The sequence below is a fragment of the Magnolia sinica genome, chromosome 11 (genome assembly GCF_029962835.1).
Source record: "Magnolia sinica isolate HGM2019 chromosome 11, MsV1, whole genome shotgun sequence".
In the NCBI taxonomy this organism is placed as follows: Eukaryota; Viridiplantae; Streptophyta; class Magnoliopsida; order Magnoliales; family Magnoliaceae; genus Magnolia; species Magnolia sinica.
Window position 1 is genome coordinate 27,815,792 of NC_080583.1, and position 144,179 is coordinate 27,959,970.

The 144,179-nt window shown below is 39.7% G+C and overlaps 1 protein-coding gene and 2 non-coding genes across 6 annotated transcripts; 1 reads left to right on the forward strand and 2 right to left on the reverse strand.

The window, feature by feature from the left end:
• Positions 1 to 60,674: 60,674 nt before the first annotated feature.
• LOC131219702 (small nucleolar RNA R71) lies at positions 60,675 to 60,781 on the reverse strand. Its single transcript, XR_009158348.1, has one exon. It is a non-coding gene; the product is annotated as a small nucleolar RNA R71 (small nucleolar RNA).
• A 10,072-nt stretch (positions 60,782 to 70,853) lies between these two features.
• On the reverse strand, positions 70,854 to 119,874 carry LOC131218985 (casein kinase II subunit alpha-like). 4 transcript variants are annotated; one of them, XM_058213916.1, is made up of 10 exons: positions 119,511 to 119,872; positions 119,287 to 119,416; positions 113,656 to 113,850; positions 107,732 to 107,889; positions 92,409 to 92,499; positions 92,265 to 92,330; positions 72,178 to 72,260; positions 72,023 to 72,086; positions 71,873 to 71,941; positions 70,854 to 71,145 (listed from the first exon to the last, which is right to left on the reverse strand). In XM_058213916.1, exons 1-10 carry the CDS (start codon positions 119,774 to 119,776, stop codon positions 71,086 to 71,088), a joined length of 1,182 nt encoding a protein of 393 aa, XP_058069899.1. In that variant the 5' UTR covers positions 119,777 to 119,872; the 3' UTR covers positions 70,854 to 71,085. The 4 variants fall into 4 exon arrangements, with proteins under 4 accessions (XP_058069899.1, XP_058069902.1, XP_058069901.1 ...); XM_058213919.1 differs by having other exon boundaries at positions 119,503 to 119,870; XM_058213918.1 differs by lacking the exon at positions 113,656 to 113,850 and having other exon boundaries at positions 119,511 to 119,874.
• A 16,855-nt stretch (positions 119,875 to 136,729) lies between these two features.
• On the forward strand, positions 136,730 to 136,836 carry LOC131219838 (small nucleolar RNA R71). Its single transcript, XR_009158480.1, has one exon. It is a non-coding gene; the product is annotated as a small nucleolar RNA R71 (small nucleolar RNA).
• Positions 136,837 to 144,179: the final 7,343 nt, after the last annotated feature.

Consider the following 144,179-nt stretch of genomic DNA (forward strand, 5'->3'; position numbering starts at 1 on the left):
AGAGATAGTGAGAGAGAAGTTGGTGAATCATCTTGGATTCTTTCTTGTTCTTCTTCATCTTTGAACCTTCACTTTGAATCGTTATTCTGACGGTTCTGAGTTCATCTTGGGGTAAGTTAACCTAACCCTAATCTGTGTTAGAGCTTAGATTAGTCTTAGTGTTGTTGTATCTCATTTCTATCATTGTTTTAGGGTATTCTATCGCCGTTGACGAAGACAACTCGTCTAAATCAGTTCGGTGTTTCTTTCTTTGCTTAAGGTGCGGACTTTAAGTGTATAGGTTATGGTTTTCAAGGCTTTTAATCCCAGTTAATGATTTATTCTTGTTATGGATGAGATTTCGCATGCCAAATGTTGTGTTTACGTTGCTTTCCTGATATGCATGCGTTATATTGAGATTTGTGTATTCTATGTGTATGTATAAAGTACCGTATATGTATAAAATATGCACCTGTGGTTGCCATGATTATTTGTCATGTATGCATGCTAGATGCATGTATGACAACTCCTTGGTAAAAGGAATTGTCAAAATGCATGTATTTCAACATACGTCATGTATGTTGTTCCATGTATGCTAAGTGTTTGTAGAAATGCATGAATGATCTAAAGTGTAATTTATTACACTAATTGCGGGCGTTGAGAAGTGATTCTCAACACTCCTATTGATGTGCATGATTTCCTTTATGCAAGTTACATTCCATGTTATTTAAATTCAAGCATTTCATATGCTTACATTTATGTTAAGTTGATATTCTTCAAGTGCTTATGTACCATGATTTAAGTTGTTGTTCCATTACTGTTTTACATTCCATATGAATATCTGTTGTAGTGTAAGGTGTGTGGGACTATGCATTGGTCCAGGAAATCGGTAATCTGCCTTATGATCGTGGCTGAGGTTGCTTTCGCCACGTAGGATGTATTAGACGAACCCGAGTCGTATTAGAGTTGTCGGCAGTGGTTTGGCCACGCGGAGTGTTTGCGCACTCTATGTCGCTCAACCCAACGTGCGCTCGTGCTAGTCGAGTTCGTCAAGTAACCCGATTGTCCGGTGTATGTTCACCATGTATGGACGCTACTACTTGAATCTAGGATACCGAACTTACCAGTGAAATCCTAATAACCATGGTACCTTGATCCGCTAAGACTCATGAGCTGGACATGGTGGTATGGGACACCGTGGTCGAGCTGTCGGCCTACGCTGGGGTGACGAGCCTCCCCGTAGTGACCAGTGAGCAACTAAACTCGTGAGCCGATTATGGTAGTATGGGACACTATATTCATGCTGTCGGCCTACATTGATTGGTGACGAGCCCTTTGTAGTGACCTTGAGCATGCCTGGATACCGCATTGAGGTGACGAGCCTTAGTGTAGTAGGAAAGGTATGAAAGGCGTGCATTGATTGGTGACGAGCCCTTTGCTACGACCTCAAATATATGATCGTATGAGATGTCTAGGATTGACGACCCTAGTATGGATCACTCTTTGGATGGTGATATGAGGAAGGTATCTTAGCTTCCCAATCCTACTGTATGAAATGGACTAATAACAACTTGGTAATCATATCCATGCACTGCATTTACATGTGCTTTGTAGATGTGGCGCACTTTGAGGCGATGTCATGCGTAACGTAAGATGAAGACGCTGAGGGTGTACACATGAGGGCACGCATCATATTGCATACATCCTTGCATTAACAAGAGTACTTAGGATTTATTTAATTGTTCTGTTTTATCATTACTGTTTGATTGAACTGATAACATGTTAATCAGTGCCTTATTGTTCCACTGAGTTGATCACTCACTCCCATGTTTCTGGGGTGGTGTTAAACACCCACCAGACTCTGTCTTAGGTTCTGATGTTGTAGATGTGGATGCGACTTCTGAGGCAGAGCGGGAGATGGATGATGATGAGGCTGCTTTCTCTTATATGCAATTTTCAGACGGGTTCTAGCGAGCCTTGGTCTGATGCGCGGGATTATGGGATTATTTTTGGGAACTTAAATGATGTAACTTGATACTTATAATTTTGTTAAATAGCACTTTCATACGACCTGGCTTGTATATATACTTCAGGGATTTACACTTGTACACATATTTTTCTATAAGTCTTCCGCTTGCTTTATTCACTTATCCCTGAATCATATCTGTGTTTTGGCTTAATCTATTTCATGTTTTATGCACTAGTATAGTCAACATACATCCATCATTAAATATGTTGCATAAGTGATGTTTTGGAACTCGGGAGCTGAGTTATGCTCGACCCCTGAATTTCAGGGCATTACATTAATGGAGCATAGGGCTAAATGATTTAATTTCAGGGTATTTAATACTTAAACATCTCTCACTCCCACAAAATCCAATAGCTGAGAGAGGAAGAGAGAGAGAGAGGAGAGAGAGAAAAAGGAAAGAGAGAGAAGGAGAGAGAGAGGAGAGAGAGTGGTGTGTGGTGCTTGTGGTGCTTGGGGACTGAAATTCCCTACACCTATGGCCCTCTATTGCTGGGAATTCCGACCCGATCGCCGTAGGAACAAACCCCATTCGGTCTAAGGTAAGATTCAGACTCCAATCCATCCCTCTTTAGCCTCTAACCACATGCATGTACCTTACCACAACTCTATGTAATGCAGGGTCCCGGCACATTGAGTTTGCGGACCCGGCGACATTAGGATGATTGCAAAGGCTTCCGATCAACAATAGGTGTGAAACATTACCTTTAAGGCCGATTATCTTGCCTAGCGTAGATTGTAGTGAATGTGTATGGTGTATTGTCCTTGCATGTTGTTGGATTTTTTGACTGTTTAATTTGGACTATAGACTTGGGATTTCTCAAAAATGTGGGAAGGGGTTTAGGCCCCGAACACCCCCGAATGTGTGGAATGCTGGCTTGCATGCTTGATTAGGGTGTAAGCATTTAATTTTCCCAAATGTTGCCGAACTATTGTTGAACCTTGTTGCATGTAAAATATGCTAGGCATAGAAGGGGTGAATCATTGTCAAATTGTTGAATTGTTGAATTAGTTGAACTTGATTCCCGCTACATCGCTGAATTATATGATTCATGCCGGTACATGTGAAATTTAATTGTTATGAATGCGTGTATGGCTGTCCATCTTGTTAAACTGTTGGAATATGTTGAACATGGTCCTCATGATTTGGTGGAGATTGGTATATTGTTGTCCATATGCTTAGAATACTGAATTATGCTTATCATTTGTGAAATTATTCCTGAATTTGTTGAATTTATGTTATCTGTCTGTGAACATGTCCCCTCATGGATTGGCTGATCAACTGGAATTATCTAGGCAATCTTCATTAGATTAGCCCATGGGTAAGTTTGGCCCGACTAGTTAAACCATAAATTGTTGGTCATAGTTGGACTACACAAGACGCCGTTCTCAGGCCGTTCTATCTATGGTTCAGCTTGTGGGGGCATATTAGCTCATAAATCAGTCATCCTTATAAGTTAACCATGGTTGTACACGCCTGTATAAACCCGAGGTACCCTGAGACCCTTGCACCCACTGTTTATTATAATTTACGGCCCACAAGACTCATGATTCGGGGATGGTTGTATGGGACAATATGCCTGTGCTGTCAACCTATGCTGGGGTGACAACCTCCCCTTAGTGATTGCGAGTAGGACTTAAAGTCCCAATTACTTTCGTCTAAGCTTAAAAAATATGGGATTGACGAACCCACGTGGGCTAAAGATCGCGAGAGTCATACAACCATGGCCTTCGAGCTACGCGATCGGATTAGGGCAATGTTTCTGACAAGGGTATTTCAGTTTCTTTAACCCGCTGGATGAATGAACCTAAGTAATCAACTTGGCTAACATTTATATGACATTGCATTATCTATTGTGGCGATTCAGCAGTCGAGGTCGCACTGAGGGAGTGTTGGTCATTGCGATCATTAGATGTTGTCGCTTGAGGAAGTGTTGGTGGTGAGAGGCATGCATCACATCATTAAACCATGCATTGCATTAACCAAGATTACCTAGGATTCTACGACATATGTTGTTCACTAAATTTACTCATATGCATGATAATTTGTGTAACTTATCACTAATGGTACCACTGAGTTAGCTACTCACTCCCACTCTGGGACGGTGTTCTAAAACACCAACCAGAATCTGGCATAGATGCAGGAACACTGGATCGGGACGCACTGGAAGATGTCGGTGTGGACGATGAAGAGGAGCAGGTATACTTCGAGACTTTTGGCGAACCTTACTAGTTTGGTGGATGACTGCAGGATTGGGACAGGGCCCTAATCTTTTTAGAGAGTGATGTGAGGATGGGACTGGGTCCCTGGTAGATGACATTTTGGATATTTGGATTGATGTTGGATATTTTATTTTATTAGTAACACTTGAACTTTCTAATTGGTTTAAATGCTAAGATATGCTTGGTTTAATTCTCCATTGCCCATAGAATATATAATATTCATATGCATTTGAGGCCCATTAAGGCACACTGGCACTCGAAAATTCAGGAGCCGAGCTCCTACTCAGCCCCTGAAATTTGGGGCGCTACAAAGACCTAGAGAAATTGGGCTTCGTGTGCACCGTATGTACGTATAGACATACAAGAGAGAGATGGAGAGGGGAGTTAGAGAGATACAAAGAAAGGTCTAGGGAGACGTCTCCCACTGGGAGATGTCATCTCTCAGCACTTCAACACTTGCAACTTATAAACCAATATCTTCATGCTTGTATGATGCCATGAAAACCTTGCTCGACTATCAACAATAAGAGAAAAAAATAATCAAATTTCTTATGAGACTAAATGATTCCTATGTTGCAATTCAAGGTTAAATCCTTTTCATGGATTCGCTCTCACCGATTAACAATTTATTTATTTTTACTTACACTCCAAGAAGAACGAAAGCGTGAAGTTGTCATTCTGCCCACACCTCCCATTGTAGCAATTTCCTTTATTGCAAAAATTGATCTTATAAATCTATTCATTCCCATAATAAGCGTGGTGCACAAAAAATGAGCCAAAATTCTCAAAACTAACAATGTGAGCGGCCGACTTACACCCATTACGGCTGGGTAGGACACAAAATTGATAAATGTTATGTTGTTCATGGCTACCCACCAAGACATCACCTTCACAAAGAAGGTAAACACATCTTTGCTAACCAAGCTATGTGAATGACGCAAGCTAGGGATAAGCAATAGGTTGATTCGTCACCATCAAGTTTACCATTTACACCTGACCAATGTCATCAATTCTTTGCTCTCATCAACATGAGTAACTAATTGCACATGGCTCATTTCACGCCCCAAATCCAGTTTTCGGAGCTCATTTGCTGTAGACCAAATTTGATGCTTACTGCCTCCATGGTTCCCCGATTTCGACTCCTGGCTTATGCCAAGTTCCGAAAATAGAATCCCACAAGGATGAATTTCATTATATGTGTGTGTGTGTGTGTGTGTGTGTGTGTGTGTGTGTGTGTGTGTGTGTATATATGTGTGTAAAGAGGTATAAACACAATGTACCACATACTAGGACATCTTCACATATAACCATTATAAAGAGTTTTCAAAGTGTAATTAAAATTCTAAAAGATCAGTCATGTAATCCAGTCGTACTACTGATGTCATCTAACTTAACATTTACATTAAACAACATGCTAAGTTTTTTTTTTGAAGTTTAGTAGAGCACGTGTATATATGCACAATGTGGTGACAGATATATTGCATCAACATATCAATATCAGAGTAAGCCAAAATGAGGGAAGTCAATCATATAATTAGCCATACCAATACTATACAATATATGTACTATGAGATAATGTGAGCAAAGCATGTTATCACAGTAGACTTAATACCAAAATACAAGAGCGCATACTGAATAATTGAGTATGGTGCTTATTATCATGCACCGGGAGGGGTCTCGCATCCAGGGCTACAACACATTTTAGTCTCATACCTAACATGTGAAGTAATTCCAGGATGATAGACTCATAATCTCGAATAGTCCTATACGTATTAGGGATCGTGGTCTATGATTGTACGTCACTTAGATTGTATTTATGCATCTACAATCCTAAGTATATGAATGTCAAATATGATGTAATGGATGAATGCTATATGCAATGCATCATGTCAATCCTGATGTCTAATCCACATTTCAATACGGTTCTCATTTGGACATCGCCAGGGTCTCGTTCACTTCTGATAATGGTTGCGGCCCCATCACACGCATTACTAAGCAAGTAAAGGAGACCTTGCCATTTGCCTAATTAGTGATATGCCAAAATTCACTTGACTCATCAATAACGAACTCATTTCGAAGTTGGTCAGACTTAACCTAGCATATAACTCTCTTCACTCAAGCGGGTAAGGTCACACCCCCTTCCAACCAACCCCAACACAATGGAAGAGACGACCTACTAGTATACGACACTCATGCCCTTATGATTCCACTTGGTCTATACATTGGAGCATTCTATTATCTTATGGTTCAGGGTCTTTCACCCGTGAACATCCTTAATGCCCAATATGCTACAACAAAATTTCTGGTGTCCATTCTCACAACCGTCAACTATTATAATCCTATGGTGGCTACAACCCTGATGTCTCTAGGGTGTGCTTACAAATGCACTATGCAAATGTGTGCATGCTAGAGTACATAATCTGAGTCATGCAACCATGTCATGCAAATCCTACATACATAGTAGGCGGCCCCATCTCATGTAGCTCTCCTAAAAAGTCCTAATCATAGGGTATCAATACAGCTTTGTCGCACATAGGTAAGCCAACACCCATTGTATGAGTACTAACCTCAATCCTATGGCATACCTTATGATACATTCATATCCATAATGAGGCATAGAAATGACAAGTAGAAGCATATGAATAAGTATGATACGCATTACACTAGGCATATTATCAGTGTCGACCTTATCCAGCCAGGTCTACTAGCTTCTTGCCAATCATGGCACCTACCTACGTATTCTAATTAACGTATACAGTGCCAAGTGCACATTATAGTGCTCAATATAAAGAGAGCAAGAGCCGTACGACGGTTCAATTGGATGTTTATGTGGCATGGTCCACTTAAGACTTGCATCAGCTCATCATTAGGTCTGAAAGATGATCTAGCAACAGATATACTGCATAAATAAAACATATACATCAAGGTGGAATCCACTTGGGACAGCCTGAATAAACACTTGCATCATGGTGGGGTCCACAGTGAGCCCCACGGATAGGTTAGGTGACAAATGAACATTACAGTAAACCCTTTGGAATTTTTCAATAGTAGGTACTCAATCACCACTATTTTCCAAGTGTGGCACATTGTTTTCGTTAGCACAAACCACCTAAGGGTCAAGTTGGGCACATTTTGGGCTCATAGTCTAAAATGATCAGATGAAATAGATGAATGGCGTGGATTAAACTTATACATATGTTAGGTCCCGCTGCCAAATAGACAGCATGGACAAAATACAACATCACGATGGGCGTCCATGGTGCTCATGGCCCCCAGAAAGTTTTGTGTCGAGATGATATATATTTGTGATTTCCCTTCATCCTGGGCACATGGCCAATAAACAACATGTTAGCTCCAAGTAGCTCGAAATAGAGGAGAATTGTCCCTCCACATAGTAGAAGAAGAAATTATACATCGGTACCGACCATCTTTTACAACCTATTATTGGTGGCCCACTTTTCATTAAGAACATCTTCCAAATCATCCTATCTGTCAAATTTCAGTACTTTTTACTATGAATTTTGATCTCTACAGTCATTTTGAAGTGGATGATCATCGGATGGCTAGAATCACCTGATCAATTTTATTTTTAATTCACCACCTACTGTGAGACCCACTAGATGAACGGCCTAAAATGATAGGTATCCCTGTCACTTGTTTGGTAGACATTGATGAATGCTTGTTGTTACTAAATAAGGAAATAACAGCTTAATTATCGCAAAATATTCTTAATGGTTTCGGGATATGCTCCAGTACACGCAAACCAGAGAAGAAACGTTGTAACCACAATGCTTGATTAGATGCCTTAAGTAATTAATTATGCTTCTATGGTGGATGAGGTTGTAGTTGACTGTTTCATGCTTTTCCAAGATTTAATCTCACAACCAACATGAAGATGTAGCCTGAGGTAGACTTCTTAGTATCAACGCAGCCAGCATAATGTACATCTGAGTATCTAACCTACTCCAAATGGTTAGATCCCCTGCAGGTGAGTCCGAAGTTCTTTATTCTTTGTAAATAGTATAATACTATCTTTGCAGCTATATAATGTTGCGTTCCTGGATTAGATATATACATGCCCAATATTCTAACAACAAAGGCAATATTTGGCCGCGTACAGACTTGAGCATACTTGATGCTCCCTACTACTGACGTGTACGAAAATTCTTTCATTCGATTCTTTTCCAAATCATTCTTTGGACACTAAAATAGGCCAAATTTGTCACCCTTCACAATGGGCGACTGTTCGGAAGTATAATTTTACATATCATATCTTTCGAGTACCCTGGTAATATAGGCCCTCTGTAACAGGCTGAGCAGTCCAAGTGATCTGTCACAGTGAATCTTAATGCCGATGACATAAGAGGCGTCACCAAAATCTTTCATTTCAAATCTTTGAGATAAAAATTTCTTAGTGTTGCTTAACATTCTCATATCACTGCTAACCAACAGAATGTTGGCCATCAACATACAAAATCATCATAACGAACTTACTCCCACTGATTTTAATGTAGATATATTCATCTGCAGTGTTTTCTACAAAACCATACGAGGAAATTACTTCATGAAACTGTAGGTACCACTGTCGCGATACCTGTTTTAACCCATAGATGGATTTCTTTAGTTTGCAAAACAAATGTTCTGAGTCATTAGCCATTGAGAAATGCAATGTTTACATCCATCTGATGTAACTTTAAGTTCGTATGAGCTACAAGAGCTATTGTAATCCTGAATGAGTCTTTCTTAGATACTGGAGAGAAAGTCTCCTTAAAGTCAATGCCCTCACATTGGTTAAAACCCTTAGCAATAATTCTGGCTTTATATCTATCGACATTACCCTTGGAGTATCACTCAGTTTTAAATATCCATTTACAACCAATCATCCTTATTCCAATCGGTAATTCAACAAGATCCCATACTTTATTGTCCCTCATGAATTTTAACTTATCTTTTATGGCATCAAACCAATGAGAAGGATTAGCACTTTGTTTGACTTGTGTAAAGGATTAAGGTTCTTTTTCCACTCATATGTCAAAATCGTGCTCCTGTAAGTATACGATGTAGTCATCTCGATTTACAGGCCTTCTTTTTCTTTCAAATCTTCTTAGTGATTCATCTTATTGGGTGTGATTTTGATTTTCTTCATCAATGGTTTGTACATGAGGTTCTACGTGGTGTTCTGCAGTGACTGCAGGATCAACTGCATCATTAATATCCGCGTGATCTTAAATGACTATGATTGGAGTCATAATCCTTCGTTCCTCAAATATAAAATTTCTAATGTTCGTACTCTCACTGTTTTCAGTGTCCTTAATGAATCTCGCATTTTCAGTCTCAACAATCCCGATAGAGTGGGAAGGATAGTAGAATTGATTGTCTTTTGATCTTTCTGGATATCTAATGAAGAAACAACTTACAGTTCTAAGATCAAGCTTCTTTCCATGCAGGTTATAATTATTTAGCCTCAGCAGGACAATCGCAAACATTTAGATATCAGAGACTTGGTTTTCTCCTATTCACAACTCAAAAGGAGTTTTGTATACCGCTTTATTGGGAACCTATTAAGTATATGAACTACGGTTTTGATCGCATCATTCCACAAAGATTTTGGAAATGTCAAATTGCTAACCATGCTTCGCACCATATCCATAAGGGTGCAATTACATCTTTCAGTCGTACCATTCTGCTCTAGAGTACTAGGCATAACGTACTAGGCGAAATGCCACAATCCTGTAGATATCTAGCGAATGGCCATGGATTGTGACTTAATTCGTCATATCTGCCATAGTATTCACCACCACGGTCAGATCTGACAACTTTAATCTTTTTATCGAGTTGGTTTTCAACTCCGACCTTATAGATTTTAAAAGTGTCAAGGGCATCTGATTTCTCATTGATAAGGTAGAGATACCCGAAACGAGAGTAGTCATTTATAAAGGTAATAAAATATGTGTTCACTCCATGAAGCTGTAGGGAATGGTCCACAAATGTCTGTATGTATCACCTCTAAGAGACCTACACTCCTTATTGCACCTTTCTTTCTAGTTTTGGTCTATTTTCCTTTTATGCAATCAATACACACTTTAGAGTCAGAGAAGTCTAGAGTATGTAGAATTCCTTCTCGCACAAGTTTGTCCAATGTCTCACGAGATATATGACATAGTCGCTTGTGCCACAACATGGAGAAATTCTCATAGTCTAGCCTTCGCTTGGATCCTACTTTTTTTCCATACAAGTCATTAACATTATAGACGTGTGAGGCAATCAAGTCTAGCCGGTATAGGTTATTCACCATAAAGTATGTGCCAACTTTAATCGAATTAAGGTAAATACTAAATCCTTCATTCTCAAATTGGGATGAATATCTTAATTTATCCAAACGAGAAATAGAGACTAGATTGTACCTTATAGAAGGCACACAAAATGTATCTACCAAATCCAATAAACAAACATACTCTAACCTAAGCTTATAGACTCCAATTGCTTCTACGTTGACTTTAACACCATTGCCTATGTATACTGAGTGTTTGTTGAGACTCAAATAATGCATAATTTTCTCCATTTATATCTTGGTTTTATGAACATTAATCAGCTTAATGTTCTATTTTACTCATGTATATGTTGCAAGATGAATTTAAGAGCTTGGATTGAAAAAAGGTGCTAAAAGCATGGATTTGATGCTCAAGAATCACCAACGCAAGGGATGGATCTTAGGAGACCAAGATTAAAGAATTCACATATCAAAGATCTAAAAACACCAAGTGAGGAATTAAGAGAATTGAAGATTTGAAGTAAAGAATTCTAAAATCGTCCTGAAAAAGTGTATTCTGAAACTTTGAAGTATATTTTGAGAAACTGCGCAGTGTGAAGTCTATTCTAACAAACTGTGCACTGTGAAGTCTATTTTGAGAAAGTGAGTAAATTTGAGGCCGTTTCTAGAGTTTTTCAACTTTGTACGAAAGTTGGAGTTCCTCATTTATAAATAGGGCTTTACAGGGCTTTCCTAAGCATCATTCAAAGCATTCAAGAGCAAGATTTAGGGTTTTTAGAGGGTTTTTAATTTTATTTAAGTTTTATAAATTATTTTTTTCTTTTAGATCTTTTCTATTTGCATTTATTTCTTTCTTGTTGCTTTCTTACTCTATTCTAGTTACGTTTTTCTAAGTTCCTTCTAGCCCAAGTTAGAAGGAAAGCACATTGGTTTAATATTTTCATAGTTATGATGATTGATTATTTTAATGATAAGAAGAATGGTGTATGCATGTTATCGATTGTTTAAGTTTAGTTTTGATCCTAATGTGAGATCCATATGTTTTCATCATATGAGATCCACATTGATGGATAGGCTTACCCTGAATCAATCAGATTTCCTAGATAGGAGAGGTTCTCAACCTGCTACATTTCTTTGATTCATTATCTCATTAATATTGAATTCTTAAAATCACTGGCACTTGAGAATATATATCAATGGTGCAAATCCATGATTTTCTAATCTTTTATATCAATTATTTAAAATATTTAAACTGTTTTATTTTCCGATTAGGCTAACCATAGTGCTCAGATCCTAATTGTGTTATCCAAGTCATCATGATTTTGGAACATTAACCTATGTGTAGAACTTTGAAGCTAGGGTGTTGTTTTAATTCAGTTAAATTACATCCATTCAAAACTCCTAAAATCAAATCATCAGTTTAGTTTTTTGATTACTTAGTTTGTTTTACATTTGATTTTCTTATTCTCACAATTCATCTCCTTATGGGATCAACCCTGTATTCATGGGATATTACTTACGAACCTCTGCACTTGGAGGCAAGCAATCAGTATTCTACATTAGTTGGTGGCCTGGTTTGTAGTAAGTCGTATATAGAAGTATATATGTGAATAGTGGTTTCCGAATCTATCCACCAAGAATTCACCGACACATTAGTTAGATTAGATTTAAAACAAACTAGAACCGAATTATTACCCTTCTTTATGAGTCATTCCTTATACTTTACGTAGTCTTTCTTTTGATGGCCCAGCTTCTTGTAAAAGAAGCAATTATCCCCTTTAGTCCGCTTGCGACTAGATTCATTCCCAGGTCACTTTTTAACTGGAGAACCTGAAGGACGAGGTGCTGAGGATCCCTCGTTAGAACTGTGTTTCCTTTTTTTTCTGTTTCTATTATGTTCAGGTACATGTCCTAAGGTTACAAGATCAAAATTCTGACTGATGGTTCAGAATTTTCTAGAGTAATATCCAAATGTAACCATCCCAGAACTGTCTCTATGGACTCTATTTATTGAACATAATCAGATCCGGTTAAGATGGGAACTAGATGCGTTTGAGTTGAAATTTTAACCGGTTGTAAAATATACTCACATTAGCAAATTGTTTTATATAGAACAATTCATGAATAAAACTAAATATCAGGCAAAAATTAATCAATTCAATCGCTAAGGGAGGCATCAACTGAATCATCTAAGATCGATGAAGATGGGCCCAACCATCACATCCTGGTGAGGATCTATTACATCATCATCATTCCTCCTGTGGGTGGTAATAATAATATGTCAGTAATCCTCCTGAACATGAAGCTAAATGATGTCAATTATGTAAAGCTGAGACACTTAACACCTGTGGGTAAGATGAGTCTTTCAACCTTACATTACCACCATCATTTACTTCACCCGCTCATGTGACTGTCAAACGATAATCGTCTGTGTTTTCGTTATCGTACACATGAAAACGTGAAGACAACTGTATGCAATCCTCCTTATCATAATGTTACAAGTCTGTACTTGTAAAATTTTCATGGATTGAGGTCACTATGGTGGCTAACACAACCGAATCCAATATTACAAATATAGACTTAGGATTACGATTATAATCCTACCTCTCAATGGATTATATCTTAATTAGTCCGTTGCGTCCCATAAGGTAATTGGTACTGACCTTTTGGAAAATAAAGGAACCTTAAAGTGAAACATATGAATAGGTTTCACACCATATATTTCAACAACCTATATCAACTCCTAAGAATGGGTGATGGGCTAATAATAGGGCTGAATCAGTACTCTTATATGATCTATTCATCATTAATGAACATTACAAGTCTAGCCTTTAACATTCACACGATAGGCGGTTGGTATGGAACGATTCAAATAGATGGTTAGATCTTTACATTAGTGTCCATAAGATGAACAGATTACATCCAGTGCTTAACATCCACATGTGAAAGGTTCATATTCTTTATTGTCCCATTTAGTGAATGAGCCAGATTATATGCCCATCTAAAACTAAACAGACGGCTCAAATCTAGGAAGCGAATATCAAACTTGGCCCTAAAGGGAGGCCTAAACATTAAATGAGTATCCAACATGCTCTAAATATGGGCTGAATCAAAATAGGTATGGGCCCAGTATAGGAGCTTCATCTAGTCAACCACTAGGCCTTAATTGGGCCCATGATTAACTGAAGCAGGCCCATGAGGTGGTTTCCAAGATGAGTCACTAGACAGACCCAATTGAAGCCCAAGTCTAAATTAAGTATAAGCTCAAGAGGTCAAAATATCCAAAACAAATCTTAAGTGGGCATAGACCCAAGCATGGGCCACGGATATGGGGCCACTAGAGTTCACGGCCCATGGACATGGCCCAACTCTTAATCTAGAGTTGGATCAGGCCCGCACGAAAGTCCAGTAGAGAGGGCCCATAACCGAAATAAGAAAGGCCCAAAATTATGTGTTGTGGATATGGGCTACATATGGGCAATCGATATACCTTAATCAGGCCATGTTATATCAAATGAATGTGAACTGAATGGTCCAAAAAAAATGGGTCCAACTAACATCCATGATAATACCTACTAATGAGGTCCTCTAGTGATAGGAGGGAATGGATCTAATGTCCCAGGGTATGGGCCTAAGTGTCAAGCCCAACACAAAAATTTAAGTGGATCTAATACTCGAAGTGGGCCCTAGAACGAGCGTCAGGCCCAACTGAAAGGTTTCAGGTGGATCCCGTTCACGGATCCAGAAACAAAACCCGAATATATGTAATCGGGTCTGAAGACCCGACCTCATATAAGGTGGTTCTCGACCTAATACCAGCAGCAAAAATCAAGGTCGTCTTCAACCATCTGAGGGTAGCAGCTGAAAGGAGAGAGAAAAATTCCCTTTGTCGCAGATGGATCCATAGCCAGTCGAAGATCCAGTCGTCTTCATCAACCACGACGCCGATCACAATGGCACTACCATCCCTGATGGTGGGCTTCATGGTTGACGGTGATGAAGAAAACCAGAGATGTTGGTGGTGGACTAGAAATCCAAGGTCGCCTCCATTGAAGATACAGGTGAGGGAGGGAATATCTTTTCCAACCGAATTTTGGGTATTGAAACCCTAACGGCTGGATTGGGAATCAAAATCCCTAGCTAACCGCCTATCTAGATTAGGGGTTAATAGAACTGAAATCCCCAATTCTGAATTTTGGGTTCGAATCCAAAATTCCTAATTAAAATTGGATGTGGAAATGAAAATTCCTAATCTGATTCAAAATTCAAAATCCCAATTTGCCTGATTTGGGAATTCGAAACTCTGATTTGAAATTGAATCTCTAATGGATGAATCTGAATCTGTAGTAGATGAATCCGATTATCCATGCCTTTGCACAGTGGCTCTGATACCGACTGCTAGATTATCTGGATGCGGAAATCCCATAGATCTACCTATGCATAAGACATGGAGATCTAGGGTTCGGATGGCTTACCTAACTGAGACGCCATAGATGCATATTAGAATACTAGAAAACTAATGTTGTAATTTTCCTCTCCTTCACACCCATATGCAGAATAATATATGGGACTCAGGCTTCTATCATAATGTAGGATCGGGATCCAGCTGTCTCTTATATAGATACTGTGGGGATGAGAGTTTGAAACCCATCACAACTCTCTCCCATGTACGGCTCCACATTGTTATATCCTAGTTCAACTCGAACAGTCTTGCGTATCAGGCTATATCACTCCACCCCTTATGCATCCATACGTAGAGAGGTCCACTTGTTTACACGATCACGCAGTCCAACAATCAAGTCAATCTAGACTGTGGATCAATAAGGCCCACCTTATAAAGTTCCCATTCAAACATTGGCCTTCATTGTCATTAGACCATTCGTTTACCAGGCAACCTATCAGATGGTTAGCGTTGCCCCATTTAAATTGATTTTTCGAGAAGCATGAGCAGACTAAAGCGGGACCCACCAACTAGATGGTCCAAGTTGATGGTTGGACCTTTTACTGCACACGGGATGGGTAGGATGGTCCGCTCCGCATAGTGTTTTCTGCAAGCTATCCCATGAAGAGTGGACGGTCCAGATTAACTATTGGGCTTGCCACGTGCCTAGATACTCGTTGTATGTGTTTATTTCCTTTGAGTAAATAAAACTTATAACAAAGAATCGTAAAAATGCTTCGTCAATCCGTGGAATCCACAGACCACAGTAGTCTGGGGTTCCAGTTTGTACAGGTGGGTCCCATGATCACTCACCAATCCTCTATCGGCCTCCATCATGAATGGACAATGCACTAAATATATCCTCTGTAGGGTAATCATATCCTTTAAATTTCAGCCCTAAAAATAGACGGTTGAGAAGTGATTCAACTATAACAAGAAACCAAGGCCAAGTTTCATGAACCGAATCTTCAGATGTCTGGGATTCTTGAGGCATGATTCGTCCACGGAGGATTGCATCATCCGAACGGTGTGAATTGCTAAATCATGCGTCCCACATGCACAATTTAAAAATAAAAATAAAAATAAAATAAAATAAAATAAAATAAAAAAACCAAGCGATGTCCACGACTGCTCACCTGATGAGCGTGCGAACATGATATTTGGAATCTATGGAGATTTGCTCGAATACATGCATACGTAATGCAACATGATGCGTTGGGATTTTAACCGTTGAAATATATGTATCTTTCAATAATCCAGACCGTTTAAAGATCGAGTCTCACTTTGTCGGGTGGGAAGTCAACAAAGAAAAGCTCTTGATTGAATTATTTCAACCCTTGATAATTGGGCTCTTTTGTTTTAAACATGAAGCCGTCACGTAACTTTTATATAATCATACGGTTGAAATGTTCAATCCCACAGTTTTTTCAGGAAATTCCCAATCCAAGGGATGCCCTTTCGAATAGCTGGGACATTGAAAAACACACCAATCCAACGGCTAGAATCCTCACTTATCATATGGCCACACGTCTATGTAGCCTCTGTCATGTTCATGGAATGCACCAGCTTAATGCACATTCAACCCACCGTGATAATATTCTTGATGCTGTGTGTGGGACCCATTGTCACGTAGGCCCACATCCAGTCCGTTCAAAAGATGCGTCCTCTCAACTTGACTTTCATCCCATAAATTACTCTCATCCAAAGTGCAGATGGGTCAATCCGTAAGTAACAGTTGACATGGGGAAAGCTACCAGCAAAACCTTCTAGCCCCAGTGTGAGCCCTTCAATGTCCTGTATATGCCATCCAATCCATTCATAAGATGTGTCCCACTTGGATTAACGAACGTCCCCAAAATCAGTCCCTTGAAAAACACAGGTGGGCGACGATAGGTTTTATGTATTATTTTACGTATTGTGGCCCACCTGAGCTTTTTGATTTTCCTAACTTCGGTTTCATGCAGAACCTGAGGGCGCACATGATGGATGGATTGGATTTCATTTACAAAATACGGTGAGCTCTATACACCACGTTTTGGTACAGGCTTATTTTATAAAATTTGTATGGTAGAAGCCTCGGAAATTATAATTTAAGCACCCAGGGTCAATGATCATGATTGCCAGACTTTCATGTGGCTAAGGTTATTAGGTATGCATGCCACCGTCCATGTTACCGATGCCCCGGCATTCATGGTCTTGTGTTCTCGTGGGTAACTAATCTTGTCTCATTTTTAATTAAAAATAAAACAATTCCATGTCTGGGGGTTTTTGATCATCTATAACACGAACCAACGATCAAGATCGTTCCATGATTACAGGAACCAATCAGGGGATGACACCAACATGGAAAATTAATTTGTGTTGGAAAATTAAAGAACTGAAATGTAATATATAATAATTTCTAGGTTATTTTATTTAAAAGCGAAAAGAAATTCTAATGCATTAAGTGAAGGAAATAGGGCTGAAAAACAAATATATTCATATTTTCAATAAAAATAATTTAAATATATAATAAGTTAGATTTAGTAAATAATCTGAATAGCGAAAATCACTGAAAATATTAAATTTCAATGAAAGTGTTGATTTTTTATTTTTATTTTGTCAAACGACCATTAAGATTGAATATTCAACCAATTAATCATGCAAAATCCCCATGACAATCATGATGAAAGTAAAGGAGTTAGATTACTAGAGAGTTAAAATAATTCAATTAAGAGATTTTATTTATTGTCTGTCCACTATGTCAATTGAGCCTCATTGTATAAATGATTTGGGTCATTTTCAATGGTTAAAGTTGTTAGTGTTATAAGGTCCATCTACCGGCTCAAGCTTTTAGAGAAAGTAGTTGTTTGACAAAATATTATAGAAGAAATTCAAGTGTTCAAATTTCAAAAGTAACAAATATACCATGTGTAAGTTGCATCTTCGAATGCTACTTCTCAAGTAATCTTGCTTGTACACTCTAGCCACACATGCCAATGTGCGAGTCCAAAAGGCTCATCAGATGAGTCTATTACATCAATCCCTTGCACAAACATATAAAATGAGACTCAATAAACGTGATCATGAAATATAGGATTTTCATCAACTTGCCATTCTGGTCACAAGACGTCTACTACATGATTCAACCCATCGTTTTCCCTACCAATTAACCCAATCTTTAAAATCACAATGACCCACTTTTTGCAAGGCTCAGATGTCCCACGCATTGGGGGGACCATGAGATCATTCCTCTTTAGTTGTTTATTTGCAATCTTTTGAAACAATTATAGTAGAAGTATTGTCTCCATCCAAGGATGGGATCTCGTTATATAAAATTAAAACACAATCTAAGATGATCTTGATGGCCTTGGCCAAGATGATGATCATGATGATAATGATGATGGTGGCGATGACAAGGCTTATGATAATAGTGACAATGACGATCCGCCGACACCGACACCGACAACAACTGCTCAACAATTACAATGATGATCCAATCACATGCACCGCAAGCGATTATTGGCTTAGAAGATGCTAATTATACATTTTCTTATACTACATTTCTCTATTATAGTTCAATTTCAAGAATATAAAAAAGGACGGACCGCGACGATCAGCCGGTGAAATCGATCTCAATCTTGCAACAAAATCATTTTAAATTGCATTATCAATGTATTGGTGCAAATGCATTTGAGGGAGGCGAAACAAGAAATGGGTGAGGACCACCATGTGTTTTTGGAACGATTTTGTCGTGGAAAGGTGGTGAGCTCATCTTTGATGCCATCCCTCCATTAATAAAACTTCAATTATATTCCTATGGAATCCATGCCCTTAAATAAAAATTTTAAACACAAAAATGAAATTTATAATGAAAAAAAATAAATAAATCTTGCATATTCAATATGAACAGGAATAAAAGAATAAAAAGAAATATCTATAGGCAAGCCAATACAATTTCTAAATAATTTCACAATAAGGATCTTGGTTCATCATACAAGGAATGCAGTTTGCTCCACATGCAAATGCACCAACACAAGTGACCCAGATCTGCAAATGCGCCACGTGCAATAGATCAGAACTGTTCATCTGTCATGCATATTGAATTACTACATCCTAAGACACCCTCATCATCCGACCACATTATCATTATCATCTAAGCCTTGTCTAATCTAATTAGGGTTTGCTACAGGAATCATATCCACCATCTACCACAAATGTGCATCAATCTCCCACTTAATTCTCAGATGCGCACCCACGAATTGCATTCTTGATTTCAAGGCGCGCATCCAGATGCACACACACGAATTGAATTCTTGATTCCTCACTACCTACAAGATCCAGCTAGCAAACCAAATCCGTACCGACCATTTTTTAATCGCGCACTTTTGTAATGATAATGAGGCACAAAGCACAATTAATCTCAAGATCAGACATTGTTTCTTCCCCAACATACAACGGCAAAGATTAGCATCCCAAAAAACCTTTTAAAAAAAGGTTGAAAAAACAGGTCTGCCTCTAAAATCTTCACTACCTGTGGCAAATAAACATGGAAATCAAAAGAAATGGGCAAGTAGTCAAACATGTTTACGCTAAATACGCTAAAATGTCTGATGAAGGCCATACTATGTACGAAACACGTTTGTTTCGTATATAAATGCGTCGCATCATGTAGCACATATGGAAATATGATCTGATGACTGGAACCGTCCATCTTCTTAGCATCATCGTCGATAGGTTATAAGCCAAAATTCACAATGAACAGATGGTTCTGATCTTTGATATGTATAGCTAGATTTGGACTAAAGAGTAAATTGCTCAACAGTTCGCATTCAGCTTCACAAATTAACGTTTAGAATCGTCATTGCCGTCTGATTTTCTTTTATTTTTGATATGGCTAATCGATGATAGCAACCTTAACATGGACTACTGCGATCGTCAGATCATCTCTGCGTGTGGGTCACATCAGGCGATACGAGATGCAGCCATCACACAAGTGAACCAACTAGCATAAAACAATGGATGTCACAATAGTTGGGGTTTGGAGAAGTTGACCCAAATCTTAGAGAAATGGGCGAGTGGTGTGGCTCGAGGTTGATAGGTATTAGTTAAATAGAAATTTCTGGTACAGCTGCTCTGTCATTAGCTACCATACAACTATTATTTTCCGGCTATCATGTCCCATGTGTGGAATATCCAATCTGTAAAAATGTGATACAAACCATGATAATCACCTGATATGAGAATATGGGTGATTAAAACGTTGGGGGGGCCACACCATTACACTGAGTCATACCATTGGCTGACCACTGATTTAGATATTGCATCCTACCAGATGGGTCGATTGGCCTGATTTTTCATATAAGCTGATCACCATGGTATGGCTACATTTTATACGGATTGGATCTTCTATATATTTGACATGTTGGTGGGAAAATTGTCTATATCATAACTTATGATGTAGCCGTTGTATCTAATAATTCCTCTTTAGTTAAAATCTTCATCATCATAACTTATGATATAGCCGCTGTATCTAATAATTCCGCAGTATCATAACAAAAAAGAAAAAAAAAAAACTAAAAACTTTGATAGTCGGCAGAGTTTGGCGGTTCATGCGCATGCGCTCGAAAATCATGCAAGTGGAATGCCTGTAGTTCCAGGTAAACCATCCAAATCGTAGCCATACTTTAGATGGGTCACAAAATAAAACTTTCCTGGACCATACAATCACAACATGCCGTTTTCTAGAGATATTCTAGACATTTAAAATGGAAGTATTCAATGGTTCAAATTCAAGAAAAAAAAAAAAAAATTGAATTAATCAGAGGTTAGGTTCATATTCCAATCTATCTGATTAGATTGTTATAACCTATCCAATGTGGTTTCCATGATTTGGACGGTTAGTTTGAATTATCTATTCCATGCATACAATTTCTCTGTGCCTGCATATGAACTATGACATTCAACCAGAGTATCAGATCTTTTTTTCTTTTTTTGCCCTTTTTTTTAATATATATTTTAACTTTACTTTTCGGCAAAACATAGTTATCAATGACTTAGACATGTACCCACTAGTGTTTGGTCATCGAGACCTTCAATGGACTGTGGCCCACTTGATTTTTGTCTAACCTTGGTATAATTTAAATAAGGCCGAGGTTTCATAGGTGAGGTATTGTTACATAATGCTTAGGCTAAGCCATTGTACACTAGGGCTTGTAGTTCAAACAAGGAAGTCATTCTGAGCTCATCCATACCGTTCATATTATGGGTCGTGCTAGTGGTCCATGTACAAAAAATACCCAGATGGAAAAGCCATATACCTTTGAATAAGGAAGCCTATATGTGAAAGTTTTCATTCAACCAATAAAAGGCCAAATTTTCTGCGGCTAGGATCTTCCAATCAAAGGTAGTTTTGGTGAATGGACCAAAAAGGTTGCATCAGATCATACCAACGTTTTGGATCACTAAACCTTAGGGCCCACTTACACAAACTGAAAGATCGAACTGGCCCGAGCATTTTACCACGTATACATAGAAACCTAGTATAATAACTCCTATACAACGACCCCTTGACCATAACTAACCGTCACTTTTTAAATAAAAAACTAGATGAGGCGTGCGAGTCAGCAGCCCAGAGTGCTCTGCACGTGTCAACCCATCACTATGAAAGATCCAGTCTGTTCATCAGCTACCTACGAGATGATTATCTCTTAGTCCAAATATTCGGTGGGTTCTTTCATTTTCATCAGGTAGTCTACAAGGGTGCTAAAAATGGGCAGTTAAAAAAAGATTAATAGTAGTCTAGATTCATCACATATTTTGATCCACATAATGAGTGGCTCAATCTAACGTTTAAGATTATACACATTGGAAGAGAGGCCCACCTGATGAACGTCTTAGATCTGGCACAGGTGTACCACGTAGTAACTTGTGATGCACTTTTGTTTCGCGTGTGGCCTTGCGTGGCTACCATAACAATTCTACGTTCCTAAGTCCTAACATTTTAATACACGGTCAAAATCAGGATCACGTGGAGAAGTTATATGATTTACTGGCCGAGTACGTAGAAAATCATGCGCATGCACGCAGTGATAGAATTATGCGGATTGCATACTGACACTACCAGTAGGGATGTGGCTAATGGACGGTGATCTGTGGGCTCATCATGTTTTATGTATTGTATCTGCAATTGCCATCCATATTTGGAAGATTATTTTTCTAGCATGAAAAAAAATGAAGCAGATCCAAATTGCAAGTTAACCACTGGATGAGAAAATAGCCATTGAAAGCTTCCTAATGTCCACTGTAATGTTTATTCCCCGTCATCAAACTTTTTGATTAGGTCATGAAGACCGTAAGTACGAAAAGTAAATAAATATCAGTTTGATCTAAAACTTTTGTGATCCCAATAAATTTTTAATGGTGGGCATTGGATCATCACTGTTTATGGTGGTGTCATCCACCTGGGATTTGGATCTGCCTCATGTTTGAGCTCATGCCTTAAAATAATGATCCAAAATGAATGGGAGACGGAGATAAAACACAAACATTATGGTGGTGCACATAGAGCACTATCTATTCAATCCGCACGGCCACTAATTGGATGGTTAAGATCCTTTTATGAACAAACTTCTACACATATTTATACCACTTGGATTAAGACAAATGTATGCCACGCGTACCATCGTAGTATGTATGTGCATGGATGATAATATCATGTCATTTCCCCTTGAGCCGAATGGCTTTAAGCTTTTTAGACTCTTATAATGATTCACCACCATTTAAAAAACGGTTGGGGTGCATGGATGGTATGCGCGAGGAAGTTTTATGGGATCCCAGCCAATGCAAATCCCCGAGTAGATGGTAACTGTCAATTTTTTTTCCCGTTGAATCTGGACCACTCACTGTTCTACTTTTAACCCTCCATTTGATACCTATTAATTTGGATTTGATAGAAGCATTCCATTAGTATGATTCTATCTTTTCATGGACAAGGTTGCCACACAGTTTGAACCATCAGGAATAACCATGTACATTTGTGGAACGTGTGTGGAACATGTTACCATCATTTTCGAGATGGTGGTGAACTACCGCATGTTATAAAATATTGATTTTATAAAAATATTTTAAAATAAAAATTATATATATATATAAAATATAAAAAGTGTTTGAAAAACACCTTTTTGTGGGTTTTGGGAATAGTCCCACATTGGAAAAAGAGGAGAAAATTTTATCGTTTAAATGAAAATTGTGGAGTACCTTATTATTTGCCCACATAGACCATGGACCATTGCGCACGCGCGCTCAGGCTCGGGCACAGTCTCGGTCTCGGTCACCGGATCAGTGCGAGGGTGTGTGCATATGAGGAAGTGTGGCTGTAAAGGCTCGAGTGGCGCACTTTGCACTTCACACACGCTCCCTTTGCAAACCGGAGTGAGACATGTACGAGTCGAGGTGTGACTAGGTTGCTAAGGTGAGTGGCTGGTTAGAACGGAGATTAGAGGATTGAGAGAGAGGTCCTCCGGTATATATAGAGGGGCCGAAAAGAGCTCTTGCAGCAAAAACTTTAACAGCTGTACCATTAGTGTAGAGACCAGCTACAACTACTACATGGCTAGCCCAACAGCTAGAAAACGGCTAGCTACTGTCTCACAACAGTCAACATGCAGCAGTTTAATGGCCCATGCACAATAATGAGAAAACGGCCATAAAACGGTTTATTTTCTCCAACAGCTAGAAAATTGTCCTGGGATTTATTTCCCTGGACCATCACCCCCAGCCATCACAGCCTATATAAACGAGGCCTGGATGAGTTTCCAAACATCACTCAACCCACTCCAACAGACCCATATGAACTGAGACAGCTAGCCACTCCTCTCCTATACTCCAGTGATTCCAGTAAGACTGCAAGGTTTGAGCCTTTGCTTAAAGAACAGACCAGCGATGTAGCCTAGAATGGTTCAATTGAACCAATAGATGAAGAATAAACCAGTGCAGTAGTCTCATTTATATACATCTTTTTCTCTCCTTTTCCTTTTGGGATTTTTTCTCTTTTATTGTATTTTTGCCAGACTGAGTGTAACAGAGTTCCAGTTGATGGGCCTTCGTGTTTGCTGAACGCAGACCCACATCAGGCTCGTCGTATCCTAGAAGTAATTTACATGTAACTTATCAGCATACTCAATTCACTTGAGTAAGGGCAAATAACGATTTAAGGACAGCGTCCCAGACGTGCTTCAGCCTGTCCTTACTTCAGATCATCTTGATTTTCGATTTCCATATTTTACAGAAATATTTTTATTCTGTATAAAAAAAACAACAACCTTAAAGCGTTATTTGATGGAAGTCGACAGTGTTTCATCTATCAAGTTGATGAATCAGGACTTGATACATTTTGATCGGTTCGATGGAACTAATTTTATGAGATGGCAAGACAAGCTGAAATTTCTTCTGACGGCGGTGAAGATCTACTACATATTATTTCCAAATCTACAAGCACTACCTGAAGCATCCGACAAAGACACACCTGAACAGGTGGCTGCCCACACCAAACAAACTGAAGGCGAACTCTTGTGTCGAAGACACATTCTAAACACGCTCTCCGACCGCCTATACAATCTGTACCAACAGACATAATCAGCAAAGGAGATCAGGACTGCTCTAGAGTTTAAATACAAGGCTGAAGAAGAAGGTACCAACAAATTTCTCATCGCTAGGTATTTTAGCTTCAACATGGTAGATAACAAACCCCTACTGCCCCAAATCCAAGAACTACAGCTAATAGTAAACAAAATCAAAGCCATCAAAATTAATCTTCCTGAATCATTCCAAGTCAAGGCTATAATTGTTAAATTGCCACCGATGTGAAAAGTCTATAGAAAGAAAGTGCTGCATAAAACTGAGGACTATACACTGGAACAAATTCAGAAACACCTCAGAATTGAGGAAGAATCCCGTAACCGCGACAAAAAGAATGACAACGAGAATGCCTCGTCCAAGGTACATGCAATAAAGAACACTAGTAACAAGAATCCCGAGAAGGATGATTCTCTGAAATCCAATAAAGAGAAATTCAAGAAAAACGTCCAAAAGAAGAACGGAAAGTTCAAAGGCCCATGCCATGTTTGTGAAAAAACTGGGCACTATGCTCAATTATGTCGATATCGCAAATCTAAAAAAGAGGCAAGTGCAGTATAAGAAGGCGATATTGTGGCTATGATCACTGAGGTGAATACCATCCAAGGTAAAGTTCCAGGTTGGTGGTATGATACTGCCGCTATAGTACATGTGTGCTACAACAAATCAACCTTCAAAACCTATAAGGAATTGACAAATGGTCAAGAAGTCCAAATGGGTAATGAAGTCCGATCGAAGGTCGTCGGCAAAGGAACTGTTGAACTGAGATTCACCTCTAGGAAGAAAGTGATTCTGACTAATGTACTGCACGTCCCAGACATGAGGTGAAACTTAGTTTCTGGGGATCTTCTGGGTAAACCAGGTATAAGGGTGGTGTTCGAGTCAGGAAAACTGATTCTGTATAAAAATAAGAATTTTATCGGAAAGGGATATACTAGTAACGGGATGGTTAAGTTTTCTCTAAATGAAAGTAGCACTTCTACGTATATGGTTGAATTCGCTGGATTGTGGCATGACAGACTAGCCCATATAGGGTATAGTACCTTAAAGTTCATGTCTAAGAATGGTTTAATCTCATACACAGATAATGAAACCGATAAATGTGAAGTATGCATACGATCTAAAATGACGAAGAAACCTTTTTCAAGTGTTGAAAAATCATCTCAAGTATTGGATCTTGTGCACAGTGATATCTGTGAGTTAAACGACATTCTTACTCGTGGAGGTAAACGGTAGTTCATAACTATTATAGATGATTGCTCTATATATGTGTATGTTTATCTGTTAAAGAGCAAAGATGAAGTATTGAACATGTTTAAAATATATAAAACAGAAGTAGAAAATCAATTAAATAATAAGATAAAAATTCTCCGTAGCGATAGAGGAGAAGAATACTTCTCCAATGAATTCGATAACTTTTATGAAGAATATGGACTAATACATCAATGTACTGCACCATACACACCTCAAAACGGAATAGCTGAAAGGAAGAATAAAACATCAGTAGAGATGGTCAACTCAATGCTAATAAGAGCAAAGTTGCCACTAAGTCTATGGAAAAAGGCACTGCTTACAGCGTGCCATATACTAAACAGAATTTCATCTAAAAAATATAAAATATCTCTATATGAAACATGGAGAGGTAGAAAACCTAACCTAGGATATCTTAAAGTGTGGGGGTGACTTGCATACTGCGGAACTCCTGATCCAAAAAGAACTAAGTTAGGACCAAGAGCTATTAAGTGCGCCTTCATAGGATATGCACAAAATAGTAAAGCTTATAGACTTTTAGATATAGAGTCTAATACAATAATAGAATCAAGAGACGTTGAGTTCATTGAGAACTCATTATCCTTGGAGTCAAAGGATAATGAAGTCCAAACTCCTGATAGAGAACCAGACAACACAGCTCCACAAATAGTGGAAGCTCCTGTTGAGCCTTGTAGGAGTCAAAGGACAAGAATAGAGAAGAGTCTAAGAGATGACTACATAGACTCACAACGCATCATTTTCCATCATATAGAAGGAGATAGAGAAAATATTATAAGAAAAATACCTATAGTTATGACTATAGAAGATGATCCTAAAACATATAAAGAGGCTGTATCCTCTAGAGTTCAGCTTTCTGGAAAGAAACTATAAATAATGAAATGAAATTCATAATGTCAAATCAAACATGGGAACTAGTAAACTTACCTCCAAGTTCTAGACCCATAGGTTGTAAGTGGGTATTTAGGAAGAAATATCACACTGATGGGACTATCTAAACCTTTAAAGCTCGACTAGTAGTTAAGAATTTTAAACAATAAGAATGGATAAATTATTTTTACACATACTCTCCTGTAGCTAAGATAACATCTATTAGGATATTATTTGCGCTAGCTTTCCTACATCATCTTCACATCCACCAAATAGAAGTAAAGACCGTATTTCTGAATGGTGACCTCAATGAGTAGGTATACATGGAACAACCTGAATGATTCGTTCTACCAGAAAATGAAAACAAAGTATATAGATTAATCAAATCTCTGTATGGATTAAAACAAGCTCAAAATAATGGCATGAGAAGTTTGATTCTAAAATACTATCTCATGGTTTCATACATAATGTAGCTGACAAATGTATATATTCTAAACTAGATGGTAGTTGTATCGTTATTATTTTTCTGCATGTTGATGACATATTAATAATAAGTAATAAAATGGAATGTGTGACTGAAACAAAGAGGTTTCTATCTTCCGTATTCAAAATGAAGGATCTTGAACAAGTTTATATCATCCTAGGTATAAAAGTTAAAAAATATTATAGGGGTTATGCTTTGTGTCAATCTTATTATATTGAGAAGATACTACATAAGTTTAACCATCTAAATATAAAAGAAGCAAAGACCCGTTTGATCCAGGTATCAAGCCAAAAGAGAATAATGGAAGAACAGTTGCACAATTGGAAATGCGAGTGTTATAGGGAGTCTTATATATGTTATGCAATGCACTAGACCTGATATCGCATATGCTGTGAGTAAACTTAGTAGATTTACTAGTAACCCCAATACTGAACACTATAATGCAATCAGTAGAGTCCTTGGTTACTTAAAAGCAACCAAAAACTTATGACTATTTTATTCAGGATTTCCTGCCATATTGGAAGGATATACCAATGCGAGCTGGATATTGAGTGCAGGGGACAACAAGTCTACTACAAGGTAGATATTCACCCTAGGAGGTGCAGCTGTATCATTGGGATCTAAGAAACAGACTTGCATAACGCACTCGACTATGGAGTCTGAATTTATAGCCCTGGCTGCAACAGACAAAGAGGCTGAGTGGCTAAGGGATCTTCTATTAGAAATCTCTTTTTGTGTAAAGCCTATATCGGTTGTGTCACTACAATATGATAGTGAAGCCACATTAGCAAAAGCTTATAGCAGCACATATAATGGTAAGTCTAGACATATCAATCTTCGACGTGATAATGTCAGACAATTGATTCGAGATAGAATCATTGCTATTTTCTATGTAAAATCAAGCAATAACCGGCAAACCCTTTCACTAAACCTCTACCGAGAGAGGTAGTATAGGCTACATCTAGAAGGATGGGGTTGAAACTCTTCAACCAAAGTTTCACTAATAATGGTAACCCAACCTAAAGTCAGAAAATCTCTAATTTTGGGTTTAATGGGTAAGAACAAGTCACTGATATGTAAAAAGTTTTTAACATTAAATTATAAAACCTTATCCATAATAGATAAGTGTTGAGCGTTACGAACGAGGGTTGAATCTTATAACTCTTAATAAAATTCAGTCTAAAGGACAAGTGTCTTATAGTAACGAAGACACTTGAAGAATTTCACCTATATAAACGTAGAGATGGTGCCGTCTCTCATGAGAGTTAGGAGTTTTCTCTCAGGATCGTTCACGAATTAGAATTAGCACATGGCCATTAATTGTACTGAGTAAGATTGTGGGAACTCTAATAAACACATAGTGAATATGTGTGTGGTTTCTCTGACTGTTATCTAAGAATAACTGGTTCAACACTACGGCTACCAGTTATTTCGACAGAGTTTTGAGATACTTACACTAAGGAAAGATTAAAATCGAAAGATATCTTTCTTTATGCATATAAGCTGATTATTCTGGCAGAAATGTTTTATCGAGAAAATAATTTTATAAAAATCAATGGGGGATTGTTATAAAATATTGATTTTATAAAAATATTTTAAAATAAAAATAATATATATATAATATATAAAAAGTTTTTGAAAAACACCTTTTTGTGGGTTTTGGGAATAGTCACACATTGGAAAAAGAGGAGAAAATTTTATGGTTTAAATGAAAAGTGTGGAGTACCTTATTATTTTCCCACATAGTCCATAGACCATGGGACTTTGCGTGTTCCAGTGCGTAGCACTAGAACACCCACGCCCGAGCTCGCGCTTGGGTTCGAGCACAGGCACGAGCATGAGCACAGTCACGGTCTCGGTCTCAGTCTCGGTCACGAGCTCGGTGCGAAGGCATGGGCATGTGAGGCAGTGTGGCTGTAGAGGCGCTAGTGGCACACTTTGCACTTCGCATATGCGCATCGTGTCGCAGAGGGTCGCTCTCTTCATGAACCAGATCAAGACGTGTGCGAGTCGAAGTGCGACTAGGTGGTTAAGGTGAGTTGCTGGTTGGAAGGGAGACTAGAGGACTGAGAGAGAGGTCCTCCAGTATATATAGAGGGGCTAAAAAGAGCTATTACAGCAAAAACTATAACAGGTGTGCCATCAGTGCAAAGACCAGCTGTAACTGCTGCATGGCTAGCCCAACAGTTAGAAAACGGCTAGCTGCTATCTCACAACAGTCAACATGCAGCATCTTAATGGCCCATGCACAATAGTCAGAAAATGGCCATAAAATAGCTAGTTTTCTCCAATAGCTAGAAAACGGTCATGGGATTGATTTCCCTGGACCATAATCCCCAGCCACCACAGCGTATATAAACAAGGCCTGGATAGGTTCCCAAACCATCACTCAACCCACTCCAGCAGACCCATACAAACTGAGAAAGCTAGCCACTCCTCTCCTATACTCCAGTGATTCCAGCAAGACAGAAAGGTTTGAACCTTTGCTTGAAGAACAGATCAGCAGTGTGGTCTAGAACGGTTCAATTGAACCAATAGCTGAAGAACAAGAAGAATAGACCAGTGCAGTGGTCTCATTTACATACATCTTCTTCTCTCCTTAGGTTTTTTCTCTTTTATTATATTTCTGCCAGACTATGTGTAACAGAGTTCCAGTTGGTGGGCCTTCATGTTTACTGAATACAGACCCACATCAGGCTCGTTGTATCCTACAAGTGGTTTGCCTGTAACCTATCAGCATACTCAATTCACTTGAGTAGGGGCAAATAACGCTTTAAGGACAGCGTCCCAGACGTGCTTCAGCCTGTCCTTACTTCAGATCATCTTGATTTTCGGTTTCCATATTTTACAGAAATATTTTTATTCTATATAAAAAACAACACCACAAGATTCGAACAAAATGCCCTGTCATGCATACTCCCATTTTCTTTTCTTTTCATTTCTTTATTTAAATGATATTTTCTCTTTTCATAATGGGGATTTATTTGTTATTATTATTATTATTATATGTGAGATGCCCACGCAAGTGTACAATGTAGTTGATTAAACCACCTCATCCAACATATTTTGGGTGGGGCCTGATGGTTAAGATCTACTCTTTACATTTATTGAACCACCCCGTGCTAGGACGTTGACTTAAAATTAAGCAAATTTAAAAGTTAAGTAGGCCATAACATACAGAGTTTTACATCGTTGCATGTACGTGTGGCTCTACATCTTTTGCATGCCATGTATCTCTTCTTTGTTCTCTCTTCCTCTCTCCACGTTCATTACCTCCTATTAATATTAAGGGAACTTTACCGTACTGACCTCAAAGTTTAGCTAAATTGCCTAAAAAGCTACGACATTCCATATATCCCAAGAGTGACCTTCTAACAAGCTTCTAAAAATTACTTGGACCAAAATGTCCTTGTCCTTGTTTCAGTAGTTTACGGTTTTCTAGGGAATAAGAAGTTACGTCGTATTTAATGCCAAGAAAGTGATGTATACGGAACCCTTTTTTGCATGTGTGCAAGGACCAAACTCGTGGGGCCCACATTGATGTATATGTATAATCCATGCCGCCCATCCTTTTTGTTGTGTCATTCTAAGTCTAAGACCTAAATATGAGCCTGATCCAGAGCTCATGTGGTCACATAATAGAAAATAATGGTGACAATGGAACCCACTGTTTAAACTTTCCATGCTCACTATGATATTTGTTAGAAGTAGACATTGCCCAAGTCAGGACTTTTTGGGCCCACGGCGAGCCGGCCGATAAGGTGGACGAAATGAATCTCCCCATTATGGGCCTTAGGCTATTATACAAATGATTATCCTTTCATTTGGTAGTAAAGGAAAGAACCATGACCCATATGGGCCCACATTGAAGTATGTGTATAATCCATGCCGCCCATCCTTTTGTCATGTCATTTTAGGGCTACGACCCATATAACATGACAACCACAACTCATTTCACATGCGAACCATGACCCATGTTAATAACTACGATCCATGACAACCACGACCCATTTAACATGACAACCATGATTCATAGTATATTACAACCACGACCCATATTACATGTTAACCACAACCCATATAACATAACAACCACAACCCATGACCATAATTAAAATACAATATGAATAACAGTTCTCTTCAACGGGCACCCAGCGAGCTAAAAAACTCTATTAAGAATGTCTTGTTTTAGTCTGACCAAAAACTCTGTTGAGAAGGTCAAGCTTAAACAAGACATTCTCAACAGATTTTTTCAACTCGCTGGGTGCCCGTTGAAGAGAACTATTAATCTTGTTGTATTGTAATTATAATCATGGTTGTCATGTTATATGGGTCGTGGTTATTATGTTATATGGGTCGTGGTTGTCATGGGTCGTAGTTATCGTTTTATATGGGTCGTGGTGAACATACAACAACCGCAACCCATATAACATGGCAACCACAACCCATGCAACATTGCAACTACGACCCATGCAAACCACAACTCATATAACATGAAAACCACAACCCTTATTATATGACAACCATGATCCTTGATAATTATAAGCCAAAAGAGAAGCTAAAGCTGCACTCTCACTTCTCTGGTCAGAATACCGTTTATCTGTTTTTTATAAATCATTTTAGCGCTGACAACCATGAATACAATATGAAGAACAGTTCTCTTCAACGGGCATCCAGCAAGCTAAAAAACTTTGTTGAGAAGGTCCATATAACATGGGTCATTGATCTTCAATGGGCACCCAACGGTCTTCAGAATTTCCTGTAGAAGCCGTTGATCTTCAGGAAGATCGTCAACATCCCTGAGGAAAGGGAAGGGATCACCTATAAAGGAAGAATGCGAGAAGGACTTCTAGTTCAGATTGACTTGTGAAAGTGATTTGAAACCTAAGTTCCACTTTTATAGGCTAGTCAACCAATGGTTAAGGCACAGATTCCCAAGGGTCGCTTTGATTCCGAAGGAATTACGGGAAAGTAGCGACATTAATATGATTTCCTGAAAAAGAATATGGTGCTAATTCCAAAGGAAATAATCGTGGATATGACGAATAATGGGTCGTGGTTGTCATACACATGGGGTCATGGTTCCCAACCATGACCCAATGCCTATGACAACCACAACCCTATCGTGTGATCGTAGTTAACATGCACATTGGATCGTGATTTTTATCCACGTTGGATTGTGGTTATCATCCAATGTTGGATCGTGGATCGGGGGGAAAAGTATTGGCAACCACAACCCATGTAACATGAAAACCATGACCCATATCACACGAAAACCACAACTCATTTAACATGAGAACCACGACCCATATAACATGAGAACCACGACCCTTATCACACGAAAACCACAACACATATAACATGAGAACCATGACCCATATAACATGAGAACCACGAACTATGTTATATGTACCTTCTCAATAGAGTTTTTCAGCTCGTTAAGTACCCATTGAAGAGAACTATTCTTCATATTGTATTGGGTCGTGGTTGTCAATTGATTTCCTATGATGTGTTCCACCTTAGATTTATATCCATCTCATTTTTAGGATCAAGCCCTAAAATGATCTGTAAAAAATAGATAAATGGTATTCTAACCAGAGAAGTGAGAGTGCAGCTTTAGAAAATGATAGTAGTTACAAGGAGATTTTTACACCATCCTTTACAACTCAAAAAAAAACACTCTTCAAAAGTAATAACCAATGATGATGAGAGTGAAGAGGATGATAATATCCCTATTTGCAAACTTAAGTGGAAGAAACTCTCCCATGAGTTAGTCTTGTGCAGCTCTAAGCTTCTCTTCTGGCAATGAATGTGTTATATGGGTCGTGGTTGTCATGTTATATGGATTATAGCTGTCATGGATTATGGTTGTCATGTTATAGGGGTCAGGGTTTTCCTATAAATGGGTTGTGGTTTGCATGGGTTGTAGTTTCCATGTTATAAGGGTTGTGGTTGTCATGATGTATGGATCGTGGTTGTCATGTTATATGGGTCGTGGTTATCATGGATCATAGTTATCATGTTATATGGGTCATGGTTGTTATGTTATATGGGTCGCGGTTGTCATGGATCATAATGATCATGTTATATGGGTCGTGGTTCTCATGTTATATAGGTGGTGGTTCTTGTGTTATATGGGTCCTGGTTGTCATGAAGTATGGGTCATGGTTCTCATGTTATATGGGTCGTGGTTGTCATGGATCATAGTTATCATGTTATATGGGTCATGGTTGTCATGTTATATGGGTCATGATTATCATGGATTGTAGTTATCTTGTCATATGGGTCGTGGTGTCATGTTATATGGATTGTAGTTGTCATGGATCTTGGTTGTCATGTTATAGGGATCGGGGTTTTCCTATAAATGGGTCGTGGTTTGCATGGATCATAGTTTCCATGTTGCAAGGGTCATGGTTGTCATGAGGTATGCGTCGTGGTTGTCATGGATCGTAGTTATCTTGTTATATGGGTCGTGATTGTCATGTTATATGGGTCGCGGTTGTTGCATGTTCACCACGACCTATATAACATGATTACTACGACCCATGACAACCACAACCCATATAACATGACAATCACGACCCATACCTCATGGCAACCATGACCCTTACCACATTACAACCAAATGATGTGACCTATACTACTATACAGATATCATTTGCACGATATTTACGTATGTCATGTACTGACTTTGATGGACGGTAAGTATCCCACGACCCTTAATTACTGCATTACAACCACCTGATGCGACCTATGCTACTATACAAATATCATGCAGAGCTAGCCTGGTGTTTTTCGAATATGAGATGATATTGATAAACTACAGGAGCAGGAAATGCAGGCTATATGGGTCATAGTTGTCATGAGGTAAGGGTCGTGGTTGTCATGTTATATGGGTCGTGGTTGTCATGTTATATGGGTTGTAGTTGCTATGTTATATGGGTCATGGTTGTCATGTTAACTAGATCATGGCTGTGGTTTTCAACATGTTCACTTCCTTTTCTACCAAACCATTGGTACCATAACTTAAGGCCCATAATGGGGTGATCCGATCCCACCCTATCGGCTAGCTCGCTGTGGGCCCAAAAAGTCTTGACTTAGGCAGTATCTACTTCTATCCACCTTGTTAGTTGATATTTGGGCCTTACCACTAAAATGACATGACAATAAGGATGGGCAGAATGGATTATGTATGGCATGGATAATGAACGATGTGGATGCCTTACTCCTAAAATGACACGGCATGGATTATGGACGACATGGATGCCTTACCCCTAAAATGACACGGTAAAAAGGATAGACGACATGGATTATGGATGTACGACATGGATGAAACACATAAGCACCGAGCACCAGCCATTGCCTAGTGGCGAGGGGAGTAGCCAATCTGTCACATTTTCGGGGGTTGAAATAGAAGATAACTTCTTGTTCACTCTAGGACCCTACGACTTCTGAACCAAGGACAAGGGCATTTTCATCCAAAACAATATCCAAAGCTTGTTAGAAGGTCACTCTTGGGATATATGGAATATCATAGCTTTCTAGGTAATTTGCCCAAACTTCGAGGTCAGTACGATCAAATTCCCTAATATTAATATGGGAAATATTCAACAACTTTCCTCATCTAAGTTTCATTTGACTCACCAGGTCATTTGGTTAGGGAAAAAAACTTTGGAAAAATTAGTTAGTCTTGTTGATTTTGTACGTAAGGAGTTATGCCCATTGGCGACTATATGAGCCAACTCAGCTGACCTTGGCAAAATTTCTTCAAAGGTATATCTCATGGCCAGTTAATTAATATTGGGTAGAAGAAGTGAGACCAATATTTTGAACTTCTTATGAGGTGGTGAGATCAAATGCGGCCCACTACCCATCATTAAAGTATCTAGATTAGAGGGTCCTGTAATTCTTCCTTATAGAATTTCCTTTAGCCAATGTCTTAGTCTTTAGATTGGTTGGAGTGAGTAGTGAGTGTGCATTGTAGTGTGTAGTCCTATAGACTATCAAATTATTTTCATCATTTTATTATTATAAATAAGAGATAGGAGTGGAAAACCCCTATCTCTAATAACATCAATTAGGGCTGGTGGATGGCAGGGTGGCATCGATAGAAGCTAGTGTTGGGCAGATGTTGGCCAAGGGCAGACATGGATTGAGTCTAAAGACGGAGAAGAAGAGGGCATGCTAAAGACAGAGAGGGAGAGTTTAATGAAGCGCCTACGATTTTAGGTGCTTTGATACCATGTTATTAGAAATAGGGTTTTTCCCTCTCCTTTCTCTTATTTATAATTATAAAATAATGAAAATAATTTGGTAGTCTATAAGACCACACACTATGATACACTTTCACACTATTCACTATAATAAGATCAATTCTGTAAGTATTATATTGTATAAAGCACACATTTGTTTGTCAAATTTCGTTTAAACAAAACAGCTTATGAAGTGGTCCGTCTAATGTGGATCAAGATGGAAAGTTCAAGTCCTCACTTCAAGTCAAGCAAGTTCAACATCCACTATGATTCTAGACCTTACTGCAGTTCAATTCATTAAGTAGATTAAGATGAAAATTTCAAGCTTTACTAAGTTCAAATTCTACTACACTTCAAGTAGAAGATCAAGCTCCATCTTCAACTACACATTCGATTGAAAAATCAAGCAGAAGAACTAGGTTCAAACTTCAATGTTCAGTCTTTTCAAGTATAATAGACCCTAGAAAAAACTTAGACTTAGGTGCTTGCAAATGACAAACTTATATGGATTTTTATACTTTTATCAGGCATAAGTTTGATTAGTCTAGGCATAGGTTCGACTAGCTAAGCTGTGGCTCGACCAGTCTAAGAAAATCTTTGACTAGTCTAAGTTTAAATTCCAAAAAATGGATCTTTTTTGTTACTTCCTTGACCAGTTGAAAAGGGACCTTCAACCAGTCGAGGGTTGCTTAACTCGAAGTCCAGCAACTAAAATTTAGCACCCTCGACCAGTAGAAGCCCATGCTCGACCAGTTGAACAAGGCCCTTGACTAGTCGAGCAGGGCCTTCAACCAGTTAAAGAACCGTTTTATCAGATCGCGCTCAAAATTTGAAAATTTATTAAAACTTATATGAGTCGAATGAGATCATAGACGAGTCGAAGCAACAACTTTTTAGCCTATAGATAGAGGCCTTCTCTCAATCTGAAATTACCAATCCAAGCTAGTAAAAGCCTTCATCAAGAGAGAGAAGTCCCCATTATCTTTAACCTATTACATGGTATTTTTAATATTTCTTTAATAGCTTTTTATTTTAATTCCTTGATCTCCTTTTTATGAATTTTATTCTTTAAAGAGAGTAGATACTCTTGTTTGAGATATTGAGGAATTCAAACAAGTAGCCTTTGGTTTGAATCAATTTAAAATTAATCTAGAACTTAAAACCCTTGTTTATGTGACTAGACATTGAACATTCGACTTCAAGAGAAGCGGTTCTACAAGCTACATCAAGAGATACGTCTTCAAGGTGAAAATAGGTATATTTTTCTATCTTTTGAATTTTGGTTTCTTTGATATAGCCAGAAAATCTCAATTGTTGGTTTGTCTGAGATAGCCAGAAAATCTCAGTGTAGGGATTTTGTTTGTGATAGCCCTTTAAAATCACAATTATATCAGGTTTTAAGGTGACCCTATGAAAACCTTGTTTATAGTGAAAGTCAATATCACGTGGATTGTGATTGTTGGGAGTGGAGTAGGTATGGCTGTTTAAGAACAGTTGTTGTACACACCAAACCACTATAACTCTTGGTGTTTGTGGTGAATGTTTACTTTTTGCATTTATTGTGAATGGTTGTAATTTTTATACAAATGTGATGAATGTTTGTAATAGATAGCTCTATTCAGTACAAGAAATTGGCCTTTTACTGACGAACTTATTACTGACAAAATTGATTTCATCAATAAACATGATTTCCCCGACAAAATCATATTTCGTCGACAAAAGATTCCCGCCACGACCAAATATGTTCTTGCCACCATTTACAACGATGGCCTGGACACTTTTCCCGATGATATTATATATCCTCGATGAAAACCATTTTCCTGACAATTATTTCCTCGGTAAGTGTAATTTTTCCCGATGAACCAAATAGTTCGTTGGCAAAAGGTCCCTTCATGTCCTTTGCGATGACAGAGAGGTTATTTTTATCGATATTATGTAATATCATCGATAAAAAGTCTTTTGCCAACTAGAAAAATCATCAGTAAAGAAACTTTTTGCCAACAAAATAAATACATCATCGGACAAAATAACGGTGGACATATTCTTTCACTTTGTGTGGCTGATCATGGATGTTGATATGTAATTTTTATTTTTAGCGTAGTTAATAACTATATTTAAAAACATATGTATGGAGTGGATGGGGCTGATAGAGCATGGGTGGGCCCAAATATTTTTGAATCTTTTTACCAACGAGTTGTTAAAACTATCACTGACGAAAATTTTCGTCGATAATAATGTTATGTTTTAAGTCGAAATGACTCCAACACCCATCCATCTCTCTCTCTCTCTCTCTCTCTCTCTCTCTCTCTCTCTCTCTCTCTCTCTCTCTCTCTCCTGCCATTATTGTCATCTGGCAGTCACTGCCTTATGCCATCCGGTAGTCACTGCCTTATGCTGTCCGGCTGCCACCCAAGTCAAGTTCGGCCGTCACTGCCTTATGCCGCACGCCGCACACTGCACGTCCGGCCGTCATCATCTCCAGTAACCCCCCCCCCCTCTCTCTCTCTCTCTCTCTTCCTTCTCCCTCTATTATCTCTCTCGCGCTATCCATTGCTTGTGAGGCCCAACATTGATGTCCAGTGCTTGTGAGGCCCACCATAGTTGTCCACGGTTTAGTGGGGCCCATTGATTTAGTAAATCACTAATTAGGGATTTTGAAATTAAAATCCTTAATTAGGGATTTTAATTTTGAAATCCCTAATTTGGGATTTTCAATTTAAAGGGCTAAAATACCTAATTGTGGGACCCACCGTCGCTATCCACTGCTTGTAGGGCCCACCGTTGATGTCCATTGCTTGTGGGGCCCAACTTCGTTGTTCACTGTTTGGTGGGGCCCACTGTTTTTTAAATCCCTAATTAGGGGTTTCAAATTTTTAGAAATTAAAATCCATAATTTGGGATTTTCAATTAAAATCCCTAATTGTGGGGCCCACCATCACTGTCCAATGTTTGGTAAGGCCCACTGTTTTGTAAATCCCTAATTAAGGGTTACCAATTTTTTGAAATTAAAATCCCTAATTTCATATTTTCAATTAAAATCACCAATTGTGAGGCCCACCATCACTATCCACTACGTGTGGGGCCCACCGATGTTCACTGCTTGTGGAGTCCAATGTCGATGTCTACTGTTTGGTGGGGCCTACTTTTTTAGTTAATTTGTGGGTTGTACAATGATCTATGTATGTGTTGTACACCTTCCATCCACTTTACCATCTCATTACAAGGCATGAGCCATGATGGGGTGCACAAACCAAACCGAATTCGTCCATCCATTTTGACAGATCATTTTAGGTCATGGTCCCAAAACTTAAGTAGATCCACATCTTAGGGAGTGTACCATACCACAAAAAACAAAGGTTATTGACCATTAAAAACTTCTTATGGGCCACCGAAGTTTTAGATCAAGCTAATATTTATTTGGTCCCTTCATCTAGTTATCAACAGGTTGGATGGTAAGTAAACATTCCTATGGACCCTAAGGAGTTTTTAATGGTGAGTTTTCAATCACCACTGGTTCCTGTGGTGAGGTCCACTTAAAATTTGGATATGCTTCATTTTTTTTGGGACCATGACCTACAATGAGCTGTTGAAACGGGCATGGATGTAAGGAAATACATCATGGTGGGCCCCACACTTAATTGTTCACAATATAGTCTCTCAAGTTTACAAGCATCTAATTAGGTAAGTGATTAGACTAGATTCATGATCTTAATGATTCTTCCATTTTCATATGCTTGTGTATTTGAAAGAGCATGACCCACCTGATGGAGCATACCCGGATGTGCGTTGGAGCTATCCAGATGTTGAGTGGGGGTCCCTGAAAGGTGGAAACTGTTGTTATGACAATGATAAAGCTGTCCATTTTCTATAGATAGCAATATGGGTGGATTGTCCATTTGGACAAGCCCGGTTTATATATTAGCTCGAAATTGATGGAGCAGACCCAGATGTGTGTAGGAGCTATCCGGATGTTGAGCGGGGGTCCCTAGAAGGGGGGAACTGCTGATATTTTTTTTCCTTCATCAATGTCTGTGTGATCTTGTAAACAGGTTGGATGATAAATAAACATCACTACAGGCCTTAGAAAGGTTTCAATGATGGAAATCATTATACCCACTGTTTCTTGTGGTATGGTCCACTAGAGTTTTGGATATGATTCAATTTTTCTTTCAACCCCTTAAATGATCTGGAAAACTAGATGGACGGTGTAGATAAACTACATATATTTACAGTGGGCCCAACTGAGCGTACTGAGTAACTCATGACGCAATCCGATTTCAAGCGTAACTAGCTTAGTGGGTTAGGCCTTGACTGTGGGACCCAACTCGATCTATGTGTTGTAGATCTACATCATCCATCTGCATTTATAGCAACTCATTTTAGAGGATGTCCCAAATTGAGGCACATCTAAAGATCAAGTGTGGATCACACCACAGCAAAACAATGGTGATTAAATGCTTAGCACTAAAAACTTCGTCGGGCCCACTATAATGTTTATTTGGCATCAAATATGTTAATAAGGTCAAACAGATCCCTAACCTAAACCTAAACCTAAACTCGAAAACTAAACCTAAACCCGATCTCGAACCCGGACCCGAACCCGAATTCCTAAACCTAAACCTAAACCGAAACTCAAATCCCTAAACCTAAACCTACACTTAAACCTAAACCTATAACCCTAACCTAAACCTAAACCCGATCCCAAACTCGAACCCGAACCCGAATTCCTAAATCTAAACCTAAACCGAAACTCAAATCCCTAAACCTAAACCAACACTAAAACCTAAACCTATAACCCTAACCTAAACCTAAAACTAAACTCGAAAACTTAAACCTGAACCTGATCCCGAACCCGAATTCCTAAACCTAAACCTACACCGAAACTCAAATCCCTAAACTAAACCTACACCTAATCATAATCTCAACTCCCTAACCTAAACCTAAACCTAAACTTGAAAACCTAAACCTAAACCCGATCCTGGACCCAAACCCGAATCCGAATCCCTAAACCCTAAGCCTAAACCTAAACCTATTCTCAATCCCTAAACCTAAACATACACCTAAACCTAAACCTGTAACGTAAACCTCAACCTAAACTCAAAAACCTAAACTTAAACCCGATCCCGAACCCGAATTCCTAAACATAAACCTAAACCTAATCTCAAATCCCTAAACCTCTAACCCTAACCTAAACTCGAAAACCTAAACCTAAACCTGATCTCGAACCCAAACCCGAACCCAAATTTCTAAACCTAAACCTAAACCGAAACTCAAATCCCTAAACTTAAACCTAAACTTATAACCCTAACCTAAACCTAAACCCGATCGCGAAACCGAACCCGAACCTGAATTCCTAAACCTAAACCTACACTGAAACTCAAATCCCTAATCCTAAACCTACACCTAATCCTAATCTCAACTCCCTAACATAAACCTAAACTTAAACTTGAAAACCTAAACCTAAACCCGATCCCGAACCCGAACCCGAATCCGAATCCCTAAACCCTAAGCCTAAACCTAAACCTAAACTGAAACTCAAATCCCTAAACCTAAACCTACACCTAAACCTAAACTTATAACCTAAACTCGAAAACCTAAACCTAAACCCGATCCCGAACCCGAATCTGAACCCGAATTCCTAAACCTAAACCTAAACTGAAACTCAAATCCCTAACCTATACCTATACCTAAACCTAAACCCAGAACCCTAACCTAAACCTAAACCTAAACTTGAAAACCTAATCCTAAACCCGAACCCAAACCCAAATTCCTAAACCAAAACTCAAATCCCTAAACCTAAACCTACACCTTATCCTAATCTCAACTCCCTAACCTAAACCTAAACCTAAGCCTAAACCTGATCACGAACCCAAACCCGAACCTGAACCCGAATCTGAATCCCTAAACCTTAAGCCTAAACTTAAACCTAAACCTATTTTTAAATCCCTAAACCTAAACCTAGACCTAAACCTAAACCTAAACTTGAAAACCTTAACCTAAACCCGATCCCGAACCCGAAACCGAACTTGAATCCCTAAACCTAAACCTACACCTAATCCTAAACCTAACCTAATCTTAAACCTATTTTCGTAAACTGACTCTAATCTTTTCATTGTAGAGATGTATAAGAGTCGAATGCGAGCTAAGAACAGGTTTGACCCAAAGTATAAACAAGGGGTTTAAGAGTTCATGGAATTTACACGATATCGGGCAGATTCTGGCAATAGAATCAGGTGTCCATGTTAAAAATACAAGAACATGGTTCATAAGACTTTAGACAAAGTAGAAGACGATTTGTTCATAGTTGGGATTGAATAGGGTTACACTTGGTGTCACGCCCCAAACCTGAAAATCAGGCTCACAAATTTTTGATTGGTAAATCTGGTGCCGACAGCCTCCGTAGTGCCCCATTCTCGACTCCCAGCACCCATATACCAGATTCCAATCCTAGGATCCTATAAGGAAGATTTTTCAACGTACATTTGTCTCATAAGAAGCATAACCACGGGTATACCCAAATCACAAAGGCAACATCATCATCACATATCCACTAATATAACAGTTGAATATAATGTTGAAAGGAAAATACATATATCAAAATCAAAGCTCCAGAAGACAGCTGCATGCTCCAAGCTCAACTCTGCCGTGACCTAACATCACCTGCATGCATCTATCATGCATAAGCTTATGAAAAGCTTAGAGGGTGGTGAAAGTGTGTACGATGCACGTGCCAAGCATATAAATATCAGAGTAAGTGAAAATACCGGTAATCCATAAATCGTACAATATCAGAGTAATGTGGAACATACTGGCAAGTTCATAAATATCATCAGCCTTATCCAGGCTATGCGATGTAAAAACATAATAGGTTAATCATCATATACTGAGGAAATAATGTAGATCAGTTATGCAATGTGGAGACGTAGTAATCCAAATATCAAATATCGAGTCCACGAATATCGTCAACCTTAAGTAGGTTGTGCAATACAAAAGCACAATAACCAAATGCTATATGCTGAGAATGTAATGCAATATGCAATGCGAATGAAGTAACCAAACTGGAGTGTGAAGTCAGGGTGATAGTACGTAGTATCGCAGGCTACGAGGTCCATCAAAGGGACTTCTATCCAAACCAGTCTCATACCTAAATTTGGATAGTCAGACTCAATTTAGTAAACTCCTGATCTCATGTTGTCTCACGCCCCAATCAAAATCATGGTCATTGTGAAGGTACACGTAACAAATAGTTACACACCATCTGCCCGAGTGGATAGTGAATGAATGAGTATGCAACTCCTGCTCAATAAGTCCACATACTAGTACAGTTCCTTTCTGAAAAATCACCGGGGTTTAGTTCACTCCAAACCAGATTGCCGCCTCATCGCTCGCAACAAGGTGAGTGGAAGAAACCTCACTATTCGCCTGTCAATATCAGCCTGGCTCGTCAATAGTGGACTCATTCCTCAAGCTGGTCAAACTCATCCTAGCTTTGTCCCCTCCTCTCGGGCAGGTAAGACCGCACCCCTTTCCAACCAACCACAACACAGTGGGAGACGCGGCCTAACGGTATACAGCCCTCATGCACTCATGTTTTCACTCGGTCTAGATGTTGGAGTAACCACTTGAACCAAGAGGGTTTAGAAAATTTCACCTAGGGATATCTATAACACCCCATGTAGAACAGATTTTCAGTGTCCCATCTGGCCATCCACGATATGCCTGTAAAGGCTACGGCCCTGATGTCATTAGGGCGTACGGTGGTCATATCACACAAATACGAGATGTATGAGTCATACCATCCAGTTATGCATCAAACCTGTGCGTACCGCGTGCTCATGTGGGGCAACTCCGCCTATCAAGGAGTCCTATAAATATATATATATATATATATATATATATATATATATATATCGCAACGGGCCTCACATACATCAAGTGGGCTGCACCATTTTATATATATATATAGATATATAGATATATATATATATATATATCGCAACGGGCCTCATATACATCAAGTGGGCTGCACCATTGGGCCGCACCAATGGGCCTCATATATATCAAGTGGGTCGCATCAATGGGTCGCACCAATGGGCCTCATATATCATAAGTGGGCCACATCAATAAGTCGCACCAATGGGCCTCATATATCGCAAGTGGGCCGCATCAATGGGCCACACCAATGGGCCTCATAAATGGGCTACAAATATATTAAGGTGGGCCTTAATGGATGGGCCACAAATATAAAATATGTGGGGCCCATCACATGGGCCTAATATGCATAACAGGTGGGCCCCGCATATGCAGCAAATGGGCCCCACCAAATGGGTAGTGTGGATACAACATACATCGCGGTGGAGCCCATGGCACCATCCAAACATGTCCAACACCATCCAGATCATCTGGACAGTGTGGATGAAACAAATACATCACAGTGTAGTCCACACTAATGGACAGTGTGAATATTATACGCATACCAAGGTGGGGGCCACGTCTAGAAAATGGACGAACGGCGCAGTTGAAACACATACAACATGGTGTGTGCCACACAGCACCATCCAGATAGACGGTGCAGATATAGAATATACATCAAAGGGGTCCTGCCTATCTAGCAAAACGGACAGCGGTGTGGCTATAGAATACGTATATCAAGGTGGGCCACATACACTGCCAAAATAGATGGACGGTTGGGATATAACCCATACATCAGATGGCTCACATAACTTGCTGACGTCAGTCAGTAGTAAAAACTACCATCCTGGCAGATGGAGGGCATGGATATAGAATACATATACCAATGTGGGTCCCGCACAGATGGACCACGTGGATATGAAACATACATTATAGTGGTACTACATGTGGGGTGTGGATCTAAAACATACATCAAGGTGGGGGTCCCACTGTCTAGTAGCCTAGACGGTGTGGATCAAACTCACACATCATGGTGGCCCACCCAGTACACATCAGATGGACGGTGTGGTTGCATGGCATGGTGCGATCCACAGCACACCGTCTTTTGACCCTTACTCTGTGGAGAACATAAACAGTTAGGATCTTGTGGAAGATCCTTAGCCAGTGTGCCTAAAAGTGGGTGCATTATGTTGACCCTTGCTCGTGAGAGCATAAACAGTAAGATTCCTTATGTGGATCCTTGGCCAGTGTGCCTAAAATCGGGTGCTATATGTTGACCCTTGCTCGTGGGAGCATAAACAGTCAGCCTAGGTGTAGGTTGTGAAGGTTAAAGGTAAACCTGATTTAAAACCTTGGGTTTGGGGTGAACCGTGTGAAACCTCCTTAGTGAAATCCGATATACTCAAGGGTTGAGTGCGGTTACCGGGAGTGGAGTAGACAAGTAGTCGAACCATTATAAAAATGACTGTGTTTGAGATTGTTATTATCTTCCATTTATTTATGTGATTTTCTTAAATACTTTCGTATCTGATTATCTGAGATCACACCTCGCACACAAGCACAGTCATATTCATCATAAACTAGTTTGCATATTGTTCATCTCTCAAATAGTTTGTGATTGGATCCTCTACCAGGCTTAGAAGCCAGTAGCGTTGCTTTTGAGTAATCCTGATTTAAAACCTTGAGTTTGGGGTGCCCATTTTTCACAGCATTTTGTTAAAGGTGAATGATATCGATCTTGATACCAATGATATCGAGGCCGGGTCAATGGCATCGAGAATGGACATAAACTATCCAGCAACCTTAACTGAAAAATCCTTTTGATTTATCGATGCATCGACATGACCTTCGATATCATCGACATTCAAATTCTGATGATATCGAGTGTACCTCGATCATATCCTTAACCTGAAATATTTCTAAGGCTTGTCTCTCTCATTTTCAAGTGTCAAGAAATCGATCCTCGTGTCGATGAATTCGGAGTTCAAAATCCAATGACATCAACACGTGTTTCGATTCCCTCGACCAGTTGGCAAAATGTTTCAAAAGCATATGACATTTGAGTTTGTGTCATCGAGCAGCCAGTCGATACAATCGAGAGTATACGCTTGATGATATCGACCCTGCTTGATGATATTGAACTCTGTCATAAATGTGACCGTTTTATATCTGTTGGAACTTTTTGCCTATATATAGAGAGCTTGTCTTTAGTTGCTGGTAGAGAAAGAAGAGAGTGCTTTTGAGTGTTTAACCTTAGATCATATACCCAAAGCCCTTTTTCTCAGGAAGTTCATCATTCAATCCACCCTCATCATTGACATTCAATAGAGTGGATTGGGGAATGAACTTCTGCATTCAAGGATCCTCCAGCAAGCATCTTAATGGCAAATCATTGAGCTGGGATGCCATAAATGCATGAATGATTGGAATCGCTCTACATTCCTTATAGGAAAATATTTAGGAGAGTAGGATTCCATCATAGCCTTGACCCAACCTGTCACCATACATTGGTACATCTTCTGAGTTGCGGTTCAAGGAAGCAGAAGACTCTTCATCAACAAAGGAGGAGATCTTCGACAACGAGCTAAAAGGGACTCATCCGCTTATCTATAAGTTATTAGAGTCCAGAGGACCCTTGTGATCATTCCTTTATGGGATTGGGTCTAAGGTGTTTCTCACCCCTTGCAAGTCCTCTAGGAGGCCTTCGACGAAAATTTACATGGTGGGTGCATTGTGTTGACCCTTGCTCGTGAGAGCATAAACAGTAAGGTTCCTTGTGTGGATCCTTGGCCAGTGTGCTTAAAATCAGGTGTTACGTGTTGACCCTTGCTCGTGGGAGCATAAATAGTCAGCCTAAGTGTAGGTTATGAAGGTTAAAGGTGAACCTGATTTAAAACCTTGGGTTTGAGGTGAACCGTGTGAAACCTCCTTAGTAAAATCTGGTACACTCAAGGGTTAAGTGCAGTTACCAGGAGTAGAGTAGACAAGTAGTCGAACCACTATAAAAATGACTGTGTTTGAGATTGTTATTATCTTCCATTTGTTTATGTGATTTCCTTAAATACTTTTATATCTGATTATCCGAAATCACACCTCGCACACACGCACAGTCATATTCATCATAAACTAGTCTGCATATTGTTCATCTCTCAAATAGTTTGTGATTGGATCATCTACCAAGCTTGGAAGCCAGTAGCGTTGCTTTTGAGTAATCCTAATATATGCTTGTTATAAGGATTAGAGTGATGGGATTTTAAATTGGTATAAAATTATTAAAAAGTCCTATAAACCCTCCTCTAGGACATATTGTCATATTTCTACTTCAACTAAAGCGGTCATTACCGCAATTTCACCGTCTAAATGGACGGTGTGGATATACAACGAGGTGGGTCCCACAGAAACTCGTTGACGTCAACAACTATATAGCTGGTGAGAAGGTACTCTAGCTAATCTGTCTACACAAAGGTGGGTCCCACGTAGGGCTCACCAAAAAATACTATATTATATATATAAACTAACGTCCAGCGTCCAACGTCCAGCGAGCTGGACGGCCTGGACACTGGCATTATCAGTGGGGTCCGCATATGGACGATCCAGGTAAAAGGCAAATGGACGGACTGGAATACATTCATCATGTGTGGGGTCCACGCCCAGTCCACTAGACAGTCCGAATTGCCACACATGCGGCAGGCCCCACCGTTCATATCCCACGGACGGCGTGGGTACAAAGTACATATATCACGGTGGAATTTCCACCGTCCAGATGATGGATGGCGTGGATAATATCATGCATCAAGGTGGGCCACAATCCATCACACAAAGAAAGAAAGAAAGAGAGAAAGAGAGAGAGAGAAAGGAAGATCGGATGGTGATGGAGGGACCCTGCCACTATGGGCCCTCCATGATTACAATACATACATCAAACAAATGGGTCCCATCACAAGTGAGCCTTCTAATAGAAAATCAACGGTGGATCACCCACCTATTAGCCTCCTTCTTGATCCGATGGAACACCGAACTCCTTGGCTTCAATCTTGATGGAAGATGATGAAAAATGGAGGGTTAAGATAGGAGATGAGAGGGTAGGAAGTGGGCCTCACTAAAGCTTCTCTCATGGAGCTCTCTTGCTTGGACGTTGGGTTGCTTGGGGTTTTGCTTGAAAATTGGAGAAAATGAGAGAGAGAGGATGGGATGTAAAGAGAGAGAGGGATGGGTGAGTGAGTGATGGGTGATGTGTACTTGACATGTAAGGGATGGGTTGTAAGAGAGAGAGTTAACTTTAGGATGGTGTTGTACTTGACATGATGTGATATGGTACTTGATTAATTGATGTGATTGATGGGACATTCTCTTGAAATTGTAACTGCACGGCGTTTCCTTGAACTTAACGCAGGCCCACATCTCCTAGCCCAGGTATCGCCTCGGTGCGTGAGACGTGGCATTGGAACCACGGTGACGGCATGATCGCTAAGGTACAAGTTTCGGGTCGAGTCAACTCTGAAATATAGGATACGACTCGGGGTCGCGCATAAATGTTGTCTACGCGTCGCGGGTAGCCGAAATTTTGACTGGGAGGACCACGGAAGCCTACAAAACAGTACGGGCTAGGATATGGGTCTTACACTTGGTGAATCCATCATGGTGAAGAGTTCCACCAAAGAGTTGAGGCCACTGAAGTCCTTGCTGATCCAATTGTGTCGGATGACGAGGATAAAGACGTTGACGAAATGCAAGATATCATAGGGGTTGTGTTCAGGAGAACAATTACGGATACTGATTTTGTCATAGGGGATGTGACAAGTAGTAGCCAACATATTCCTCCTATAGGTGATGTCGAATCAGAAAAGTTCAGTAGGTTTTTAAGGGATGCCCAACGTACACTTTATCCGGGGTGTAAGAACTTCTCCAAGTTGAATTTTCTTACAAGGTTACTTCATTTGAAGACAATAAATCGTTGAAGTAACAAATCGTTCGACATGTTGCTTGACTTATTGAAAGAAGCATTATCGGACAGTGAGACATTGCCTAAGTCTCATTACAAGGTAAAATCGTTGATGCGAGACTTGGGCCTTGATTACATCTCCATACATTCATGTATAAATGATTGTGTATTGTATTGGAAAGAGCATGAAAATGTTGAAGAGTATCCAGAATGTGGAGATTCTAAGTGGAAGTATGACAAAGCCAAGCATTAAAAAATCCCGCAAAAGGTGTTAAGGTACTTCTCATTGAAACCCAGATTGCAAAGATTGTTTACATCTCGCAAGATGACTGAAGATATGAGGTGGCATAAGAAGAAATGTGTTCATGATGATAGTACATTGAGGCACCCTGCGGATTCTGAAGCCTGGCAAAATTTTGACAAGCAATATAACTGGTTTACAGAGGATTCTCGCAATGTTCGACTAGGTCTTGCAAGTAATGGTTTTAATCCATTTAGTAATATGAGTAGCTCGTACAGTATGTGGCCAGTGGTACTTATGCCCTATAATTTACCTCCTTGGTTGTCTATGAAGAAGTCATTTTTCATGATGTCATTGCTTATTCCTAGACCCAGGTCACCCGGGAATGACATTGATGTATATTTGCAACCGTTAGTAAATGAGTTAAACGAGTTGTGGAGTCAAGGTGTACAGATGTATGACACATTTGCAGGAAAGACATTTCGATTGCATGCAGTCGTCTTATGGATAATAAATGACTTCCCCGCATATGGGAATTTATCTTGGTAGAGCACAAAGGAAAAGTTGGCTTGTCTTACATGTAATATTGAGACTTGTTCATTGTTATTGAAGCATAGTAAAAAAATGTGTCATATGGGCCATCGTCGCTTCCTTCCCAGCGATCATAGTTGGCGCAAGAAGACGATGATCTTTTATGGCATATAAGATCATAGGCTACCATCGAAAGAGCTATCTGGAGAAGATGTGATATAACAACTGAATAACATTGGAGAAGTTAGATTTAGTAAGGCACCGCACTTGAAGAAGAGAAAACGTACATTATTGGAGTATAACTAGAGGAAGAAGAGCATTTTTTTTTAGTTTTCCTATTGGAGACATAACTTAGATGTCATACATATTGAGAAGAATATATATGACAATGTCTTCGGAACATTGATGAACATAGAAAAGAAAACAAAAGACAGTTTTAAGGCTCGATTGGATCTACAAGCAATGGGTTTAAGGAAAGAGTTGCACTTGCAACCACATGAAAATTCATATATTATATCAGAAGCCTGCTACACATTAACAAAACTAAAGAAAAATCGTTTATGTGAATGGTGGAGATCGATGAAGTTTCCCGATGGGTATGCATCAAATATCTCTCGGTGCTTAAACATTACGAACTGTAAGGTAACAAGAATAAAAAGTTATATTGTCATATCCTTCTGCAACATCTACTACCGATTGCGATTCATGGATTCCTAAGCAAGGATATCAGTGCAGCGTTGATTGAGTTAGGGATATTCTTTAAGGATTTATGTTCAAAATCATTGAATGTAGAGGTTATTAAACGACTGGAGAGGGACATTGTCGTAATCCTTTGCAAACTTGAAAGAATTTTTTCACCTACATTTTTTGATGTCATGGTACACCAAGCGATTCACTTACCACACGAGGCGAAGCTTGCAGGCCCAGTACAATATCGTTGGATGTATGGTAGAACCTATTAAAATTTTTATTCATTATATAAACTATATATATCCATGTTTTCATATGTATAACATAGTAGTTTTATGTACAAATACCTTCACATACTAAAATGATTTGTGAGGAAAAAGGCACGTCCAGAGGGATCCATTGTTGAGGCGTACATTGCTAATGAGTGCCTGACATTTTGCTTCATGTATCTTCATGGCATATAGACTAGATTCAACCGAGAAGATCGGAATGCTGACAAAGGGTAGGAGTATGAACAAGGACTCATATCTGTATTCGCACATAACGTTTGTCCTTTAGGATCCCCAATGTTTCAGGATATGAACCCTAAGGATCAAACAAAGGTGCAGTGGTATGTGTTACATAATTGTGAAGAAATAGAGTCATACTTAGAATAAGTATTCCCTTGATAATTGTATCTTTACATATGATGATCTTAATGTTTCTTGCTGATGACGTGCCAATTATGTGTAGCGAACACATCAAGGAGATGAAGTCTCAATACCCTACAAATTATGATCGAATGCATCATGATCAATTTTTAGAATGGTTCACAATACGTGTAAGATTTCACCTTGTATCTCACCACACTTAGAATTTTGTTGTATTGCATAATATTTAAACGTAAGAAAATTTCTAAACAATTACATTCTGTACATAATAATAGATGAAGATGTTGCATGCTAACAACTCTGCGGATACGTCTAATGCACTCTACTCACTAGCGTGTGGCCCTGATAGACGTGTATCTAGATATACAGGTTGTATTGTAAATGGGATTCAGTTCCACACTGAAGAGTATGAGAAGTATAGGACCACACAAAATAGTGGGGTAGTTGTGAAGGGAATGCATGAGGAGGTAAAAATTGGCTTTTATGGCGTTTTGATGGATATTATTGAGCTGAGTTATTGTATGAGAAAGCAGGTATACACTTATTTAAATGTGATTAGTAGGACATTAGAAATAAGAAGTTGGGAATACAGACTGGCGACTACTTTATGAGCGTAAATTTATCTTGAAAGTAGTTTAAGGACGACCCATTTGTCATCGCCAGCCAAGCCGAACAAGTATTTTACCTCGCTAATACCAAGTTAGGTGGCTCTTGGTACGTGGTACAGAAAATAAAGCCTAGGAACGTATTTGACGTTCCCGAGCCAGACGTTGAAGATAGCGAGGATGAGGAAAATAAAACGTCTAGGGTTGAATAAGCATATCAAGACGACATGCCATTTGGGGATAGAGGGACCGATCAAAATGTTGATATTGATGTGGTGCAATTGGATAGAGATGATGTGCCACCTGATCATGTTGATGCCTCAATAATATATGACATTGTTAGAGATAATAGCGATTTCATTAATGACGATGTTGCAGATGATGAAGAGGAAATACTGATCAGCAGTAGTAATAGTAAAAAAGAAATAGTCTTAAGCGATAGTGATACAGGAGACGATTATTAAATGTACACATGATTTACATGTCATTTTCAATTCAAATAATTTGATTATTACATGTATACATGCTTTACAAGTCATGATCTATTCTTTTAATTGACTTATTTATAATTCCCATTTGCAGTTGAGTCAATTCTAATCATGTCCTCCTCAAACTGGAGCGTAGCGGAAGCACGCAGCATACTTCATCAGCTATTGTGGATGGACTTTCCGGCCATATCTTCTTTTAGTAAGGCTAAAGAGATACTCGGTCTGATTGATGAGTGTAGGAAGGAATATATCGATGATGACTCAGATGAAAGATTAGACAATCTCAAAGAAATTTCAGACCTGATGGAGAAATATAAGCACGGAAAACTCCGTATGGAAGATGCGGTTTTGTCACTTGCACATCTGAATGGAGTCCCGAGAGACCAGATTTCTCCTATTATGACTGGCATATTGGCTGTAACAATGTTGAGTGTTTCACACAGATTGACATATACTTCTATAGCATATAATAACTTACGCAGGAAGTACTTCAGATAGTTGATCCGAAGTTGTTTTATATTACAATGAAATACATGTATTTAATATAGAATGACAATGTGTAATGGAATTTTTAAATTTTAGTAGAATGTTTACAGTCTTATTATATTCTGCTTGCATTATAGTGCATGGTCTGATCATATTTTAATCATCTCTCTAAGCATAAGCACAAATTCATTCTATCATCAACACTACTTGTATAATATTTTGGTATATTTCACTTGCACTGTAAAGTTTAATGTGTTTATTATATTGATGTTCATACACTTGTACTGACACTGTTTAAATTTATAAGTTCGTAGTTCGCACATATTCAGTCATGGCACCAGGTGGGAGATCAGGTCGTTCACGCACTAGATCTACCCATTCCACCCATGATGCGATGAAAACATCATTGACGTCGCATGCTGCATCACAGGCGTATGAGCCCTCGGTTGAGCATACACCGGGCACTGCATGTAAGTCTAGACATATATTTATTTAGTGACTTCTGTTTTTGTTTATACTTATATATTTCTTTTGCGACAACATCGTCGACCAGTCAAAGAGGACGTGGACCCACGCGTGGGTTAGTTTTAGAATGACTTACGTGTGAGGGTAGGGCGACAGTAGAGTTCCCACAAGACTACCTTAGACCTGTTGGGGACAATGTCAGGTTGTTTAAGTTGGAAGTCGGTATCCTATGTCGATCGTTGATCCCCGTTACCACCCCCCGTTGGGCAGACATGACAGATGATGTGCGGCAGCTCATCTGTCAGCGCTTTCAGGTAAATTTTAGTAAATTAAATTTTCTTTTGTGAAAGTTTATTTACGGTTAAGTTATTTTCTTAATAAGTTTATTACCTTAATCTATTATTTACGAAACTACAAGATAAATTTATCTTAGATTTGAGTGTTCCTTACATTTCTTATGCCATCGACGATATGGTCAGAGAGTGGTTTAAGGAGTACCGCGGAGAGTTACACCAGCGGTACAAGCGGTGAAGGACCCACGATGAAGTGTACTGTCCCCACTGCCGCACATGACTAAAGACGACTGGCGGATATTCTGTGAGAGATTTTTGTCTGAGGATTTTCAGGTAATATTTACATATTTATGATATCTTAAGGTAATAATTAAATTCACAATTAATAACAATATATTATGAATAATGTGTTCAGAAGAGGAGCAGAATAAATTCTACGAACAGGGAAAAGTTACAAGTGAATCACGTAGGTGGTTCAAAGTCATTTGTACGACATCGTTACGACATTGTAAGAAATTACTGGTAATTATTAAGTTGATATATTCTTTCATACATTTATATTAACTCTATTATCCTTTCAATTGCGCAGCGAGATTCCATCACTGGCCAGGAACCTATACTAGTAGACCTCTACAGAGGGACTCACTGTCGGCAGGCAATGGGATCTTGGGTTCATCCTAGAGCTAGTAAGAATTGAGTAAAACTCCTTACATGGTAAAATTTAATTGCATTGAATTATAATAATGTCATTCGTTATGAAAATTCATATGTTTTCATTACAGGCGGCAATGGACACCATACGCAGTCAGCCCACTCCCGATGCTAGCCAGCGAAGTAAGCCAAATATCCTAAGCGAACTGTTTGGCACCCGTTCTGGATATGTGCGTGGGCTTGGGCATGATACCAAGTTCATGGCACCCACTAGAGCTACCTCCAACCGATTCGTCGCTGCGGAGAGCGCCCTACGCCGAACTAATATTGTAAAGAGAGTTCAGTAGCTATGGGTCATCGTCGATGAGATCAAAGAGTAGCTAAAGAAGCAGAGGGAGGAGGAGCAGAGGCATAGGGAAGAGGAGTAAAGGTGGAGAGAGGAAGAGAGGCAACGGGAGTAGTAGGAGAAAAGGTTCGAGGAGATACGGGTAGAGCATGAACGACGGATGTAGGAGATGTTTCAAGCTCTCGCTGCACGCTTTGCCACCGATGCCCCTACCACCTCTGCCCTCATCTTCGTAATTTGTTTTATTTTTTTATGATTTATTTTATATACGAATATTAAACTTATATATATTTATGCATGGATTAATGTGGGTTGTATGTGGATGTGGATAGGATTGTTTGTGTAAGGATGGATGTAGTTTATGTTTGGATGGATGTAGTTTGTGTTTGGATAGATGTGGATGTGAATATGATAAAAATGTATTGTAACAGGTGTATTTACAAGTGTATATCAGGAATTTTTTTCTGAATTTTGAAAATAAATGAAACCAGGAAAAGACAGACTATTACCAATGAAATATTTCATTAGTAATAGTAGGTACAAAACTTATACCAACGAAATCTTTCGTAGGTAAAAATTAATACAAAAATTTATACCAACAATTTATATGAGAAATACCGATGAATTATTTCGTCGGTAATAGAGGGCTTATGCCGACGAACATACTCGTCGGTATTATTGTTTTACCGATGAACGTACTCGTCGGTAATGTTGTTAATCTACAGTTTTACCGACGAAGATATTCATCGGTATAAGCTGTGTTTACTAACAAAATATATTACTTTTTCCTACCAAAAGTAACATGTTTGGTTGACGATTTTAGTCATCGATATTTATTTTATCATTGCCAACAAAGTCATATTTCATCAGGAAAAGCCTTTAGCCACGGTCTTATTGTGACGATCTTAGCGATGACAAAAAAAAGATAAAATAATGATAAATTTATATCGTCGATAAAAAAGTAATTTCCTATAGCGATTATTTCTTACTTGTTTTGAGATCTTGATCCTTACAATTGTTCATGAAATAAGGTTGTCCTGCCTAAACTTTGTTTTGGGTGTAGGTTGTCCTATGAACTAAGCTTGAATCAATTTTTCAATACTAGTGAAAGTATATTTCTTGATTTATTTTTATTTCAGCAAGTTAATTTTTATTTGGCATAGTCCTATTCACCCCCCTCTAGGACTGTTAAGCTCGTCCTTTTCAAGTGGTACTAAAGCTAAGTCGCTCTTTTTTTGAATTAATTTCCTTAAGTTAAAAGATCTATAGCTTTTATTATGTCAAATTTCGATAGCTTGTCTATTACAAGGCCACCACCTTTTGATAGCTTGAAAAGCCAGAATGAGAATTTTTCTAAAATCCTTAGATGAAAGCGTATGGCAAGCAACTGTAACCAAATGGCAACCACTTATGTCTGAAGTATTAGGCAGTGATGGAACTACATCTATGAGAGAAACTGTATTTTTTTATGAACTACAGCTCAGAAAAGCGAAAGCAGTGTTAATGTTAAAGTCTTAAATGCCATAACTTGTGCTATATCACCTGATAAATTCAAGAGAATTATTTCATGTGATACAGCCTACACAATGAATGGTCCACATTAAAGGTGGGTTGCACATGATGGGCAGTGGACATTGAAGGTGAGCCCCATATGATGGAAAATTAACATTAATGATGGGCCCTACATGATAGATGATCGGGAGACCTAAGAGGAGCTTATTGAAGCATGAGAGAGCATCGACCAAGCAACTCAAGAATGCGCTACAAAAAGGACTCAATCCAGCAAGTAAGTTGTCAAGTGTAAGAGTTTTTATATTCTCCTTCCTTGTGTAGGATTGAGGGTGAGAGTTTACAACCCAAATTTGATTAGGTTTTTATGTAGGACTTTATCTCTTGTGTAGGGCCTAAATCCTAGGTTCTTGTATAAGACCTTGGATCTTGGGCATAAATCCTAAGTTCTTGTGTAGGACATTGGCTCTTGTATAGGGCCTAAATAAAGTCATTGTATAGGCCACTGGACATAGGTGTGTACATGTTAGTCTCTGTGGGAGCCTTCGACGAGAATATATATAAGTCCTTGAACTAGAATCATGGTTGTTAATTAGCTTATGGAAAACTAACTGAAGTCTTTTGCGAGAGCCTCCAACGGTAATGTACGTTAGTAGGTTCTTATGTAAGACCAAAGTTTGTGGCTAGCCTATAGAAAATCACACAAAGTCTCTTGCAGGATCCCTTCATTGTGTAGGATTATAAAGTTAGAAGTTAACTTAATTTAAAACCTCGAATAGTAAAATCCGATACACTCATGGGTTGAGTGCGTTCGCCTGGAGTGGAGTAGAGAAACCAAAGCGATATATATGCTTGTGTTTGGGACTGTCATTTGCGTACTTTTTTAATTATGCTTATTTGATTGAATGTTTAATTATTTGTATGGATGATTAGATGAATGCTAGAACTCAATAGTTAGCACATCCTACACACACATATGCACTATCATATTATAGACTAGTTGCTTAATTGGCATAGCTTTTGTAGTCTATGTGATTGGACCATCTATTGGCTTAGAAGCTTTAGAGTTAATTGCCTTAGTTTAACTTGCATATTAACTTAAGTAGGCAATTATGATTTAAAAAGATAAAAATTTTATTTGGTCCATATCACCCCCATCTAAGACATAACATCATTCCTTAGCTCCGCTAAGCTTCCACATATGCAGCCGTGGTAATCCCATTACACCACACATGAATTTTTATGGACCACCTCCTGAATGTAAGAGATTAGCCCTAATCCTGTTGGATGCACTTATGGGAGAATGTCTTCCTGTATATCGAGAGTAGAGAAAGGGAGAGCTACTTCTTCATGGTTAGTCATGGCTATTCAGGATCTTTTTCACGATGCTTGACTTATAGAAGCATAATTTTATACTTTTTAGTTTTTGTGGAATGAATGCCGATGCGAATACAGATGCAAATGTAGAAAAACTAGTATTCTTCAGGAATTTATGAGATCTTATTTTTTCAAGTCAAGTCGCAACTAAAGTGGTTAGTTCTTCCCCAGAAGAGTTGTCATTCTATGGATGTTTGAGGGCGGATTTTCTGAGGGGACGGAAGATCGACTCTCGCTTTCCATTGGTTACCTCACTCGATGGCATTTGTTTAAGGATAAAAGGGTGTTATATTTTACCAGAGCCGCCACTAACCAATAACTATGATCCTACAGTCAATTAGACCCTTTAAAAGCACTTAAGTTGAGAACTCAAAGGTCCTTGACCCTAAGATGACTTGTAAGTTTACATTCTAGAGATTTTGAGCAAGGGACCGTGGATACAGAGATGGAATGTGTTAGGCACCCACTCTACCCATACAGATGTACAATCTTTACTTCACAAGATCTAAGTAATTTCTGAGGAATATGACTAGTTCTCACATACATAAAATATAATGCGATGGTGATTGATCAATCCGAATTTCTAATGGGCATAATCTAATTATATCAACAAGCCGCAAAGCATATATTCAAAATGATCGAGTGTAGGGTGACAAGTATGTATGTAGGGGATTGATCAGGGTCAAATATTGCATATCAGACCCCAGTAATTGCCTAAATTGACGTACATGATGAGGCTTAATGGAGTGTTTTACTCGTGTTTTTATTACAGGATGAAATCAGGAGTGTGTATTGAAAATTGATGTTAAAGGCATGGATTTTATGATCCAAAGTCTCCAGAGCATGGGATGGACTCCAGAAAACCAATAGTGAAGATTTTACATGCCTGGGATCTGAGGAAAGCACGATAAAGAGGCCCGAAAAGGGTCCAGAATGCAAGATCACATGGTTCCCGCCATCCGATCAGTTCAAAACTTCATATATGGCCTGGAGGCCATAAATAAACCGTACATATTAAATTTCAACCATTGGATATCTCGAGAAGTGGGTCAACGGACAGATCAGCCCATTAATCTCCAATTTTAGGCCCGCTTACAATCTGGATATACTTCAAAATTGACCCATACGGTTTAAATAAGAAATGAAACAGGATGGATGGATTGGATTTCTCTACAGCATCGTAGTGGACCCCGCATGGGTGGCGTGTGTATTGAGGACATGTGTAGCCGCGCCACACCCGACCGCTAAAACGCGTCAAAGTCGGTTTGACCGACCGTCTTCAGCAAAAACGGCAATAGCCGTTACAGCGTTCGCATAGCACCACCGTCGGTTGCTCTTGTGGGCCCCATACATTGTCCAAACGGACAATCCAAGCCGTCCACCAGAATTCCAGTGTCCCTATTGCCAACTTGTAGGTGACCGAATTTCAAAAGAGAGCGTTTATGGAAATCTAACTATTTAAAAGCAGGTTGGACGGTAGAGCAGGAAATCACGTGGGCCGCATCAGCAGACAGTGAAAATAGTTCATTCTCGATCGAAATTCCGTCCTGCATCCATTGGACGGATCGGATTATTGAAATAATTATCAACATGGGTCCCACCATTGCCACGGAAGTTGTTTTCGCGTCCGCGTAAAGGACGACCGCTGGCCGTTTTTGCGAAGGATTGTGGGCCCCGTACGTCACCCGTACGGCCGATCCAAGCCACCCATCGTGTAGATGGGTTCGAGAACTACAAAACCATGCTGATATTCCACTCCCATGCGGACACACGTGTGCGGTACAGAGGCCACAAAAGGGCTACCCGGCGACGTTCAAAACTGATCTTTTTGTATTTTCTTCTCTGGGCCGTGTCAATGGACATTCAAAACCACCCATTCTTGACTGAAATTTCGTCCTGAATCCAATGGACGGGGTGAATTTTTCAGAAAACACCTCTGTGGGGCCCACCGATCACGGCTGCGAAAATTTGTACTCCGAGTCCTTCTACGACTCTGCCACCGACCCCAGCCATCCAGCAGCTATAAAAGGGGAGTTTTGGACGTGGGAAAGGTATTCAGAACCAGGGGATTTCAGATCTGGAGCAAGGGAGAGAAGAAAGAGAAGAAAGAGAAGAAAGAAGAGAGAGAGAGAGATTGTTTGGTTTGATGTTTTTTTTTATGAATTTTATTTAATATTTTTTATGGATTTTATGGGTCACTAATCTCTCAGCTAGGGCTGAGATGAAACCCCTAATTTGATTAGCTCCTGTATTGGTTGATTTACTTTGAATTTCAAGTAATTTGTTTCTTTCTTTAAGTGGGCTTTATGGGTTTAAATTCTATACTTCTCCATCTATGAACTTGACCAAAGTATATATATGGATGTTGTTTGGATGCTTATTATGGGTACTTGTGTCTGATCAAGAACAGGTTTCCTATAGAGGGAGAAACAGGATGCTTTAATGAATTGTACATCCCTTATGCCCGACCAAGGATATGGGATATGTCATTCATGGCATTGCTTAAAGGAATTAGACAGTCTGTATGCCCGATTAAGGACACAGATTGTGCTTTCTCTAATTAAGTGGTATCAATCTAGATCAAGGTGAATCAACAGACAAAACAAGGGTTAAGATAATTAGGGGTGGATTCGAAAGTCCTAGTGCTCTCTTTCTGATTGAATTTTCTTCCCTGTTCTTAATTAATTGTTTTTTTTTTCATAAAATTGTGCTTAGTAATTCATTCCATTATTTGATGGATTAGTTAAGGAGAATCATAGATTTGAATTGTGACGACCAGTCCTCGTGGGAACGATCTCGTAATACGTACCGTATCTGCATCTGATTCGTATACTTGCGAGTTTGAATATCATTTAAATCGTGTTGGTTTAAATAAAACATCAAGTTTTTGGCGCCGTTGCCGGGGACTGTTTCGTTCCAATTGGATTTAAGATTCTCTCTTATCATAATTCATAGTCTTAGGTTTTTTACTACCTTTAGGTTAAATTTTTTTAGAAACTAACCTATTTCCTGTTTTGTAGGGACCTGACATACACTACTAATTTGGTAATCTCTTTCCAAATTTTCTATTTTTTTTTTTTTCTAATTTCTATTTTTAGAATTAAGGTTTTATTTTTTTAGAAGTTTCTATTTCTAGGCTATTTTATTTTATTTTTAGAAATTTCCTATTTTCTAATTCTAGATTCTGATTCTTCTTTCAAGTAACTTTCTATTTTCTAGTTTTAGAAATTTTTCCCTTTTTAGAAACTAACTTAGTTTTTTTATTTCTAAGATTACAAACTTTCTTTTTTAGAAATTAACCGTTGCTTAGGATTTTTTTTCTAGCATTATTTTAGGAATTTAATTTATTTTTATTTTCTTTTTGTTTACAGGAATTGAGGAAGGAAGCTGCTAAATAACATTGTCTTCAAAAGGAGGAGCTCCCTATTCTTCATACATCAATCATCTCCTTTTCCGGGTTCTTTCTTCCCATTCTTTACATAGTTTTAACTTGTTTTAGAATCTCTTAGTTTCTAGGTCTAGTTTTATTTCTCTTAGGTTGCTTCTTAGTTTAGTTTTCTTTCTTACATTGCAATAACATAGTTTATGCTAGGACGTAGATCTCTGAATATAGAACTAGCACCGTTTGATCCTGAGATTGAAAGAACAATTCGTGAAAGATTGAGAAATAATCCTGTTGAAATGGCGAATGAGACTGAAGTTAAAGCTCTCAAAGATTATTCAGCTCCTGTCCAATTTAATGCGCCTTCATGCATAGTGTTGCCAACCACTACGGCAGGACACTTTGAACTTAAACCTGGAGTCATACAATTGTTGTCATCCTTTTATGGATTGGACAAGGAGGACCCATATCATCATGTGAAAGAATTCTTAAACATTTGCTCCACCTTTAAGTTCCAAAACTTCTCAGACGATTCGATCCGCCTACGCCTGTTTCCTTTTTCTTTGAAGGATAAGGCGAAAGCATGGTTGAATTCTCTAGAAGTTGGATCTATCACTACATGGGACCAACTGTCTAAGAAGTTCTTAAACAAGTTCTTCACCGTTCACAAAACCAATGCCCTCCGTAGAGAAATTACTAACTTCACACAAAAAGAGGGCGAGCACTTTCATGAATGTCGGGAAAGATGGAAGGACTTGCTTCTTAAATGTCCTCACCATGGTTTTGAGAAGTGGCAACAAGTTCAATACTTCTATGACGGTCTGACACCACAAAACCGTCCGCATGGTTGATGCCACCAGTGGAGGGTCATTCATGACCAAAAGTGATGTCGAAGCGTGGAACTTCTTTGAAACCTTGTGCGAAAATTCCCAGAAATGGGATTATTCAAATAGAGGTGACAGAAGTCCCCAACCACAAAAGAGAGGTGGTATATATGAGATAGGAGTCATGCCAAAGCTGAGCGCCAAGCTTGATAACCTGACAAAGAAAGTTGATGCTCTGGTATTAAATAATGGACCACCACAAACAGCTCAAGTCGAGGCATATGCCACATGTTCTAGTCCTGCCCATCCTATGCAGTCTTGTCCATCTGGTGCAGCATTCCCAGAACTTCTCTCTGAACAAGTTCATGCTATGAACACTTTTCAAAAATCTGGGAATGATCCTTACTCGAACACATACAACCCAGGGTGGGCTAGACATCCAAATTTCTCTTGGGCAAAAGGACCACAACAAGGAGGACCATCTGGAAATCCTCCCATGCAACCGCACCTCCAAGTTGGCAGTCAACAACCTCAACAGTTTCCACAATATCAACAACTGCCTACACAATCAAGGAAACCATCTCTTGAGGATACACTCCATCTTTTCATGTAGAGTTCTCTCCAATTCCAAAAAGACACCCAACAAACCCTACTGGCCAACCAGCAAAGCTTACATGCAAATGCACAATCCATTGCCAAGCTGGAAGTACAAATGGGTCAACTAGCTGCCACATTGAGTGAGAGAGAGAAGGGCAAGTTCCCTAGCCAACCTGAGGCTAATCCAAAGGGACAGTATGAGATTGGCTCTAATTCCAACCAAGGGCAATATCATGAACATGCCAAATCGATCACTACCCTTAGGTCAGGCAAGCAGATTGATAACAGAATAGAGATGCCTGGGGATGAATCAAATTCTAAAACAGAAGATCAAGATGAAGCAGAGAGCCATACCAATGCATCCAAAGTCCAAAAGCTCTCTGACTCTCCAAGAGCAACTAATGTGCCACCTTATGTGCCCAAAGCACCCTTTCCTCAACGTCTGGCACCAATAAAGAAAAGAAATAACTTTGATGAAATCTTGGATGTGTTTCAAAAAGTGCAAGTCAACATCCCGTTGCTTGACGCTATCAAGCAAGTCCCTGCTTACGCTAAGTTTCTTAAAGATTTATGCACTCAAAAGCGTAAGCAGAATGTTCATAAGAAAGTCTTCCTTGCAGAGCAGCTCAGCTCCATGATTCAACATAACACCCCTCTTAAATTTAGGGATCCAGGAGCTCCCACCATTTCTTGCGGCATAGGAGATCATAAGATTGGGAAGGCATTACTTGATTTAGGGGCGAGTGTCAATTTGTTACCATATTCGGTTTATGAGCAGCTAGGACTTGGTGAGTTGAAACCGACTAAGGTAACATTACAACTAGCCGATAAATCTATCAAGGTGCCCCGGGGTGTTATTGAAGATGTGTTAATCCAGGTTGATAAATTTTATTTTCCAGTGGATTTCATAGTTATAGATACTCAGCCTGTCCAGAATCTTCATAGTCAGATCCCAGTCATTTTGGGTCGTCCATTTTTGGCCACATCTAATGCTATTATCAATTGCAGGAATGGAGTTATGAAATTGTCCTTTGGTAACATGAATATTAAACTCAATGTTTTTAATGCAGGACAACAACCCTCAGATTTGGATGACATATTTGAAGTGGACATGATCGAGAGCCTTGTGCAGGACTCCTTCCGTACATCTTTTGAAGATCCTCTTGAGACCTACTTAGCACAATCGGGCATGGATTTTGACATTGATAGTCCCATCCATGAAGTCAATGCATTGCTCGACTCTACTCCTATATTGGAGACTGAAAATTGGAGAGCGAAAGTGGAACCTCTTCATCCCTCTGAGACTCTTCCTGACAGCACAGTTTGTAACTCTGAGAAGACAAAGGCGAGCAGGCTGCTTAATGTTCTTAGAGCATATAAGGCAGCAATTGAACGGAAGATAGAAAAAATCCAGGGAGTATGCCCCACTGTATGGATGGATCATGCTGTGGTAATATCGCATAACATGCAAAGGAAGCGTGATCCTAACATAGAAGAAGTCGTTCGAGCAGAAGTCCTTAAATTATTTGACGACAGTGTCAGTTGCCTTATTTCAGATAGCACAGTTCATGGGAACTCACATCACTTGTCTGGGATCGGTTAATGAAAGTGTTGAGGTAATTTCTTTGGCGGACCCTGGTTATAAAGATTATTTCATTCATGGTCCGTTCTTGTCTGGCTGAAGACGTTAAACTTAGCGCTCATGGGAGGCAACCCAGCCTTTTGCTTTATTGTATTGCTTTTTATTTCATTCATTTTCAATTTTCTTAGTTAGTTACTTCAATGTTGTGGGTAACATTACTGCAAACCCTCACGAGACTACAACTCGTCCACTAGGGGTAACCTAGGGGTTTAAAGGCTTGTTGCATGCGCTAAATGCAATCGAGAGCACCTGCGAAAGTGGTATAGGTAGGATCTTTTTTTGTTTTTCTTTTTGTTATTTTTGATTATGTTGATTTCTCTCTTGTGCTAACTCGCTTTTACGTTGAAATTTTTCACAAATTTTGAGAAAGCTTCTTGATTCTCCATCCAGGTATTATCTTTTCATCACTCCTCTTTTATTTTCGTTGTCCCATATGCTTTGCACACTTATTTCTTTTACATTGAGGACAATGTAGATTTTAGGTTGGGGGTGGGAGATTAGGGTACCTAATCTCCATTTTCTTGGTCTTGAGCAAGATTTGTGAAAATTTTAAAAAATTTTCTGAATTTCTATTGAATTCAAAGTGATTTTGAAGGATAGTTGTGATTTTAACATTATAAGATACATGATGTTGGTAACTAATGACTCTTGGATTCGGCCATCTGCTTGATTTCACAGTCAATTTTGAATTGTTAATCCATGATTAGACGTTGTGAACATTGATTGAGTCATGATTTCACATATCACATCTCGCTTGCACATTAAGTTTTGGTTCGATAACTGAATGATTAACTTGGTAAAAAGAAGAATTAAAAGGCTAAGTCACATAATCTTCACCATAGGTTTGCTCCCTGTAGGTGAGGATTTGATTCCCTTCCTTGGCGTACTGTTCATAAAAAAAAATCAAAAAAAAATAAAAATAAAAATGAAGGCTGAAACGTTAATCTAAAATGCTATTGTTGGTTGTCGGGAATTCTTAAAGGAATTAGACAGTCTGTATGCCCGATTAAGGACACAGATTGTGCTTTCTCTAATTAAGTAGTATCAATCTAGATCAAGGTGAATCAACAAACAAAACAAGGGTTAGGATAATTAGGGGTGGATTCGAAAGTCCTAGTGCTCTCTTTCTGATTGAATTTTCTTCCCTGTTCTTAATTAATTGTTTTTTTTTTTTTCATAAAATTGTGCTTAGTAATTCATTCCATTATTTGATGGATTAGTTAAGGAGAATCATAGATTTGAATTGTGACGACCAGTCCTCGTGGGAACGATCTCGTAATACGTACCGTATCTGCATCTGATTCGTATACTTGCGAGTTTGAATATCATTTAAATCGTGTTGGTTTAAATAAAACATCAGGGATGCTTGATGTTGTATTAATTCTTAGCTGGTCGGACCGGTGACAGCTAAGATTTTTGGTTGACCTACTCCGATTATATTGGTAGGCCTCAGAGTATACGCCCTCCAGTCAAATATGAGAAAATGATGGAATGCAATATATATGCCAAAATGACAGCTAACTAGATAAGGTTTCTGGTGGATAAGATCCAATTATATCAGCAGGTCGCAGAGCATATGCCCACTAGTTAGATGCGATGTAATGTAGATGAATATGAGGAGTAGGATGTTAAGAAGTGTTGCACGATGCTAATGCATTGATTTGATGAAAATGATAGAAGCTTAAATGGTTAATGAATGGTAGTGTCGCAAGGCTAGATTAAGTGACTCAGGAGGCTTGAACTCTAGATAAACTAGGGTAGACCAGGGTTGCATTCTCTCTCACTCTTACTCTCCTTAGTGGAGAGATGGCTAGATGGCTAAAGCCGTAAGGGCCTGTCTAAATTTTGAAATGAAGTGGGAAATGACATGAAATGTGTCATTATGACCACTGCACCTGTTTGGTAGTCGGTGTAATTGTCGAGGTCTGGCAGTAGTGTAATCGAGACTCCTTTGTGTCTAGTGTACGCTGTCTTAAATGTACGGTGAAGATGAAAATGGACGGCAATGGTGGGCCCCAATAGGTAATAATCACATTCCAAGCCATAAACGACAGTGTGGCCCACTGAAATGTCCAATGTAAAAAATGATATGGATAGGAGAGAATTAAAGACCTTAATAGCGAACCACTATTTCCACGGAAAATTTTGGGCGCCAAGTCCGAACGGCAGGAAGTAGTCATTATTGTTTATTTCCATAGTTGTTGACATTTTCCAAATGAGTGAAATGTGGAATGATGGGATCTGACATTTCACACCATTTCCCTTTGTAAGTAATAAATGTAAAGATAAAGTGCATTTACCAAATATCTGAAAAATCAAACTGGCCCTAAGGGATGAGGACGCTTTTAGATGGGAGTGGATTGAAATTAGAGTAGATGGCTTAAAGGAGAAAGAAGGCGGCTATTTATAACCTCCAAACTCAGTTTTCTTGTACTTCCTAGTGATCTTAGGAGTAAAAGGTGGTTGAAGTGCTAAGATTAAAGATTGTCACATCGCATCATCTCATGGGTTGGATGAGGTGGTAAAAGTATAATTTTGGTAAGGATCTATGCATCAGAGTAAATACATCTCAAATGCGCACTCGGGGCTTGAAAAATGAGAGTTCCACATGCTTGAGGGACGCTGCCCCAAAGGGGGAAAGTGCCACGTGGCCGGCGGCAACTTGGCTGTCACCGGTTCCCACTTGAACTCCTTGCTTTAACAGGTTGTCTTCTCCAAGCGTGTGGAGGCTCTGCTATATAATTTGTAGCTTTGAGGTTTTACATTTTTTTCTGATTGGGCTTTCTTTTAGGCTTGGGTTCGAGCTTGATTGTGGGCTTAACTAGGTGAGTTGATTGGGTTATTAGATTAGGTAGGCTACTAAGTGAGTTAACTCAATAATTTGATCAGGTGAGTTGACTCGCCGAGCTAACTCGAGGTTCTAGATTTTTGGATTAGGTTGACTGGGTTTACTGGATTGAATGGGCTAAGTTTAGGGTTTATGATTAGGGTTCTTGGGGTTTAAGCTTCTAGGGTTAAGGTTCAGGATTGGGGTTTGGTTGTTCATTCATCAGTTCAAACTCAATTAGCTTATCAACTTGGGGTGGGGTGTCTACACTCATCTAGGTGAATCCCATAAGATTACAACCTTCCATTAGTTATAGGAGATTCACCCAACTTCCCATCACCTTAGTCACCTCAATGAAGTATTGCATACAAGATGTTTGATCTTGGAGCTGAAATATTAGCAACACATCGACATTATGATCGGGGGAGCAATAGGAGAGCTAATTGAAGCATGGGAGAGAATCGATCTAATAATACAAGAAGGCGCTATAAAAGGGGCTTAATTCGACAAGTAAGTTGTTAAATTGTAAGACTCCCCACACTCATTCCTTGTGTAAGATTGAATATAGAGTATGTAACCCAAACTTGCATAGGTTCTTATGTTGGACTGTATCACCACCGACAGGGTGAGTACATGTAAAGTCCTTATGTAGGCCACTGACACGGGTGTGTATGTGGGTAAACCCTTGAGCAGGTCACCGATATGGGTGTGCATGTGATAAGTCCTTACGTAGGCCATCGATATAGGTAAGTACATGTGCAAGTCCTTGTATAAGCCTCCGGCAGGAGTGTACCCTTATAAAGGTTAAATGTGAACCTGATTTAAAACCTCTAATAGTAAAATCCAGTACACTTGGGTTGAGTGTGTCTGCCGGGAGTGGAGTAGGAAAACTGAACCACTATACATACTTATATTTAGGATTGTTATTTGAGCACTTGTTTAATTATGTTTATGTGATTGATTAGCGAATTATATGTATGCATGATTAGATTAATGCTATGAGATGATAGTTAGCACATTTCACACACACGTGTATATTATTATTATTTATAGATTAGTTGATTAACATGTTGCATCTATTACGGTCTATGTGATTAGACCCAATATTGACTTAGAAGCCTTAGTGTTAAATTATTTTACTTAATTTAAATTGACATATTAATTTAAGTAAGAATTTGTGTTAATTGGCAAAAAATTTATTTAGTCCTAACCCACCCCCCCAAGGACATATCCTTCATTATATAGCTCTGCTTAGCTTCCACGCATAACCCATAGCATCCTATACTATGTGCAATTTCAGTGTCTACAATTACGCCACTAAACCTTCTCTTAACTTCGAAGAAAAGGCTAGCAGATCCTTCTTGCATATGAGCTTAGAGATTCCATCAAATATCTCACCACAAGGTTTAACTTTATCAACGAACATACTGCCACTCACCACGGTTGTCTCATCACGAAGTTCGATACTAACATCAAACAGGTTGTTGAATCACGATAGTCTCACAAACAGTGTATGGTCCTAAGCAAAGAACAAATAGTCATTCTATGACTACCTTACATACAGAGTTTGGTTCTAAGCGACAAGCAGACTGTCACACCCACCGATATTCTCTCCTACAAAGTACATGACTAAGTAATGAACAATCAATCGTCTAACCATGATTAACTCACCTACGATGCTCAATCGTGCGAGGTATTGAACGGATTTTCATTCTTAACAATCATCTAGCCATTAAGCCCAGTCGTGTGACAAACTGATTGTCAAATATCCACCCATTATTGATGTCGTGCCACAAAATCTGTTTATGAGTAACGAACGGGCGATCGCCCCTACGACCACCTTGCCACAAAGCTAGTCATACGATGAAAAGATGAGCATTCTCACGAACCACAATTGTCTCAAACAACAAAGCTTAGCCGCACGATGAATAGATCATCATTCTCGACAACTATCTTACCATGAAGCTAGCTAATCAGGCAATCCAACCTTCTTGCTACCAAACCTGATATTTTACCAGACGATGAATGGATTGTCCTTAGTTATCCCAATTTTTTTATTTATTGGTCAATTGTAGTTACATTTATATTATTAATATTATTAGCTTTGACCTCATTTTTACATTTAACAAATATTGTATTTTGTTAAATAGTATAAGTTATCACGTGCTTGATTGAAAGTCTTTCTTCAAATGCAAAAAGAACTCATTGGAAGGACGAACCTTCTTCTTTAGCAAAAAGAATTCATTAGAATGATGAACCCTCTCCTACATAATCGGTGGTTGGATAGAAGGTTGATCTGCACATATACAGTCTTAATCGATGTATTTCGGCACCTCAGATCATAAAGCGTTCAATTCAATTCAAGCTATATTAGTCACTGACATACCTAACACGTAAACATCCCAAGAACAACCTAATTTGTGCCTAACATGTTTTTTGATGCCACTCAAACATTACGGAATGAATTGGAAGTCACGCAATGATTGGTAACGAAATAATCTTGAAAAAGTCGTCAGGCCCTATTTGGTGGATGCCTAATCTTATTTTAGTTAATAGTAATTATGTTTAAGGAATTTTGACACTTAATACATGAATCATTATTGACTTGAACTCATTATTTATTACAAATAAGATCTGTAATAAGTAATTACTGTTAATTAACATGGAATCAACTCATGTTATACGTTTCTACCAAACAGAGCCTCAAGTTTTTCATTTTCAGACTATTCCTCCTATTCGAACATGCCTGGGATAAAATGTAGTAAAAGGAAGGCATTTGACTAGTCAAGCTCGGATCAGAACAAAAACAGTAGGCTTACCGCATCATCATTATGATCAAAGAAATTACGGTCTTGATGTGACGTGGATTGCCTGACACCCCAATGGTCAGAAGCTAGGTGGGGCCTATTGTGATGCTTGCGAGAAATCCGCCCCGTTCATCCGTTTGCCAACTCCTGTTAGGACAAGGCGAAAAGTGGGTAGGGATATGCCTACCATTAAAACCTTCCTTTGGCCCACCGTGATGTTTATATGCCATCCAAACCGTTCATAAGGTCATTCCAGCCTGATCCGAGACTTTCCTGTCCTCACGAATGTTTCAACGGTAACCATTCAATCCCCACTGTTTCCTGTCGCGTAGCCCACTTGAGTTTTGGAGCTGTCTCATTTGCTCATGCCCTAACATGAGCCGGCAAAACCGTTTGGCCCCACCTAGCTTCAGACGGCTTGATCGATGTCGCAGGCAATCCCGGTCCGTGCTGATGCATCAGCACCACGAGTAGTGTCATGACAAAACCATTCCACGTATGTTGATCTAATGGGCCCGCAAAACTTCCTGAATGGAAGTACCTAGCCGTCCATTTTTCCTTTGTATACATCCAGATCAACTAAACCAACGGTAAGGATATTCTGATGTATAAGATTCTTTAGACCACTGTGGGGCTCACCAACCATAGGCCCCCCATATCATGATGTCAAACCACCACTAAAATACCACCATTTCCTGCTTCCCATACCATCATCTACTGTACATGAGCATGTATGTGGGAGTGGTCCCCTCCTATATGGATGCCACGTGTTCCATGGGACATGAAAAGTTCTCGTCTCTGTCCCATAAAAATCATGTTTTGGGAATCCCAATGTGAGGATATAAATAAATAAATTAATTAAATTAAAAAGCCATGGCTGCGTTTTTGGATTCCAGCAAGAAAGTTGTAGACAGTTTCAATTTCGAACTTGCAGCCTACATGTTCCCACGTTGCGTCCTTGTGCGACATACGAACCACTCACCAGGTAGAGCGCACAAATTGGATAAGCAGACCCGCTTCTGAGTCAGTACTGGGCCCTGCGAAATGGGTAGCAGATCAGGCTCGGGTTTGAATGGGTGAACCATTTAAGTAAATGGGTCACACTCAAGCTAGAAAATATGGTCCATTTAACTAAATGAGTTGGGGCCATAAATCAGCGGCTCAGTAGACAAATGGGAATTTCCTCGTTTGTCACAATGACAAACAGTAATCTCAGACTCAAATGTTTCTATGATTTCACTAATGATGCTTGACCATGATTACAATTAAATGGGTTGGGTCAGGCCACAGGGTAATGGGTCATGGTCCGAGCAGGAATTCTTGGATCATCTATAAACAGGTCAAGTTCAATTGACGTACTTTCTTGAGTAAGATGATTTTTACAAGTCCGGACATGTATCGTGGCAGCTTAGATTCACACGTGTTACCACATATGAGCCACAACCCTCACACAAGTCCCCTTCCTCGTTTTACAAAATACATTTTATTTTATTTTTTGGTGAAAGAATGTAATGCAGTTTAACCAAGCGTTCCGTCTCAAAATAAAATTTCAGGAAAACCAAATTGCAATTTAGTTAAGGCCATCCAAACAGACCAATTGGCAAGTGATCAAATTAGTTTACATGTAATGTGCTGAATAACCAACAGAATTCCATTTTCCTAATGGTTGATACACGGGTATGATTCATTTCATTCTCAAAGATTTGATAATCTTACATTAAAAATAGGGGTTCGGGTCATTTGTTGGAAGGCGAGATTAAAGAGATGATCCTTGGCACACACGCCAAAGTAAATGAGCACAACATCCAGACCATTCATCAGGCAGGGGCCACTGCCAACATACCCTGACAAAAATTGGGTAGGTGCACCACAAATGAGAATTGGATAGTTAAAAAAAAAAAAAAAAAACAGTTGATAAGTAACCAGTGTTCAGTTCACAGGTGGGCCACTTAAACATTGGATGTTGTTTTGGCCACAACACATTCACCGTTGTTGAAACTGATGAATGGCCCAGATCCTATACACCTACAGCATCAACACGTACTGAAATTCACATATAAAATCTCTCCTCGAACCAAAAGGCGAAGTGAAAAAAATCAAATAATACAATAAAAAAAAAATAATCCAGACTAATGGTAGCTGGAATGTCGACAGCAATAGAAGGCAATAAAAACATATATAGAAAAGGCTTAATCCAAATTCAACAATCATAGTTGGACGAGGACTAAATATTGCAGATCTTCCTAATAACGCAATATGCTTGAAGGCCATTGCTGCCAAAAAAAGAAAAAAGAAAAAGAAAATCATCCACATAAAAATGCAGTTGAACTTACACAAAGCGGCCCCACCAGGCATGAGAACATTCTTTTCAGGAGCACCATGTGATCCGTGCTACTGGGCACGAGACCTGCTGCTTTCTGCACTTCTCACTGGATTGAAGTAGGGATGGGCCTGAAAGACATTGTGATAGGTATTCAGAAATGTTAGTCCCAGTTTTAGCTAGAAGAGTAAATGAGAGAAGAAATTGAAGAAATGCTAAGAGGCATTATAGGATTCCTGGAGGCAAAATGGCATTCTGTTGACTCAGCAACCCAATAGGACGGTCCTTGCTTTCTGTGATTTTAACTGTCAGTTTGGTGGGCCCTGATGAATGGGCAGAGACGGAAGAATCCCCACCATCAAATGATCTCAACTGTGTGATTGGTCTGCAAATGGGCATACTTGCCACTGGTCCACATACAACCACAGAAAAGCTGACAATTTGACAGTTTATAGTGCATTTTGATGTGCCCCAAAATGGTATGCAGTTCGATATTTTGGTGCAAGGGATGGTTATGCATTCCGGACTGCATCTTGGAGCAACAAGGAAAATGGGAACCATGTTACATGGACCTTCGATTTCCTTCTCTTCTGTTGGCCAAAATCAGGAGTTTCAACATTATAGGATGGGATTCAGGCAAGCATCTCCCACCTTCATGGATAATATCTAGGTAACACTCAAACATGGCGGGGATTTTTCGAGCATGTAGGTTTTTAGGGGCATGAACCCATCATGATGAGGCCCACCAGAGAACAGTACGGATCACTGAAAGTTATGCCCCACAGTTAGGGTTGCTAGAGGGAGGACACCATTTTGCTTGGAGAAACATTTTATATTTTCCTCAGTGATTAAAGCTACCATGGCTTCCTTTGCAGTTGGCCTTTCCTGGTGATCATATCGGAGCAGCTTGTCGAGGAAGTCAATCGCCTGCAAAAACAAAAGGCCAATTGATAAAGCTAGATGACTGGAGGATTTCAGCTCAATTATAGATGGCTGAGAATGACAAACCTCAGGAACTGCCAAGTGCTGATTATCAGCATTAGTGAACTTCGTCCATGGCTTCCGGCTATGCCTGTAGCACAGACAAGCCTCTCATTTCAGAAATAGCATTCATTTATGCATTACAAAGTTACACGAGTCAAATAAAAGGAAATGTTTAAGACCTCCCAACAAGGGCCTCAAGGTGTGGGTCGAGCTCCAAACGGTATTTGCTTAGATACGCACTCAATTCATCTGTCCCGAGTACCTGGAAGCAGGAAAGTTATGGCTACTAATGAGTAATAGATTGTGTATGAGGAGGAACCAATATTTAAAAAATTGAAAGTCTCTCGAGTCAAGTAACTCAATTTAGTTTTCTGAACTCTCAAATTCAATACTAGAAAATTTTCATAAATACTAAAAAAAGAAAATTAATCACAAATTACAAATAACAAAAATGATATAGGAAATAAATACTAAAATAGAGGGAGGGAAGGATCTGTTTTCGGGAGAAGAAAGGTTTCAAGACTTTTTTTTCGCCCTTCAAAGTAGCTTAAAAAATTAACTTCAGCCAAGTTTATCAAGTTGACTGGACTGAGTTTTCAACTCAGGTCTCAAGAAAAGCTTGATTTCAATAGAGCTTTTCATCGAGTTAGACCATGATCACGTTGAGTTTAGTCGAGACATGTGAGTTGAATCCAGATGTCCAAGTTATAAACTTGTCATATGTAAGGTACCGAAATGGAAGGAGATTTGAATATATTGTTGAGGAATGTTACACCATCACTGCCTTGAAAGAGATATTTTCCCTCTACAGATGATGGAACCAGTTTATAAGAGAGTTAAAAGCAAATCCACTTCCAAGATTAACTCAGGGCTTCATCTCTACCAAAATGTGTGCATCAACTTGTAAGATCCGAGCAACACCACTAAACAAAAACAACACACTTATTTGCCCAGACTAAGCCAAAAACAAGGTCTATTAAACAGTAGCACAACCCTTGTCAGTGCCTAGTTCGAAATATTTACAAGTTTTCACTGCTTTTTTTTATTATTAAAAATCATCTCCAACAGTTAACACACTGACAAACATCATGGCATGCTCACGCGCAATCCAACGGCCAAAGCTCCAATGCGATGGTCCAAATCACTCCCGCTGGACACACATGATCAGTCTGGTGATGCCACCCTAGTGGTTTGATCAACCCAAGATCCCAAAATAATGATTGGGAAAAGATGAAGGTTAATCTCTGCAAACTCCTCACAACAATGTGCATGTGTTATGTGTAAAGCGTGCCTCAAGCAGCCCATGCACTCAAGCCCTTACCAAGACCACATGTTGCGTAGGCTAAACAAAGTGTGGACAGTACTTAACACAATGCTCATGGTTTGACGCCTAGTAAAAAGACAAAGCCTTACCCCTCTTCCCCTAGCCACTCTTTCTTTTTCCACCTTTTTGAAAAAGCAATACAACAATATTTGTAATCTTTTGATAAAGTCGATGTTACTTGATGGTTTTGGAAACTTGGTTCAACTTTTCACAAAACAGAACAAAGAAACTATTTTCCATAGTCATATAGGTATGCCTTTCGGAGATGTCCATCTAACATAAACATCTAAGGAAATATCTTAAGAGACTCATTAAGAGAACACTCAGCCTTCCTTTAAATCATTATAGGTTCTAATACTATGCACATATCTTATGAATGAGATTAATAATCTTGTACAGTGCTTCAGACCATACTAGTGAATTATTTTGGCCCACTGAATCTAATAGATTTAAGTTAGGTTATCTTCACATGGAGTGTATAAAATTGACTTCAGTTCCATTCCCTTTGGTGTTCTACTTATAACATCCTTTGCAAAGACATTTGTAAAAGGATCTGCTAGATTTTGAAGAATTGACTGTACATACTAAATTGTGGTCATAGCATCACCAAGCAACTAACAAACATAGCTATATCTTAGGCAAATGCGTCTAGGTTTCCCATTATAGGTCTTGTTGTATGCCTTTGATGGTCTCTTCATTATCACAGTGGATAGAGACAAGTTGCTAGAATCTAGCCAACAACGAAATTTCTAAGAGGAGATTTTGCAACAATTATGCCTCTTTACTACCTACCACCAATTCAATGTGGTATGATTCCATTGTAGAATGGGTTATGGGAGCCTGCTTCTTAGATCCCAAGACAAGGTGGCTCCTCTTAGGATGTAAACCCAACCACTAACGAATTTGGATTCATCAAAATCAATGAACCAGCTGGCATTACAATACCCTTTCAACACACTAGGGTGTCCAAAATAAAACAATCCATTATTTATGGTCTTCTTTAGATATCTAGGAACTAGACATTGCATTCCAATAATCAGTAACAGGATTACAAGTGTAGATACTCAATTTCACTATTGTAAAGGCATCGTCAGGTTTGACACATATCATAGCATACACTAAAATACCAATAATCAGTGTTCAAAATATCATGTTGCATATCGCACGCTTGGGATACGGATACATATCGGTTATCACATAGGATATATCAGTTGTATTACGTAATGTATCGCTGTTGTTGGAAATATGGGAAACATCGGGAAATTGGTCGAATTTTTCAACGAAACTTCGGTGATTGCTGAAAAAGACATCTATACACACTTATAAATCAAACATTACCAAATAAAAAATAATAATAATAAAAGTGCACATAATAGGTTTTTTTTGTATGGGGTCCTAATCCATGCGTTGCCTAACTAAATTGATGCAAGTATATTCAATGTCTATTCATATAATTTATAAATGTAAGAAGATGTGTGGAAACACAAGCAATACATTCAAAAGCAAAAGAAGAATCGCTAGATCATGTTACATACATGTTTGATTTTATGTTTGGACACAAAGATTGCAACCGATTTGTGAGAAATTGGGAAGTTTTGACTTATTTTTTTCAATTTTCCGCAACTGGGCCCATCTCCTCCAAATCTCAAAATCAAAGCTCTCAATCCATGATTTTTCATGCAAAACATGAAATATCATAGATTTGTGACAATTTGACACTGATTTAACATGATTTACAGAAAAAAAAAAAAAAAGGCTCGAAAATTGAAAATGCTCGCCAGATCGAACATGTGGGATATATCCCACTAGTGTCTTTCGTATCATACAAGTGGGATACAAGATATATTGTGGGATATATCGGCCGATCTCGTCGATACTTACAACATTGTCAGTAACCTTATTCTAGATGATATACACTATTCGTTATGGATAGCTTGATACTAGGGTTACACTAAGTTGAAGATGATGCATCATAGCAATTGAACTTCCTATGTATCTCTTTTATAAAGTAAGATAGTGTGAAGATTATGCCATTTTCATTTCTCACTATATACCTAGAAATACATCAACTAACCCATATCTCGATAACAAAGTTGGATCATAGGAATCTTTTAGTCTCATTTATGATGTCTAGGTTTGTTCCAAAGATTAACACAGCATGCATGTCCCACCAAAATCGATATGCGTATTGACCGTGTATGGCCGTTAGCCCCCCATAATGGTCTCATTTTTTTTCTCAAAAAAATCCGGGGAAAAAAAACCATGGGAAAATTACAAATATTTAGAGGATTCAAAATATATATTCTCGTTGGTTTTGATCATGTTTATGATGGTGTAATAGTCCACTCTTCGGTGAGAATGTTGTCTCGGATTGTCTGATGATTTCATGAACTTGACAGGCTTAGACTAACCCCAGATTGGCCCGAAATTCATAAAAGCTATTACACTCATCCAACTATTGCACATCCCTAAGCATTTAACATCATTCCCACCAAGGTGGTTTTTTTTTTTTTTTCCTGAGAGAGAGAGAGAGAGAGAGAGAGAGAGAGAGATCTCCCAAGTAATTTTAAGAACAAATTAATTCAAATGAATAATGTTGCCAATTTGAGGGACCACTAGAATGCCCTCAAATTCATGCAACCTATAACACTCTTCCCACTAATGCACATCCTTGAGCATTTAACATCATTCACGTCAAGTTATTTAGAAAAACAAATTAAATTTCAATATGAATGAATAATGTCGCCGATTTGGAATGCCCCCGCCCCAAATTCATGCAATCTACGGCACTCATCCCACCAATACAGATCCTCTGGATTTTTTTTATTTAAAAAAAAAAAGGAAAATAGAATTAAATTTCGATGAATAGTGTCACCAATTTGGAGGACCACTTGAGTGCACTCCCAAATTGGCCTGAAATTTATGCAATCTATGACACTCATCTCATGAATACGATGGGCTCCAAATTTTGCTTATTTCACCATTAGACTATCAAATTGCTGGACATTTATTGGACAATGAAGAATTAAAAATCCAGTGGTCCTATTTCAAGTGTCCTCAAAATCAACGGTTATGATCATTCGAACAATCTTATTTTGGAATTGTGACTTAGCAACAGCAAGCCCCACATTTTAATGGCTTTATTTCATTTAATACATGCAATATGTTAAATTTCTGGGCATAAGTATATCAAGTTTCATGCACCACCAAAAGCATCTTATAAGGAAAAAAGAGAAGCTCATAGGTCAAATTAGTTGGACCACAAGCTATTGTCCACTCAGCAAATAACTTCCAACCGGTTAAGTGCATGTGAAATCCAACCTTTCCAATAGATTGACCACAAAATGAGGGCCGACTGATGCAAAAATAATTCATATCTACTCATTAGGTGGGCCATAGCATAGACAAGCTTCTAGTAAGCAGCAAAAAATACAAGTGTGGTCCACTCGATAAGTGGATATGCCTGAATTTTGCAAAAGGCGATCCTTGTGATGGGGCAAACTGATTGGGACATCGCGCACACGCACGCCCCCCTATGCACATACGCCAGGAGGAGGGCCCCACCATCAATCTGAATAGATGACGACGTCCAGGGAGGGCCTCCTAATTAGAGGACTGTGTTTTGGTTCGTTGGAGTGGACCCAATAATCATGTGAATCCCCACCATGGGTTCTCATAATCATGGCCCACTATTCTAATTAATCTAATACTTTGGGTTTTGCTTATTATTGTTGTTGGGAATATCATGGACGGTTTAGATTGCTTTAATTAGTTGTTATTTTTATTACTTCGTCTCCAAGTAATAGGTTGCGCGCATGGCGTGAGTTTTGGAGTATAGGTTTTATTATAAATAGGCGCCCCTTATAGTCTTTTTTTATTCATTGAAGATTAATAAAAATTTTGCGTTTTTTCTACTCCTCTAAATTTCTAAGTTGTGGAGATTCAATTGGGTGTGACACCCTCCCTTCCTCGAAAGGCAGACTACCGTGGTGCAAAGCCACACCTATCTCGATACACCCCCACCTTCTTCCATCCATATTTCTCTTCCTACAATCATTTACGCTTCAAATTCATCCTCCATTGCAGCCATTTTTCTCTCTACAGCAGATTTCCAGAATCTAGCCCTGCAGGAGGGCTGAAACTTCAGCGGAGCACCACGCACAAATCGTGCATCGGATCGAGCTGAAATTTAGGGGTTTTAGAGTCCACCCTTGGCCGACTAGGGCCAAGTTGGCCTTTTTCTGAATAGTGGGCCCCACACACGTGCGTCCAGAATCACACACACGTGCGTCTGGGCCATTACTGTTGTCCACACGTGTGGTACTTCTCTAGTTCGTCTCTCCTCTCTTTCACTCCTCTTTCACCCAAAATCCCTAAACATAACCCTAAATTATTCAAATCCCCAATTTTATGTCATTTCTTCAACCTTACGGTTCCCCGAATTGAAATTTCTGAATCCCTTGGATTGGGAGAATTATTTTTGTGCATGTGCGGATGAACTTACCCTCCTTTGATTCTTGTTTGGTCTATAATTTTGATTGATCCGCCCCTAGCATGTGTAGGCCTGGATCCGCATGAGATTCCCCTTGATTGAGTGTTTGAACTTTTGTGTGGGATGTGGAATTTTGTGTAATTATTTCTGAACTAGTGTGATCTAAAGGCTGAAAATCTTACACATCATGCTTGAATTTCATGTCCTGCATCACAAACCTATTGGATGGAACGGATTTCTTACACGCAAAAAAGGTTATAAGTTATCCGCCGCAGGACTATAAGTTAATAGTCCAACCAATTGCATGGATTTTTATTTTTAAATGCATGGATTTTTATTTTTAAAACAGTGTGGAGACAAAGCAGTCATGTTATGTATCCACTTAAAAGTAAAGGAAAGGAAGAGAGAGAGAGAGAGAGAGAGAGAGAGAGAGAGAGAGAGAGATGCACTTGCAGCCAAGAGAAGAAGAGAGAATGAGAGGAGGAAGAAGCTAAAAGAAGAATAATAAACAGTTAAGCATTTTTTTCTTCTTTGGATTTTTCGAGTTTATTCTTCTTCTTTTTTCTTTTTTTTTCTAGAAATGGGTTCACCGTTACATCTCTGTAATGGTGTGTTTTTTCAAGGTAGCCCGTTACGACCCCATCTCACATAACGGGTCATGCCGTTGCCGTGACATAACCGATTTGGAATACCACGATCCACGTATAAAAATATGATCACACCTTGGCTTCCTAAAAATCTAGTGTAGACATATTTATCAGATTCATTTATCCTAAAGCCATATTTGATCTAACTTTTCATGTATTTGTCCAGGTACTTCTAGCATATAGTCTTAATAAATTAACAAACTTAGTTCACATGACCTAAACTAAAGAACCTTTAGTTGATCCATGTAGACCTCTTCATCTAGGTCACTATTTAGGAAAATCATCTTAACACCCATCTTACATGTTCTAGTTTATATATGGATGTTAATGCAACCAATATCCTAATAGTAGAGGTAACAGCCAGGTAACTAAGTATCAAAGTAAACTATTCATCCTTTCTTTGTAAACCGTCCAGCACGTAGTCTGGCCTCGAACCTATTCATTGATGCATATAAACCTCTTCATGTAATTCTTCATGCAAAAATGCAATCATTATTCATTACATCTAGCTGAAAGAGGAGCCAATCACGATTTTCAGCTACTGATAATAACAACCTGAACCGTTGATCTTGGCCACCGGCGAAAACGTATCTAGATAATCTATTCCATAAGCTTGAGTGCACCCCATTGGCAACCAACCTGGCTTTGTAGCGATCAATTGATCTATCAGGTAAAAATTTTACTGTATAAACCCATTTACACTTGACCAGTGTCCTACCCAATGACAGATTGGTTAGTTCCCATGCATCACTGGAATACACAGCGTTCATCTCCTCATTCATAGCTCTTTTTCCAATTTTCATCCAACAATGCCTCCTAAACGGCCTTGGGAACATAAACACTAAACAAGACAAGCAAAGTTCTGATCATTTGTGGACACGTGGTTAAAAGTAACAAGATTGGAAATTGGATGAGAAACACAGGAACGTTTACCTTTACAGATCGCAATGAGTAGATCATTGAAAACTTATGAAGACTCAGAAAGAGTGAGAACCTCATAGGGCGCAGTAGCAAATGGTGTGGAATGAGAGGAAATAGTTTATGATACTTGGTCTTTTCTCCATTTTCTATAATATGTCTCCATGAAATCCTTATGATATAGTGGTTCCTCAACAAGAAAATTAGGAGGAAAAGCATTATGCATAGGAACCTCCACAAGGTGTGGCTTTTGCAACACATTTGGTTTTATCATAGAATGGGACATGTTCAAAGAATTTAACATCAGCATTATGTATAGGAACCTTCTCGAGTGAGGTCTCTGGTTCAAGTCCAAGATGGCCCGGTTGTGCCAGGGAAAATAATCGAAGAAATATACGACTCCTTCATGCATGCTCCACTAGGCTCGGGGGGATATCACTCAGTTGGTAGAGCTCCGCTCTTGCAATTGGGTCGTTGCGATTACGGGTTGGATGTCTAATTGTCTAGGCAGTAATAATAGTATATTGTACCTGAATCGGTGGCTCACTTTTCTAAGTAATGGGGAAGAGGACCGAAACATTCCACTGAAAGACTCTACTAAGACAAAGATGGGTTGTCAAGAATGTAGCAGAGGTGGGATGGGCAGTTGGTCAGATCTAGTATCGATCATACATGGATGATAGTTGGAGTCGGCAACTCTCCTAGCGTTACCTCATCTGGGATCCCTGGGGAAGAGGATCAAGTTGGCCCATGTGAAGAGTTTGATGCACTATCCCCCTTCAACCCTTGCACATGAACTTGCTTAACAAATGAAGTCATGTTTGGCACCAAAGGAAGAGTGATAGAGCCTTTTTCAAGCTGTAAAGATTTCCACCCTCAAAAAATATGGAGTACTCTCGAAAATTGTAACATCAGCTAACACATACCGCGTATGAGTGACTGGATTATAACACTTGTAACCTTGCTAAGTATTAGAGCAACCCTGAAAACACATTTTACAGCTTTGGGTTTGAATTCATCAGAAACATAGTCAAACTAATGTACGTAGCACACACACACACCCCCAAAAACTTTAGGAGGAAAAGAAAAGGGTTGACGTTGGGAATATTGTTCATTAAATAACATGCAACCAAAACTGCATCACTCCAAAAACCTTTTGGAACATTCATATTTAACAAGCCTCTAGCAACCTCAAGTAAGTGACGATCCCTATGCCCTGCAACTCCATTCTACTAAGGTGTGTGTGCACAAGACAATTAGTGAATGAGATACTGTGGGAGGAAAGATAGGAACGAAAGAGGTTCAACATATACTCCTTAGCATTATCAGATCTCATAATACATATTTTAGCATCAAATTGAGTTTGTATTTGCATATGAAATTCTTTGAAACATGTAAATACCTCAGAACAATCTTACATCAAGTGTGATCATGTCATACTAGAGCAATCATCCACAAAGACAACAAAATATTTAAAATCATACAAACTGGAAACATGAACAGGACCCTAAACATCTGAATTTATCAAGTGAAAGAATTTATCACTGACTTTATTTCATGAGAAAGAAAAGACACTCTATGATGCTTACTTAACTCACAAATTTCACACTCTAACCTAAAGATATGTGAAAAAGACGGGACAAGACTCTTTAAACTATTCAAAGATGGGTGATAAAGCCTTAAGTGCCACTGATGAGGAGAAACGTTCGCCTATAAAGCTGCTCCGATTCCCTTTATTCCACGATCAAGATAGTAGAGCCCATTTAATTCATGTCCTCCACCAATCATCTTCCTCGTCTTTAGATCTTAAAATCCACAATAAGAAGGATACAATTTTTACAAAGCAATTTATGGCTTTGGTGGGTTTACTGACAAATAAAAAACTCAAAAAGGAAATTTAGCAATATACAAAACTGAAGATAATGAGAGATTTGGGGTAGGACAAATAGTTCCAACCCTAGATACAATGGTAGATGTATCATCAACTAGGATCACTGAGGGGATGGATGAAGATTGAACTAACTGAGACAACATACCACACTTACCGGCCATATGATCAAAAGCATCATAGTTAATAATCCATGGGATACTCTCAAAGCAAGTGAAACATGTTCTATCTGACTACAGAAAAGTAGTTGCAAAGGAAAAGGCATGGGTGGAGTGATCTCTCAAAAACTTGCCATATTCTTCCTTGGACATCATAACTGTGTCACCTGAAGTATTCAGCTCAACATAAGTGCAAACTTGTACACATGCCCATCAGAACCATCCTCCAATGAACGGGCCTGATTAGCCCAAGATGGCTTTCCCAATAGGTCCCGACAAGTATCAATTATGTGATTGTTAAGGCCACAGTGTGTGCAATGTCAATTACCATGACCAGCTGCAAAATTTATGCCATGACCACCTCAAGTATTTATGCTTCCACCAGGACTTCCCTATGGGTCTCTACCTCCGAATTGACCACTGCAATCTTAACTGTCTCTACTCTTCCCATCTCCTCTGCTAGATGCAGAGATAAATGCAAACTGATCAAATGAGGAGCCCTATGTGGTCATACCAATTGTAAGCAAAACTCTGGCAAATGCTTCAGTAACAGATGAGATCTCACTCCCTCCAAGAATCTAAGATTTCACTTGCTTGAACTCAGGGTGGAGGCCAAAGAGGAATTTTGCTACACGAAACTCTTCCCTCTACCTTCACAGTCTCAATATCAGTTGACATTGGTTGATACAATTCAATTCTTCCCACATGTCTCGCAAGGCACAATAGTACTCCCCCACACTCGTCTCCCTACTGTAATGAAAATGTACTTTGTAGGAGTGTATTTACTTTTTTGTTTCCCTGTCAGAAAGACCTCTACAGATGTGACCCATTGAGAATAATTTGTTCCATTTAGTTTAGTCAACGTGATTTGAAAATGCGTCAACTCAGGTGCAGACATAGCATTGTTCTTTTATTCATTTCTAGTATCCATCTTGATAGGGAGAGGAACTTTAGATACATACTTGGGAAAAGGATTCAATTGGATTGAAGGTCACACACGTAGAACGTAATCAACTAGATCATTCCTACCCTTTTTGGTTTCCATTCGTACACCTTTTTTCGTCAATGTGAATCATCAATAATCTTCACGCACAACTTCACTCTTCAAATCTGACCACAACCCTCAAATCTGACTGCAGATCCAACAATAAACGATAGACGGCCCACTTTGACCCATCACACGGGTAGAGCATAAAAGTGGGCCTTACACGCATTTTTTAAACATAATTCACTACCCACCAAGTGGTGGTACAATGAGAAAATGTGGCTAGGTTAGACCAGCACAAACATGTTAGGTTTCTCCTTGACAAAACAAGAAAGATCAAAAGAAAAGGAGAGGAATGAAGAGAGAGAGAGATGAGAAAAGTATTGAATTAACAATGCTCTCATACCATGTAGAATCATAGGGAGAAGACTGGAGCAGAGAAGAAGAGAGATGACAAAAAAGGAAAAGAGAGGGAGAGAGCAACTAAAGAGTTCTCACACCCCCACCCCTTGTATTATTAGATTAAGGCTTACAATAATAATGTTTAGTTACAAAATTGTCCCTCTTAATCCTTTACAAAACTAAGGCCCATGGGCCTAAAACTTAACCCAAAACATATGGAGCCCAAGCATTAAAAGTAGACCACCCAAAGGGGACCACTCATCACAACATGTGGCACATGTGGACCCCACATGTGGTCCACACGTGCACAAGACAAGGATAAATAATAGTCCCCATACATGACAATGAATTAATTAAATGGAACTCTTAGTATTTACCATAGACGAAAAATCATCAATAAGGAGAACAAAGTACTTCAAATCTAACAAACTATGAATTCGAGTTGGTCCCCATCAGTGTTTGAAATATTGGTATCGCACAATGTATTGCACCCTTGGGAAGACGATCCGACGAAAGACAACCCCGATCGACCATAGAACAGGAAACATTGGGAAAATGGTTGAATTTTTAATGAAACTTTGGGGATTGTTAAAAAGACCCACTACACACTTTTAAATCATAAAATCTCAAAAAGAATGGCAAATAATAGGTTTCCTTTGAGAGGGTCCTAAGATTGAACTAAGACTATATGTTCACCCCGTCTATCTCTTTTCTAACTTTTAGGACATTATGCAAAAAATTAAGATCCAATAATCAAGTAGACCATATCTAGGAAACAATGGTGATGACCATTAATGTCCATTGAACTTTGGATATGCTTCACTTTTGGGCTAAAATCATAAAATTAAACGGGATGGATGGAATATACATGAATTATAGTGGCCCCACGAGTTTACTCACTCGTCGTTCCCACCCCGGATGCACGCGGATTTCTACGAAAACCTTTCGAGATTCCTACGGAACCCGGATGGGGCCCAGTTTGTGAGAAATCCTCCCCTTCCATCGATTTTGTGAGTTCATTTCAAGACGATGCCAAAAATGAACCGAGTGGGCCGTGCTAAAGGAAAATTGTTAGGGAAGTTCCTCGTTGAAACCTACGAGTTCGAGGTGATGTTTACGTGCCACTATAATAACTTCATTCCTATAGGGATGAAATGAAATCACAAATATTAGCTACCTTTCATACCACATTTTCCTTTACTACGGATCACTCAAGCTTTGGAAACGGTTCATTTTTGGCATCGTGTCCTAAAATAAACTCACAAAACGATGAACGGATAGGATCTTCTCACAACCACAATCCACCAATAGGAACTTAATGCGAAAGTCTTTCGCATGTCCGTCTCCTCCCGCTCGGGTTATGAGCGGTCTTGAGCCCCACGGTAATGTATTATTATATCTATACCGTTCATGCATCCGGAGGATCATTTTAGATCAAATAAGTAATATCCAAAGCTCAAGTGGACCACACCACAAATAGTTGTGGGGAAAGAAGAAGGCAAAACAACTTAAAGATTTGAGGAGGAAAAACAAATTTTAGTTTATGGTAGACTTACTTCCAAATCAAAGACTTACGAAGGAAATGGACGAATTTAATAACGATACCTCATATGGGACAAGACAACGTCAACACACCGATCGGTGGTGTGCGAAATTGACAGTAAACACTGTCAATGCATTGCATAACATCCGGCTTTAAACCAAAATTTAATTATATAAAAAGTTTAGACCACACCACTTGAAATGGTGTGAATTGAAGTCTACCAAGTTTTCCATTCATCCATGTCTACGTGATCTTATGAACATTTGGATGACAAAGAAATGTTAACGTGGAAATCAATACTTCCACTGCTTACTGAAGGATGGACTATGTGGATAGACCACATACATTCAAGGTGGGCCCATGAGTTTACACAATTAAAAAATTTCATGCGAAAAGGAGATGCAAATTACACTAACCTACGAGATATGACCCACGACGATGATGACGATCCTCATAATTTTTTGAGGAAATAGCGCGATATCGTCGAAATATCGTGCGATATCGACGAGATATTCGAGTTGGTCCCCATACATCACAATGAACTAATTTAAACGGAACATCACTCCTAGCATCGACCTCTTCAGAAGGGATAAAATGAGTTTGTATTTTCTAAAGAGATGGATGAGCCAAACGACGATGCCACTGAATTGTTAGACCCTCAGGAAGCACTATAGCACCTACCAATTTCCCTCTCCAAATAATATAGATCATTCCTCTCACAACCTCCACCAATCGTCATGTCCGTCTTAAGATCTTGAAAAGCACGGTAAGGAAAGAAGAAGACAAAACAACTTAAAGATTTTTTTTTAGTTTACTTACAAATCAAAGACGAAGGAAATTTTAAGACATACAAGACAAAATAAAGACACAAACGCATAAGGCTAAGTAGTACCAAGTCCAACAAATTACCCAAGATATGACCTGACGCCTCATAATCAATGATCTAATAAGAGGAATGAGATGATATCTGATCACCACCAACAGGTGTGTCTACCATTAGCAAAAACATTGTCCATCACGAGAGCTTGTTTAGCCTTCGAAGGCTTTTCATAGAGATCCCAACAAAAATCCACAATGTGACTTGTCAAACCATAGTGATGCGATCTCCTTTACCCTCATAGCTACCTCTACCTCCCCCTAGAAACCTACCACCTCTGTTACCATGGTACATACCACAACCTGTGCAACCACCACCGCCTCCACGTAGATTATATTTACCAGAAGACGTGGTCAATGCAACTTTATCAAAAGCATTAACATGAGCACTTTCAAATTCATTTGCAAGAGCCTCTCTGAAGCATAGCATAAACTTCCACAACTAAAGGGATTGATACACCACTCAAAATTTGAACTTCAATCGACTAATATTCTTTTGACAAATCAGACAAGTTTCACCACTTTCAAATCCTCCAACTAGTTCTTATATGAGTAATAGACGAAGTAATACGATGATATATGGAGAGCTCTTCCCACATGCCAGATAGTTTGGCAAAGTACTCACCAAAGGACTTGTCCCCTTTTTGGAACGAGAAAATATCCTTGTGCATGTTCTACTCTGAGAAGTAAATCTTTTTCACAGTATCCCAAACATCTTTCACAATAGTAAAGAACACTAAATTAGAACTCACTTCATGTTCCATGCTATTCCACACCCAGGGTCTAATCTGAACATCATCATGCATCCACTGTTTATATCTAGAGGATCGAATTCCTCCAAATATCGATTTTTCTCGAGCTAAGAGAATGCTTCAACAAATTTAGCCCAGAGAAGATAATTCTTCACATTCATGATTCAACTTTCACAGATGTTATAGATGCATTTAAACAAAGGTCTAGACACTTCTTCTAATGATGAGGGACTACTAACCACACCTTTCAGCTCCATAGCTACTTTGAAACTAATTTAGTTTAACTTAGATGGGAAGAAAAATGATCTATAATCAGATTCATGTACAATTGTACCTCTCAACAATATTGCACAGAAACTTCTAACAATTCATCAACTAGAACCCACTTCAACATCATTCATACATCTCACACAATATAATGGATAGATGAAACTACCAAAAAACTGCTTTCAACACAAAGTAACAAAAGAAAACAACTTAAGCATCACCTTAGTAGAAAAATCAGCAAGCCTTTATCGTCAAGTTAAGGCTCCTACTCTCCCTTTTGCAAGAGATTCCATTTACTCGACCAAAAACATAGAAAACATGTTTTCTACATGAAAAAGTTGAGCACTCTTCCTTAAGGTCCAATCAGCGCACTAGGGATTGAGGGTCCTCCAATCTTGATCTAGAAATTAGGGATTTGAAAAGAGGAGATTTAGGGGCCAAAATCACATCCAATGGTGCTCCAGTACCATGTGAAATCATGTGAAGAGAGAGAATCTACTACGAATAGGAAAGAAGAGAAAAGAAAAGGAAGATGAGAGAGAAGAGTAGGACGGTTATGCTCACAATATCTCCACACGTCCCCTCTTATCTTTAGTTTTATTAGGACTTCACTAAAATATCATAAAATTACAAAAATATCCCTGTTACTTAAGTAATGTAAGCAAAGACTAATCCTATAGGCCTCAAAACCATCCAACATGTACGATAAATCCCAATAGCCCAAACAGTCCACCCATATGACAATTTAATGGATATATTATTAACACAAAATTGTTGTGTATTTTCAAAATAAAAAGTTTCTTTGGTCTATTTTCTGAAAAAGTTAAGCCATGAAAGGTATTCATTAACGGTAACAGCCGTTACCGTCACAATTACGGGCAGTAATGACCATTACGACCTTTTTTTATCAAAAAAAAAAACTGTATCAATACCGTAACGGACTGTTACGGGGCTGTTACATAACCATTTTTTAATACCTTGGAACCATATCTTCAAAACCATCAACTCTGGTTTTTCAAAAGAGTGTATAAATATATTTTTGTGTTGTTTTTCCAAAAGATGGAAAAGAAGTGGCTAGGACAAAGGGGATATGGCTTTGACTTTTTTACCAGGCATTAAACCCCCTAAAGACAGTGCAAAAGCACCATCCGCACTTGCATGCGCAAGTGTAACCTACGGCACAACCAAGGCCACTTGAGTGCACTTTGCACTTTCCACATGCACATCATCATGAGGAGCTCATCGTTCAAAAAAAAAATCATCATGAGAAGCTCACCACTAGGGTGTGCCACCAGATTGATCAAGCATGTCCACACAAGGAGCTTGGGGAGCCTTAATCTTTTCCCAATTGATGGCTTGAGATCCTGCGTTGATCAATCTACCAGAGTGTGCGACTAAAACGATCAAGTGTCCAAAGGGTTTGTATTACCCACAAGTTTGATCAAGAGCGATATGGACAGTCAGATCAAACCATATCGAAACTGGTGTGATTCAATCATTCAATCACACGCATGGGTACCATAACATCTCACTATTGGTCAACCATTAGAGACAAGTGTGCATTCAAAGAGGCGGTGGCAAACTTGTAAATAACTCAAACTATCAATAGGCACCAACAAGAGTTGCATGCCTATTCAGTTTAATTGAATTGACTCATTCAACAGCTCCAATGTGACCCATCCAGTTCTATAAAAACCTAGGCCTAGGTAATTCTGATCACTACAATCCAGTCTATCAAAGCCCTCTCCTCTCTCTCTAAAAACCCTCCTCTTTTAGTCCTTCAAGGGATTCAATGTGACCCATCAGGGTTTATAAAAAACCCAAGCCTGGGTCATTCTGATTACTACAATCTAGTCTATCAAAGCCTTCCTCTATCCTAAAACCCTTCTCTTTTACTCCTTTAAAGGGTTAAGAAAAGTGTTATTCTGCAAAATTGTCATTTACATAACAGATCGAGTTTTTTCCTTCATTCTGCGCAAGTATGGAGTTTCTGTGGTGGATGTTGATTGGACCTTGTAAGTCGAACAACACATTTCAATGGTAGAGAGGAAGCCATGTGTTAATCCTAAATGCAGATTAGATATTAACTTTCCGGCAAATCAGTTTCACTATTCGTAGGGATAGTAGGGAAAAAAAGTTGGGAAATGAAAACAGTTTCCATTGATGTGACCCTTTGAGTTATTTGGATAGCAACGAAGATGGTGGATTCCACATAACAATCATTAGCCTTTTCTATCAAATTTTCTAGTACAAGCAAGGAATTCAATATCGGTTACGTATCGACCAATATGTAACGGTAACGGTCCAGTCCGTTACGGTCGAATAATGGCTACTTTTTTTTTCTTCCTTTTAAGGTCTGATTTTTCACCTTTTTTCTTTTTTTTACTTCTTTCTTCCAAACTCTTCTTAAATCATTCTATTGCAATTTTCGACCACTCTTAGCTTGAAATTACAGATAAAAACAACTTATATTAAGGATCTTCTTGATTCAAAGCTCTGTGGGCCATTTTTCAGAAATTCCTCAAAAATAGGTATTTATACTTTTTATTCAATGTGTTGTTGTTTTAATGGTAGAATATAAAGTGTTAATCATAATAGAACATATTAATGTCCATTTTATAGATTGTTGTTGTGATTTTATATTTTTTTATAATTTTTTTCTATTTACGCATTATTTTCGGCCTTTTTTTTAAATTCGAAAAATCAATTTTTATTCAATGTGTTGTTGTTTTAATGGTAGAATATATTAATGTCCATTTTACAGATTCTTATTGTGATTTTATAATTTTTTTCTATTTATGCACTATTTTCAAGCCTTTTTTAAAAAAAATTCGAAAAATCATTTTTATTTAATGTGTTGCTGTTTTTGTGGTAGAATATGGTGTTAATCATAGTAGAACATATTAATGTCCATTTTACAGATTCTTATTGTAATTTTATATTTTTTTATATTTTCAAATTAGTGACTTTATGTTTATATTTTCTTATATTGGATATGTTTTGGAGCTTTTTAGGGTTTAGAATATAAAATCATCTTTATTGATTAAATTCTGAAAACTGTATATAAATTTAGAATAGCGAGTAAACTCACAATCTCACATAAACATAGGTCATATCTAATCTATATCTAGTATCTACCTGAAATGTCTGGGTCTGACTAACAAGTGAGGACATTGGATGGGAACATTGTCAGAGGGTTGGTGGTACTAGGTACCAAATGAAGTGCAATTATTGTAATAGACTAGTAACTGGTGGAATTACGCGTCTCAAACAACATTTGGCACATCGAAAGGGTCAAGTTACGGGATGTACTAGAGTACCGAAAGAAATAATGATTTTAATGCAAACCAGTCTGGATGAATCGAAGGGTAAACATGTTGCTGGACAAAAGAAGAAAGATGAGATTTTGGATGCAGCTTGACAGGAGGTGTTTGGTCCTGAATATATAGGCGTTCGTGATGAAGATATTATTGATTCTGACAAGGTAGTACACGAGGTCGGACTTATGAGTGTACTGAGTCACGATACAGCCAGCAGGAGGAAGGTAGGTCTAGTGGTGCACCGGGTCCGGGAGGTCCGAAACATCAACAGGCTCATGGTCCTAGTTATTATGATGGATATTCTTATGGCCAATTGGATTATGATTATAGTTATACTAAGCCTGTTCCATCACATTTATGTTGGAGTAGTCCTCCCAATCCATATCTATATGATTATAAATATCCAGATCCAAATCCAAGTTACTCATCACAGACACACTCTCAATCTCAATATTCTCAACAGCCTGAGTACGGGCACCAGTATGACTATTCAATGGGCACTAGTGGATATCCTTAGTTATTCGGGGTCGAAGTCGTTGCCTAGTCAAGATCAGTCATCTGGTTTCATTGATCTAGTATTTCCTTCTGGTACTGAATATTATGGATATGCAACACCTCCACCTATTGGACAGCCTCAGCCTGACGATGACGATAACGATGATGTGGAGGTCGAGCAACTACAAAAAATCAGATTTTCATTTTGGTGGTAACTTGTGATTGTAAGTATATATTTGTATTAAGGTAAGTATTTACAGCAGACAACAATATTATTGCAAGCAGCCAAGCACACACTTGACACTGCCAAACTTGAATTTAAAATAGCTCCCCTGACAACCAATCAAGTAATCCTTAATCAAGTTGCAGGGGAGTACATCAGACACTACAATTTTATTTTATTTTAATATTCTTGACTTGAGAATGACAGGTCACAGGACAGGAATCACAGTCACAGCCACAGGTATGTTAAATTGTTAATAACTTAATATAGAATAAATTATGAAAAATAATTGCAAACACCTACACATGTAAAATATTTTCATATTACATTCATTCTAATATATCTATCATTGATAGTCGATAGTTAGAAAATTAAATATACGAGTTTTGCAGTCAAATTCAGGTTGTCCAGTTCATAAATTCATCAGACAGTCCGATACAACTTCTCACCTAAGAGTGGACCGTTACACCGCCATAAACATGTTCCAATTTATAAATGAATGCATCTTTGGAATGCTTAGAATATTCCGGATTTAATCCATATTTTTTTGGCAAAAATAAAAATAAAAATTGCACCGTTACGCCCCCGTATCGCCGTTACACCCCCATATCCGTATAGGTAACGGTGGGCACCATTACGCCAACCGATACTGATATGGAATACATTGAGTACAAGATACGAGATGACCGTTGTCTCACGAATATAAGATTTCCACTGGCTATCCAAACAAGACTCCTGAAAATGGAATCCATAGGAATCAATGTTTCAATAGTGCTCATGGAAAAAACCATTCCATAATTATTACTTTTTTGACAAGGAAACGTGCCTAAAGCTTATAATCAAATTTTCCTTCCATTTCAGTACCTAACAACAAAAACTATGTGTGGATCAGCACAATGGTCCTGATTATGTGCAGAGTTGTTCAATTGATGACAACATTGAGGTGGGTGGGTCCCATTCAAAGTTATAAACAGAACGGCAGATATAAGAACTCATCAAAGCTGACTTGGTTTGTCAAACTGTAGTATGTTCAGAACCAACTCTATGTAAAAATAAAAATAAATAAATAAATAAAAGGGGAAGAAAGAAAGAAAGAAAGAAAGGAAAAAAGAAACAAAGATGAGAACTTGGTTATGCAATTTCAAATCTTAGGACAAGGTTGACTTGAGAATTGGCTAGAGATGAAACTTGTCCTAAAAATCTGTGCATAGCTCAGTCTGATGCGCCAGGGTTGGTGGGAATAGGAATAAGATCTCGGGATGATCTGGTAGAGCGTGTAAAATGAGAAAAGGAAAGAAGAAGCAAGCATATTGGCTCATATCATGAGGCAAATGTAACATATTTACAAAATTACCCTTTAGTGAGGGGGAACCTTCAATCTTTGGATCATTTTCGTTGAATATTGTATGCTGTAATTTCCTCTCAACCATCTAATTTTCAGACACCTGATCAACAGGTTTCTAAGCTAAGAGATCTTCAAGGCATCCCACATCCATGGAGGACTCTCAGATCAATGGCCTGGATACCAGACCATGGCCAGCACATGTATGGAATTCTGCATGTCCAGAGACTGCTCTCTGATGCATAGGACCCTATAATTCGGATCCTTACTCTTGCTCCGGTGGTAGACTTGCAGGAGTTTCAACACCCGGTCAAGGGTTCGTGTATCCATAGGTGGTGAAATCCCATTACAGCGTGAGTGTGTGTGTGTGTGTGTGTTGGCGTTGGGGGGGGGGGGTGTGCATGTGTTAAAAAAAAAAAAAATTTAAATTAAAAATTAAAAATTAAAAAAAAAAGGGACCCTATAATTGATCTTGACTAAAAGCATGAACCATGTTAAAAGACGAACTAGGTCACACTATATGAACCATGTTAAAAGCATGAATGTTGAGTGCTTTCATATAGGCATTTCTTTAGAGTAGAAGGTGAACATTCCCACTAGTTTACAACAAAACATTCTCATAAACATCACTTACCTTGGCAATTTTGACCAGTTGATCATAATTATCATGCCCATAGAAAAATGGCTCCTTACGGAATATCTGCAGACCAGGAGTTTATCGGATAAGGAAATTATAGAGAGAGAGCAAGAGAGTAAATGTAGGTGCAGGAAAATTTACCATTCCAGCAAACATACACCCAAGGCTCCACAGATCCAAGGAATAATCATAATCTTGCAGATCAACAAGGAGCTCCGGGCCTTTGAAGTACCTGTGTACAGAATGCGAACAGTAATCTGGTCAGAGAGATGAATGCTAACAAAGTCCGAAGGCAAAATGCAACATGAGAGGAGAATTTTTAGACAGGGATGGAACTGAAGATTGAAAAAGCATTTACATGCATAGAATAGGAAAACGATGATCAAATTTGTAACAGAATCTTCACAGGAAATGCTATTTATATGAAGTACATGTATCTGGGACCAACGAGGATTTTATAATCAGCCACTGTCAATGATCCCATCGGATATAAATATAAATAAACCAGGTTCAAGGTTTAAATATAGGTATCAGAGCATGTATCCACGGGCTGCAAAACCAACAGATTGGGAGATATCATCCAACATCAATCAGTTTTAGTGCCCCAGCAATACATACAGAAGACGTAATGTGTCATTATGCCGAAAAACCACTAAATAACGGGCATAAGACAATATCTTAAATAAATATATAATAATTCACAAACAAAGGACACAATTAAGAATAAGAGAGAAACATAAAAGAGGAGATGCAAAGAATATATATATATATATAAAGGACCACCATTAAGATGCCAAAAAGACAGAAGACCTGGAAATCGCAGTATAAACAATCATGACATTGCATCAAAGAAAAACAGGAGACTTCACAATTGGCCAGACAACCCACCAAGTGATCGTCCCTGAGATATGAATCCTGGGTTACCTCAATCTGAGCAAAGATGTCAAAGATCTCCACAACTTCATTGGAGGTAACACTGCTTTACCATCCACTGGAAGATTTCGAGCAACAAATTGCTTTAATATGAGGAGAGAATGCTTTAGGTTTGGTTATGCATCTCTTAAGAGATAAATTGGACAAACCATCTATTAGAAGAATACCACATATAACAATGGGTAGTCTTCTACTATCTGGAAATGGATTGTAATTGTGTAAATACCAATATAAGTTACATAACAAAATGCAAGGAGACCACATTGTCCTCTCCACTGTCTGCCTAATGACATGGAATTACAGCTTATAGGGGAGAAGACCATTGCATATCCCAACAATCTTCAATCTGTTCAAAATGGGCTATGTGGAGCCCACCTTCTCTGGCAACATTAGTATGATGTGGAATCTACTTCACAAATTCTAGAACCCATTGTAATGGGATGCATCAGTTCCCATAAGCTTACACATGAAAAATAGGAAAGCCCATCAGACTATGCAAGGGCCACATGGAAAACGGAAAGGGAAAAACTGTCAACTGACCTATTTTCATAACTATTTTACTCAAATAACTCTTATATGTGATAATATGCCATTCTCTTAAAAATCTTGAGCCTTTTATCTAAAATGACCTCTTATAGATAAAAGGACCTCTTATGATAAGTCAATAAATTTTCTTACAAGATGATACAAGCACCCTACTTTTCCCATTGTTCATTGTTCCCTCGTATGTACTCCCATATTTACTGCAAGTGTACAAATTGAAACAAGAAGTGGTCCGGTAAATGACCTCGGGTGAGGTTATCCACACGTCCATGCACAAACACTTGTAAATTGGAACGCATGCAAGATCTAAGATTTCCACTAGATGGGTTAACTGTTCCAATATTATGGACTAAAATCACGCCATTCCAAATCTCAGGTGGGCCACCCCCATGCAGAACAAAAGGTTGATTAGAAATAATGGTTTTAAGTTTTTAACTGGCAATATTGGATATTGCAGTCAACATGATGATTGGCTTGGCATGATCTTCTATGTCAAGGATTTCCAAGTCGGGATCCATGTGTCAGACAGTTTTGATCATCATAGCCTCTGTACAAATGAGCCACATAGGTGAGAACAATTGCATTTTGTAAAAGGTGGAATGAGTGCTAATCTATAAATTGTGAACTAAATATTGAGGTTTGGTAAACCTGTATGCTGTGTATGAGGGACAGAATCTACACGTTACCACGTATCAGCGTGGCAAGCAGGAGTAATATCCTAGCTATCCAAGAGGTGGGTCTAACCTTGAAATGTTGTCATCCACATATGTGAAGCATACCTGCACATCAATCTTCACTATGACAATCAGTGTGATTTTCATAGTATGCACTATCCACAATGAAAGAGAGCAATTTCTGGCCTTTTTTATTGAACCGCCTGTCTTCAGGTCGATTATTCAATTGCTATGATCACCCTCTTGAAAATTCTTGGTCTATGGCCCATTTACATCCCAATCATTTGAACAGTCCCTATTAGTGACACCAGGCTGTCACTTGTTATAACAATATCATCATCATCTAAGCCTTATCCCAATTAATTAGAGTTGGCTACATCAATCTTGTTTCATCATTCCACTAAATCAATGGTGATGCAGACATCAGTCGTACACCCTTTAGAGTGTACCAGAGGAGGAGACGTCGCCAACAGAGTACTGGAGTGGAGGAGTAGATGTGGATGGACGCTAGATCCATCGGACCCATTTTCTAACGCGCTACGAGTCCACGAGCGGCATGACCACACCCTGACCGCAGGCCCATGGGTCGAATTTCACACCCTGTCACGAGGGTGTTTTAGTTTTAGGTGTTTTTTTTTTTTTTTGTTCTTTTTCCTTGTTTCAGGGGCTTTATTATGTTTTTTTTATTTTTTACGTCTTTTTGTTATTTTTCTTGTTTTCAGGGGTTTTAGTGCACTTTTACTTTTTCATGGCTTATATATACATTGTGAGAAACCATATTTTATATTGTTGAATGAATAAGAGTTCGTATGTTTTATCTATTCCCTCTTTTATCAGGAGATTAAGGTTTCAGGATTGGCCCTTGGGGGTTGAGGATTCTACCGCGGTTTCAGGTTTCCTTCTTTCTAGATCTTCGAGGTGCAGGAAAAGGTAAGAATCATCTGCCTTCTTTTTCTTTTGATAACAAAGGATCCGTACTTTCTTCATCTCGAACCTTCCCTTCTTCATCCCTTTCGTTCCTCCATGGATATCCCCTTTTGGTTTAAATGGAAAAGAGGGATGGCTAGTTAGGAGAATTAGATCCAAACTTGACCGTGGACTGACTTATGCTAGATCTGGGATATCCCCATATCCCTAGGTTCTCCCTTTTTACTGTTTATGTGATTTTATGCTAAGGGGCATGATCCTGACGGAATGATCTCATCTTTGTGTTGAGATTTGCCTAATCCATTTGATTGAAAACGGTTAGTTGATTAATTTATTTATTTAAATATCTTCAACCTGATCATACATGCATCTAGGATTAAGTCATTACATGTCCTTGCATCAAAGGGCCATTCCACTCGATCATAGTTCAGCAAGTCTTTTCTTATTACCTTTCCATCCACGGCCTTGTGGGCCTTCCTCTTACCCTTTTAGAAGCTTCAACTCATATCCACTCCTAACAAGTGTGGTTCTTGGCCTCCGTTGGACATGACCAAACCATCTAAGTTTACTTTCATTCATCCTATTACCTATTGGTGCTACTCCTAAGATCCCCCGAATGCATTCATTTCCAATTCTATCCTTCCTCCTTTTGCCACTCATCCATCTCAATATCCTCATTCAGTTACACTCATCTTATGAGCATGTTGTTCCTTAAATGCCCCGCATTCTATCTCATAAAGCATGGGTGGTCTTATAGCTATCCTATAAAATTTCTCTCTTAATTTAAGTAGTACACAACAATCACATAAAACTCCAAAGGCACATCTCCATTTCTTCCACCCAACTTGAATTCTATACTGTCGGTCACAACAAGAGTATATGAACTATTTTCGGACCCGTTTGGGAGCTTGTATTTGAAATGCAATGGAATCCAAATCACAATTACATTGGAATCAAGGTGATTCTGAATCCTCATCTGTATTTGGTTGAAATGCATTGGAATCCAAATCTTCCGTTTGGGAGCTTGCATTTGGAGGGCATTGGAATTCTTCAACACATTCACAGGACTTAGATTTGATTAATTAATTCAGCTTTCATATACCAAATTAGTATATATGTGTGTGCGTGTGTGAGTGATATTTGATAGAATGATTGTAATAAGCCCATTAAAATATATACTTTAGCAAAAAAAAAAAAAAGAGGAAATTTCGAGCCTTAGGTGGCCACAAATGCAAGGTCCACAAACAAGCGACTCATCGGCATTTTTTAACCATCCATTTAGATGTCTAACATTTGGATGGTTCAGATCATTCTATTGATGTGACTTTAGTTCTGCAGCCAAGGATTAGATTATTTTGGGGTATCAACAGCCTGCCATGCGTCCAATAGATTAGTAGCCTTGAGACACTTTCGTGACATGTGCAACTCTCCTACCCTTAAAAAGGAGGCCAAAAAGTCATTTCCTTTGGATTACTCTGGAATCTTAGCATTTTGCTGAGATTTCAAAACACATTAAAATGGTAGATTTGGAGGGTATAGATTTGGAATACCTTCAAATCCAAGGCTGCCTAATGCAAAAAGCAGCTATTTGGATTTGAAATACACCCATTTGGATTTGAAATACACCCATTTACCACCAAATCCAAGGTGCCAAACGAAGCGTTAGGATAAAAGAAAATGATAGCCTCCAATTCCACTTGATAGACAACTAGGATGTCTAACAACTTAACATGTGTGCAGCCTATAAAGGTGCTTGCGGGGATAGCAAACCACCAATATCTCACTCCTCAAATCTCTTTTATGAATGGAGGTGGGGACTTGAAACATTAAATGTTACCTAGGCGAGACCCCAGATTCCCGGAACACCTATAATAGGAGCTCCTACAACCCAAAGCTCTGTGGGACCACATTGGTGTCCTGTTGAAATTCACTCCATTTATTAGTTTCGCCAGCTCCTATTACGATGTGAGCCCAAAAAAGTGGCAAATCCAAGATTCAGGTGGGCCACATGACAGGAAACAGTGGGATCAGAAATTCCCACCACTGAAACTCGCCTAGGGCTCACTTGACGCTTACGTGCCATCCAATCCGTTCATAAGGTGATCCCCGCCAAGATGAAGTGAAAACACAATTATTATCTTGATCCAAAACTTTTGGCCCCAACAAGGTTTCAATGGTGTGCGTTCATCCCCATTGTTTCTTGTGGTGTGGCCTGGTTGTGTATTGGATATGCCTCATTTTTGGGCTCTCATCCTAACATGAGTTGGAGAAGTTGATGGATGGAGTGGATTTTACATGGATATCACAGTGGGCACCACAAAGCTTTGGGTAAAACTCCCGTCCATTATGGTGACGCTCCATGCCCCTCCATTATGGCAACGCACCATGCCCATATCCTATGGCGAATTGGCAATGCACCATGCCCATATCTTCATGGGGGAAACTCCCATTAAGGTCACAGGTCTATATACCTCTATTTCTCAACAATGAAAACCAACCATTTCGATTTCTCATCCAAGAGTTCTTATGCATCTCTACCGTCCTTTTACCCTTGCCTTTAAAGATCATCTCTACCATGAAATCAATGGGGTGGATGGAAACAGAATTTCCTTCACTTGTGGTTGTGATTGTAGGCACCCTTTTAATTCCTTAGCTTCGTCTCCCTAGTCCCTCCCTCTAACAAAAGGTGAAAGCACACCACCTGAAATTTATTATACAATTTCAAGGGGAGGGAGGATGATGAGGACATCAAATCCTTCAAAGTTTATCAAAGACGAAGGCGGCCAACGAATACATCTTTATGTCTCGATGATGGTTCGTGGCACAACCAAGGAGGATTTTGAAGACCTTAGACGTGTCCCTGGATTAATTGAAGGCCCCACATTAGGATGACACACGTGTAGGATGAGTTAGAAAATTAATTTGTTACGTATGAATATGATTTTTTTTATTTTTTTTAGAAAGCTTTGTTTTGCACTTTTTTTTTTTCTTTTATTATAGTAGTTTAGTCATTTTCTTTTAAATCCGAATTTTATAAATAAGGTGCTTTCTACCCTAAACCTAATAATGTTTTTTAATAAAAGTTTGATGCCTCCTTCCCCTTTCTCTCTATGGTAAGTTCTTCTCTTCCTTAATCTCTTCTCTTCTTCTGAATTCCATTTCTAGAAAAATCCAACATTCTTCTTCCCTTTCTATGCTTAGTATTTTTTTTATTGCTACTGACCCTGAAAATCTAAGAATTGATCCCAACCCTCTCAGATTTTCCAGCCGTCCATATTCCTAAAATCATTTGATTTCCTAGAATAGAGAAGCTGCATTGATTGTTGGATTGAAACCATGCACGATCGGGAGGTCTCATCCCTTGCCGGATCCAATCCACACATGATTTGAATACAGTACCGCGGCATTGTGATGATGGTCTACAACCATAGCATGTTTCCTTTGTTATTATCTTTACTATGATGTAAAATGTGAATATTTCAATTGATCTACTTAGTTTATTTCACTGGATAATTTCTGTGCTCACACATGCATTCTAGTTTAGACCGTCCTGCATCAAATTTGGTATCAAAGCTTTAGGTTTTGCATGGTTTTTGTTAGATCGAGTTATCTGAACTTAGGATCATTTGTTTTCTCATCTAGGATTGTCTAGATAATTCCAGATTTACATCCCACAGAAATTACGAACTTGATTTTTCAGAATCACAGCCCTGTGAGATATAAATCTGAATTTCCAGATTTGTGTTTTCATTCTAGTTAAATCTTAAAATCTACAGCATTCATACATCATATAGAAATAGGATCATACATCCATATTGAGGTCTGTTCAAACCTTAGAGTCGGGCTTAGGAAAACCGAGTTCGAGTTTTTGGTGTATGCTCACTAGAAGTAGTAAGGGTCTTGGCCAACACCCCATCATAAGCAACGAGCAATTAACCAATCACCTCGCTCAATTATTCCAAAAGATAACTTCCATAGAGACATCCAATAAAAATATCAAATGAAAACTAACAGCCACCGAAGCTAGACTTGAGCGATTAAAGGCATCCCAAAGGGAGAACCCCACTGTTGGGGGAGATGTGCAGTCGCGAGTAGGTGGTGTTGGTGAGGAGCCAGCTCTAAGACAAACCCCCACCAATGGCGATCCTGTGGGTAGAGAACGGGCATATCAGGACCGCTTTAATCCTGACGAGAGAGCCATGAAGAATATCAGGATTGATGCTCAGAGCTTTGATGGTTGCTTTGACCCCAAGGCATTCCTTGATTGGTTAGTTGACATGGACCACTATTTTGAGTGGCATGAGATGTTAGAGAACCGACAAGTGCGGTTTGCCAAAATGAAGCTTGTGGGGCAAGCGAAGATGTATTGAACCAATAAAGAGCGTAGGACTGAACGGGTGGGAGGAGCTCCCGTTACCTAATGGAGTGAGATGAAAACTATGCTAAGAGAAAAGCACATTCTCTTATCGATGGCAATCTTTACACCAAAGATTCATGCCTGTCACAGAATACATCGCAAAATTTGAGGAATTCATGATGCGGTGTGACAATGAGAAAGACCCTCTAGTAACGCTCACGCGTTTCAAGACGGGCCTTCGATCGGATCTTCAACATAAGCTTTGGGCTCATCCCGTGACAGATTTGGACGAGATGTACCAAGTGGTGCAGGAATTAGAGCAGTATCTTAAGACTCCTATCACAAGATGGTTCGATTCCCGAGACTCTAATGTTAGGACTGGTTCTTAGGAAACTAGACCCAACATTGGTAATCAACCTAGGGCGCAGGCGAATGTTCCACCTAGGCCTAGGGATAACAAGGGAAAAGGCGTCCTTGGTGTTGGTCCAGTTAGAGGACAGAATGTGCGATGCTATGAATGTGAAAATCTTAGTCATTTTGCAACTCAATGTCCCGCTAAGAGCAAAGGAAAAGCCTTAGCCATGGGCGATTCCCATGATAGCGAGTATGATCAGGGCGACCCTGAAGCTGAAGAATATCAGCCTGTAGGATCATTGAGTGATGAGGATGAGGTGGGTGATGATGCCACACTAGCAGTTGTCAGGTGTATGATAGCCCGGACTAGTAGTGTTGATTTGACGTCGCAACGCTATTTTCTACACGATCGCTAAGTCTAGCGAGAAAAATTGTAAGGTCATAGCGGACAATAGGAGTTGCCAGAATGTAATTTCTACTAGCACCTTAGGCCGTCTAAAGTTAGAGGCCACCCCTCATCCTGACCCGTACAAAGTCTCATGGGTAGACAAGACTTCCCTTCTTGTCACCCATCAATGTATTGTATCTATCGAGTTCGGGTCTTATAAGGAGTCCCTGTGGTGTGATGTGTTGCCCATGAATGTAGGTCACAACATCCTAGGTAGACCGTGGCTATTCGATAATGACATCACGATCTACGGCTGTTCTAATGCATGTACCTTCATGCATAACGGCAAGAAGATCAAAATTAATCCTATGCCACCACAAAACACTACACAGAAGAAAGGTGAGAAGGCTAGTGAGCCTAAAGAAGTGAGGAAATCCACACCCAAGTCTCTCTACATCATCACAGCTAAAGAGTTTGAAAGAGAGACTGAGGATGATTCGACGATGTATGCCTTAATGGCTAAAGAGGCTACACCAGAAGTACCGGTAGGGTTACCCCACGAGGTAGCCCCGGTCTTAGAGGAGTACAGAGATGTATTCTCTTAGGATTTGCCAGAGTTGCCACCCATGAGGGACATCCAGCATGCCATTGATCTTGTCCTGGGTCGACTCTACCAAACCTTCCTCACTATAGGATGAACCCTGCAGAGCATGCAGAGTTGAAGAAGTAGGTAGATGAACTCCTGTGAAAGGGTTTCATCCAAGAGAGCATGAGCCCGTGTGTCGTTCCCGCTTTACTAACACCTAAGAAAGACGGCACGAGGCGCATGTGTGTGGACAGTAGAGCCATCAACAAAATCACAGTCAAGTATAGGTTTCCCATACCTAGGCTTGATGACATGTTAGACATGATGGCCAAATCCACCATTTTCTGCAAAATAAATCTCAAGAGTGGATATCACCAAATCCGTATACGCACCGGTGATTAATGGAGGACAGCCTTCAAGATGAATAATGGGTTGTATGAGTGGTTGGTCATGCCTTTTTGGCTTGACTAACACACCCAGCACTTTCATGCGGGTGATGACCCAGGTCTTAAGATCGTTCATCGGGAAATTCTTAGTATTGTACTTCGATGATATCCTGATCTATAGCATCACTAGAGAATCACACCTTGAACATTAGAAGTTGGTCTGTGGCATCCTTAAGGCGGAGAAATTATACGCAAACCTTAAAAAGTGTTCGTTCATGTCCAGTCAAGTTGTATTCTTAGGGTTTATAGTGTCAACAAAAGGGATGCGTGCAGACCTGGAGCAAGTCAAGGCCATAGTTGATTGGTCTGAACCGAGGAACACCTATGAAGTGCGAAGCTTCCATGACTTAGCCACATTCTATCGTCGATTCATTGGGAGTTTTAACACGATTATGGCTCTCATTACAGAGTGTATGAAGAAGGGAGAATTCGCGTGGTTGAAAGCCGCAGCTAAGGCTTTCAAAGAAATTAAGGGCAAGATGGTCGAAGCTCCCGTCATGCGCCTTCCTGACTTTTCTAAAGTCTTTGAAGTTGCGTATGATGCATCTGGTGTTGGTATAGGTAAAGTCCTGAGTCAAGAAGGTCATCCTGTTGCCTATTTCAGTGAGAAACTGAATGAGGCAAAACAAAAATACTCTACCTATGATAAGGAATTCTATGCGGTAGTACAATCTTTGAGACATTGGCGCTACTACCTCCTACCACAAGAATTTGTCTTATTCTCTTATCATGAGGCCTTACTTTATTTTTACTCCCAGAAGAAACTTAACCCAGTGCATGCTAAGTGGGTTGTGTTCCTTTAAGAGTATTTGTTTCTCTTGAAACACAAGGCCAGAGTAAAGAATAAATCAGCCGATGCCCTTAGCCGTAAAGTAGCATTGATCAATTCGTTGAGTATAGGAGTTGTCAGCTTTGAGCAACTGAGAGACGAGTACCCCACATGTCTAGATTTTGGGGGTACCTATACGTCACTCTTGAGTGATCAGCAAAGTGCGGGGGATTTTGTGTTGAGAGATGGATTCATTTTTAAAGGAAATCATTTATGTATTTCCCGTACATCCCTCCGTAAATTCCTCGTATAGGAGCTTCATTCGGGAGGGATAGCTGGCCACTTTGGCCGCAATAAGACTATTGCCCTCGTAGAGGATCATTTCTACTGGCCAAGTCTCAAGCGAGATGTCGCCAAAATTTTAGGGCAGTGTAGAACGTGTCAGATGGCGAAGCAGTAAAAGAAAATTTCTGAATTATATACGCCATTACCTGTGCCACATGCTCCGTGGTAAGACATTAGCACGGATTTCGTGCTTGGGCTTCCCAAGACGATTAAAAAACACAATACTATTTTTGTTGTTGTGGACCGCTTCTCCAAGATTGCGCATTTCATCCCATGTTCTAAAACTTCGAATACATCTAATATTGCTAAGGTCTTTTTCGATGGTGTGGTCCATCTCCATGGTTACCTAAGACCATAGTGTCTGACCGTATGGTCATTTATGTATTTTTGGAAGACACTATGGCACATGATGGGAACACGTTTACAGTTTTCTACTGCATACCACCCCCAAACTGATAGCCAAACTGAGGTGGTTAATTGCAGTCTTGGAAACCTCTTACGATGCTTAGTGGGTGAACATGTGAAAACTTGGGATTTGATTACACCTATAGCCGAGTTCACCTATAACAATTCAGTCAATAGCTCTACAGGGTTGAGTCCATATGAAATTGTTAGTGGGTACAAACCTCGGATGCCCATAGATTTGTTACCCATGTCAGCTACCCAAAGATCTTCTGAATCAGCTGATGCATTTGCACAACACATTCATGACTTGCATGCACATGTTAAGACAACAAATAAATGTGAGTACTGATAATTATAAATGTTAAGCGGACCAACATCGTAGGTGGACAGAATTTAATGAAGGGAATTATGTAATGGTTAGGATTAGACCAGAGCGGTTTCTTCTGGGTTCCGCTAAGAAATTAAAAGTTCGCAATACTGGACCATTCAAATTATCACGTAAAATTGGGTCTAATGCGTACAGGGTAGACCTTCCACCTGAAATGAGAATAAATCCAACGATCTATGTGGAAGATCTAGTCATTTGTCCTAACCCTTCTATTGTTTCTTCTTCCCACCCTTGGCCACTTTCCAACTTTACTTCTCCACCCACTCTACCCCTTCCACCATCAATTGACCGTAAGGAAAAGATTGAAGGAATAGTGGATGAAGAGATTGTTTCCACACGAGATGGGGGCTTCCAAAGGTACCTTGTCAAATGGAAGAACAAGCTACCATCTGATTCCACGTGGCTTACAAAAGCGAAACTGCAGCAGATTGATCTGGACCTTCTTGAGACGCACAAAAGTTTTAACTCGTCGGAGCCGAGTTCTTCTCACTCGAGGGGAGTTGATGAGGACATCAAGCCCTTCAAAGTTTATCAAAGACGAAGGCGGCCGATGAATACATCTTTATGGCTCAATGATGGTTTGTGACACAACCAATGAGGATTTTGAAGACCCTACACATGTCCATGGATTAATTGAAGGCCCCACATTAGGAGGACACACGTGTAGGATGAGTTAAAAGATTGATCTGTTATGCGGGATTTTATTTTTTTTAGAAAGCTTTGTTTTGCACATTTTTTTTCTTTTGTTATAGGGGTAATTTAGTCATTTTCTTTTAAATCCGAATTTTATAAATAGGGTGTTTTCTACCCTAAACCTAATGATGTTTTTTTAATGAAAGCTTGGTGCATCCTTCCACTTTCTCTCTGTGGTAATTTCTTCTCTTCCCCTAATCTCCTCTTCTTCTAAATTCTATTTCTAGCCCTCCAACATTCTTCTTCTCTTTCTATGCTTAGTATTCTTTTATTGCTATTGACCCTGAAAATCTTAGAATTGATCCCAACCCTCTCTCAGATTTTCCAGCCGTCCCTATTCCAAAAATCCTTTGATTTCCTGGACTAGAGAAGCTGCATTGATTGTTGGATTGAAACCATGCAAGATCAGGAGGTCCCATCTAATGCAGGGGAATTTTCACACCAGGCTCGAGTGGGGTAGCCTGTGGGATGCAGGGACACACTCGGGGTAGGTGGCCTATGTGAGGCAGGTGGCTCGTGAGAGGTGGGCCCCACCCGTGTGAGGCGGGTGGCTCGTGTGAGGCAGTACCAATGTGATTTGGGGCCCACGAGAGGGGTTCGACCGAGATCCTAACCCATGAGATGTGGGGCCTAGACTATGAGATAAAGGGATTAATTCGACATGCTCTAACAGTTCGAGCTTTTAGAGCAAGTGGTTAATTGTCCTGCGTCACCATCCCTCACCGGATCTAATCCACGCATGATTTGAATACGGTACCGTGGGATTGTGATGATGGTCTGCAATCATTACATGTTTCCTTTGTTATTATCTTTAATATGATGGGGAATGTTGAATATTTCAATTGATTTGCTTAGTTTATTTCACTGGATAATTTTTGTGCTCACACATGCATTCTAGTTTAGACCGTCCTACATCACATTCTTTCTTCCTTTGCTTCCCAAGGACCCAAATCTTAATATAAATGGTCAGATTTGACTTCCAACCACTCCAATCTGATCTCTACACCCATATAACCCCTCAACCACAACCCTCTTTCTTTCTCTTCTTCCCGAGGTTCTTTTCTTGAAGCTATTTGGGTGATCTTTCTACTGCAAATATGGTACACAGCTTTTAACCTCACTGAAATTAATTTCTGCCTGATTCCAGTCACTTATTTCTTAGCAACTATCAGCTCTACCTCGAGGAAGACTGGAAGAGTTCATTGCAAGGCTGGTGGGAGTTGATACATCCACGTCATCCATCCATTGGATTGGTTCAAGATGGGTCTTAACAACTGATCGATTGAAGATCCAACCATCAAAGTTTATACAAGAGCTAGATCAGGGTCATCTGAAGGTCTTATTCAAAGACCCAACCAAGTTGAATAGTTGTACAATGATTAATGACCCATCCGTAAATATTTAAAATCTGGACCATTCAACTATCCAGATTGTACACTTTGACTATATTATTGACAGCCCAGATTGGATGATTGATGGAAGACCTAGATTGGATCCATGCTATAATGACCATACCTATGGTCCAGTTGTATTGTAGTGCCTACAAATCCAATTGGATGACCTTGACCGTTGGCATGCGTGGCATATCTTCATATTAACAAGGTCCAAGCAATCTGTTACTTTTAAATTAGAGATTATATGTTTTTGTATTTAAAGTTACTTTTATTCCTTCATACGTGGACTTGTTACTTTGGCGGTTTTCTAAATAAAGTTACGTTACCTTTCAAAAAAAGGATACCTTTATTCCATTCTTCATTATCATCCTTTAATTTGTTGAATAAGATTAGAATAAGTATTAAGATTAGGATGAGTATTAGGATCAGGATAAGTATGAGCTGTAGAGAACTCTATGTAGCATATGAGTCATATCCAAGAATTGTAACATAATCGATTTTAAGCCACCTAGCCATAGTATGGAATAATTATGATGTCCAGATCTGTTTAGAGAGATCTAGAAAACGGATTAAGTAAGAGAGTCATTCGAAGTGGGAGCAACACCAGGGTGGAAATTCTACTTAGGGTTGGAGTCCAGCAACCTGGGTGGTCGCCCTATAGGAAAGGGTTGGAGCTCATAGCTCAATGGTAGGCAATGGCTTCAAGATCAAGGTCTCAGGTTCAAGCCAACTACCCGTCAAAGAAAAAGTAGGTGATGGAAAAAAGTTCTAGAAAGATTGCTAGGGTGATCATAGGTCTCTTTATCAGTAGTCTGGTGATTTACATAGGCTGCATCGAACCAGTGGGCCTGTGTCAGACAGTGTTTTCACAGGAGCTTATCATAAGGAATTGGAAGTGTCCACTCTGAGTGGGTTCATCAGGCCCCTGGTTTTCCTTAAAGATTGTTGGACATCGTTGAAATACTTTAGAAAACGGGTCCCCTCCTGAGCATCTCCTTCAATCATATTCAATAAAGAAGCAAGTGATAATGCAGATAATCTAAGCAAAAACTGGATTGAACAAGCTTCTTTACTGGCAAAGTAACTTCTTGTTGTTACAGGTCATTGTTAGCTCCTCCTTGCAACTGACTTTATACATCCTTCTCTTCTAGGTTAGCTCCTCTTTGTAATGAAGTTTTTATCAGCTACTGAATGATGAAAAAAATCCATTCCAATTGAAGTGAACATTGAGCATCAACTTTAACCTTGGGAATCTCCAACTCAAAATGCCCAAACAAAATGATTCCTCTAATCTGCCGAAACTAAGCAATGAGTTCATCATCATCATCATCAAAGCCTCATCCCAAGTAACTGGAGTCAGCTGCACAAATCTTGTTCTGCAAATCTTGTTCTGCAATTCCATTCTATCATGAACCATTTCCTTAGTTAAATCATAGGTGCTCAAGTTTTTTTCTTACTACCTACACCCATGTCCTTTTGGGCCTTCCCATCCCCTTTTAGACCCTTCAACTTGCACCAACTTACTCCTAACGCATCCAGTTGCACATGGCCAAACCATTTAAGTCAAACTTTCATCATCTTATTACCTATTAGTGCTATTCATTTTAAATTCCATCATCTCATTTTTGGACACCTATTAATTCCACCCCCTTTCTTCCATCTCTTAATGTTTTACATCCATAACCATTAACCTATGTTGCATAGTCAAGCTCTCTCCTGGTATAACTTTGCAATCTTTGCATATTGATTGTTTTGTCTTCCTAAGTAGAAAGATCAATACTAAGCAGTGAATTCATTCAAAATAATTACTTTCCAAGGCCTGCAAAGTGAGCCATGAATCCGATCAAACAATGTAAGTACACACGTGAAAGCTTCTAGTCCAGAGAACAGGCATGATTCAGATTTCAGAACGGAAGAACTTCAATGTAACTAAATGGGATAATATAAAAATGATATGGTGTGATCAAGGTAATAAAAAACAGTTACAGTAACAACCATTATGTAACGTGACCGTTACAGAAAAAAAAAATGATCCGTAATGGCCCGTTACTAGGCCAATCCAGGTTTTTTCAAAAAAAAATTAAAAAATTTAAAAAAATATATACTATAACACCCGTATCATAATGGTAATGGTGGTGCCCATTACCATTGTTGAATACCTTGAGTATGATGCAGAAACTATATCTACATTGTTTGCCCAACAAGGACGAACACAGAACCCAAAAGTTACAAGCATTGCCAAAGAACAGAAATCCAACACACCTTGAAGCAACACGCACATTGTATTCTTTCCCAGGATGATAGAACTCTGCAAGTCCCCAGTCAATAAGGCGAAGCTTACGCTGCTCGTGATCAATCATGACATTGTGCGGCTTCACATCTCGGTGCATAATACCTTGTGAGTGACAATAGTCCAAAGCCTGAACAAATACAGGGCAAACTAAAAACTGATAACAAATTTCATAAAATCTAATCACGATGAAATGAGAGAGGATAATGTGCAGCTTCACATCTCGGTGCATAATACCTTGTGAGTGACAATAGTCCAAAGCCTGAACAAATACAGGGCAAACTAAAAACTGATAACAAATTTCATAAAATCTAATCACGATGAAATGAGAGAGGATAATGTTATAGATGTATGGACATTGCCTACATCAAGCTTTACAAGATTAAGACCAACACAACTTGACAACTACAAGCAAACTAAGAGTCATGGTTTTCTTTCTTTTTCCTTTTTTTGTCTTTTTTGAAAGGTAATGTTTTTATTTAAAGGTGGGCCAATACAGCCAAAAGAATTACAAGACAGCCCCAGATCCAGACGAGAGGGGACACTCACCGAGGGCCTTAATATTCAAGGCCCAAGCTATACTAATTACTAAATCCAATTTAGCTCTACAAAAAACCTCCAGCACTAACCCACTACAACTGCAGAAACACCGGTTATTCCTTTCTCCCCATGAGGCCCAAATGCCCACCAACAAGGACAATCTCCAAAGCATTCTGCCTTTCTTCCCAGACCCACCCACATGCCAGGAAAGAAATAGGCCCTCAATAGAATCCAGCATCATCCACGGCACTCTTAAGAGTCATGGTTATGCTAGGATGACAGAACTGAAAAAGAAAACAATCCATAGGTGTCTCCATATATCAAGAAAAAACAGTTCAGAAATGCAACATAATGTAAAGAGAAATAATCACATACAATCCGTGCATGTGAACTTCACCTAACACAATGACGCATGCACAAACTCACGATATCATGTGGAAAGTGCAACTCACCAAGAACGTCAGGCGCGAAATCAGACTGGTCCGGCATCATCAGGTGCACACGAGTGTGTTGAATCAGACCATTGACAGGTCTGATCTAAACAGTCCATTGTTTTTGTACAATGTGGCCCGTATGCTAAGTCGACTGGCCTGATTAATCATGCCAGCTGAACTTCCTCATGGGACCCGCCTTTTGCACAGCTCAGATGTCCACACATGCAAAAAGTTGGCATATCTGATGGAGCTGCATGTGAAATTCACAGAAGAGTTGTATCTAATCATTTCTCTAATGTAAAATAAGGAATGCGTTTCTGTAAAATGATAATTGAACATCCATATCATGATACAAGGGTTTTTTTCCAATACAAGTTATGGGCTAATCATAATTCATCAAGAGTTAATATAGGAGCTTCCTTGATCAGCCCGTGTCTTTGCACAGGATACACTGCCTAGCATTGGGGAAAGGGTTGTTGGCGATTGCATATTCCTCAGTTATGACTACTGTTTGATTGACCATGAATGATAGCTGTTGATGGAAGATAACAGATTCCTTAAAGTTTTGATGAAAGAGACTTGGCAACAACTCCACAGGTGAAAACAAATGGAAAAAAGCTGGTCATAAACTTTGCTTCGTTGGGAAAGGGGAAGTAATCCACCTGGGTATAACATTTCTGCAACTAAAGTATTTGGCATGTCGTGTAGTAAACGGAATAGGTGAGCCTAATCTCCCTTGTGAACAATGCATCTCACTGAGAAAAAGCTAAAGAACCACAACAATACCATATAGCCAAAATCAAGTGATGAAGTGGGAGTGCCGCGCAAACTACCTTGTTTTTTGCTTCACTTCTTACTCAACATGCTGAGGATGTCTGACCCCAGTAGTTTTCTATTAAACCAGACAAAATTTGTTGAGAGTGGCTGGATGAAGGGTTTCTAATCAAGGGTCACTCACGTTTCCACATCATTCAAGCCTTTTCACTGGGTCTTATGGATAATGAACATCAATGTGTTGCCTTCTTCCTCCTTTTCTTTTCTTTTCTTTTAATGATATCCCTGTTCATCCCTTCGCAGCATTCTTAAATTGAGTCAATGATGCCGGTGGGTTTTTATTTGTAGATGCAGAACCAGGTTCACCTAATCAAGTTGTCTATCATATCGCACCTTCATAATGGGAACTTATGCCTAAATGGAGAGAGTAGGATATCATCATCATCATCATCATCTAAGCCTTATCCCAACTAATTGGGGTCGGGTACATGAATCCTTTTCCACCATTCCGATCTATCAAGGGCCATAATTTCAGTTAGACAAGGTCATCATGTCTTTTTCTTATTACTATCATCCACGTCCTTTTGGACCTTCCCTTTACCTTTTAGAGCCTTCAACTTGTACAAACTCATTCCTTGTAACTGGCAGTCTTTGGTCTCCATTGCACATGACCAACCATCTACTTTCCCTCCTCTTGTTACCTATTGGTGCTACTACTAAATCGCCTCAAATACTCATTTCTAATTCTATCCTTGTATTTCCACTCATCCATGATCCATCACAACATCCTCATTTCAGCTACACTCATCCTACAAACATGTTGTTCCACAAGTTAACTGCCAAACATTTGGCTGGTCTTATAAACATCCTGTAAATTTTCCCTCTCAATTTGAGTGGTACACGAAGATCACATAAAACTCCAGTGGCACTTCTCCATTTCTTCCACCACACCTGAATTCTATGGGCAACATCCTTCTCAATCTCTCGACTTTCATGAATTACCGACCCGAGATATCGAAAGTGGTCATTTTGGGAAAATTCTTGGTTAGCAAGCTTTACTAATTCCACATTCCCACTACTGTTGTTACTAAAATTGCACTCCATATAATCTGCTTTTAGTCCGACTAATTTTAAATCCTTTAGATTCTAAAGCATCCTTACATAAATTTTTAGCTTTGTGCTTATATGCCCACCCAGTTATTGCCAATCAAAACTATGTCATCTACAAACAACATACATCATGGGATCTCTTCTCACAAATGCCTCATTAACTTGTCCACAACTAATGTAAAAGGTAAAGGCTCAATGCCAACCCCTAGTGCAAGCCTACAGTAATTGCGAATCCACTTGTCTCTCTAGTGGTCCTCACATTTGTCACTACTCCCTCATACATAAACTTAATCATGTTAATATATCCTCTTGAAACTCCTCTCTCCCAACACCCACCAAATTAGTTCTCTAGGGACCTTATCATAAGCTGTCTCTAAGTCAATAAAGACCATGTGGGGATCCTTCCTCTTCTCCCTATATATCTCCATCAATTGTCCAAGTAGAAAAATAGCTTCACTAATAGACCTCCATGACTTGAAACCAAACTAATTTTCTAATACATTCGTCTCATGCCTTACTCTTTGCTCAATCACTCTTTCCCAAAGTTTCAAAGTATGGCTCATAAGTTTAATCTCACGATTGTTAGTGCAGCTCCGTATGTCTCCTTTATTCTTATAAGTAGGTATTATGGTACTTTTCCTCTATTCATCTGGCATTTTCTTTGATCTTACAATCATGTTGAACAACTTTGACAACCAAAATAACCCAATATCTCCCATGCACTTCCAAACCTCTATTGATATACCATTTGGTCCAAGAGCCTTTCCTATTTTCTTCTATCTCAAAGCTTCCTTCACTTCACTTATCCTAATCCTAAGGAAGTCTCTATAAACTCAAACGTTATTTAAGTTTATGGTTCCTTCTATATCTATATTCTTAGAGTGATTGTCATTTAAAAAGTCAATATGGTCGGAAAGGCATCGGCGATGCTTCATAAACATGTCCATCAGCCCTCCGGAAGTTTGTACGCTAGCAAACGATATTGTTTAGGATTGGACGGTTGATCTCTCAGCCTTAGCTCTTTAGCTGCTTATATGCATGTTTTATAGTTTCTGTTTTCTCCTTTTTTATATTTTTCAGCCTCTGGCCCTTTATAAATAACATTACCGTTTCTCAATATATATATATATATATATATATATATATATATATATATATATATATATATATATATATATACAGTTCTGAAAATAGCTTCCCCACCTTTCATTGATCTCATTGTCCTTGATTAGAACTAGGAGAGAGTAGGATACATTTATATGGAGGTCATACCTGCATGCTACGAAATGTTGATGTTACTCTCCGGAGTTTCAACTCCCGGTCAAGGGTTCGAGTACCCATAAGTGGTGAAATTCCACCCGCGTGAGTGTGTGGGGTGTGTGTGAAAAAGAAAAAAAAAAAAAAAAAAAATGTTGATGTTACTTGCTGGAGAGCATTGCACCTCGGCACCAACATGTAATTGAATAATAGTGACATCTCAAAATTATGTAGCTCATGCCGAGGAAGACAACTACATTGATGGTAGTTATACTGATGTTCATGGTGTTTCATGCTTGCACAACAAGACGTTATTTCATTGGTGACCTGTCTTTCGAACTATATTCCATTTGTCATAGTCCCAACGATTTGATCATATTTGATTACTTGTCATATGATAATGTCTAACAACTGCTATATAAACAACAGATGCTGTTCAGAAACAGAAGTTTGACAAACAGTGCATTTTTCTGGTTTTTTTCCCTCAAATGTCCATATCTTTTCAATTACTTCAAAAGATTTTTATGATTTGATTTTGACTTTCAGAAAACAGCTATAACACAGACTGGCCAGCTTATAATCAGATACTCTTAATTACAGTGCCTAGGTCCCTTACTAGGTCACCAAATCACACAAATCGACATCATCAACAAGACAACAACATCATCGTCATCATAATTGTCGTCATCACGAATCATCATCATCATAATCGTCGCCGTCATCTTCATCTAAGCCTCATCCCAACTAATTGGGGTCAGCTACATGAATCTTGGTCTGCTATTGCAGGCTATCAAGGGCCATAACTTACAGTTAGACAATAGGTCATCAAGTCTTTTTGTACTACCTCCAACCATGTCCTGTTGGGCCTTCCCCTTGCCCCTATTGAGCCTTCAACTTGTACCAACTCACTCCTAACCGGCGCAGTTCTCAGTCTACGTTGCACATGACCAAACCATCTAAGTGTACTTTCCCTCATCTTATTACCAATTACACAAACATATAAAACAAAATCCATCACTAAAGAATTTGCAATGCATCTTAATATCTAGAAAAACCATATGCCAAGAAAAGAATAGATACAACTTCAGAAGTCTGAGAGAACAAATCAATGCAAATTTAACTTTTAACTTGAGGTTCGATTACCGAATAAGGAATTGAAAAAACACGGGAACAATAATATTATATGTAACAATGTTTTAAATAGCTTCACGATATAGCATGTAGGCTACGCTACGTAGTGTAGCTTAGCCTTAACGCCACATAGCTCATGAAAATAATTAGGTCATGTGTAGCCTACACTACATGCTAATTTTGAATACACTACACACTACATGCTAATTTTGCAAGCACTTCACGCTACAAAGCCTATGGTACAAGCTAGTAGCTTACACATTTTTCATTTTTTTAATAAAAATTAGTTTATCTTTTCAGTGATTTTAGTAAAATAATATTAGTATTAAATCAATTAGGCTGCTCTTTCTTTACCTTGATATTAAAATCTTTGCCTATTTTTTCCTATTATTTTAGGCTGTTCTTGGTAGCACCAAATATCATGAAATTTCATTATTAACTAGACTAATCTGATGCAAAATATCATGAAATTTCATAATATTCGATGTAACCAAGCACCACCTTAACTAAATATCTAAAAGCAGCATGTAGCTTATGCTACACACTATCTAGCTTCAGCTTCATGCTTCAAAGGGGTGTACGCTACACACTACATACTCTAAAAAAAATTTCAACAACCAAAGCTAACTATACCAACAGAATGGGCTTGCCTTCAGCAGTTCGTATATGTAGTATCGAGTGTCGTAGTCAGTTAGCGTTGGATAAAGCACTTTAAAATCAGTATTGTTGACATATTCAAATATTAGACTGGGGGTCTTCGACTGCTGATCTCTGACAATATCAAGCAACTTCACAATGTTTGGGCCACCGCATAGGTTCTGCAGGATCTTTATCTCCCTCTTGATCTGCATAGCAAAAGATGTCAGAAGCCTTGGAAATCCTCAAACAAGAACAACATAGAGACATAAAGTAGCATGTAAGCAAAGAAGAATAACCCCAAAAAGAATCTCCAGACACATGTGCCTGCATGTGTATAAATTCCTAGAATGTAAAAGAACATTTTACAAAAGAATCAAACATGTACGAAAAGAGTCTAATATACCAAACAGGCAGTGGCTAAAGCCCAGAAACAGAAATAACTGGAAAGCGAATTATTAAAAAAAAAAAAAAAAAAAACCTGAAACTTCAAGGAAATTCCCGACAACAATTAGGGACACATCTGAGAGACATTATTGATGAGGTGATAGTGATGAGTCCAATATCAACTATTGGAAGGTAATTACTTCAGTCACCATACAATCCAGTCTTGCAAGCCAGTGGTAGATAGAATCAATCTCAACTGACTTCTATGAATTTTGAAAGGAATTTAACAGCCCATTCAGCCCACCTCACGAACCAATCTGGAAACTTTCCTGCAAATAGTTTCTTCAGATTTAAAATCTTAATACAAACGTATTAAGATTTGTGGAGAGTAAAGGAAACAAATGTTCATTCCAGAAGTGATTTGTGGAGAGTAAAGGATTGCTCAAAAAACCACCCAACACAAGATAGAAAACATGTCCCTTTGGGTAGCATTTCATAAGGAACTAGATAAACCTGACCCCAGAAAACAATTAAAGTAGCAGGTGCATGGAGAAAAGAGGAGATCACGATATCTTTCCCTGTGATGGTCCTTGAATCCAAAAGAGAAAATCTCTAAAAACAAGAATAAAAGTGATATTATTCAATAAAAAAGTGTTGTCCACAATGAACCTGAAGGGCTTATATAAGCAAAAGATGCCCCAGACTCCTAATTCAAATCAAAATAGAAAACTTCCCAAAATAGTAAACAACGTTTAATCCTACCCAAACTCGTAAACAACCTCTTATATAACTGAGACAAAGACTTTTGACCACAACCGGACTCTTAAAACCCTAAAATTTTATGAGCGTAACTTACTAAAAACTAGTAGGTTTTGCTTTCATACTCAAATTTAACCCCTAAAACGATTGATTTTTGTGAAGTCATTCAGAGGCCAAGGAACCTTGGTTGATTGGCTAGGACGTATAATTCATCAATAGCTTTCTAGAAACATATTATACATGCATGAATCTGATAACCGATCACAAAATTATGGCCATTGGAAGCTATAGTCCATGTTTCCGCCATGTTCGCCCTAGATCAAACTTTTTGGTGTGATTTCTTTCAATCCTAGCCCTCCATGACATTGTCCTTGACTCGTCATACACCTACAGTGGAGAGCTCGCATGATGCATTAGACCTTTGTAGCAGCGTATGAACAGAAGAAATAATCTTGTTATAGTTGTTGCCATCGTCATCGTCATCAATCATCATAGCCTTCTACCAACTATTTGGGGCATCTAATATTGTGATATTCATACAAAAAAGAAATAGGGAAAAGAAATTAACAGTATACTCGAGCATGTCAGACATTTTATACTAAAACAAAGCAACATCAAAAACAAAACATGTTACATGCTTAATATAAAGCAGCATTGCACACAAAAAGCATCGTTACATTATGGAAATGCAATAATTAATTTGAAGAATTTGATTTGCACATTTCTGTGCATTAGAATTGAATCTAAACTCATGTTAATATGCTTTAAGTTGAGCATTATGAAAATCACTTCTAGAAAATGATCAATCACATGCTTGCTTCCATTTCTATCTTTTTTGGATTGAAAGCTAGCTATTAAGCATAAATGCCCAGCCTGTCAAGAGATTGGAAAACCACTAGGAAATGGAAGTCTTCAATAACTCCTTTGTAGTCAAAGAGGTCAAAGATATTAAACTATGGTGATACATCCAAGCCTTCTTGCAACTCAACCTCACATGCATTTTCCCAAAATTTCCTTTGAAATCTGCATGGAACACAATCTCCCTAGATTTGAGTTTGTTGTATGTACCCACGGGAAACATTCTCGCCTCACATAGATCATAACAAAACCTCCTTCATTACGAAATTTTTTGGCTGCATCACAATACTTCGCATTGTTTTCTTCTATTTGTTGCTTCATTCTACCTGTAAATCACGGGTATGCTCTCTAAAAGGATCAGTATCATCACGAATATGGGTGAAAATGGGCAAAGGAACTAAATCAACCACATGGTTAGGAGTCCTCCCATTTACAATCTTAAAATGAGATTTTTCCAATCAGCGACATATTTGAGTTGTTATAAGCAAACTCAACTTCAGGAAAGATTAAATCCCAATTTCCTAAATGATTGCCCACGAGGCTTCTAACTAGATTTCCCATGAGACTTATTCACCAATTATGTTGTTCATTGGTTGATAGATGATAAACACTTGAAAATTTAATTCGTCACCACAAATGCATCCATAAGGTCCTCCAAAAGTGGGGCTTGCAGGCCAGGTGTGAGACAGCTAAAGTTAATATTTTGAATAGGCCCAGCCCGACTGATTCAAAATCTGGCTGAACCAACCCCAGGCCCGCCTATTGCGTGCCCTACCCTAAAGTGGCTTAGACCAACAGTCATGATCAGAGGTCATAGAGTTTGGAATATCTTGGAACGAGATACTTTCCAAAAGAAATCATTGCATATTGGATGCATCCGTCATCTTCTTGCAAAGAATGAAAGTACCATTATTGAGAATTTTCCCACCATAACTGTCAGTCTACATCCTTTTGTGTCCTTGGTAGACCCTATACGGAGTCTATTAACATGTCGGCCAAAGGTATTTGTGGAACAGGTTATGGTATCCCACATTCTTGGCCCTAAGAGATTTCACATATCCAACACCTGTCCACATACATAAACATCACAAAGTCACGATCTAAGGTGATAGAGTTTGGATACAATGAAGCCGAGCTACCTCTCAAAACAAAATCACAGCAATGTTGGATGCATCCAATGTTGTCAAATCATTATCATATCGCAAATCGTTATAGGGGTTGAATAGTATCGAATCGCAAATCATATCATAAATCATGAGATTTTTTATGATTTTCTTAAAAAGTTGAAAGAAAATATAAATAGTTCATCATCCAAGCTAGCTCTTCCTCTAAGTTCATTCGAACAAAGGTAAAGCCCTAATATACCATGATGAAAAGATCTCAAGGAAGCACAACCTCCATCACAGCCACCGCCCTGCTAAAAACCCTCAAGGGGTTGATCGAAAGCCACCCCCTGGGAATCCGACAACATAAAGGGTTGGGTATAGGACAAATCCTTCGTCTTGCCTCCTTTCTTCTCCTGCACCAATCTTTTCCTACCCATCGTTGTCTAGCCTCCCTTTCCCCTTCATCTGCATCTTCTTACCCCCAGCACTCCCTTTTCCCCCTTCCGATTCCAATCGTCACCTCCCCTAACGAAGTTCCCCGATAAATTACCATTTGCAAATAACCCTGTGCCATCCCCTTCCCTGAAGGGATGCTATTCTAAAAAGTAAGAAAAACTACAACTCACATTATAGCAAAAATTTGATGTGTAAGTTTCTAGATTGTAAAAGTTTCAAAAAAAATATTCTAGATTATAAATCTAAAATATAAACTACAACATTTTGATATATAAAGATTCTTTACTCAGAAAACAGGAGAGGTACAACATAGAAGACCGACTAAAACTAGGCAATATTAACAGTGACCGAATGCAGTCAGGACCAGCTGAAATGCTAATAATCCATACACCAGACACGCCAGACGTGAAGCGTGACCTGAACCTGAAGTAATTCCTCCCAATTTTAAACTACAACTTAATGAACAATAAGAGTATAGCTATATGTATTATAAATATTTCCCACAAACTCAATCACACGGTCTGGTTCAGAAAACGTTGGGGAATCAGTGATTCGGGTAACATTGGGAAAGACGATTCTAAGTAGGCAGCCAAAAGTCAAAAGATATATCAACGGTAAGGAACACCTGAAACCACCGAAGAATTTGCAATATCCCAAGAAAGCTCATTGTCTAAATCAATCCCATGACTGGAGCTCTTCCTAAGGTCAATACATTGCCCAACTTCCCTCTTTGAAAATGTAAAAATACAGGTCCATCTGTCATCATTCTGATTCCCTTTGGGCACTTGCATGATTCTGTACCATTGTCTTCTTATATAACGTCAAAATATAAAATGAGAGCAAGGTTTATCATTATATCAAACATAGAGAGAGAGAGAGAGAAAGAGAGAAACCAAGCTGGTCAGACAGAATTCAAATTTCAAAACCTCAACATGGCTCTTTTGGCAAAGTTAAACCAAGCCGGTCAGACAGAATTCAAATTTCAAAACCTCAACATGATTCTTTTGGCAAAGTTACCAACCCTCGACCATAGGCCATGGGAAATTGAAAAGATTTAACAGCTTTGAGGAAACCTGTTCTCGAAGTATTCCGGTGTGTTTGTATGCACATGGAAATTGGATTCTGAACACTCAGTTCAATCATGAGGAATTAAGGAAATTGCAGTGACATTTCCTAGAATTCATAATGAAGTAGCCCGCAAATTGGACGTACATTCCTTTCAAGTCCAATGTTGGAAGTAAAGTAATTCCACTTCAGAGCATAGTCCCTCGATATGAATGCAGGGGAAGTGATTACAAATTCTTCATATGTAGTTATCAACTAATTACACAAATTCAATTTGACTGTGCATCCAAACACAGGTTAGAAGTTTGATTTGTTAAATAGTCACACCAAGCAAGAAGATGAACATCCAATGACTGCTGCACTATTCTTAAACATCTCTAGCCTACTCCGCATGTAATTTAAAACAAAATAGAAAAGAGAGACAGACAGAGGGAGAGGGAGAGGGAGAGGGAGAGATAGAAGCCTTGAAGGGCATCCAAAGAAAATTCAAGTACCTTTGGAAAACGAAAGTAAAGACAAACGAAAAGGGCTCATTATAGGATAAGAATATTACAGTCAAAGGATCCCATTTTCCATAACAAACAGATCAACAAAATTGAATTACACTTTCCATAAACGTCTGAATTAATCCAACAAATGAATAAAAGATTGATGGAATGTAAAAAAGCTCGTCCCTTATCAAAGGCCTTCTCTTCATCCAGTTCAGCATTCTGTACATATGGGACCCAATCTTTCCGGTGATCGAGACCGTCCATCAAGTCACCCCAATGAAGCAACCCACCCATCCAAAAAAAACAAAAAAAAAAAACAAATTGTATGGCCAACATTACAAAATTGAGGAAATTCCCTTCCACCATCTATCCAAAGCCCAGTCCACCTGACTAACAAAATGGATCCCTGCGAGAAATCACCCGACGGGAACACCGGCAATTCGTGCCGAACATTGTACCATGCCACAAAAGAGAAGTAAAAACAAAAAACAAAATAAAATTAGAAAATGGCAGTTCGACAAACCTTCTTCTTCTTCACAGGCTTAAGGATCTTGATGATGCACCGCTCGTTGTTCGTGCAATGCACTCCTTCGAACACTTCGCTGTATTTCCCTCTCCCGACCTTCCTGACCACTTCATAATCGTCCTGCTCTCTGCGAATATTAATGGAAAAACCGGAATTATGAAAAAACCGGAATTCAGATATCCAGGAGAGGGAGGAAGAGAAGAAGGAAATTACGAAAATACCCCCACTGGACGGTAAGGGACTCGTAGTCCCAGTAGTCCTTGGGGCGAAGGACGTTGACGTCGGCATGGACCCTGGCCTTGGACGTGGCGCCGGGCCTGCGGATGGATTTCCCGATCTTCTGCGCCAGGGTTTCGTGCTCGGGCGTGGCTGTGCGGGCGGGGTGTGCGAGGGGAGGTGCCGAGCAGGAGATGCTTTTTTGGCGTGGGAGAACGAGATGAGAGAGGCGAGAAGATGGGGAGAAGATTCGGAAAGGCCTTGCGGCCATGAAAAAGAAAAAGCAAGGGTTTTTTTAGACGGAGGAGGCGGCGTCTTCTCCCATTTTCATTTTCTCGCACGCTCCCTCTCTCTCTCTCTCTCGATGCATCTCCTGCAACAGTTGTAGGGAGCCCTTGCAACAAAATGCTGTGGGGCCACCATCACATCTAGTCCGTCCATCATCTTTTATTTCAGTTCATACCATAACCTGATCCCAAAATTAGGCAAATCCAATGTTCAAGTGGGCCACACAACAGGGAAAATCTGGGATTGGACGGTTACCATTGAAACCTTAGATCAGGCTGATATTCGGTTTTCCTCTTCATCCCGATGTGGTTCACGTTATGAACGGGTTGGATGGCAGACGTGCATCCCATTGGACTCCGGCAAGGTTTCAATGTTAACTGTTCCATCTTCATTGCTCCCTGTGGGGTCGCCCACTTGAGTTTTTAATTGGTTCGGCTAGTACATAACATTAGCTGAAAAAAATGATGGACGGTATGGATTGTCACAGATACATCGCGATAGATCCCTCAGAGCTTTTTGCTGCAAAGGCTACACGAAAAGATAGTCGTAGGAAATTCGATTTCCTTCTCTCACGGTCCGTCGAGGTATTTCGAATTGATGATTTGGAACGTTTGTGTGAGCTTTCAGTTCGCACAATTAGGGTTCATGGTTCGGTGATCTGGATCATTGATCTGGAGTGTCCAAGAGTCAACGGATTCACGTTATGTGATTTTTACAGATTGGAAGGTTCTGATAACTGATATTGGGACCTTTGGACCTTTTCTCAATTGAGTGTGCACCGTTGTTGTATTTGTTTTCTTGACCTCGAAAGGTTATGATCGTTATGTCGACGACGATCATACATCGCCCATTGAAGGTGAGATGCAAGTGCCCAATGGTCTAGATTAGTGAGATATGGTATCTCTTTTAAGAATTAAAAACCCGAGCATGCTGCTAAGATACTCGGGTCGAGGACCCTTCTCTCGGAGGATAACGGGAAGCTGATCATTCCCTCCTTTAGCTTTCGGGGAATGATTAGTTACTCACTCGCGTGAGATGAAGGATGGCTTTCGCGGTGCACGTGCCAATGTATAACACGTAAAGAATATCTTGGCCATTCATCAGGTAGGAAATATTTTTTAAAAATTCTCTATGAAAATATTAATTCCAGTTTTTCGGCCATATAGGCCACTAATCTATATTGAATCTAGACTGTTGGTCATCTTTTTCTATCACGTCAATTTTTCTCTTCCAGTTGTTACGTCTCTGATGAGTTTAAGGTCTGTGTTTTGGCCAGTTAATATGAGAATTTCACATGAATGTTCTGGATAATATACAGGTGTGACGTGATCTCGTGTGCTCTGCGGTGCCTGATTGAATCGGGAGCGGGTGTACTTAACATTTCGAAATTAATTATATGCTCGAGCACTAGGTTCAGAAAGCGAGCGGATTTTGTGCGGCCCCGTCCTCATCCAAGACGGTACGACCCCACCGTGGGCCTGCCTTGATGATATATATATATATATATATATATGAAATGCTACTACGAGGTCGAGCTAACGGGAACTTCCCATGACGTCGAGCTGTGTGGGCCCACCGTGATGCGTGTTGAACATCAATGTTTGCATTGGATGGGTTCCATTTAAATTATAGGATTTCTAAAAAATAAGCCCTATACAGAACTCAGGTGGGGCATACCATCAAAAATTATGTGAAGACATGCCTAAAATATATAAAAGCACCTGGTGGGGCCCACTTAAAATTTGGATAAATTTGAAACTTGGTCTGACCCCTCATCCAAGTGTGCAACACATAATGGATGGGCTGAATTTGTGAATCACACCTCAGTGGGCTGAAAAAATTATTATAAATGTTTTAATGGGAAGGTAACCTCTCTCAACTTTTGTACCTAGTGTGGCCCACTAAAGTCACCAATTGACTTGATTTTTAAGTCCTAGACCCAACATGGAATGGTGCATCTAACTAATGGGGTAAATCTTCAATGCACATCATGGTAAGGCCCACACAGCTCAACCTTATGGGAAGTTCCCATGAGTTTGGTGGCATAGAATCATTTCTATGAAAATGGTACTATGAGGTTGAACTCATGGGAAATTCCCCTGAGGTCGAGCTGTGGCCCCACCGTGACGCGTGTCAAACATCTATCCCATCGATCAGATGCATCATTCCATGGTGGGTCACTGGCTTAAATTTCAAGTCAACTTATGACTTGGGTGTGCCACACCACATTCAACAATTGAGAGGGGTTATCCTCCCATTAAAACATTCATAATCATTTATTGGGTCCACCGAGATGTGGTTTACAAATCCAGCCTATCCATTGTGTGTCCCACTTGGATGAGGGGTCAAACCAAGTTTCAGCCGCATCCAAAACTCAAGTGGGCCCCCAAAAAGTGATGTTATATTTTAGGCATGTATTCACATGGTTTTAGATGGTACGGCCCACCTTAGTTCTGTGTATGGTTGATTTTTGGGATATCCCATAATTTAAAGGAGACCCACAAAATGCACGGCGTTGATGTTCGACACACATTACGGTGGGGCGCACATAGCCCGACCACAGAGGAAGTTCTGGTTAATTCGACCTCATAATATCATTTCTCATATATATGTGTGTGTGTGTGTGTGTGTGTGTGTGTGTGTGTGTGTGTGTGGAGAGAGAGAGAGAGAGAGAGACACTTAGCTGCACACTGGTTCGCATGTTATTATGTGCAAACCTTATTATCAACCGTCAGATTAGGTAGACAGTCTAGATGAAGACGTTCTTATGCGCGAGTTTGAAAGAGCGAGTTTCCGTCTCTGACACACATTTTCTCCATATTCTCTAACTTTCCGAAAGACGCAGTAGAAGCCTTTCACAAGAAGTTCTTCCGCTAGGATGCTAGGTGGGTTCCACCAAGATGTTAGTGATAAATCCACACTGTTCATCCGTTTTAAGAGGTCATTTTAGGACATGCAACTATCCAGTGACCACCGTTTAAATATTCAGTGCAACAGAAGTTTTAAATTAAGCTAATATTTTTGTTCTCAGTTCATCCCCTTATGAATGACGTTATCAATGGTATGAGTGGCATGCAAACATCACTGTCAAACTCAGGGAGGTTTCAACAGTAGAAATTTCCCCACCCACATCTTCCTTTAGTGCAACCCACTTGAATCTTGGATCCTGTTCATTTTTTCTCTCAAGGATTAAAATGATCTCACAAAACGGATGGATGGGATGGATTTCTCAAAAACATGACGATGAACAATATAATCAGAGCAGGTCCACCAAAAACCTTAGCCAGTTAACCATCGCTTTATCATAAGCATCAATACATCATCAAGCCTACCATACATACATACTTTGCACTCTGCACTCGATTGTTTTAAACATATGCTCTGTGGCTTAATGATATAATCGGATCCCGCCCATCGAAAATTTGAATCAATCAATAACTATTACCATCACATCGCATTACCTTTTCTACATGTAATAATTAGTCTTATTCTTCAGAAATTTATAAGAACTTGTGAAGTAAAGACCGTATATTTGTATAGGTAGAGTGGGTGCTTAACACCTTCTCCCTCTATAACCACAGTCCCTTACTCAGAATCTTTGGAACATAAACTTACAAGTTATTTAGGGCGAGGATCTTTGGGTTCACAATCCTAGGTGTTTTTACAGGGTCTAATCAAATGTAGGATCGTAATAACTGGTAGTGGCAACTCTGGTCAAATATAACACGTAGTGTTCGAATTATCTCCGATATTATCTTTGTCTCTAGCTCAGCGATACCGATAACACTAGTAGCGATACCAATAACGCTGGTAGTATTAGAAAATTTAGGTATTAGCAATGTATCGCTAAGTATTGCCAACGTATCAATATCGCTAATGTAATCGGTAATATTTTCAACTATGTAAATTCTAGGTATCGCTTGTATTGCCAATGCGTCAATATCACTAATGTATCGCCAATATTTTCGGCTATATAAATTTTAGGTAATGCTTATATCATAAGTGTATCGATGATATTTCAATAATATCGTCAATGTATTGATATCATCAAATTTTTGTTTATTAGAAAATTTTTTATTTTAAAATTTTTTACATGGGCACATGGTTGTATGTAGTGTTCGATTTATCATTGATAATATAGATAATATCTCGATATTAGCGATATTGCAACATGTGTGATATTGAGACCACAATCTTTTGTTTTCTTTCCAATTGTTGATGATTTCTTGGTAAAATATCATGTGTTGTTGATATTTTGCAATATCGATGGATGTTTGGATGGTCAAATAGGTCGAATGGGATGGTTGGACTGATATATGCATTCTTTTTGCATTTTATTTTTTAAATTTCTAACTATGCAAATATGTAAATTTTAACATCTCTTAAAGTTTCGTTGAAAATTCCATCATTTTCCCCATGTTTCCTGCATTTCCGATTATTAGCGATATTATCGACGATATCGATATTGTTTCCATATACCTGGCCAGCGAAACTTGTAGTGATACCGATACTTCGAACATTGATAATACCCTTTTACTCCCAAACGAAAGCCCTCGAGCGAGGCAATTAGAGGAAAGGAGAGTTGATCTCCCATCCCCTGGAGAAATCCACCCTCTAGCATCCACATTTGCCCTCCTTGGACCTCGTTCCAAGTGTAATAGGAATCTTGAGTAATTGGCCTCCCAATACAATGACTATGATCCAGTCCTAACAGTGTACTCGTTGTACACGGGTTCGAACTCGTGTGTAGAACGTAAGCTAAAGTGAGTGGACTTAGTGGCAAACAAAGTTGCTGAAAAATAAGAAGTCAAAGATTGTTTTAAAAGAAACAAAGAGAGAAATTTGTTTGTTTTCAAATGCATAAAATGGATTATGGGTTAGCCTATTTATGTACTTCAATTAGGTGCTTAAAGCACCATTTCAAATGGGTTAGGTCTATTAAGTGTAAACCTAACTTGTGCAACCACTCGAAGAGACACGTCTCTGGTTTGAATTTTGCATAAAAAATGACAATGTGAGTATACTCATGGAGCAAAACCATTAATGTAAGTGTACTCTCATCCTACACATAGACCCAGGCCCCGATCCAACCTGACTCGGCACACGAGTGTGTGTAGTCAAAGGCATAGCTTAGATCTAATGGCATAGACCACCCCCTCCTATCAGACCAGATTCACATGCCCCCTAAGAGCGGGTTCAAGCCCTATGCAAAAGTTTCCTCTTATAAACTTAATATCTTCCTTAGTCATTTTCGATGTGGGACAAGAGAGTCACTAAAAAACAATACGCTTTTTCAAGGAGAAATAAAAGGAACATTTGAATTTGAAATACATTTCATTTTAAAATCCTTTTAAAATATAACACCATTGATGTGGACCATTCATTGTGTGGGCCTCACCTTTGATGTGGGTTATCTATCATGTGGGGCCCATCTTGGATGTGGGTCATTCATCATTAGAGGTCAACCTTTAATGTGCACTATTCATTATATAGGGCCCACCTTTGATGTTGGTCATCTATCATGTAGGGCCCACCATCAATGTTATTATCCATCTTATGGTGCCCACCTTCAATATCCACTGCCACTTATATGGAGCCCACCTTTGACTATGGACTGTCCATCATGTGGGTCTTAACTCCTATGTGGGTCGTCCATCATGCAGGGCCTCCATTGGATATAGGCCACTAGTTGTAAGGCCCACATCCTAGTCCGTACCATTCAGTGGACTCACGCGGTCCTCCCGGTCGAATTCCGGCGACCCGTGACTTGTAATCGGCATTTGCGCGTGACCCTGAATTGTACCTTATCAACCCGAGTCGGCTCGATCCAAGATTTGTACCCTTGCGACCGCGCCGTCGCCACGGTTTCAACGCCGCGACTCGTGCGCCGATGCGATACCTAGGACGGAAGATGTGGGCCTGCGTTCATTTCGAGAAAAATGCCTTGCATTTGCAAAACCCAAGAGAACCTTTCAAATCAATCTCATTAATCAAGTATGCATCACACCTCAAGTCAAGTACAAGCAACCCTTACCTCGCTCTTATACAAATACCTTAAAGTCAACTCTCCCTCTCTCTACCCATCACTTCATGTATCACCCATCCCTTACATCACCTCTCTCTCTCTCATCTCTCTCTCTTCACAACCAAGCAACCCCACCATGAGAGAGAACGTCCAAGCTATCCATGAGAAAGAGTTAGGTGTGGCCCACCTTCCTACCACCTAATCCCACCCTCTAAGGATCATCTCAACCATTGAAATTCATCCCTTAGATCTCTAGAACACATCGGTGAAAAGAGGAGTCCAAGATCTAACAGTGGGTGATCTAGGGTTCCTACCATTGATCTTAATGATTTGAGGGCCCACATGTGGTGGGACCCATTTGATGTATGCATTGTAAGACATGGGGGGCCCATTGTGGCGGGGTCCCTCCATCACATTTTTTTTCTCTCTCCCTCACTTTCATTTTTATAATGATGATGAGGTGTATGGCCCACCTAGTGTGTGTGTGTGTGTATGACCCACCATGATATGTTATATTCATGCCATCTAAATGTGGGGCCCATCTTGCTGGACTATCCAGTGGACGGGCTTGCTACCCGACCGACTGGACAGGCCCAGATGAAGGGAAACACAAGTATCAGCTTCCTCCAGTGGTGGGTCCCACACGTGTGGACCCACCCAATGTGGTGTATATATGACCATGTGGGGGGCCGTACCTTGATGTACGTTATCCATCTAGGTCGTCCAAGGCTTGGACACTGGACATCTGAATATATATATATATATATATATATATATATATATATATATATATATATATATCAGCTTGATTTAAGACCAGGTGGGCCACATTGCCGTGGACCCCACCTGGATGTATGTACCTTACAGCTATGAGGCTGATCCAAGCTCAGGTGGAGCCTACAGTACTGCACCCAGCACGTGGGACCACCACGATGCATGTGTTTCTCTCACACCGTCCAGCTGAGGACGGTGTGGCCCACGTTATGTGGGTGTTTCATCCACGTTGTCCGTCTGTAGGATGGTGGTACCCACCCTGCTGACGGGCTGCAACCAGCACCGTCCACTGTCCAGGGACGTGGACCCCACCATTGATGTATGTGTTACATCCAAATTGTCCATCCAATTGGCGAGCTTGTCTTAAGGCCATAGACTAAAAAATGAGGCAGATCTACCTATCTGATGGACCACACTGTAAATACCAGTGAGGGGTTGAACGACTACCACTGAAACCCTTTTTAGTAATCCAGACGTTCTGGATCAATGTGAAATTTTTTTTTCCTCATAATTTAGGTCCTTGTGACCTTATGAGCAGGTCAGATGGAAGATAAACGTTATGGTAGGCCCTGGAAATTTTAAACTACATAGATCATTACCTCCACTGTTATTTGTGGTATGGTCTAGATGATCTTCCGATATAATTCATTTTTGGGTAATGTTCTAAAATGATCTCTACAAATAGATGAATGGTGTAGATAGTTCACCTAGAGCGGTGGACCCGACCTAATGTATTTATGACCCATCCATGAGGCCCACCTTAATGTATTTGTGGCCCATCCATGAGGCCACCTTGATGTATTTGTGGCCCATCCGTTAAGGCCCACCTTGATGCATATGAGGCCCATTGGTGTGGCCCATGTGATGTGTCCCACTTGATGTATATGAGGCCCATTGGTGCGGCCCATTGATGCGGCCCACTTGATGTATATGAGGCCCATTGGTGTGGCCCGTTGATGTGGCCCACTTGACGTGTATGAGGCCCATTGGTGCGGCCCGTTGATGCTGCCCACTTGATGTTTATGAGGCCCATTGGTGTGGCCGATTGATGCGGCCCACTTGATGTATATGAAGCCCGATGTGATGTATTTATGGCCTATGTGCCAAGGCCCACTATGATTCATTGGAGGCCCATTGTTGTGGCCTATTGCGATGTATATGAGGCACTGAGATGTGGCCCATTGTGATGTATATGCGGCCCATGAGTGAGGCCCATAGTGATATGTATTAGGTCCTTGTATGAGGCTATGGGCCCACGATATGTTTGGCTCTATGTGGGCCACTCTTTGGGAGTAATGTTGGTTAAATGTCCACATTGATGGGGCAATGATGGTTAAATGTCTACATTATGACATTCCCTTAGGCCTTTGTTAGGCCGATTATCAAGGTCGATTCTGATTGTCGAGGCCGATTCCGATTGTTGAGATCGATTGTCGAGGCCGATTCCGAATATCAAAGCCGATTGTCGAGGCCGATTCCAATTGTTAAGGCTGATTATCGAGGCCGATTCCGATTGTCGAGGCCGATTGTATGGGTCGATTATCGATGCCGGTTGTCGATACCAATTATGAGTATGTGACAGCATAGCATCATGATACATGCCCATACGCATCACCTATATGTTTGTTATGAGATGTGACTGACCATTGCATATGCCATAGGGCAGGTTGTTTATAGGACTTCTTGAGAGATGGAGTTGCCTCACATCAGCGCACGGTATGTCACGCCCCAGACCTGGAAATCGGATTCACAAGAATCTCGATCGCCGAATTCGGTGCTGACAGCCTCCGTACTACCCCATTCTCGGCTCCTAGTGCCCATATGCCAAGTTCTGATCCCGGGATCCTACAAGGAGGATTTTTCAACATACATTTATCTCGTAAGAAGTATAACCACAAGTTTACCCAAATCGCAAAGGCAACATCATCGTCACTGTTCACTCCCCAAGTATAGGGTTGTGATGTAGTAATAAACTCGGTAAGACCGAGGTCGAATCGACATGGACTGAAACTTGTACGTTTCCTGAAACTAGATAGAAATAGAACTAGCCTAAGATGCAATCTAAATCAAATAGAATTTTAGAAATAATTGTGGAATAATTATCTAAAACTTTAAACAATTCAAGGAAGGGAAACTAGGGATTCAGAGGATCCACTTGTAGAGATCAGGGAGATCTTATGCCTGCATCAAGGATTATGGGATTAAGTTGAACTTACTTGATCTGGTTTTCAAGAGATGAAAGGTATATGAATTAGAATGGATTCCATAATCTAACCATGCCCAGGCGACAAAGCAAACAACAGGATTAAACTAATTACCAACCAATTAACAGTGCATGAAAATCGGGAAGGGTACTGTCATCCTACCATGCCCATGGAATAATGATGAACAACAGGGCTTCCTGACTTCATAACATAAAAAGGGGAAAGAAATACTCAAAGCCATTGCAAACCATTGTAATTTCAGTCACAACAAACCATTAAAGACTGAGAAAATATTCCTTTAATAATTAAACCACAGTGAAGTTTAATTCACAATTAAATAATTAAATCAACAAATAAAGTCTCCCATCTCAATACAAGCTTCACCTCTTAGTCCTAGCTAAGAGGTTTAGCCACACATGAATGGGCTAAATAAAACAACAAAATAAAAATAAAAAGGGAAAGAAAAGAACAAGAAGGAAAGAGGGAAAACCAGCTTCACATTCCAGCCAAAACTCACTCACATTCCCTGCCTGTGTGCTCCACGTTCAGCCCTCCTGCTACCTCCCACGGCCTCCAGCTTGAATCCCAAAACTCCTCCCTCTCATCTCCAAAACCTCTTCTTTTTATCACCCTCAAGGTCGGTTGGAGGGTCCTCCTGCGCACGGGGCGGTGTTACAGTTTTCGCAGCCGCAACACGCAAGCTGAGAAATTGCAAAGATTCGTCGCATTGGGACCGAGATTGGGATGAACTAACCTCCAATCCACGAAATCTGATCACATAGGAAGGGTTTAAATCCCCTGTTTTGAAGCTTGAACGGTCTGGATCATTGTTTTGATCAACGATGGTGGCCCACCTGGATCAACCGCAGCCTCTGCTGCGGAACAGAGCTCGCGCAGGTGCTCCGCTATGTCGTTAATGGGGTCCATAAACGGACTTATTAAGGAAATTCACACCGTCCACTGGTTTCCCCTCGAAATTTCAGTCAGGAAGGTGCATTTTTTTCCTTCTGTTGATGAGGCCCATTGAATCTTTATTTCCGTCTGTCATATGTTTGAATGGCTAGAATCTGTGTATGTTTGCAGGAGACAAAAATAGACACTTAGACGAGGGTCACACACCATATCTGGAGTTAATGGACGGTTTGGATCATGGAGATACATGATAGATGGGCCCCACTGCTGAAAAACGGACGAACACTGTCCGTCCGCTGTTTGTCCGTGCTCGAGAAGGAGAGGGAGACGGGTCTCCTTCGCTGACTGGGAGACTCCGGTCCAGTGCACAGCGGGCGTACGCCTGCTGTGTGCACAAGCCATGTAAAGTGGGCCCCACCTTGATGTTTTATGCAAAATCCAATCCATCCATCCGTTTTGTCATCTCATTTTAATCGCGGGGACCAAATTTAAAGCGTATCCTGATAGCAGGTATGCCCCATATCACTGTTTTGGTGGCTGATCTGTCCGTTGAGCCACTTTTATTGGGATCTGAGGGTTGAAATTTGATGTGTACGGTTAATTCATGGTCCTCAGGCCACGTATGAAGTTTCGACTTGATTAGATGGTGGGAACCCTATGATCTTGTATTCTGGATGTCTTTTAGGCCTGTTTAAGATGAGTGGCTGAACTTTCTCTGATCTCTGACGTGTAAATCCTCGATCGTGGTCCCATGGGCCCCCGTCCAATGTCTTGGTGATGCCTGAGCTTTAAATCCATGTTTTTAGCATCCTTTCCAGTCTGTGCTCGTGAATACGCCCTGCATCACAAACATGATTAAATCAGGCCGTTAAACAATACTATGTTTGTAAATCCTGGCAATAACTGGGGTCTGATATGCAATATTCGACCCTCAACACAACCCCCAACCAGCATCTTGCTAGTCCCGAGCAAGGTATGCGAAAAATAAATTGAGAATTACAGGACAATTTCTACAAACCCAAGAGATTTATGAAAAACAATTCAGATACTCGAATTCTAAGATTCATGAATGTTGGCATTACTTTCTCCTGGAATCAAGCTCACGGTACTTCATAATCAAGCTCAAATATTAATCCATTAATTTGAACGATTCTAAATATTGAGTTCCATGAGTGTATAGTGTAATCTCGGCTTAACATTATTAAAATTCACTTCTCTAATTCAGGATATCATTGGTAACCACAAGAGAATTCATGATAACCAACACCTAAACCAAAGCTTGATTCATTCTTCCAGCTTTTGATGATTTTCACACTATGTCAACTTGTTTAAAAGTACAGCCAAGGAGGAGAATCGAATCTATACCTATAGGGAGCAAACTATGGTAAAGACCGGTCGCCAAAAAGTTTATGAATGTCAACCTTGGGGAATCAAACATTTACCTGTAGGGAGCAAACCTATGGTGAAAATCATTCGCTCAATCTTTTCAATTTCTCAAGTTGGTTCCTTTCAAGCTTAGTGATCACCAAATTAATCCTTCAATATCGAATGAAACCTTAATGTGTAAGCGAGATGTGACATGTAAAATTATGATTCACTCAATGTTTAAAACTTCTAATCATGGATTAATAGTTCTAACTTAACTGTGAAATCTAACAAATAGTTGAATCCAAGAGTCATCAATTCCAACATCACTTATCTTGTAATTCTAAATCCAAGATGGCCGTCAAAATCGCTTCGAATTCATACGAAATTCTAGAAAAATTTAAAAATTTTCACAATTTCTGCTCAAGACTAAGAAAACACTGATTAAGAAACCTAATCTCCCACCCCCAACCGAAAATCTACATTGTCCTCAATGTAAAAGAAATAAGCATGCAATGCACATGGGACAACGGAAATATAAGAGGAGTGATGAAAAGATAGTACCTGGACGAAGGAATCAAGAGGCTTTCCAAAGATATCTACGTAAGAGCGGGTCAGCACAAGAGAGAAACCAACAGAAGAAAAATAAAAATGAAATCCTACCTACACCACTTTCGTAGGTGCTCTCGATTGCATTTAGCGTATGCAACAAGCCTTTAAACCCCTAGGTTGCCCCTAGTGGACGAGTTGTAGTCTCGTGAGGGTTTGTAGTAATGTTACCCACAAACATTGAACTAACTAATGATAAAAAAATAAAATGAAATGAAGAGCTGGGTTGCCTCCCAGGAGCGCTAAGTTTACCGTCTTCAGCCAGACAAATAAAGCAACAGCTCTAGTCCTATGAAAGCGATAAACCTACCTATACCTCCATCAGACTAGGAGATCAATCCTGGTAAACAGGATCAGTCAGAGGTATGGACATGTCCTCTGAATCAAATTTCTCGACAAATGGTTTCAATCGATGTCCATTGACTTTAAACTCCTTGCCATTGTCGGGATCTCTAATTTCAATGGCCCCATGAGGAAAAACAGTAACAAAAAGGTAAGGGCCGGTCCAACGAGATCGAAGCATACCCGGAAAGAGATGTAATCGAGAATTGTACAAAAGGACCTTCTGACCAGGCGTGAATGATTTTCGCAAAATGTGTTGGTCATGAAATGCTTTCATCTTGTCCCTGTAAATTCTTGAATTATCATATGCATCATTCCGGATTTCCTCAAGTTCATTCAATTGAAGTTTGCGTAGCGAGCCAGCATTGTCCAGATTGAAATTAAGATTTTTGATCGCCTAGTACGCTTGATGTTCAAGCTCCATAGGCAAATGACAATCTTTCCCATAGACAAGTCTAAAGGGAGATATTCCAATAGGGGTTTTAAAGGCAGTACGGTATGCCCATAAGGTATCGGTCAATCGAATTGACCAATCCTTACGATTAGGGTTAACCGTTTTCTCCAAAATGTGTTTAATTTTCCTATTAGAAATCTCAACTTGCCCACTTGTCTGTGGGTGGTATGGGGTGCTCACCTTATGAGAGATACCGTATTTCTTCATTAAGCTCTCGAATGGTCTATTACAAAAGTGTGAGCCTCCATCACTAATGATGTCTTGAGGCGTTCCGAATCGAGAAAGGATGTTTTCTTTTAGGAATTTAATGATCGTGCGATGGTCATTAGTTCGACACAGAATTGCTTCGACCCATTTAGTGACATAATCCACGACGAGCAAAATGTACATATTTCCAAACGATTGGGGGAATGGTCCCATGAAATCGATGCCCCAGCAATCAAATGCTTCAATAATAAGGATGGGATTCAAAGGCATCATATTTCGTCGGGACAATGCTCCCAATTTCTGACAACGCTCACAAGCTTTTCAAAACTCATGAGTGTCCCTAAACATAGTGGGCTAGTAAAAGCCACACTGCAGAATCTTGGCTGTGGTCTTTTTAGCAGAAAAGTGACCACCATAGGCCTGTGAGTGACAGAAGGAGATGACGCTCTGATGCTCATTGTCTGGTACACCTCCTTAGAATTTGGTCTGGGCAATATTTAAATAAATAAGGATCATCCCAGAAAAAATTACGCACCTCGGTGAAGAATTTCTTCTTATCCTGCGCAGTCCATTATATCGGTATGGCACTTGTAGCAAGATAATTAGCAATATCCGCGAACCAAGGTGAATGGGAGACTCTAAATAGTTGTTCATCAGGGAACATGTCGCTGATATGGGTCGCTTCAAGGGAATCAGAGGTATTAAGGCGAGAAAGGTGATCGGCTACTACGTTCTCTACTCCCTTTTTATCTTTAATTTCCAAATCAAATTCTTGGAGTAGAAGAATCCATCGTATCAAACGGGGCTTAGAATCATTCTTAGAAAGAAGATACTTAAGTGCCGCATGATCTATGTAGATAATGATCTTGGATCCGATCAAGTAGGACCTAAATTTGTCCAAGACGAACACTACGGCTAAGAGTTCCTTTTCCGTAGTCGAGTAGTTCACCTGAGCAGAATTTAAAGTTCTACTTGCGTAATGAATGACGTAGGGCCTCTTATCTTTTCTCTGGCCTAGGACCGCCCCAAGAGCATAATCAGAAGCGTCGCACATAAGCTCAAAAGGAAGGCTCCAGTCGGGTGGCTACATGATCGGTGCAGTGGTTAACGTGCCCTTAAGCTTGGTGAAAGCTTCTTGGCATTGCTCAGTCTACTCGTACAGAGCATCCTTTTGAAGAAGATTACATAAAGGACGAGAGAGGAGACTAAAGTCCTTTATGAATCGCCTGTAAAATCCTGCGTGTCCTAAGAAGGATCGCACGTCTCTGATGTTCTTGGGTTGAGGTAGGTTAGAGATAAGATCGATTTTTGCCTTATTTACCTCAATTCCCTTGGACGAGATGATATGCCCAAGGATAATTCCCTTCTGAACCATGAAATGACACTTCTCCCAATTAAGTACCAAGTTCTTTTCTTCACATATTTTCAGCACACATTTAAGACTTTCTAAGCATTTGCTGAAAGATGGACCGTAAACAGAGAAATCATCCATGAAGACCTCTAGATATTGCCCTACCATATCAGAAAAGATACTAAGCATACATCGCTGAAAGGTGGCAGGGGCATTACATAGTCCGAATGGCATCCTTCGATAGGCAAAGGTGCCGTATGGACATGTAAATGTGGTCTTTTCCTGGTCTTCAGGGGCTATCTCTATCTGGTTGTAGCCCGAATACCCGTCAAGGAAACTGTAATAGGAATGACCAGCTAACCTTTCCAGGATCTGATCAATGAATGGTAAAGGAAAGTGGTCTTTCCTCATGACGGTATTCAACTTCCTGTAGTCAATGCACATTCTCCAACCAGTAGTGACTCTAGTTGGCACGAGTTCATTATTGGCATTGGCTACGATGGTGATTCCGGACTTCTTAGGGACCACTTGAGTTGGACTCACCCATTGACTATCGGATATAGGGCATATGATACCCACGTCTAATAGTTTAAGAACCTCGGCCTTAACCACTTCCTTCATGTTTGGATTTAGTCTACGTTGTGGTTGCCGAGCGGTTTTTGCATTATCCTTAAGATATATGCGGTGAGTACAAATCGAGGGATCGATTCCCTTGAGGTCCGCTATCGTCCATCCCAGGGCTCCTTTATGCTCAATGAGAGTAGATATGAGCATACTCTCCTGTTCTTTCTCTAGGTGGGCAGAGATCACCACCGGGTACGTCTCATCTTGACCTAAATAGGCATATTTCAAATCAGAGGGCAAAGGTTTTAGGTCAAGCTTCGGCGGCTTGAGGTTAGACGGTAGAGGCACTACATCGGTTTGTGGCAATTCTTTAAATTGTGGCCTCCACCGGTTAACTTCAAGTACCGGTGCAGTATCAAGCAAGGCGCACGTCTCCCTAATCATGTCATCATCAAAATCATGGGAGTGGGCCAGGCAGGTCTCTAGAGAGTCAGAGGATAAGGCTAGAGGTTTCGTATCTTCCACGAAAGAGTCAATCATGTTAATGTCGTGGAAATTGTCATCCTCCTCTAAGTTTCTGCCGTTATGGAAAAAGATGTTTGACTCTAATGTCATATTCCCAAAAGACATAGTCATGACACTATTCCCACAATTGATAATTGCATTTGAAGTGGCAAGGAATGGGCGGCCAAGAATGACGGGGATCTGAGTGCTTATGTTATTGATGGGGTCGGTGTCCAGGATGATAAAATCTATAGGGTAGTAAAATCTATCAACTTGGACCAACACATCCTCAATTATCCCTCTTGGTACACGAACAGAACGATCAGCAAGTTGTAGTGTAGTTAGGGTGGGTTTTAATTCACCCAAACCTAACTGTTTGTATACCGCGTAGGGAATCAGATTGACGCTCGCTCCTAAGTCAAGAAGTGCATGATCAATTCGATGGTCCCCGATTACACATGATATGGTTGGGCTACCGGGATCCTTGAATTTCTGTGGCACGTCTTACTTTAGGATAGCACTCACTTTCTCGGTTAAGAAGATCTTCTTTTGAATACTCTGCCATCGTTTAGTCGTGCATAGGTCTTTCAGGAATTTGGCATATGAAGGTATATGTTTAACGACATCAAGTAGAGGAATGTTGACTTTCACTTGTTTCAACACCTTTAGGATATCCTGAGAGTTAGAGAGAGGTTTTGGTGAAACCAACCGTTGGGGGAATGGAGTAACTGGCTTCTCTAGAAGTTCCGGTTCTAATTTTTGTGGGGCATCACTAGCTCCATCATTGTTGTCCTCTTCTGGTTCTTGAGGTTTTTCGGGTCTAACCGGAAGAGTTTTATCAATGATCTTCCCACTCCTAAGAATGGTGATGGATTTAGCATGCCCCATCTGATTTGAAGAGCTGGGATCATTAATCTCGTACTGCGGTTTAGGATTGAGGAGAGGTTGTGCAGGAAGCATCCCCTTTTCTATAACCGTCATACGAGAATCTATCTTTTGCATAAAATCTGTAATTCCCCGCATTGCCTGAGCCAGCTCTTGTATAGAATTTTGAACCGGTTCCTCTTGAGGTTTCACTTGATTTGGATTTTGATTGAAGAAACCTGGAGGAGTAGCCGTTTGTCCATTCCTCCAACTAAAGTTTGGATGATTTTTTCCAGCCAGGATTGTATGTATTGGAGTTAGGTCCAGTAAAAGGTCTTTGATAGTTGTTTACGGCATTAGCTTGTTCATTCAACACTCCTTGAAAGGCGGGTATTGTAGGACAATTTTCAGTTGTATGAATGTTGCAATCACAGATGCCACAAACAATTTCATTAACCTTATCCTTCTTTCCTTTCATGGCCTCAACTTTCCTTATGAGCGTAGTTACTTTACACTTGAGATCATCCTCTTCTTTCAAGAGATATAATCCACCTTTCTCCTTTAATTGAGTCGGCCTAGACGTGGTGTTCGACTTTGGGTAATAGTCCCATGATTGTGTTTTTTCAGCCAGACTGTCGAGGTAATCCCATACCTCGTCGATATCTTTATTAATGAACTCTCCATTACACATCGTCTCAACCATTTGGCGCATGGAAGATGTCAGTCCATCGTAGAAAAAATTTGTAATACGCCACGTTTCAAATCCGTGTTGTGGGCATGAACTGACCAAATCTTTGAACCTTTCCCAACATTGGAAGAATGTTTCATCTTTCTTTTGGGCAAAGTTCATGATTGCTTTTCTGAGGGTAATCGTTTTATGATGTGGGAAGAATTTTTTTATGAATTTCCTCTGCATGTCGTTCCCCGTGCCAATGGATCTAGGACGCAGTGAATGTAACCACGTCTTAGCTTTCTCTTTTAAGGAAAAAGGAAAGAGTTTCAGCCTAATTGTATCCTCAGATACATTAGGGTAATATAATGTAGCTATAATCCCATCGAACTCTTTCAAATGTAAATATAGACTCTCTGATTCAAGTCCATGGAATTTGGGAAGGAGTTGGATAACTCCTGGCTTGATGTCCATTTGTCCTGTGTTTTCAGGAAAAATCATGCATGAGGGCATACTCACTCCCGCCGGTTGTAGATAATCACGTAAAGTACGAGGCGGGGGTGCCTGATGCACCTCATTTTCATCTTGGGTATCCTCCACCCTGGGTGGAAGTAGAGGAGGTTGGTCTTCAGCCATAACTTCAGTTAACTCAGGGGATTTCGAGCGGTGTCTAGTCCTGCGATGGATAGTCAACCCCTCAACCAATCCTCCTTCAGTCAAGAGACGTCAAGTGTTGTCACGGGCCCACTTGGGCATGAAACACTCACGGCCCTCAACTAAATTCAAAGCCTAATCCTAAGAAGAGAAAAGAAAATCTAGGAAGAAAGAGAGACTTGGAAAGAAATTACCAAATTGGAGTCTTAAGTTAAAAACCTGCAAAATAAAACAAAAATAAGTCTGTTTCTAATAAGAAGAAAAGTCTAAACTAGAAGGTAAATTACTAAAAGAGAACTGAAAAATAGAAAGTAGGGAGAAAGCTTATTGAATTAGAAATTTCTATCTTAAAGGCCTACAAAATAGGAAGGTTAGTTTCTAAACAAAAATTCTAAAAATAAATTAGGAAACAAAATTAGATTCTAAAAGAGTTAAAATTAGAAAGTAACAAAAGAGGAAAGTTTCTAAAAATAAACTACTTCCTAAAACTAGAAAAATACTAGAATTAAAAATTTTCACAAATTAAACCCTAATTCTAAGAAGTAGAAAAAGTAGAGAGATTAGGAAGGAATTACCAATTTAGAAACTTATGTCAAGATCCTATAAAACAGGAAAACAAGTTAGTTCTAGAAATCACATAAAAGTCTACAACTAAAGTTAGTCAAATTCTAATCTTAAATTAATTCTAAACCTAATTAATTTCAGAAAATCGCAACCGTCAGTCCCCGGCAACGGCGCCAAAAACTTGTTCACTCCCTAAGTATAGTGTTGTGATGTAGTAATAAACTCGGTAAGACCGAGGTCGAATCCACAGGGACTGAAACTTGTACGTTTCCTGAAACTAGATAGAAATAGAACTAGCCTAAGATGCAATCTAAATCAAATAGAATTTCATAAATAATTATCTAAAACTTTAAACAATTCAAGGAAGGGAGACTAGGGATTCAGAGGATCCACTTGTAGAAATCAGGGATATGCCTGCATTAAGGATTATGGGATTAAGTTGAACTTACTTGATCTAGTTTTCAAGAGATGAAGGTATATGAATTAGAATGGATTCCATCATCTAACCATGCCCAGGCGACAAAGCAAATAACACGATTAAACTAATTACCAACCAATCAATAGTGCATGAAAATCGGGAAGGGTATGTCATCCTACCATACCCATGGAACAATGATGAACAACAGGGCTTCCTGACTTCATAACATAAAAAGGGGAAAGAAATACTTAAAGCCATTGCAAACCCATTGTAATTTCAGTCACAACAGACCATTAAAGACTGAGAAAATATTCATTTAATAATTAAACCACAGTCAAGTTTAATTCACAATTAAATAATTAAATCAACAAATAAAATCTCCCATCTCAATACAAGCTTCACCTCTTAGCCCTAGCTAAGAGGTTTAGCCACACATGAATGGGCTAAATAAAACAACAAAATAAAAATAAAAAGGGAAAGAAAAGAACAAGAAGGAAAGAGGGAAAACCAGCTTCACATTCCAGCCAAAACTCGCTCACATTCCCTACCTGTGTGCTCCACGTTCAGCCCTCCTGCTACCTCCCACAGCCTCCACCTTGAATCCCAAAACTCCTCCCTCTCATCTCCAAAACCTCTTCTTTTTATCACCCTCAAGGTCGGTTGGAGGGTCCTCCTGCGCACGGGGCGGTGTTACAGTTTTCGCAGTCGGAACACGCAAGCTGAGAAATTGCAAAGATTCGTCGCGTTGGGACCGAGATTGGGATGAACTAACCTCCAGTCCACGAAATCTGACCACATAGGAAGGGTTTAAATCCCTTATTTCGAAGCTTGAACGGTCTGGATCATTGTTTTGATCAACGATGGTGGCCCACCTGGATCGACCGCAGCCTCTGCTGCCGAATAGAGCTCGCGCAGGCGCTCCGCTGTGTCGTTAATGGGGTCCATAAACGGACTTATCAAGGAAATCCACACCGTCCACTGGTTTCCCCTCGAAATTTCAGTCAGGAAGGTGCATTTTTTTCCTTCTGTTGATGAGGCCCACTGAATCTTTCTTTCTGCCGTCCATCCTGCGTTTAACGGCTGGAAACGCGCATACGCTCGCATGGGGGAAGAAGGTCACCTAGACGAGGGTCACGCACCATATCTGGAGTTAATGGACGGTTTGGATCATGGAGATACATGATAGATGGGCCCCACTGCTGAAAAACGGACGAACGCTATCCGTCCGCTGTTTGTCCGTGCTCGAGAAGGAGAGGGAGACGGGTCTCCGTCGCTGACTGGGAGACTCCGGTCCAGTGCACAGCGGGCGTACGCCTGCTGTGTGCACAGGCCATGTAAAGTGGGCCCCACCTTGATGTTTTATGCAAAATCCAATCCATCCATTCGTTTTGCCATCTCATTTTAATCGCGAGGACCAAATTTAAAGCGTATCCTGATAGTAGGTGGGCCCCATATCACTGTTTTGGTGGCTGATCTGTCCGTTGAGCCACTTTTATTGGGATCTGAGGGTTGAAATTTGATGTGTACGGTTAATTCATGGTTCTCAGGCCATGTATGAAGTTTCGACTTGATCAGATGGTGGGAACCCTATGATCTTGTATTCTGGATGTCTTTTAGGCCTGTTTAAGATGAGTGGCTGGACTTTCTCTGATCTCTGACGTGTAAATCCTCGATCGTGGTCCCATGGGGCCCCGTCCAATGTCTTGGTGATGCCTGAGCTTTAAATCCATGTTTTTAGCATCCTTTCCAGTCCGTGCTCGTGAATACGCCCTGCATCACAAACATGATTAAATCAGGCCGTTAAACAATACTATGTTTGTAAATCCTGGCAATAACTGGGGTCTGATATGCAATATTCGACCCTCAACAGTCACATATCCACTAATATAAACATTTGAATATAATGCTGAAAGGGAAATACATATATCGAAATCAAAGCTCCAGAAGTCAGCCGCTGCGACCAACGCCACCTGCACGCAGTGTGTGCTCAAGGTAAGTACCAAGTATGCAATAAAATACCATAAATCATACAATATCAGAGTAAGCGAAAATATTAACAAGTCCATGAGTCATACAATATCAGAGTACGCAATACGAATCAGTTATGTAAATGAGTAATCATAAAGAGTCAAGTATCAAATACGGAGGATGCAATGCAATATGCGGTGCAAATGACCATACAGGACTGTGAAGTAGGGATGATGGTACATAGTATCACAAGCTATGGGGTCCACCATAAGGGACTTCTATCCAAACCAGTCTCATACCTAAATTTGGATAGTCAGACTTAATGTGGTAAACTCCTGATCTCAGGTTAGTCGTGTGCCCCAACCGAAATCCTGGCCATTGCGAAGGTACACGGAACAAATAGTTGCGCACCACCAGCCCGAGTGGATAGTGAATGAATGAATGAATGAATGAGTATGCAACTCCTGCTCTACAAATCAGTACTGTACATCTTTGGGATCATCATCGGGTCTAGTACACTCTACACGCAATCGCCGCCCACTGGACGCGCAACCATGCGAGTGGAAGAGACCTCACTGTCCACCTCGCCAGTAGTCAGCTAATATCTACTCGGCATGTTGATAGCGGACTGAATCACGAGCTGGTCAAACTCAGCCTAGCTATGCCCACTACCCTTGGGCGGGTAAGGCCACACTCCCTCCAAATTGATTACGACACAGTGGGAGACACGACCTACTGGTATACGACCCTCATACGCTCATATATATCCACTCGATATCGATGTTGGGGCATCTCCTGGCCCTGGAGGTTTAGGAATTTTCACCCAGGGCCATTTATGGCAGCCCAATGCTAATATCAAATTTCTGGTTCTCATTTGGCCATCCACGATATGCCTGTGGAGGCTACGGCTCCGATGTCGCTAGGGCATATAGTAATCACAATACACAATGTAAGATGCATCAGTCATACAATCTAGTCATGCATTAATCCTACGCATACCGTGCGCTCATGTGAGATAACCTTCGCCTATCAGGGAGTCCCATGACAACCTGCCCAATGACATATGCAATGGTCAACCATATCTCATAACAAATATCTAGATGATGCATATGGGCATGTATCATGATGCTATGCTGTCACATACTCATAATCGATATCAATAACTGGCATCGACAATCGACCTCGACAATGTAGACATTTAACTAACATTGCCCCCAAGGAATGACCCACATAGAGCCTATCATATAGTGGACTTATGGCCTCACACAAGAGCTAAATATACAACACCATGGGCCTCACTCAAGAGCTTAATACACATAATGATGGGCCTTTCACATGGGCCTAACATACATCACGATGGGCTCCACGCTTGGCCCTCAAATACATCACAATGGGCCTCATCACATAGGCCTCATATACATCACATTGGGCCTCAAACACAGGCTGAATACACATCACAATGGGCCTCAAATACGGGCTGCATATACATCACATTGGGCCTTAACAATCAGCCTCGACAATCGGAATTAGCCTCGATAATTAATCGCGACAATCGGCCTCGACAATCAGAATCGGAATCGGCCTCAATAATTGGCCTCGACAATCGGAATCGGTATCGACAATCGAAATCAGCCTCGATAATCGGCGTTGACAATCGGAATTGAAATCGGCCTCAACAATCGGCCTCGACAATCGGAATCAGAATTGGCCTCGACAATCGGAATCGGCCTCGATAATCGGCTCGATAATCAGAATCGGTATTGAAAATCAGAATAGGCCACGATAATCTGTCACAATGGGCCTTAGATATGGGCCGCATATACATCACATTGGGCCTCAAACACGGGTCAAATGCACATCATAATGAGCCTCAAATACGGGCCGCATATACATCACATTGGGCCTTGACAGTCGGCCTCGATATCCGACCTTGACAATCGGCCTCGACAATCGGAATTAGCCTCGATAATTGACCTCGACAATTGGCCTATACAATCGGCCTCAACAATCAGAATCGGCCTCGACAATCGGAATCGGCCTCGACAATCGGAATCGGCCTCGACAATTGGAATCGGAATGGTCTCAACAATCGGCCTCGACAATCGGAATTGGTATTGACTATCGAAATCGACCTCAACAATCGGCCTCGAAATCAGCCTCAACAATTGCCCTGGACAATCGGAATTGATATCGACAATCGGAATCGGTATCGACAATCAGAATCGACCTCGATAATCAAAATCGAAATCTGCCTTAACAATCGGCCTCAACATTTGGAATCGACCTCAAGAATCGGCTTCGACAATCGAAATCGGTATTGACAATTGGAATTAGTCTCGACAATCAAATTAGAATCGACATCGACAATCGGAATCGGAATCGGCCTTGACAATCAGAATTGGCCTCGATAATCGGAATCGGTGAGAATGGGCCTAACAAGGCCTAAGGGAAGGTCACAATGTAGACATCCAACCATCATTGCCCATCATGTAGACATTCAACCAATATCGCTCCCAAGTAGTGGCCCATATAAAGCCAAGCATAAAGTGGGCCCATGGCCTCACATAAAGGCCTACTATATATCGCAATATGCCTCATACAAGGGCTACATACACAACAGGTGGGCCCTGCACATGGGCCTCAGATACATTGCACGAGCCACAACCCATGGGCCTAATGCACATCATAATGAGCCTCATTAAATGGGCTATAAAAACATCATAATGGCCACGCCATATGGGCCGGAAATGCATCTCATTAGGCCTTACCAAATGGGCCGGAAATACATCACAATGGGCCATGTATCTGGGTCTCGAATACGTCGAATGGGCCACGCGTCATGGGCCTAATACACGTCATAATGGGCCGCACGATAAGGGCTTAATAAACATCACAATGGGCCTTGCCCATAGGCCACGAATACATCACAATGGGCTTTGCCCATGGGCCTTAGATTCAAGTAGGTGGGCCCCATCATATGGGCCTTAAATACATGACAAGTGGGCCCTATCACATGAGCCTCAAATATACATCATGATGGGCCTCATGGATTGGCCGCACAATGGGCCTCAAGTGGGCTTGGACCACACCAAAAATCATTTCAATGGGGCACATGGCCCACTATTGATAATCAGCACTGTCCAAACATTATCTAGCACCATCCAAACATTTTTCATGTAAATCAGCACCATCCAAATATTGTCTATGTAAATCAGCACCATCCAAATATTATCCATTGTCTATGTAAATCAGCACCATCCAACCATTGTCCAGCACTATCCAGCAAAATCTGGACGGTGTGGATGAAATAAATACATCATGGTGGTGTCCACAGTCCAAATCATTGGACTGTGGAGATAAGACACATATCACACCTGGCCCCATACGTGTGGTCTCCACATAGGGGACGGGTGGATAAAGAACATATATTATAGTGGGTCCCACCGTCCAAGGTCTGGACGGTGTGGATACCACACGTACCTCGTGTGAGGCATACCAGCCAATCCGTTAGCAAGTGGGTCCCACATGGGGCCCACCATATACATATGTGTGTGTGTGTATATATATATATAAAATATTATAATTGAAAGAGAGAGTCCAGCATCCAGACTCTCTGGACACTCTGGACTGACAGTGTGGATTTAAACCACATATATGCTGGTGGCCCACCATCCAAGCAATGGACGGTGTGGATACAATATATATCAAGGTGGGCCCCACCCCACACGTGCAACAAGTGTGGGTGGGTCCCACGTCCTGCCCAAAACGGACGGACAGTGAGTATAACACATACTCCATGATCAGGGCCCATAGAGCTTGGTGACGTTGCTGGTCACCGCTGACCATCCAGTAGATGCACGACCTAAGTATAAAATACATTAAGGTGGGTCCACATGTGGTGGCCCACCAGGAGCTTTGCATCAAGCTGATATTTATG

Coding starts and splice junctions, on each gene's coding strand:
- LOC131218985 (XM_058213916.1), bottom strand. CDS start 119,776: ATGGCCGCAAGGCCTTTCCGAATCTTCTCCCCATCTTCTCGCCTCTCT. Junction 113,851..119,286: donor AGCCTGTGAAGAAGAAGAAG/GTTTGTCGAACT, acceptor TTTGCTATGCAG/ATCAAGAGGGAGATAAAGAT. Junction 92,331..92,408: donor GGTGTATGTTTGCTGGAATG/GTAAATTTTCCT, acceptor CCTGGTCTGCAG/ATATTCCGTAAGGAGCCATT.